The 144179-nt window shown below is 40.2% G+C and overlaps 4 protein-coding genes across 4 annotated transcripts in view; all 4 read left to right on the forward strand.

The window, feature by feature from the left end:
• The first annotated feature begins 16545 nt into the window (after window positions 1–16545).
• Ms4a12 (membrane spanning 4-domains A12) lies at window positions 16546–28389 on the forward strand. The gene is made up of 6 exons (XM_052760089.1): window positions 16546–16818; window positions 23874–24005; window positions 24762–24818; window positions 27089–27205; window positions 27994–28104; window positions 28282–28389. Exons 1-6 carry the CDS (start codon window positions 16546–16548, stop codon window positions 28387–28389), a joined length of 798 nt encoding a protein of 265 aa, XP_052616049.1.
• Window positions 28390–46196: 17807 nt separating this feature from the next.
• Ms4a13 (membrane spanning 4-domains A13) lies at window positions 46197–70558 on the forward strand. The gene is made up of 5 exons (XM_052760090.1): window positions 46197–46331; window positions 50230–50286; window positions 55297–55416; window positions 67462–67557; window positions 70496–70558. The coding sequence occupies exons 1-5, from the start codon at window positions 46203–46205 to the stop codon at window positions 70556–70558; spliced, it is 465 nt and encodes a 154-aa protein (XP_052616050.1). The 5' UTR covers window positions 46197–46202.
• A 6373-nt stretch (window positions 70559–76931) lies between these two features.
• Window positions 76932–88178, forward strand: LOC128123784 (membrane-spanning 4-domains subfamily A member 13-like). Its single transcript, XM_052760091.1, has 5 exons — window positions 76932–76985; window positions 78848–78997; window positions 79879–79935; window positions 83956–84072; window positions 88068–88178. Exons 1-5 carry the CDS (start codon window positions 76932–76934, stop codon window positions 88176–88178), a joined length of 489 nt encoding a protein of 162 aa, XP_052616051.1.
• Window positions 88179–92061: 3883 nt separating this feature from the next.
• Window positions 92062–144179, forward strand: part of LOC128123785 (uncharacterized) — a 58726-nt gene continuing 6608 nt past the window's right edge. Inside the window, exons 1-5 of the mRNA XM_052760092.1 lie at window positions 92062–92084; window positions 97255–97444; window positions 134352–134495; window positions 136421–136474; window positions 140368–140487. Of these exons, the coding sequence (XP_052616052.1) occupies window positions 92062–92084; window positions 97255–97444; window positions 134352–134495; window positions 136421–136474; window positions 140368–140487 (531 nt within the window). The remainder of the gene's footprint in view (window positions 92085–97254; window positions 97445–134351; window positions 134496–136420; window positions 136475–140367; window positions 140488–144179) is intronic.

Consider the following 144179-nt stretch of genomic DNA (forward strand, 5'->3'; position numbering starts at 1 on the left):
AGCCACAAGCCACGTGGCAAGGTATAGATTTATAGAAATAGATTAATTTAAGATGTAAGAACTAGATAGCCAGAAGCCTGAGCCATTAGGTCAAACAGTTTAAATAATATAATCGTCTATGTGTTTATTTTATAAGTGGCCTGTCAGACTGCCAGGGCCTAGTGGGACCCAGAGAGAACTCTCCAGCTACAACCTTGTGACAGCTGGGAAGCAAAAAGAGGGCTGAAAAGGCCTGGGTCCCTGTGGCCCTTCAAGGGCACATCAAGGCTTAGCAGTAGACATTTAGAGGGTATTTAAGATCTAAACCATAACATATGATAAGACATACTGTTAAGGAAGGTATAATTAAAAATAAGACAAAGGCCTTAATTTCAAAAGGTTGAAGATGAAAATGTGTTCACTGGTAGAGACCCATGAACTGTGGACTAGTGGCTGTGGAGCCCCCATGGGACTGGACTAGGCCCTCTGGATACGGGAGACAGTTGTTTAGCTCAAAGTGTTTAAGGGACACCCAGGCAGGGGGATTAGGATCCATTCCTGGTGCATGGGCAGGCTTTTGGGAGCCTGGTGCCTGCAGTCTGGCACCTTGCACAGCTTTGGTTGCAGCAGGGAGGAGCTTGGACCTACCTGGGCTTGGTGTGCAGGGCTCTGCTGACTCCCCATTGGAGACCTTGATTTGGAGGATGTGGGTATGGGGAGTGGCTTGGGATGGAGGGCTGGAGTATGGGAAGAAGGAGGAGGTGGGATCGATGGGTGGTATGTAGGGAAAGTAGAAAATTTCTTAATAAAAAAAATGTGTTCAAAGATAATGAGTTGGACTCCAAGAAAACTTAATGAGAAAGGAATAATCATTTCAACAAATGCTCATGGGATACGTGATAATGACACACAAAAAAATAATATAAATAAATAAACTAAAAGTTTACCTCACACAGTATTAAAAACTAACTCAAAATGGATCTGAAGCATAAATGTAAGAGCAGCCATTAAAAAACATCCAGAAGAAAAATATAGATTTAAATTTTGTGACCTTGAATTAGACACTGGTTTCTTTTTTTTTTTTTTTTTTTTTTTTTTTTTTTTTTTTTTTTTTTTTGGTTTTTCGAGACAGGGTTTCTCTGTGTAGCTTTGCGCCTTTCCTGGAACTCACTTGGTAGTCCAGGCTGGCCTCGAACTCACAGAGATCCGCCTGGCTCTGCCTCCCGAGTGCTGGGATTAAAGGCGTGCGCCACCACCGCCCGGCCGACACTGGTTTCTTAAATATGATACCAAAATAATAAGCAACCAACAAAAAACTGAATGCCATCAAAATTTTAAAATTTTATGATTTTTAAATATTTTTTAAAATTATTTTATTTATGTGTGCTTATGTGAGCCTTTGTGAGTTTATTTGTACCACATGTGTGCTGGAGTCTGCAGAAGCCAGAGGGAGGGGGTGGCAGATCCCCTGGAACTACCGTGTGTCGCTAAGAACCAAAGCCAGGTCCTCTGCAAGAGCAAGTAAGCACTCTTTGCAGTTGAGCTATCCCTCTAGGCCCTAAAAATTTTATGACTTAAAGGACACAATTTTTAAAAGTGCAAATACAAGCTGGGTGGTAGTGGCTCACGCCTTTAATCCCAGCACTCAGGAGGCAGAGGCAGGCGGATCTCTGTGAGTTCGAGCCCAGACCGGGCTACAGAGTGAGTCCAGGACAGACTCCAAAGCTATGCAGAGAAACCCTGTCTTGAAAAAACAAAACAAAAACAAAATGAAAAAAAAAAGTGTAAATACAACCCACATAAGGGGAAAACACTTACAACCCTAAATCTGATAAAGGTACTAGCTCCAGAATTCACAGAGAAAGCTTAAATTAAATAATAAAAGGGCAAATAGCCTAATTTTTTAAAATTAGTAAATGATTTGAGCATATATTTCTCCAAACAAATTGTACAAATAATTAGTAAGCAAATAAACTGTTCACTATACACTATAAAAATTCGAATACAAATCTCAATGACAGACAGAGCTTCACAGTCGTCAGGTTGACTACCAGCAGCAAGAAGGCAGCAAGTGCTGGTGAGGAGCTGGAGGAATCAAAACGCTCAAAAACTACTCATTAAAAACAAAGTAATGTAATCTCTTTGAGAATTATTTTCCAATTATTAAAAATGTTAAATGTAAAGTTCCATATGACCCAGGAAGTTCACCACCAGGCAGATAGATGCCCAAGGGCGATAGAAACATGAACACACAAACTTGAGTACAATTATCCACAGACAAAATAACTAAAAATTGGAAACAACTCAAACATCTATCAACTAATGAATGAACAGGAAAAATTATGGCATATCCACATGAAAAATTACTCATCTGGTAAAAGAATGCACTCTTCAGAAACTTAAAAGACAACATGTTAAGGAGCAAAAAACCAGTTATATGCTGTTTGATTCCATTTATATGACATGCCCAGAACAGTTTCCTGAGACTGGATGTAGACAAAAATCATGAGTGGATGCTAACTGATGTTTCCTCAACCCTGTGAATTAATTAAAAAAAAAAAACCTAAAACAGTGAATTGTATGGTATTTGAGCCTTACATTGATGAAAAGTGTTTTTAAAGAATATCATAGCCGGGCGGTGGTGGCGCACGCCTTTAATCCCAGCACTCGGGAGGCAGAGCCAGGCGGATCTCTGTGAGTTCGAGGCCAGCCTGGACTACCGAGTGAGTTCCAGGAAAGGCGCAAAGCTACACAGAGAAACCCTGTCTCGAAAAACCAAAAAAAAAAAAGAATATCATAATAAAAGCCCTATAGCCTAGCATCAAATAATTGCTAAATGATATAGCATAAGAGGGAACTCAGGTGTCTATAATAAAAAAATAAAAACACTTTATGAAACAGGAAATATTTGAATTGAATCTTAGCAAATAGGTGAAAATATATGGAAAGAGAAAAAGAGGAAAGACTGTCCATAAAAGGAAAATGAAAGTACATGAATTAGTCACTTAAAATTGATAGACTGAAAATCATGAGGTGGACCAAAGTCCCCAGAGGACAGTGACACTTCATTAGGAATACTTGCATTTACCTGTCAGAGAAAAGACAACTCATGAAAGTGAGACTGAGGACACACAAGAAAGTAAAGCAAGGGCTTTACAGGCCTGTTTTGGAAGTGTCTTAGTGTTGGAGCCCATTGGGTTTCCTAGTGGCTGTACCCAGCAGGACTGCATGGGAGGTTGATTGGACCACAGGCCTGGGTACCCAGTGTTTGTAAGGGTCTAACTAGCAAGGGGGAGGTCTTTTGCTCCACCCCTTGGCATTGTTATAAATAGACCTTTTCTGGACAATAAGAGGTCTAGAAGATGAGAAGAAGCAAAACATGAGAAGGGAAAGAAAATTGAGAATGAGAGTTAGCTTAGGCCTGCTCTCTTCCCTACCAGATAGAGGTGAGCTATTTCTTCTATCTTATTTATTTCCTACCATTGAAATGCTTTGGCATAATTTCTTAGCAAAGACTTCCCCATGAAGAGCATCATATTTCCAGATGTGAATAGGACTACTGCTGTGGGATGTTCTGTATGGCAAATGTGTTGCTCTGATTGGTCAATAAAAAAACACTGGTTGGCCAGTGGCCAGGCAGGAAGTGTAGGCGGGACAAGGAGGAGAATAAAGCTGGGAAGTGGAAGGCTGAGAGAGAGACACTGCCAACCGCCATGATGAGAAACAGCATGTGAAGATGCCAGTAAGCCACGAGCCACGTAGCAAGGTGTAGATTTATAGAAATGGATTAATTTAAGCTGTAAGAACAGTTAGCAAGAAGCCTGCCACGGCCATACAGTTTGTAACCAATATAAGTCTCTGTGTTTACTTGGTTGGGTCTGAGCGGCTGTGGGACTGGCAGGTGAGAGAGATTTATCCTGACTGTGGGCCAGGCAAGAAAACTCTAGCTACAGACTACTGTTCTTTGAGTTGGAAAAAAAAAAACCCTACTAGTAAAGAAAAAAATAAAGTCTGTTTTAGAAAAAAAAAAAAAAAAGTTCTGGGCTGGTGGATAAGAATCCAGGCCCACCCAAGTCTATAGTCTATCCTGTGTTTTCTCTCTCCTCTTTTTTTTTTTTGAGTGATTGTTTTTTATTAATTTTATTTAACTATATATTTTCTATTCATTTTACATACCAACCACAGATTCCTCTGTCCTCCCTCCTCTCACCCCCAGCCTTCCCCCCCGCCCCAACCCACCTCCCCATTCCTACCTCCTCCAAGGCAAGGTTTCCCATGGGGAATCAGCAGAGCCTGGTACATTCAGTTGAGGCAGGTCCAAGCCCCCTCCTTCCTGCACCAAGGCTACTCAGAATGTCCCACCATAGGCACTAGGTTCCTAGTGCATGAGCTGGCTTTTTGGAATCCTTTCTATTTCTAACTAAGTCTCTTATCACTCAATCCTCAAGAGTTCCTAGGGTAAATAAGTGTGGGGGCTGGTCCCCTACATCTTAGTTACTTTTCTGCTGCTATGATAAAACATTCATGACAAAGCTACTTATAAAAGAAAGAGTTTAATTGGGCTTGTGACTCCAGGGAGAGTTTAGGATGGCGGAGTGGATGCATATCCTCAGGTGGCTGGAACAGCAGCTGAGAGCTCACATCTCATCTGCAGGCAGGGGCGGAGAGCACATTGGAAATGGCTTGGGTCTTCTGAAACAAAGCCTGCTTCCAGTGACCCATGTCCTCCAATAAGGCCATGTCTCCTAATCCTTCCCAAATAGTTCCACTAACTGGCAAACAAGTATCCAAATATATGAGCCTATGGTAGCCATTCTATTCAAACCAGCACAGGAAGCTAAGGAGAAAAGGCCTCAAGGGGTAAGGAAGAGAAGTAGAACACTGCTGTGGAGACACTCTCAAGAATGACAGCTGAGCAAAAGCCACTGGGTCCAGGTTAAGGGAAGCATATGGAGGACAGCATTAATAAGAAAGGTCAGAGTACAGTTCACTGGAAAGTAATCAAGCTATGAAGAATTCACACTGAGAGCTGACTCTGCTTATGAGATGTCTTTGCTGTAAAGGAGATAGCAGTGCTTTGCATAAAAATCAGGGCAAGAAATTGTTCAGAATAGATAGGTACAAGGCCACATCTTTTAGCAAAATGAACAAAATGTATTACCTGCTATCATGTGGTAGTATTCTGAGGACAGAAAAAAGCCGTGAACAGCACAGGCAGATTCTGTCTCCATTGGATTTACAGAATTCTGATGTGTTAGTCTGCGTTTCACCAACAATGTAAGGCAAAGGATGTAATGCATCCCTGGCACTGAAGACCAATCGTGTCACTTCCAGTTAACTGATATCCTAATGATGTGTTGACAGTAGTGTGTGGTATGCACCACGTTTTTGATCCTTAGCTTTGACAGGGATAATCACTATGGCCCATACAGTCAAATTTGCGGGCTGCAGCCTCAAGGACAAGGACACAGCTCCCTGGACCAGCTGAGAAGTGGATGACTCTAAAACGTCCAAAAGCTCTTGCTGTGTAACAGCTCAGACACGATTCTTCACTAGCTCCCCCAGTAAGGGGCCGCCCACAGCTAGCTACCCACAGCTCTGCTTTCGTCTTTATAGGAAATGAAACTGGTTAAACACTGGCTTTTGCATGTTACAGGAAACAGCTGTGATGAATCTTAGCATATGACAGGAAAAGTGTGTGTGTTGCAATATGTTAGAAAACATTACTAAAACTTCTTAAATCAGACAACACAGTTTTTTCTTTTAAATAAATCTGATTCAGGTGCTTGTCAAAAATAGTAAGTAAAGCTCATTTTAGGATATATTTATAGACCCTTCACCCATGTAGAACTACAAGACAGTCATTTGAACATTTTTTTTTTCTTTTTGGTTTTTTGAGACAGGGTTTCTCTGTGTAGCTTTGGTGCCTTTCCTGGAACTCGCTCTGTAGACCAGGCTGGCCTTGAACTCACAAAGATCTGCCTGCCTCTGCCTCCCGAGTGCTGGGATTAAAGGCGTGCACCACCACCACCCGGCCTGAACATCTTTTTCCTAGATGTTTTGAGTTAATTCCTTACTTTTTCTCTCACTGTGCATGTTTGAAATTTTACAGTATTATAGGTGAATAGCAGAGTTGTTCTTTCATAGGGACAAGCAAAATAATAACATGTCTTACCAAACCCAATATAAAAGATTCAATGAAATATTTAAGTATATGACTAAGTCTTAAGAAAGGTGCTGGAAGAGATATTTAAATAATGATGATGATGATGGTTGATGATGATGATGATGATGATGATAATAATAATTTAGAGTCAGATATTCACTTTGATTAAAGTCAGAGGCCATAACAGAAAAAAGTCCCTAAGAGGTGACTTAGTTTGACTCTAAGTTTCCCACACTAGCTTCAATAATATTTCATTCTAAAATAGTCTGCTATCCAACACAATATAGATGCCATCATTCATTGTCCTGGTTAGTTTTTTTGTCAATTTGACACAAGCTTGAGTTTTCTGGGAAGAGGAACATCAATTGAGAAAAATGCCTTGATCAGATTTCCTGTAGGCAAATCTGTAGAACATTTTCTTAATTAATGATTAATGTGGGAGGACTTAGAACACAGCGGGTAGTGCCACTCCCAGGCAGGTGGCCCTGGGTTATATAGAAAGCAGATTGAGCATGCCATAGAGAACAAGTCAATAAGCACCACTCTTTCACGGCCTCGGCTTGCTTCAGTTTCTATCTCCAGGTTCCTGCCTTGAGTTCCTGCCCTGACTCCCTTCACAATGAACTATAACCTATAAGATGAAATAAACCCTTCCCTACTCGAGGTGCTTTTGATCATGGTGTTTAACACAGCAATAGGCAACTAACTAGGATATTCCACTGTTCTTTTGCTTTGCTTATTTTGATTTTTTTTAAATATAGACTGTACCTACAAAAAGAAACTGTTGTTAACAATGCAACTCTTATAAAGGAAAACATTTAACTGGGGGCTGGCTTACAGTTTCAGAGGATTAGTCCATTATCATCACGGCAGGGAGCATGGGCACACACACTGCACTGGAGCAGTAGCTGAGAGCTACATTCTGATCACAGGATAGGGGTAGGGACTGGCCTGTCAGAGGCTTTTGAAACCTTAAAGCCTGCCCCCAGTGACACACTTTCTCCAACAAGGACACCCCTCCTAATCCTTTCAAGTAGTGCCACTCCCTGGCGACTAGGCATTCAAATACATGAGCCTATGGGAGCCATTCTTATTCAAAACATCATACTTGGGTCAGCCTCCCTCATTAGGAAGAAAGCTTCTTAAGAACAAAAGCATTTATTACTAACTAAACACAGTCTCCTCAGCCAATCATCTTTAAATAACTATATTAGATGCCATTCTTCAAGAACCCAGGAAAATCACCTCATTACCATTTCCTTCAGCAACACTAACTTCCCCACAAGGGAGAGGTATGTGGGTGAACAGATGTTTTAATGAACTTGACTTAATCAATCCACAAGATAAGCACATATAAAAACACTGTAGTGTATACCATGAGCATATGCAATTTTTCATTTACAAATTAAAATAATAAATTAATTCAGAGATCAATTCTAAGCACATTGGGTTTTAATTCTCTTGGATCAAGCATTTTGAGAAGAACAGGTATTTCGAAGCATATTTATGTGATCCTCCTATCTGATTCTTCATAAAGCCCTGTGACCTGAAGCAAACAGGCAGGTCTCATTGGTACTCTCCTCGAAGCAGGCTGTTCTCCTTACCTCTCTACTGTCCCCCATGACAAGTCTGTCATTCTTCCCCTAAGGTCCCCCACTGCCTTTGTTCCCCACATTCATTTCAACTCAAGCTTTGAAGGTTCTTTTCTCCTGTCTCTAAGGCAATAATGGGACATCTTGGTAACCTCTCCAGGCAGCAAGCATACTGAGTAGATTGTATACTCACCCCATTTCACCCTCATGACTACCCTTTGAGGAAGATGTTGATGTTTCTCTATTTCCTGGTGGAGGTTAGCCAGTCTGCCCTGGGCTACAAAGAAGCAGAAGGGAAACAGGAATCAGAAAGAAAGTGTCTTCATTAGATTCCATAATGTTCTCCATTTCTTTGGGCATTTCCTTGTTCTCTTTCCAAACACTATTTGTAATCTTCCCATGTATGACTTCACATACATAGATCTTCCATTGTTTTTGCTTTTGTTTTGTGGAAATAAATTTAGATTCATATATTGCAGTCTTCAAAATAATACAAGTAGCTCCTGAACACCCTTCTGCTTCCCTCAGGTTCAGGGATGCAGTATTCCTAAGAGCCAAGTTAGAGGTCAGCCTAGTATCCATCAGCAGATAAATGGGTGAGTGAGATAAACCAGATTCAGAAAGATAAATACTGTATTGTTCTCATTTGTAAGCCCTAAATTTTATGTAGATACACAAAACCATACAGAGAGACAGACAGACAAATTTCCATGAAGTGGCAGAAGAGGAAAGAATTAGGGAGGGAGTAGGGGTCAACATGGTCTAAGCAGGTGGTCTGCTTAAAAGGAATTATCTTTACGAAGCCTGGTACTATGTACAATGAACATGCAGAAGCAAATAAATAAATAAAGTCCATCACTCTGTCATTTTAGTAGCTCTATTGAATAGGTGTGGGATTTGCCTTGATGGCACTCACAGACTTCTACTCTCCTATGCTTCATCTGTCAGAATAATCTAGGGATTCTGAAGACACAAGGTGCTTCGGGATCTCATTTTTATCTACTTAATCTGAACATGTGCATGAAGACTGGTGTTAGAGTATCTGCAGTTGAAATACTTAAATGTACACAGTGCTAGTGTTAATTCCTTTCTGACTAGCTGCCATTCAGCCAGGAATGGAGATGGTTAAACAGACTTCTGCTCATGAAAAACATTCTCCAGAAGCAATTGGTACTGAGCATTATCAGACTCCTTTGTACTTAAAAAAAATAAATGTCAGATTTCTTTTGAAACTCAACCATACGACAAGCAAAATGAAAGGTATTACTCTGTTAGAAATATTTCCCATCCTAACATGAACACAACATACAGAACAGTATCTGTAGCTGTTACCCTTCCATGCCAGATCTTCTGTTCAGCAGTACTGGGAGGACTGATGATGAAAGCCTAAGTCAGAACATGTAGGTTCTCTGCACAGTTAAACCTTTCAGACAGACAGGGTGGGGAGGAAGACCTAAAGGAAACAGCCTAGGAGTGTGGCAGGCATATCCTCCGTGTTCAGTTACAAAGGTCTGAACTATGACTGCCCCAGAGCTAGGCCCTGAATCCAAACTTCTTGAATCCTGTCCAAAATTTGGGTGGCTAACTCATTTGATACCATGATAGAGAGAGATATCATGGGGATAGAGAGAAACCCGGTGCTAGGGAAGTTGCCAGGAATCCCCAAGGAAGACCCCACTACTAGCAAAAGTGGAGAGGGTTCCTGAACTGAACTGGCTTGCCCCAGAGATTAGACTGGTGAATACCCTAACTCTCTTCTCCAATGACTGATGGAAGCAGATGCAGAGATCCACAGCCAATCACCAGATAGAGCTCCAGGAGTCTAGTCAAAGAGAGAGAAGAGGCAGTCTATGAGCAAGTGCATCAGGACCATGATGGAAAAACATACAGAGATGATCAAACCAAAATAGAGGGAACTCATGAAAGTTGGATCAACAGCTGTGGAGCCTACATGGGACTGGACTAGGCCCTCTGCATGGAGAGACAGTTGTGTAGCTTGATCTGCTTGGGGGGCCCCCTGGCGGTAGGATCAGAATCCATCTCTGGTGCATGAGTGGGCTTTTTGGAGCCCATTACCTATTATGGGACACCTTGTGCAGTCTTGAGGCAGGGAGAAAGGCTTGGACTTGCCTCTACTGGATGTGCCTCCCCATGAGAGGCCTTTCCTTCTTGGGGGTGGGAGAGAGGGGTGGGTTGGGAGGGGGAGGCTGTGGGTGGGGGAGGGAAAAGGGGGATCTTTGATTGGTGTGTAAAATGAATGAAAAACTTTTCTTAATAAAAAAAAGGGGGGGATAAAAGAAATCTATCTCTGCAGCTGGGCAATTTCTCCTGAATTAAAATTCCTAACAGTGGAGGCAGGGACTGTCTCTGACTCTGTTACTGCTTTTGGGACCCTTTCCTCCTACTGGGTTGCCTCAGCCAGCCTCAATAGGAGAGGAGGTGCCTAGTCTCACTGCAACTTCATATACCATGGCTGATAATATACATGGGAGGTCTGCCCTTTTCTGAAGAGAAAGAATAGTGGATGGCAAGAGAAGAGGGGAGGTTTGGGGAGACAGATATGGATCTATTTGCCCTCCTATATACAAATGATGAGTGGGATGAGAACGAAATCAGGGAAATAATACTCTTTACAATAGCCACAAATAATATAAAATATCTTGGGGTAAGTCTAACCAAACAAGTAAAAGACCTGTATGACAAGAACTTTAAGTCTTTGAAGAAAGAAATTGGAGAAGATATCAGGAAATTGAAAGATCTCCCATGCTCATGGATCAGTAGGATTAACACAGTAAAAATGGCAGTCTTATGAAATGCAATCTACAGATTCAATGCAATCCCCATCAAAATCCCAACACAATTCTTCATAGACCTTGAAAGAACAATGCTCAACTTCATATGAAAACAAAACAACAAAAAAAAAAACAGGATAGCTAAAAAAAATAATCCTTTATAATAAAGGAACTTCTGGAGGAATCACCATCTCAGACTTCAAGCTCTATTATAGAGCTAGATTATTAAAAACTGACAGGTGGATCAATGGAATTGAATCAAAGACCCTGATGTAAATCTACAAACCATGAACACCTGATTTTTGACAAAGCAGCTGAAATTATACCATGGAAAAAAAGAAAGCATCTTCAACAAATGGTGCTGGCACAACTGGATGTCAACACATAGAAGAATGCAAATAGATATCTATTGCCCTACATAAAACTTAAGTCCAACTGGATCAAAGACTTTAACATAAATCCATTTACACTGAACCTGATAGAAGAGAAAATGGGAAGTAGCCTTGAACACATTGGCACAGGAGATCACTTCCTGAACCAGTAGCACAGAGACTGAGATCGACAATTAATAAATGGGACCTCCTGAAACTGAAAAGTTTCTGTAAGACAAAACAGCAGTCCACAGGATGGGAAAAGATCTTCACCAACCTCACATATGACAGAGGGCTTATCTCCAAAATATATAAAGAACTCAAGAAAATAGACATCAAAATACCAAATTATTCAATTAAAAATTGGGTACAGATCTAAACAGAGAATTCTCAACAGAAGAATCTCAAATGGCTGAAATACACTTAAATAAATGCAAATCAAAACAACTCTGAGATAACATCTTACACCTGTCAGAATGGCTAAGATAAAAAAAAAATACTGATGATAGCTTATGTTGGAGAGGATGTGGAGTAAGGGGAACACTCCTCCACTGCTGTGGGAGTGCAAGCTTGTACAGCTACTTTGGAAATTGATGTGGCAGTTTCTCAGAAAATTGGCAATCAATTTACCTCAAGACCCAGCTATATCAATGTTAGTCATATAACCAAAGGATGCTCAATCATATCACAAGGACACTTGCTCAACTATGTTCATAGCAATATTATTCATAATAGTCAGAACCTGGAAACAACCTAGATGCCCCACAACCAAAAAAAAATGGATAAAGAAAACATGCTACATTTACACAATGGAATATTACTCAGCTGTAAAAACAATGGCATCATGAAATTTGCAGGCAAATGGATGGTACTAAAAAAAAAAATCATCCTGAGTGAGGTAACCCAGACCCAGAAAGACAAACATATTATGTAGTCACTCATAAGTGAGTATTAGCTGTAAAGTAAAGGATAACCGGGCTGGCTACAATTCACAGCCCCAGAGAAGCTAGGTAACAAGGAGGGCCTAAATGCATGGATTTCCCTGGGAAAGCTGTTGGAGTCCACCTCCAACCTGACAAAGGGTTCTTGGGGAGAGAAGAGAGGAATGAGGAAGAATTAAATAGAAATATAGGCAGAGATGACAAGAAAGACAGAGACACAGGATAGCTTTGGGAGGGCCCTGGGACAATACCTCGAGTTTTATTTTAATGAGCTTTTTATATACTACCAAGGGGAGAGGCAAAAGACCTCTCCCTTTCAAGATCAAAGCACAACATGCAGCCAAGCATAGACCCTTCAAAACACCTGGCAACCACACCCTTGGCCTAATCATCCTATTATGCAGCCCTGCTGGGTAAAGCAAGCTCAGATTCTCTGACCTTAATTAAGGCCTTACTAGGGAGCCTCTGCCGGTCCCCACAGAAGGGGAAATAGAAGAGATCTCCTGAGGAAACTGAGGAGGGGGATGGGAACATAAGGGACTGGGTTGGGCAGGTTAGGGGCTGAACGGAGGGGAAGAGTAATGAAAGAGATGTCTTGATGGAGGGGGCATTTTGGGGTTAAGGAGAAACCTGGTGCCAGGAAAACGCCCAGGAATCCACAAGGATGACCCCAGCTAAGACTCCTAGCAATAGTGGAGAGTCCCAGAACTGGCCATCTCCTGTGATCAGATTGGTGACTACTCTGTCATCAGAGAGCGGTCATTCAGTAACTGATAGAAGCAGATGCAGAGATTCACAGCCAAACCCTGCGAGTCTTGTTGAAGAGAGGGAGAAGAGATTGTACAAGCCAGGGGGGTCAAGGTCCTGAAGAGAGAACCCGCAGAGACAGTTAGCCTGAATTCTTGTGGAAGCTCAGGGACTTTGGACCGACAGCTAGGGAGCCTGCGTGGGACCAACCCAGACTCTGTACATGTGTGTGACAGTTGTGTAAGCTTGGTCTGTTTGTGGGGCTCCTAGCAGTGGGATCAGGACCTGTCCCTGGCACTTAAGCTTGCTTTTGGGAACCAATTGTCCACGTTGGATTGCTTCACCCAGCCTTGATGCAGGGGGAGGAGCTTGGTGCGCTATGCTTTGTTGATGCCCATGGGAGGCCTGCCCATTTCTGAACCGAGCGGGAGTGGACGGGGCAGGGGAGGGGAATAGATTAGGAGGAGAGTAGGGAGGGGAAACTGCAGCTGGGATGTAAAATAAATGAAAAAATAATTAATAAATGAAAAAGTAATATTTAAAAAAAAAAACTCAGACACTCTTCCCAGCATAAATGAGAGGAAAGTGCAAACCACAGCGCATTACCAAATTTACAAATAGAGTGAAACTGAGCAATAAAAGGACTTTGGAATTATATAAAGATGGGATAGGCTGGTTTGACGCAAGGAAGTAAAGGTACTTATAAACTCCAGATAAATATCTGAGACCAGAACAGATCTTGGAGCTGAGAAAGAGAAAAGTCAGAGTTGCTGGGGAAGCTGCATAAGTCCACTGAGATCACTCTGCCTTTCTTTCTTAGTGGGTATGAATTGGGGCTGGTCTGTTGGGGTGGGTTCGCTGCCACATTTTATTCTCTGGGTTGTAGAGAGGAAGCCAGTTCTTGAATCTGTATTGAGATAGTTGATAAATGAGGGAAAGAGAAACCCAGAAATGAAAACAATTACTACAGAGCAGGCTAAAGGCACTTCAGGTCTAACTACATACACTTGCACATATATAAATCTAATGCTAAGAACAGTGGGTGTAGATGTATGAAATCCTGTGAATAGTAACAAACAAACAGGACTCCTTGGTGACGATATGGTGACCGCGGTACCACACAGAAAAACAGATACTGAAGCACTTGGTTTCTGAATATGAGTCATTAAAGATGCTTCTTTGGAAAAGAGCAGGGGGGTTCATCCTTCACTGGGTCAGCATCTTTCTATATTTGCTGAAAGATGATGTCTTTAGATGTATATGCTGCATGATTCTGTAAAAATGCTTATGAGTCACTCTGGTGTTTCATTATATGCTATAATACATTCTAAATGATAGCATCATCTCCATTCTGTTCAAAGAACGTTAGAAAGAAATTACAATCGAATTTTTCCCATTTTTATTTGAAATTAGCTTATTAGCTAGTTGTTCTCTTATTGTTGTGGTCCCTATACTTTAGATTTCATCAAAACTTGGGTGTTTTTATGTATTCATGTGCTTAAAAAATAGTTGTGCTAATTCTCATTTTTTTAGAAAAAAAAAGACAACTGATGATAAATAGCTTATCAATTGCTAAGTGAAAAAAAATGAACTAACTCTGAAAAAAAAAAAAAAACCTGACTCGTGACTGAACTCACTGGCTTCCCTTTATATGGATTCTCATTTTTATTGGATAATCAGTTAATCTGTCATCCAGTGTTGGAGCCTACTAGGTTTCCTAGTGGCTGTACCCAGCAGGACTTCATGGGAGGTTGATTGGAGCACGGGCCTGGGTATCTGGTGTTTGTAAGGGTCTAACTAGCAAGGGGGAGGTCTTTTGCTCCACCCCTTGGCATTGTTATAAATAGACCTTTGAAATAAAGTTCTGGGCCAGTGGATAAGGATCCAGGCCCACCTTGTCTATCTTGTGTTTTCTTTCTGTTTCTTTATTCTCTATTTCTAACTAAGTCTCTTATCCCTCAATCCTCAAGAGTTCCTAGCGTAAATAAGTGTGGGGGCTGGTCCACTACAATCCAGGCATCACTTTCATATATACATACTAAGTAATTTGGTATGAATCAAAAAATATGGAACTGGGTTATTTCCTAATCATTTTCTAAAACTACAGCCTGATCTGGCACAAATACATTCTGAGGCTTGTGTGGGTTTTATAAAGTCAGATATTAGTAGTTTGTGTTCTGTGTGAAACTTCTATATGGAGCAACTAGGTAACATATTCAAATCAGAAATTGATAGTAAATAAAAATCTTGAAATTTTCCTAACAAATATATCAGAGGCAAAAATTTGCAATGATCTGCAGCAAAGACAATAATATTCTGTGTGTGTGTGTGTGTCTGTCTCTGTCTCTGTCTCTCTCTATCTTTATCTCTATCTCTCATAGGACAATTATTTCACTGTATGTACATTTTTTAAGCCCAGGAAAATTCTTGTCCTGACTCATTACTGTACCCCCATCTCCTGTCTCCTTGCTCTTGGAATTGACTCTTTGAAGTTCAACCCTTTTTACCAAATGGACTCACATCCTCTACTTGAAATAGACTTTGGGTTCTAATAACACAATAGTTGCTGCTGTTCATCAAACTCTTGTTCTATGCTGGAAACTTTTACAACAGCTTTATGAAAATTGTCATCATCCAAACTTTGTAACAACCATTTACTTCTTTTTTTTTTTTACAACTTAGATGCAGGAACCACAGTGAATTAATTGAGAAAGCTGCTCAAGGCACCACAGTTAGTGAAGTATCAGGTTGGAGGCTAAAAAGATCTGGAATTATTTAGTCTCAGAAAATGGATCAACAAAATGCATGGTTCCTATTTCAGTAGTTATTTGCATGTCATGAGGAATCACTCCTTGTAGCCCTAGAAGGAAGGTATTCCTTTATTGTTTTAGTACTGTATTGCAGAGAAATAACAGCAAAGAAAGTTCAACAAACTTTCTAAACACATATCTGGTGTCAGAGCCAGAATTCTAACCCCAGATTAATGCTTATAACTGAACACTACACACACACCCTGTGGTATTTAATGAATGTTACCCTTAGCTCATTTGAAGCCTGCTTAGGAGAGACCTCAATATCTTACTGCTAATCTCTTATAGCAACAGATAGAAAACTATATTGATGTTAATAATGGAACTTGATGGCAAGGAAAGTGGTCCAAGATTAAAATCATTTGTTAGGGAAAGTCACTAGCCCACATATGGCCATTGATGCTAGTCTCCCTAATGTTATTTAGATAAACTACTCCTGAGGATTCTTATTCATTCAGCATCTCTGACCCAATGTGAACAAGGGGATTTTGTTGGAAGTAACTCTCCATGATTAAATGTGGACAAAAATCACTAGTAATCCTTAAAGAAAGAAGAAAAAAACTACACACCAAAAACATTGTGTTCAGTATCCTTGGATTTGTTTTTGAGATCTTCTCTGTAAACCATCTTCTTGTATTCATAGATGTCAAAGAGCCCTGGAGAAGGAATGCCTTCACCCTTTGTCTAAAGTACGAATTATATAAACAACCTACTGGTACATCAAACCACTGGCGTTTTTATAGGAGCACTTATTCAGATCATGTGTTCAGAGTCCTGACATTTCAGTTCCCCTGCCTTTCTGTTACCCTTCAAAAGCAATGAACTCAGGAAAACACACACACACACACACACACACACACACACACACACACACACACACACACATGCATGAACATAGTACAAAATAAATATGAAGAACTGAAAACTAACTGATTTCCATCATCCCCTCTTTTACTTCTTTTGAGCCCCAGGATATATGGGATTACAAGATCAAATGAGAATCATATTTTTATTGCTTGTCACTAGCCAATATCTGCTCATTTGCTCTCTCCATTTGCATAGAAAATTGACACTTGAAAAGATGTCCTTTAATTTCTTATCTTGGTAAATGTGTTACTTTTGTATGTTTTGTACTGCTTAGGACATAATGACGTCTTCCCAGACAACTACCTACCCTGGAATGCATGTCACCATTCCCAATCCTTACCCACCAACAAGTTCCATGGCTCTTCATCCTCAACAACCTCTGGGGTTTTTAAATATAGGAAACCAAGTACAGACTGGGCAACTTTCCTTCATTACATCTCCAGGAATCTTCACTACCAGTCAGCTGGGGCTAGAAAATGTGCCAATGGTACATCCAGCTCCAGGAATAACAACAACCAACACCAACTTTAAAGATGCAGCAATAGCTCTTGGGGTGAGTATATTTGCCACTAGAATTTTAATGTTGCATTTGCAAGGTTTCCAAGCTATAAGTCAGTTATAATAGTATATTGTCCAATGAGCAAAAACATTTGAGGATTATTCTGATAATTGTGTCTTTCCCAGAAAAACAACCATCAGTCTGTGTATGAGTCACCCTGGGTTAATTTATTTTAGATTCAGTCATGAGTCTAACAGTTGACAGAAGGCTCTCCCTAGCAGGAAGATCCCGTAATGGTGACATGACGGGAGCCCAGCTATTTCTCACTTGATCTCACTGTTGTGAAAGTCTTTTTAGACAACCTCACTTCTGTCTTTGGACAGGTTATAAATGCATATCCTATAAAGATGAATTAACTTTAAAGAGATCATTGATAATTGTTTTAAAGGGAATGGAGCTGCTAGCAAACAGTCTGGGGAAAGCAGAATGTGAAAAAAACTTGGAAATGTTATGTCTTTGTTGCTTTACTTCACAAAAGTTGATTTGAACTGGACACCCACAATCTTGTTCCTATAAGCATTGTAAAGCCAGCCTGACTTGTCATAAAGACTCCACATGCTTAGACAGAAGTGACCGTCATTTGCTAAGCTTTCCCATACCTCTTCACACATTCCCACCAATGTGTCACGTCTCTTCCTATGTACAGCTCCAAAATCTTGGCTACAGGAGTCGGTAGACAATAGGTTCCCACTATGTATTGGAATTCTTCTAGCCATTCACTAGCTAGTGGTTTTGGTAGTCTAGTCAAGTTACAGTGTTTCAGGCAAATAAAAATGAACAGTACCCCACCCTCCCCTCCAGCAGCCAATCTACACTGGGAAGGATATTCGCCTGCCAAATGGAGTACATTCCCTGCAAACTCATAGTTCACACAGTTGTTGAAAATATCTGGGAGTACAAGGCAGGCACAGTCTCTGCCCTCAGGGGGCTTATGGCCTAGCTGGGGAAATAGGGCTGTACATATAACAAGGATGCACTCTAGAGAGTGTGTTGGGAGGTGAAAAAATAATACATAGGTACTGAATGAGGTAACCCAGACTAAGAAGAACAAAAATCTTGTGTTCTCTCTCATATGCACATCCTCTTTTACTGTTGGGGGGGCAGGAGTGTGAGTGTGAATGTGAGTATGGGCTATGAAACTAGAAAGGAGATCCCAAGAAGAGAAAAAGAGGTGTTGAGGAAAGGGGATGGGCAATAAGACACATGTAACATGTAATCAGAAGGGAGGCTTCTGGGAGTGGAAGGGTATAAGGAGGATACAGGGAAATAGATGAGATGAGAAGAGAAAGGAAATATCAATAATTTCAACAATTTCATTTGAAAATGCCATAATGAATCCTAGTACTTTATATGCTAACTTAAAAATTAAGTAAGTAATATACAGAGCGTAAGAGGGAGAAGAAAAAGCAGGTAGTGAATGGGTAGAAAGTTGAAGTTCATCAAGATGGGCATTCCAAACGCATGAAGTTCAGAGTGAGCCACACAGCTATCAGGACAAGAAAAAATGACCAGTGTAAAGTCTTCAGATGAAAAATGTGTGTGATGTAATTGATGAACAAGAGGAGGCCAATAAAGAGAGCAGAATGCACAAAGGAAGGAACAGCTGGAAGGAGGCCAGAGGAGAGATGGGGGCATACCTGGTGGAACATCTGGAGCAGACAGCTTTGGCTTTTCCTGTGTGGAACAAGGATTCATTTGGAGCATTCTTCCTGATAGAAAAAAAAAACATATGCAATCTAAATATATTTAAAGAAAAGGTGAAGTTCTGCTTTAAAAAAACAAAAACACAGTTGGCAGAAGCGGAGTCCTCTCCATGAGGATTGTGAAGCTACACCCCAAGTTATACTTCAGGAACCACAGATGGTGGGGGTAGAATATCTGTCCCCCTCCACTCAAAACCATTGTGATGGTTAGCTTTAATTGTCCACTTGGCACAACCTAGAATCACCTGAGAAGACAGACTCAATGAAGGATTGTCTGCATTGTGTTGCCCTGTGGGGTATGTCTTTGAGGGTTTGTCTTAATTAAGTTAATTGATATGGGGGAACCCAGCCCACCATGGGTGACACTATTCCCTAGGAAGGGAGTCCTAGGCAATATAAGAGTGGAAAAATCAGTCTGAGCATAAGCAAGCAAGCAGGTGTGCATGCATTTCTATCTCATGTGATATGATTAGCTCTTTGAAGTCTCTGCCTTGATTTCTGTACAGTGATAGACTATAACCTGGGATTATGGGTTGAAAATAAACTCTTTACCCTAAGTTACTTTGTGTCTATGATATTTTTCACAGCAACACAAAGGAAACTTGGGAAGAAATCAGCATAGAACAAGTTGAATGTCAAAATGGTTAAGGCTATGGGCAATTTTAATCAATGAAGTGTAAAGCCAGGGCTATATAGGTAGAAAAGAGGAGCCAATAAGGACTGAAGCTGTAACTGCCCCTCATCAAGATGACAGCAAGGATGGGAAATTTGTACTCAGATTGTGCTCTTGGAGAACAACTTGTGGAAACAAATCTGAAGTCATACGCAGGAGTTTCCAGTCTCAGATGTAGCATTGGTTAAAACAGGTCCATTAGCTCTCAGAAGCTGTATCTAAAGGATAATGTACATATGTGGATGTGCAAGAGTATTTGCTCAGAGGGAAGGTTCATGGCTTTCACAAGTTTCAGTGCATTTCAACAATATATTATTATTTTAGCACATTTATGAAATTGTTATTTTTCTTTTAATTCAATTTAATTATATTCAGTACCTATTCATTGAGGAAATAAATAAACACAGAAGTTTCTGTGGCAATAGTCTTCCTGGATAGATAAGATACAAACATAAACTTGAGAAGAAATGGACTATGGGTATGTTATTGAGCTTTGGACCAATATAGCAACTGCTGCTTCTCAGAAATCTGTAGCTGGAAGTTTTTCCTGCCTGGACCCACAGCTGCTCAGACCCAAATAAACACACAGATGCTTATATTAATTAAAACTGTTTGGCCTAATGGCTCAGGATTCTTGTTAGCTAAATCTTACACTTAAATAATTCTTATTTATGCTTAGCCACATGGCTTGGTACCTTTTCCCAGTTCTGCCTTCATATCTTGCTTCTCATTGCAGCGGCTGGAAGCATCTCCTGAGTCAGCCTTCCACTTCCCAGAATTCTCTCTCTTTGTCCCAACTATACTTCCTGCCTGGCTACTGGCCAATCAGCATTTTATTTACACAGAGCGATATCCACCTTCAACTACAGAAATCCATGCTTACTCTACAAAGAAAGTGGTTATAAGAGTTACAAAGAAGTAAAATATCTATCCCTTATCATTGGTAAAATACCTCTTACCTGGTATGATAACAGTTGCATACGAGCATTTCAAAAACAAACAATACAAGGACTAGAAAGATGGTTCCAGGGTCAAGAGCACTGGCTGATCTTGCAGAGGACCTCAGTTCCTCCTAGCACCCACTTGCTGGCTCATAGCTGTTTGTAGCTCTAGTTCCAAGGGATCTGACCACCCTCTTCAGGCATCCTTGAGCACCACCAGGCACACAGGTGATGCATAGACATGCATACAAGCAAAACATCCATACACAGAAAATAAAATAATAATTTTTAAATTAAAAATATGAAAGAATATAAAAGCAAATAATACCACATGCTTTATTTCTTAAAATACAAGAGGAATTTATGAAGAAAAAAGTCTATTTGACTAGTATAATAACCAAGACAACTCAGAATGGATGGAACCAACCTGAGCCTGAAAGGACAAACGGCAAATGAGTTCTGGAGTCAGTCCACTGCCCTGCATTCTGGGCATCTGCCCCTTCATAACTATGTACCCTTTGGCACTTGATTTCTTATGGCTTTGTGTTGCCACCTAGTGGTTAGTAGAGTGACATGCAAGATGTTTAGAGCATTGTCAGGCATATGATTAATACTCTAGGTGACTTCATCTTCATTCACTCCTTTTTTCATGACTAGCCTTGCCTGGGCAGGGAGCTGTGCTACTTCTGCAAGACAGTCACTGTCACCCCAGCACAGCATTCTTTGCAAACTCACAGGGGACACTAAGAGATGCTTAAGTAATCATACTTTCTAAAGGCTTCTCTGCAGACCATTCAGAAATCAAACAAGGCCTCTTTAAAAATGTTTATAATGTGTGTGTGAGCGTGCATGTGTGTGTGTGTGTGTGTGTGAGTGAGTGTGCACGCTCACACACGCAAGCACATACATGGAGGTCAGAGGGCAATTTGCAAGACTCAGATCCTACCATATGGGGTCTAGGTATCACACTCTGCTCATCAAACTAGACAAGAAATGTCCTTACCCACTGAGTCATCTCACTGACCCCTCAAACAAGGGCTTTTATTAATTAATTAATAATTAATTAACTAATTTCCAGACCAATTACAGTTTCCCCTCCCTCCTCTCCTCTCAGTCCCTCTCCTCAACCTTCACCCCGATTCATTCCTCCTCCTTTCTCTTCAGAAAAGGGCAGGCCTCCCATGTGTATTATCCAGTCATGGTATATCAAATTGCAGTAAGATTAGGCACCTCCTCTCCTACTAAGACTGGACAAGGCAACCCAGTAGGAGGAAAGGTCCCAAAAGCAGGTAACAGAGTCAGAGACAGCCCCTGCTCTCACTGTTAAGAGTCCCACAAGAGGACCAAGCTATACAACTGTAACATTATATGCAGAGGACCTCGGTCAGTCCCATACAAGCTCTCTTGCTAGCAGTTCTGTCTCTGTAAGCCCCTATGAGCCCAGGTTGGTTAATTCTGTGGTTTTCTTGTCTTGGCACCTCTAGCTCTCACAATACTTCCTCCCCTCTTCTATGTGATTCCCTGAGGTCTGTTAATGTTTGGCTGTGGGTTTCTGCATATGTTTGCATCAGTTGCTTCGTGAAGCTTCTCTGAAGACAATTGGGCTAGGCAACAATCTATGAGTATAGCAAAATATCATTAGGAATCATTTCATTGACTATTTTTTTGACCAGGCATGTTTGGTTCCATCTTGGGTCTCTGGGCTGTCCCAGACTCTGGGTCCTAGCCCTCCAGGTGGTGTCAGTGGTGGGCTCCCTCTCATGGTATGGGTCTTAAGCTAGATCAGTCATTGGTTGGCCATTCCCATAATTTCTATACCACCTTTACCCCAAATTATCTTGTAAGCAGGGCAAATTGTAAGTCAACGGTTAAATGGGTCAGTTTGGATCCCAACCCCTCCATTGGAAGTCTTGCCTGGTTGTGGGAGATGGCCATTCAGGCTCTGTATCCCCCATTGCTAGGAGTCTTAGCTAGGGTCACCCTCATACATTCCTGGGAGTTTCCATAGCACCATGTTTCTAGCTCATCCTAGAGAGGCCCCTGGTTCCAGTTGTCTTTCCCAGTACTCTCTCCCTCTATCCTCTCCCCACCTGATACCTCCTGTTCCCATGCCTACCCTTCCCCATTCAGACAAACACACACACACACACACACACACACACACACACACACACACACCCATCCACCTGTGATGTATATTCTATTCCATCTTCATAGTGAGATTCATGTGTCCTCTCTTGAACCCTCCTTATTACTTAGCTTCTTTTGGTCTATGGATTGTAGTGTGGTTATCCTTTATAGCTAATATCATGCTATAAGTGAGTACATGCCATGTTTATCTTTCTGGGTCTGGGTTACCTCACTCAAGATAATCTTTTGTGGAGACCCACAAAGGTTTCCTAGAGAGAGCTGAGCTTGCTTGTGGTTGGAAGTTTTCCTGTATCCTGCCCAGTCTTGCAGCTGCTCAGACCCAAATAAATACACAAAGGCTTATATTATTTTTAAACTACGGCTAGGGCAGGCTTCTTGCTAGCTATTTCTTATATCTTAAATTAACCCATTTCTATAAATCAATAACTTACCATGTGGTTTGTGGCTTACCAGTACTTTATATCTCGTTTCTTCTGGCGGCAGCTAGCAGTGTCTGTCTTGCCTCTCCTTTCTCTTCCTGTCTTTCTGTTTGATTTCCCACCTGCCTCTAAGCCACCTTGCCATAGGCTAAATGGCTTTATCTATCAACCAATCAGAGCAACACATATTCACAGCATACAGAAAGACATCCCACAGCACTTGCTTTACCCAGCAGAGCTGCATTAGAGGATTGCTTGACCATGCACATGGTATCTAGGTGAATGGAAAGGTCTACACTTGGCTGAGCTAGGGGGAGGTCTTTTGATCCACCCCTTGGCATTCTTATAAATAGCCCTTTAGAAGAGACAGGAGGGGTTAGTGGATAAGGATCCAGGCCCTCCCGAGGCTATCCTGTGTTTCTGTTTCTCTCCCCTCTATCCTTCTTTATCCCTCACTCCTCAAGAGTACCCTGGAGTAAAATGTGGGAGCCAGTATCCCAGCCAGGCTCCTACGATCTTTTCTATTTCTATCCATTTATCAGCAAATTTCATGATGCCATTGTTTTAATAGCTGAGTAATACTCCATTGTTTAAATGAACCACATTTTCTTTATCTTCTCTTTGGTTGATGGACATCTAGGTTATTTCCAGTTTCTGGCTATTACAAATAAAGCTGCTATGAACATAGTTGAGCAGGTATCCTTGTGGTATGGTACAGCATATGTCCAGGAGTAGTATAACTGGGTCTTGAGGTTGGTCAATTCTCAGTTTTTTGAGAAACCACTATATTGATTTCCAAAGTGGCTGTTCAAGTTTGCACTCCCACCAGCAATTGAAGAGTGCTCCTCTCATTCCACATCCTTGCTAGCATGGGCTGTCACTTGTGTTTTTTGATCTTAGCCATTCTGACAAGTATAAGATGGAATCTCAGAGTCATTTTGATTTGCATTTCCTTGATGGCTAAGATGTCAAACAACTCTTTTACCTGAGGCCCTTCCTCCCTAGTTGTTTCAGTATACATCAAAGTATTCACTGTTTGGGTGAATTCTCAAGGATCCTGGAAAGACAGACAGTAAATAAACAGGAGTAACTGCAGTCATAAAGCCTCACAGGCTAGAAATAAAGAAGTCATTTTTAGATGCCTCTTTGTTTTCCTTTTCAGGCAGTCCATATCATAATTGGATTGATGCACATTGGCTTTGGAACTATTCTTGGGTTGATGAGCACCTATGTGTCTTGGACATTTTCCTCTACTGCTTTTGTTGGTGGATATCCATTCTGGGGTGGAGTCTCTGTGAGTAGATTCCTGGGACACCTCTTCCTGTACAGTATGGGTATCTCCAGCCTGTTTACAGCTCAATTCTTGATGAATGACATGTCTGAGGGCTAGAGGGCTTTGAGAAATAATCTCTCTGGTTGAGCAGAAGAAAGGAGGGCCTGTCACTCCCCACTTTAGACCAGCAGCTTAAACTCACTCTAAATGCATGTGCAGATCAAGAACCAATGTGTTGGATGGAGAGTCATGAAAGGGGATGATCTGAAACATGACAAAAATAGGCCATTGACAAGATGAGATTGAGGACAAGATGAGGTTGAGGACAAGATGAGGCTGAAGACAAAATGAGATTGAGGACAAGATGAGGCTGAGGACAAGATGAAGTTGAGGACAAGATGAGGTTGAGGACAAGATGAGGCTGAGAACAAGATGAGGCTGAGGACAAGATGAGGTTGAGGACAACATGAGGTTGAGGACAACATGAGACTGAGGACAAGATGAGGCTGAGGACAAGATGAGGTTGAGGGCAAGATGAAGTTGAGCAGGAGGCACAATCATCCAAACAAACTCAGAGTCATCTGTAACAGGTGTTCTTTACATGCAAAAAAAATGAGGGTGGGGAATCAGAGATGTATCCCCCAAGAGTTAGTCTTAAAAAACTGATCTGTAGGTAAGTAAAACCAAACATGCATACCTAGAGCAATGACTTGTATAAGGAGACAGTCCCAGGCACAGCAGAGAACCTATCATTCATGAATTTGTCTGTTTCTATAGTTCATTGTGTCTGGCTCACTCTCCATATCAGCATTCAAGAAATTCTCTCCCTGTCTGGTAAGTTAAAAAAATTATTTCTACTTTAAATTCCTTTAAAGACTGGTTTGATTTACTAGCAAGGAAAACTTGAGATAATAGATTCAAAGAGTGCAGACGGAAGCTCTCTCAAAATACCTGCCAGCTGCTGGGTAATGACTGTGCTGGTGCCGGGGAGGGAAGCAGTTTGCCACTGAGAAAGGCAGAGCACCACATCCAGGCTCTTGGAATCACAAGAGTGGGAATTAGTATAGATAAGTATTGTTTAAGCTTTAACCCGATGGCTCCCAGGTTCTGTTGGGTCACACAGCATTCAGGTAAAACCAAGGAGGAATCTAGGAGCCAAAACCCATCTACGTGCCACTTCAATAACAAATTCTGTTCACTGCCGTTTCTCAGCTCTATCTTGTATCTTCACTTTTCACTCGTGTGTAATTCCTATTCTCATTCAGGTTGTCTCTGTTGTCAGTTCTTTAAGCTGCATCTTTAAAAGCATCTAGTTCAGAGGACAAGAACAGCACATGGAAATGTCCACAGAGATGGGGGTTCAATGTTCCAAGCCACAGCATGCCCCTTGTCCAATTTCCTGGCTTAATGGCAAACCAGGAAAAGGGCATTTTCCCCTAAACCTAGAGAAGAAGTCGTTTCAAGACTATGTGAAGCTATGCACGAGAACAAAAAAGGGGGAAATGGGAACATGGAATCATGTTGTCTATGCGCTCCAGGTAAAATAATGGATCAAGCTAAAGCTAGAATCAGCATAGCTCTGATTAGTCGCATCTACTGTAATCAAAAACAAAAAAATTAAAAATAAAAAACTAAAAATAAAAAACCCACAGCATCCTTTTCTGTATAGGTCCTGCCTGCCAGAGGTTGTGTAGAAAGAGACTGTCTTTTGGGGTGGGACAACTAGATAGGAATGTATAAAGTCAGATACTAGGACCATCTCATGTGTGATGGCTGTAAGAGTTAAAAGTGATATCATTTTAAATATAAAACAAAATACCTCTCAGAGAATAATGCCCGTTAGTTTGTTCTTGTAGCTGGAGAGATGGCCCAGCAGTTAAGATTACTGACTTGACCACTCCTCTAGAGGACCTGAGTTTCATTCCCAGTATTCACCCAGTGACTCATGATCTCTGTAACTCCAGGTCCAAGGGATCTGATGGTCTCTCCTGGCCTCCTTGGGCACTGCATACTCATGGTACATAGATATACATGCAGGCAAAACACCTACAAATTTTAAAAAATTAAATAAATCTCAAAAAATAACAATCTTAGGTTTGTTCTTTTATTGCTTTTACAAAGTAGAATTGTATTGTATTGTATTGTATTGTATTGTATTGTATTGTATTGTATTGTATTGTATTGTATTTTGAGGCAGGTTTTCTCTTTGTAAAAACCCTAGCTGTCCCGGAACTCACTCTGTAGACCAGGCTGGCCTCGAACTCACAGAGATCCACCTGCCTCTGCCTCCAAGTGCTGGGATTAAAGGCGTGTGACACCACTCTCAGCTGTTTTTTAATTTTTACTTTAAATTTTTTCACACAATGTATTTAAGTATATTCTCTCCCCTCCCCCAGCTCCTCCCAGATCTTCCTGACCTCCCTACTCACCCAACTTCATGTTCTTTCTCTTTCACAAAAAAAGGAAAGAAAGGAAGGAAAGAAGGAGGGAGGGAAGAAGGAAGGAAAAAGAAAGAAGAGAGAAAAGGGGGAGGGAGGGGCTGAGGGAGAGAGGGAGGGAGGAAAGAAGGAAAGAAAGAAAAAAATAGCAAACTCTTCCCCATAGATCCCTGACCCCTGAGAGGAGGGATTTGATGAAGGCATCTCATGTAGGCTTGAGTGCTCCAAAGTCTCTCACTCTCTGCACATTGTCCATTTGTGGGTCTCACAAGGCAGAGACATTATTGTGAACAAAGCTCATATGTAAATGTAGTAAATGAACTTCTGCTTCAAATTATATTTATATGATTTATTATATTTCTATTATTTCCAATATTTACAGCTTTTTAGAGAAGACTGACATTTAGGATACAGAGTAATTTTCACAACTACTCAGAAGGACAGAAGAAAGACATTCTATCAACTTCAAATATTGTTTCATGCTAGTGACATAGCTCAGTGGTAGAGCACTTGCCTAGGATGCATCAGACCTTGAGTTCAATCCTCATTATGATCAAAACTAAAATAAGATGTCAAAGATTAAGAACCATTAACTTGAATAAACTCCCACTCCCTTTAAATTCATTTGTCTTCTACATGATGGACTGTTCTTATTGCCTCCAACAGGTGAAAAGCACCCTGGTAATGAACATCATTAGCGCTATCTGTGCCTTTGTTGGAGTGGTTCTGTTGCTGTGGGATCTGAACATCAATGGCTACAATAATCAAAACTATGTGATGGTGGTGAGTACCCTGCCATGGACCATATGACTGCTCTCTCCTCACTGCCAGAGTATATCTATTGTTGTCTCCTATTTATTATACAGCAGCTCCATTGAGAAAAGTCTCTCTATTTCTAACCCTACTCCTAGGAATGTGATTGCTAAAAAACAAAGTGAGAAAATTACATTTGCAGATAGAAGAAATCAGAGAGACCACCCTGTTGCCATCACAGAAACAATGGATAGAGCTTGGCAGCTCCAAAATATACTCAGAATTTCTTTTTCAGCACTTTAAAATTCTGCATAAATAAGATATCAAAGTTTTGAGTGGCTTTTTTAGAATGAAAACAGAGATGAAGATTGTCTGCTCATGTGCAATCAAGTCCCTCTGATTATTTCTTTATTGTCATTAAATGCTTATTTTGGAAAAATAAAAATTAATTTTGATTTTTCTTTAAAATACCAGAAGAATTTTCCTTTCAGCAAGTAGACTATTTAGGAATATTAGAAAATAAGTGTGTGTGTGTGTGTGTGTGTGTGTGTGTGAGAGAGAGAGAGAGAGAGAGAGAGTGCGTGTGCGTGTGCGTGTGCGTGTGCGTGTGTGTGTGTGTGTGTGTGTGTGTGTGTGTGTGTGTGTGTGTGTGTGGTTTTTTTTCTTTGCAACAGTCTCCTTGCTGTTATGAAAAAAAATACCACTCACAGAGTAAGTTGAACATGAGTGAGATAGCACTTTTGATGAGTCGGGACATTTCTGAAATCTACCTGAGACCCTCACATTCAGCCTCACATTCTATGTATTTCTGATTTCAGCTTTCTGGGAAAGGAATTTCAGGTGTGCTGGCAATGTTTTCCTTTTTGGATTTCAGCATAGCAAGTGTCATGGCCTACTTTGCTAACCAAACCATGCTCCATGGCAACAGGGTAAGTTGAGTCTCTTCTTTATAAAAATAACCTGAATACACATTGCAGAAACGCAGGCTCGTATGTCTGCCAAACTCCACTGTGGGCTGACTACAGAGCTCTCTGTACTCCACTCTGCTGGGACAGAGGAGAATGAATGGACTGTTAACAACACTGCTTGTTTTTTATCCTTTCTAGTCTGTCCTGGCTGTTCCAACTGTGTATGCGGCCAACCCCTTGATGCAAGAGTCTTTCCCAGATCCTCCAAGCTATGATAGCATCCCACCTTGTGCTCCTAGACAATAACAGGCATAAAGAATCACTGGTACAATTTGATATAGTAAAACTTCTCTGGAAAAAAATTCTTATGAAGCCGGTTTTTGTTGCCCACAGTGCCTACAAATCTATTTAGTGCCTGTATTTGGAATTTGTTCCTAGGCTAATAGTCACTGGGTCTTCAATCAGGGCCTCTTTCTGCTTACCGTTACTGCACCTGTCAAGGGGGAAGGACAAGGGGCTGAAAACTGACTCTGCAGTGCTCTTATCATTAGAAACCTTCTATCCATGTTACCTTTTCCACAATAAAATGTCATGGGGACATAAGCCTCTTTTGATATCTTTCTGACAGATGCTGGCAAGGCTGATGTTTCTTGAATGGAGGTTTACATACTGTCCAGTCACTTGAGTTCCTTAGTCATCTTCCCCATGTTATGTTCAGAAACCATAGGTCCAGTGGCGTTTGTTGGGGGCCTCATTATTTTATACACCAACATAATCTCCAACCAGTTGACTGGTATTTATATTTTTTATTAATTTTTTATTTTATAAATTACCATACACGATATTAGATATCACTGTGGAATTGGGGGGGGTGTTTTTAATACATCTTTAATTAAAATATAATTACATCACTTTTCCTTTCCCTTTCCTCCCTACAACCCCTTTCAAGGCCCCTCCCTCCAACTTTTCCCATGTCCCCACACTCCCAAATTGATAGCCTCTTTTTTATTATTGCCGTGCTATTACATATATGTATGCACAAACACATACATAAAACCTGCTTAGTCTGTTTTGGTTGTTTGTGTGCATATGGTTTCGGGGCTGACCACTTTGTCCGGATAACCAATTATGGGGTTCATCTATGAAAAAAGCTAATTCTCCCTCTCTAAGTAGTCATTGGTTCTCTGTAATTCTGTGTCTACAAGTAGGACCCCATGAGATCTCCCCGCCTTCCACACTAGCATGTCAATTGATACTGCCACTGTTCCAGTCTTGTTTATGTAGACATAGTACCAGAAAACACTGTACAAGCTGCTAAGAGAAGGAAGCATTTAACAGTCCTACCCAACTGTGACAATCATGAACCACAACAATGACCAGCATGGCAAGACACCCATAAAGGTGAGGAGAGTGGCACTGACCGTCAGTGGTAGCCAACAGCTATCTAACTGGACTTAGGCCCATTCAGCAGGAGGGAAATCATGCCTGCTACTAGAAACCTAGCCAACTTCTCAGGACTCGTGAGGTCATGGATCTTAGAAGAGAATCTATTACCATTATTTTACTAGGCCAGCATAATTCCTAACCACAGTCTGAATCTTATGCTTACACTCACCAATAAGTACAGTTGCCACCCCTTATCCAATATATATAGCAAATGAAGACCATCACAGAAAACCACACTTGGACACAATGCAGAGATCAATGGGTCCTGGGTGTCACCAACCCCAGTGGACACATCTGTATCACAAATCATACATCTATGGCTCAGGGAACGTGGTGGAAGAGGAAATAGAAAGACTGTAAGAACCAGAGTGCTGTGAGACAGCCTGTCACCACGGCATTTTTGGACAAAGTGTGTTTTAATAGTCTCCTTTCCCTCACTTCCCCCTCCCACTACCCTTGACTCCTCCTTTCAAGTCCTCCAGTCTCTTTGCATCCTTCATGTCCCATGTGTCCTTTTGTGCCCATCCTTCCTCATCACATATTTCTCTCCTTTCTTGATCTCCTTCCAAGTTTTGAAAGATTTACTCACAATTACATCTGTATTGTGGGGGTATGCATTTGTACATCACAAGCCAGGGTCTGCATATGAAAGAGAATGTGTGGCCTCTGTCTATATAAGTTTGGTAATCTCACTTAATATCGATCTACCCAAATCTCAAGCTTCCTTTACTCTATGCAGATGGAAGCCACGGAAAAGCAAAGGGTGGCTGTAGCTAGAGTTTTCCTGCCTGGCCCACAGTCAGGACAAATCTCTGTCACCTGCCAGTCCCACAGCCTTTCAAACCCAACCAAGTAAACACAGAGGCTTATTTTGCTTACAAACTGTATGGCCGTGGCAGGCTTCTTGCTAACTGTTCTTACAGCTTAAATTAACCCATTTCTATTAATCTATACCTTGCCACGTGGCTCGTGGCTTACCAGTATCTTCACATGCTGTTTCTCATCGTGGCAGCTGGCAGTGTCTCTCTGACTCAGCCTTCCACTTCCCAGCTTTATTCTCCTCCTTGCCCAGCCTACACTTCCTGCCTAGCCAACGGCCAATCAGTGTTTTATTTATTGACTAATTAGCAACACATTTGCCATACAGAACATTCCACAGCACTTCCCCCTTTTTTTTTTCAAAAAGAAGGTTTTAACTTTAACAAAGTAAAATTACATACAATTTGGGAATTTGGGCGTTGCTTCTCTTACTACTTCCGGCTGGAGGGGGGCGCTGTATCTTATGGGGAAACAAAGAAAATTTTAGGATTATGAAATAGTCCATGAGGGTGTATCGTCTGAGCCAGTTGCCTTCAAACCATTCTGGATGTTGGATCATCTGGGCCATGGTGTCATCGGAGACCTTTCAGGGGGTCTTGGCTGGTCAAACCTGATGTGTCTTAATCTTGAACAAATCCATAGCCTCTGGCTTTCTGTGGGAACAAAAGCAGAATCTCCTTTCCAAAGCAACATATCCTTATATCCAAATTTTGAAGTCAAGTTACCTTTAAAATATACATTTTGGCATAACTCAACAGCTTTTACAATCAAATGTTTTTCTGCAGTTAAAAGTCCCAAAGACAACACAATCCAGATTCTCTGTGTAATATCCATTTTTACGTGGCTTATTTTTTATACTACCTTTACTGTCTCTTTAAAGACTTTATTTTTTAAAACTATGTATTTATTTCTATAACTCTATATATCATCTTTTTTGTCTCTTTCAAGCCTACATATCTTTTACACACATTGTAAACTATTACATCTGAATCTGTCTTATTGTGAATCTATTGCCTTAAACTGCAGCAGCTGTGGCTGCTGGATCCACCCACCTCAGCTTCCCAACATGGCCATGGTTTACCGCCAGCTCTGGGAGCTATCGGGGGTCTATGCTTTTAGCCAAGCAGCGTGTAGCCCAGAAACCTCCCCTTTTGCTCTGCACCAGCAAAGGCTAAATCCACCATGCAGCTCAAAGTGCCACTTGCAAAGGCCTCATTCCCGCCATAGGCAGGTCGAGCACGCACGCTAGGAACCCACCAGTAGCTCAAACAGGCAGCTGCCGCTCATTTGAGAGAGATAATTAGGAAGCTGTTTTTAGCTCCGTTTTAGAATCTTTTTTCTCAGGTTTTAGGTGGAAACTCTTGCCCCACGTTGGGCGCCATTTGTAGCTAGAGTTTTCCTGCCTGGCCCACAGTCAGGACAAATCTCTGTCACCTGCCAGTCCCACAGCCTTTCAAACCCAACCAAGTAAACACAGAGGCTTAATTTGCTTACAAACTGTATGGCCGTGGCAGGCTTCTTGCTAACTGTTCTTACAGCTTAAATTAACCCATTTCTATTAATCTATACCTTGCCACGTGGCTCGTGGCTTACCGGTATCTTCACATGCTGTTTCTCATCGTGGCAGCTGGCAGTGTCTCTCTGACTCAGCCTTCCACTTCCCAGCTTTATTCTCCTCCTTGCCCAGCCTACACTTCCTGCCTAGCCAACGGCCAATCAGTGTTTTATTTATTGACTAATTAGCAACACATTTGCCATACAGAACATTCCACAGCAGGTGGCTTCTTCAGCACAGGCAATTCGGGTCTTTGAGTGCCAAGGAGCCATGGACTGGACTAATTGATCCAAGGACTTATAGCTCTTAGTCCTGAAAAACAGAGGATCATGGATCCAAGGGAATAGACTCACAGGTCTAGGTACTCAGGTTGGGGGTTTATAGCTCTGGGTCTCCACTGTCAGCAGCCCTACACTCAGTGACCAGCAATCAATGGCTCTCAGCAGCCACTAGTGTTAGCACTAACAGGCAAAAGCAGTGTTTTGGCTTTCAGATCCTGAGGTTCCTAACAGCAGCTATCATTATAGCTCTTGGGCCTTGAAGATCAGAACCTTGACCCCTTAGGGCTTGCTACCTCCCTGGACCTCTTCCAGCCAAGTAGAGCCCACAGTCTCTCACAAGCTTTAACTTTCACAATCTTCTACCTTCCGTAGTCTTGGCTTTCTAGTTCTTTTTGCTTTACCCCACTATCCTGTGTCATCTCAGCTGTCTCAGTGCCCTATGGTTTCTGCCTCTGATCCCTCCCCGGAACTCTTGAACTGTGTTCTCTACTCTGTCCCCTCCTCTTTTCAGTTATCAACTTAGCATGCTCTGCTCATGACAAAGATCACAAGTAGACAAGAAAAGATCATTCCAAGAGAAACAGTTTGATGGGGTCTACTGTTACAAAACAAGGGTACGGCACAAGAGGGTACCCCGGGCTGACTTGAAAAGTGAACCAAATATCCTAGTTGTGTGGCCAGAAGAGCATCGCAACACACAAACGATGCGATGTCGTTGCCACTAACCACTACCTAGCTTCCAGTTCCACTAGGCACAGGGTGAGAACCAATCACAAGCCTTCTGTGGAAGCATCAATGAAGTCCTCCCATCATGCCTAAAGAAAACAGTTGCAAGGAGTGCAGGGAAATGAGGATTACTTCGAGGGTACTCTGGCTCTTCTTGAGTGATGTCTTTTTCATGAATGGAGCCAGGGAAACAGGGGTCATGGCTTCAGTGCAGTGCTACCTGCAGGTGGAATAGTGTGTCCTCAAGGTGTCATTAGAGCATTCAAGTGCAATAGGAGTCCCTAACACACAGGCCATCAGAAGAGGGGCTGTTTGATTGACAGCTCTCTGCCAGAGGCAGCGGAACACATGGGGAAGGATATGACAAAGGTCAGACTTTTTGTCAGTTAAAGACTTGGACCAGCTGGAACCCAGTGACTTAACTCACTTAAAGAAACACTGTGTTAGCAGCTGTTTACAAGAAGGACCTGTCTAGACATATAAAATAACTATAAAAGTATTGCTTTCAGCAAGGTTGACTTTTAAAATAAGTGTATAATATATTTTATATTTCACTTTTCTTTAAAAGTGATAACAATGATAATAGCAAGTATTTAGCTCTCTGTATGCACTGGTCTCATTCTGAACACGCATCATATGTCAGTGTGCTTGGTGCAGCAAGCCAGCAGTGTGCGTTCTATGGTTAATACGGCTTTAAGATGACAGAACTCTGGCATGCGGCAAACAAAAGTTGAAGAGCAAGTGAGATAATGGTAGATTGGAATAGTTTGAATATAAGTAAGGCTTATCTGTATTGGAAGTTTTCAAATGTAAAGCATCAGATAGGGATAGATGGATAAATAGATATAATTATAGTTATGTAAATATACATATATCAGACTAGATTATATAGGTATAAATCTAGATACATAAAGATGGATGGATGGATGGATAGGTAGGTAGATAGACAGACAGACAGACAGGCAGGCAGACAGATAGATAAGATAGATAGATAGACAGACAGACAGACAGACAGATAAGATCGATAGATGGATGGATGGATGGATGGATGGATGGATGGATGGATGGATAGATAGATAGATAGATAGATAGATAGATAGATAGATAGATAGATAGATAGATAGATAGATAGATAGATAGATGTGGAAGAGAAACAAAATCATGGAAGAAGCAGATGAGAAATTTTGCATCTGTGAAGTTACATGCATTATTTCAAGGGAAGAGTTACTTAGTACCCAAGTAGGATTTGGAACCCAAGCAGTCTGGTACCCACATACATCCACTTCTACTGACCTTTACTTTTTCATATTTGGGAACAACCAAAGATTTACAGCTAGAAAACAAGTAAGTTGGCAAAGCTTGTTTCCCTACAGCAGATTTGTAGTAACTTTGGAAGGTCTAGTTCACCCTCCTTTGGGGTGCTTATATCAGGTAGTATGATGTCACTGATTCCAACACTTGTTTCCTGAAAGCTACCATGTCCTGTGAATTACTCCTCAGAGTCTCCAGCCTAACTAACTTAGAACAGCATTCTCAACCTGGGGGTCAAACGACCCTTTCACAGAGATCACCTAAGACCACCAGAAAACACAGATATTTGCATTATGAATCATAATAGTAGCAAAATTATAGTTATGAAGTAGCAATGAAATAACTTTATGGTTGGGGGTCACCATCACATGAGAAACTGTATTAAAGGGTGGCACCAGTAGGAAGGTTGAGAACCACTGCCTTAGAATGTCATAGAGCCTCTCAATTCTCAACTTACCAACTTCTCTTTGTACTGAATCATCAAAAGATGCTAAAAAAGTTGGGTCTCAAACGCCTAAGATTTTCATTTGCTATTTTTCAAATTAGGATAAAAAAAAGGCAACCTAGTATTTTATTGAGTATTTTTGCATAGGAGACCATGGTAAATGAAGACCACATGAGAATAGGAAGAAGCAAAGTGCTAGAGAGGCCCACAGAAATCCACAAAGATACCCACACAACAGACTGCTGGCATTGGTCTAGAGACAGCCCGAACTGACCTACTCTGGTGATGGGATGGCCAAACACCCTAATTGTTGTGCTAGAAACCTCATCCAACTACTGAGGGATCTGGATGCAGAGATCCATGACTAGGCCCCGGGTGGAGCTCTGGGAGTCCAATTAGCGAGAATGAGGAGGGTTTATATGAGCGACAATTGTTGAGACCAAGGTTGGATAAAGCACAGGGACAAATAGCCAAATGAATGGAAACACATGAACTATGAACCAATGGCTGAGGGGTCCCCACTGGATCAGGCCCTCCGAATGGGTGAGACAGTTGATTGGCTTGATCTGTTTGGGAGACATCCAGGCAGTGGGACCGGGTCCTGTGCTCATTGCATGAGTTGGCTGTTTGAAACCTGGGACCTATGCAGGATTGTTTGGCTCGGCCTGGGAGGAGGGGACTAGACCTACCTGGACTGAGTCTACCAGGTTGACCTCAGTCTGTGGGGAAGGCTTTGCCCTGGAGGAGGTGGGAATGGGGGGGGGGGGGGCCTTGGGGGGAAGGTGAGGGGAGCGGGAGGGGGGAGAACAAGGGAATCCGTGGCTGATATGTAGAACTGAATTGTATTGCAAAAAAAAAAAAAAAAAAGGCAACCTAGTCTAGCAACTTAAACAAAGATGAAGGCATAAGCTTCTTGTACAGTGGTAGTTTTATCCAGATAGGAGTCACTGCCATCCACTCACTCACTAAGTATTTATTGAGCTCCTACTCTAGAGGGCAGTATTTCTTGCTCTGGAGAAAAAAAAAAAAACAAGGTTCCCCATTGTTGGAAGCTTGTACCACATAAACTTCAAGCTGCCAGTGGAAAGTAAAAACAAGTAAATGTTAAACATATATACAGTTTAAAAATAACAATAAAATGTATATTTATGTAATGTATAAAAATATTAAACAAATGTTACATAAACATAAACAATAAAAGCAGGTTAAACATTTAAATGTGTCTAAGCTTTCTAAACTTGTGCCTCTGAGTTGATACCCAAGATGACTGAAACGGAAATATGTCCCAACACAGAGGTTACATACTTGCCACTAATTTCATTCTGGCATATTTTAAGAAAGCATTCATTTGTTCATTAATTGCTTCAAAAATACATTGTACTACTGCTTTCTGTACAAATATCATTATATAAAATTTATATAGAGATATGTGTTAAATATACTATAAATATATATATATATGAAAATATACACAGGTATGTGTTAAATTACTACAAATATATGTAAATACACATAGGCACCTATGTACATGCAAATAGTGACGAGTTTTCTTGGAGTTTCTACATCAGTTAAGTGCCATTCTGTAATGAAATACTAACTACTGTTTTACAAATTATTTTTCTCCTCCTTTTTGGCATTTACACTATTAGGGCAATATGCTGAGTCCTGTATGTTGTTTATTTTATTTCAGCATTGTAGCATTCCTGTGACACATACATCATCGATTTTTTTCCATGTTTGAAGATGAGAGATTTGAGAACATTAAGGGTCTTCTCCATAATCATCTGGTTTATAGATACTTGAGTTGAGAACCTTACTCCAGCAATCTAAATGGAGCTCTAGAGTTCACCCCCTCACCTCTTATTTCCTCCAAGTCATCCCTAGGAGAGGCTCTAGCTTGTGACAGTCATGGGATTGTATAAAAAACACTGTTATCATAGGAGGATACTAGATGTGGATCAAGGATGACTGGACTGCTACTCACATCACCAGGGAAGCTACCTGGAAAACAGGACCCCAAGAAAGACACGGGGATCACCCAATGATGAAGAAATGGATGAGATCTACATGAACAATCTGGACATGAGTGGGGGTAATGAAGGGCGAGGGTCGAGGGAAAGAGAGCTTGGGGGAGCGGGAGATCCCAGCTGGATCAACAACAGAGAGGGAGAACAAGGAATAGGAGACCATGGTAAATGAAGACCACATGAGAATAGGAAGAAGCAAAGTGCTAGAGAGGCCCACAGAAATTCACAAAGATACCCCCACAATAGACTGCTGGCAATGGTCGAGAGACAGCCCGAACTGACCTACTCTGGTGATGGGATGGCCAAACACCCTAATTGCCATGCTAGAAACCCCATCCAATGACTGAGGGAACTGGATGCAGAGATCCACGGCTAGGCCCCGGGTGGAGCTCCGGGAGTCCAATTACCTAGAAAGAGGAGGGTTTATATGAGCAAGAATTGTTGAGATCAAGGTTGGATAAAGCACAGGGACAAATAGCCAAACAAATGGAAATACATGAACTATGAACCAATGGCTGAGGGGTCCCCAACTGGATCAGGCCCTCTGAATGGGTGAGACAGTTGATTGGCTTGATCTGTTTGGGAGGCATCCAGGCAGTGGGACCGGGTCCTGTGCTCATTGCATGAGTTGGCTGTTTGAAACCTGGGGCTTATACAGGGTCGCTTGGCTCAGCCTGGGAGGAGGGGACTGGACCTACCTGGACTGAGGCAGGTTGATCTCAGTCCTCGGGGTAGGCTTTGCCCTGGAGGAGGTGGGAATAGGGGGTAGGCTGAGGGGAAGGGGAGGGGGGCGGGAGGGGGGCCGGAGAGGGGAGAACAAAGGAATCCGTGGCTGATATGTAGAACTGAATTGTATTGTAAAATAAAATTAAATTAAATTTAAAAAAAAAGAAATCACAAGGTCCAGGGATGGTTCTCCACATTAGTTCTGGCTGTGTTACTCCACTGTATTACTCTTCAACTTGGTTTTTTCATCTGTGAAATCAGGATTATAAACTAGGAGTGAGTACTGAATGGGCATACGAAGTGACACTCAGCTTAAAAGTCCATATCACATGCTGAAGTGCTGTTGAGGAGCACATATGCTGGAGGAGCCAGAGGAGTGGTAAAATATGAAGTTAAATTGTAGGTACAGTGATTAGCTACGAACAGGTGGTGTAGAAAAGAGTTTGCCTGGAGCATGGCTCAGCTGGTAAAATTCAATAAACTATTTGTTTTTAAAAATGAATCCAGGTAAGATTAAAAACATTGATGACAGCTTATGTTGGAAATGATGTGGAGCAAGGTGAACATTCCTCCACTGTTGGTGAGAGTGCAAACTTGTACAGCCACTTTGGAAATCAGTATGGTGACTTCCCAGAAAATTGGAAATCAACCTACCTCAAGACCCAATGATACCACTCTTAGGCATATACCCAAGGAATGCTCAATCATACCACAAGGACACATGCTCAACCATGTTCATAGCAGCTTTATTTGTAATAGCCAGAACCTAGAAACAACCTAGATGCCCTCAGCTGAAGAATGGATAAAGAAAATGTGGTACATATACACAATGGAGTACTACTCAGCTCTAAAAAACAATGACATCATGAAGTTTGCAGGCAAATGGATAGAACTAGAATATATCATCCTGAGTGAGGTAACCCAGACTCAGAAAGACAAACATGGTATGTACTCACTCATAAGTGGATACTAGATGTAAAGAAAAAGGATTACCAGACTGCAACCCATAGCTCCAGAGAAACTAGGAAACAAGAAGGACCCTAAGAGGGAAGGGACATAAGAATCACCTTGGGAAGGGGAAACAGATGAGAACTACATGAATAAACTGGGAACAAGGTAGGCAATAGATAGAGGGGAGGGGATGGGGGATGAGAACATGAAGGAATGGGATGGTCAAGTTAGGGGAGGGATGGAGTGGGAGAGCAATGAAACAGATATCTTGATAGAGGGAGACTTTATGGGGTAAAGGAGAAACCTGGTGCTAGGGAAATTCCCAGGAATCCACAAGGATGACCCCACCTCAGATTAGACTACTAGCAATAGTGGTGAGGGTGCCTGAACTGACCTACCCTGGTAATCAGATTGGTGAATACCCTAACTGTCATCATAGAGTCTTCATCCAGGAACTGATGAAAGCAGATGCAGAGATCTACAACCAAGCACCAGGCTGAGCTCCAGGAGTCCAGTTGAAGAGAGGGAAGGGGATTATATGAGCAAGGGGGGTCAAGATCATGATGAGGAAATCTACAGAGACAACTGAACCAAGTTCATGGGAACTCATGAACTTTAGACCAACAACTGTGGAGCCTGCTTGGGACTGGATTAGGCCCTCTGAATACAGAAGACAATTGTGTAGCTTGGTCTGTTTGAGGGGCCCCTGGCAGTGGGATCAGGATCTATCCCTGGTGCATGAGCTAACTTTCTGGAGCACATTACCTATAATGGGACAACTTGCTCACCCTTGATGCAGTGGGGAGGGGCTTGGTCCTGCCTCAACTGAATGTACCAGGCTTTACTAACTCCCTATGGGAGGTCTTTTGGAGGAGGGGATGGGGGGGTGGATCAGGGGGAGGTGGTTGGAGGGAGTGGGAAAAGGGATTAGAGGGAAATCTGTGGTTGGTATGTAAAATGAATAAAAAAATTAAAAATAAAGTGAAGCCAGGTGGGGCTGGAGAGATAGCTCAGAGGTTAAGAGCACTGGTTGCTCTTACAGAGGACCTGGGTTGGATTCCCAGCACCCACATGGTGACTCACAGCCATCTATAAGTGGTTCCATCTTCTTCTGGCATCAATGAGGATGGCACACATATGGCAAAATCTCTGATCTAGATAGATTTATTTCTGTTTTATTAATGAGAAAACCCCAGGAAAAAATGTCTGTTTTCTCTTGCATGTCTGTAAAATGAAATTCCTCCTCCCAACTTGGACAAGGTTTTATTTTATCAAGGCTGGCACTCAACAGGATCCTGACAGTGACCCCTTACACAATGACGTAAAGGACACTCCAGAGGCATGTGGTTCCAGTACATTCTCTCTTAATGGCTTCTGTATCCTGGGAACCAATTCAAGATAAGTTAAAAATATAACCCCCAGGAAGAAATATTCAAGGTGACAAAGACTAAAAGTAAGTCCTCCTGCTAGTCAGACTGTGACTGTTTGGCTTTTCATTATTAAAAGATATAAAACTGTACAAAACCTGTAGATGTAACCAACGGTCTTATAAAATAAGAAACACAGAGCCAATTCAGAGAAGAAAGCCAAGAGGTCAGAGCTAAGAGCCTCACCCTTCCTGATTCAGGGATCCTCTCCAGCCAAGAGAGCTCTCCGAAAAGAGACATGAGTTATAAATTCCCAAATCTAGATGCTAGGTGGAGACAAACCAGTGATATTTTACTGACCTGTGTAACAAAATGATCAAATCTAAGTTCATTTCCAGAGAGTTTAGATTGAAAAAAGAGAGAGAGAGAGACACCAGTCTTGACAGTACATGACAAGAAGGGCTCATCTATTCAGAACTGACTCTACTTATGAGTTCTACTAAATCCATAACTTTGAAGCTGAAGAACACTCAACTTCATTGCTCTTTCTAGGGCACAATAATAATTGTTCATTCTCATACACAAAACATACAGGAACACTAATGTCCCTGTGAGAACACTAATGTACTATACTATTCAAGGATAACAGCAAATCAGAGCTCATGAGATGGCCCAACAGGTAAAGGCACTTGCCACCAAGCCTAAGTTGGCTCCCCCATGGTGAAAGGAGAAAACCAACTAGAAAGTTGCCCTCTGAACTCAACACACACCTATGGCATGCACACACATGCACACATGCAGAGAGAGAGAGAGAGAGAGAGAGAGAGAGAGAGAGAGAGAGAGAGAAACAATAAAACTAATAGCCCTTAATGATCCACCAACCAGTATATAATTAAAGGAGTAGAAGAATCTTGGTATTTTATTTTCTCTTATTTGAAGGGTCCTCAGAGTCTCAATGTAAGGAAGTTAGCTATGAGGTTAAAAAACAAAGTCACTCAATTTCTAATCCAGTTTTTCATGCTATAGAAAGTATGGTAAGAGTCTCAGTAACTTTAAACCCTGCCCATTGACTATTTTGAGTAGTTACACTTTAGGGGTGTTAGAAATATTTAGGAAAAAAGAGGTTCTTTATAAATAAAAGGATTTAACTATCATCCACTAAATATTTGCAATGTAAGTCAGAATTCTAACTTTTCCAATATACCTAGTTAAATATTCCAGGAATAAATGAAAGCTCACCGCATGCTGTGGTTGGAGCTTCTACTGCCCAGGATCTTTAACCCCTTAGGAAGTCCTCAGGGCTCCTCAGGGCAGCCTGTGCTCACCAGAGAACATTGCTTTCTCTTCCAGTCTCCTCATCTGCCTCCCGGATCTGACTCTTTTTTACCTTCTCACAGCGATCTACACTTCTTTACATTTCTCTTCACAAACATTGAACTACCGCATGCAAATTAAAACCTCTCCAGCAGGTAGGTCAAAAAAGTCCTTTTGGACACTTCCTAAATAGTCTCTTCATTAATTTCTTTAGCCATTTACATTTGAAGGAAGAAGGAAGGGGTGTGAACTATTAACTCAGATACTTGCCTTTTTACAAGTTGAGGCCTTCTGAAGTGTGTGTGGTAAAGGACCAGGTCTCTGCAACCGTTCTATATTGGGAGAAATATCGTTAAAGAGGCGGTCTTGGATCCATGTCCAGGAAAGCCATTACGAGAGACTCCAGAAGGTGGTTGAGGGGTTGGCCCACAGCATGGCCTGTAGGCCCCAGTGAGTCTGCGCACTAGTTCCCATCCCTTCGCCCTGTGGAAGGGCTGTTGCCCTTGACAACCCGGGCGGCCTGAGGAGCTTGACAACCAGCTGAGCGCTAGACTGCGCTGCTGCCTCTGATGGCTATGCAGCCAGGTCTAGCGCCTAGAGCACCATCCACCGTGATCTGTCTCTTCAGCCTGACCCTGGGCCTGATAGGGTGAACTGGATCCTTGGGACTTGGGACAAGTGAAATGTGAGGTAATGGTGTCCCGCTTTACTTTTGCTAAGTGTCAAAATGGACATGGACTCTGGAGAAAAGAGAGTGAAGGGGAAAGACGAGGGTGAGCACATGTCCATCTTTTATGCCGTCTCATTTTGACCTTTAAAAAAAAAACTTTATTTTTATTTAGATTCTAAGATGTTGCCCAAACTGCTCTTGAATTCCTGGTCTGAGCAATTCACCTGCCTCAGCCTCACAATTAGCTCCCAGGAACTATTCATTCTCACCGACTCATCCTAGATTTTATCTAGCACTGAGTCCTGGTATATAGATGTACCATGAAGTGAGATGGAAAGTAAAATATCATTTATAACATCATTATAACACTGAGATTATCCACCAATCACCTTAAGTAAAATGCTCATTAAAAATATCAGTCAGGAAAGGGGGGAGGAAAAGGAGGGAGCTGGATGCATATGACATTAAGCAGGACTGGTCATGAACATATGGAAATGAATTTCTTGATTTCTGGGGACTCAAAGTGATTTGAACTGGTCTTGAAAATCAAAAGTTAGAACACACCATGACAGGCATTACGGGGAAAGTGTTAAGACAACAAACTGGGTATTAGCTAATTTGTATATCAGCAGACTTTCCAGAAAAGGTTACTGCCAGAATTGTTAGGCTGCAAAATTGGAAAGGCCATGTGAGATGGGGAAGGTGAGCAGGAAGCTGTTCCTGAAGGAATTCATGTGTCCTCTGAAGATTCTAGACTTAATTCTCCTCTTTTTATTAAAAAAACATTTTTGAGGCTGGTGAGATGGGTCAGTGGTCATGAGTATTGCTGTTCTTGCAGAGGACCAGAGTTCAATTCCTCGCACCCATATCAGGAAGCTCACAACTATCTTTAACTGCAGCTCCAGGGGATCTAATGCCCTCTTTCATGGGCATCTAAACGCTCGTGCTGACACACAATTTTTTAAAGTAAAAATTTTTAAATGTTTTACATCGTTTTTCTTACACATACCCCAAGGCTCAAGGAACATCATGGAAGAGGAGGTAGGAATATTAAAAACCAGAAAATGGGGGAGGGGCTATGAAACATCATCCTCTAGACATAAGATGGTTAACACACCATGAACTCACTACAGATGTGGTAACCAACACAAGATTGGAGCCATCAACTTTTTCATCATGAGAGGGGGAAGGGCTCAGGAGGCTTCACCTCACCCTGAGGGACTACTGACAATTAATGGCAGCTGAGGGAATGGGTATCACTTTTTTCATTGGTGTAACCCAGGATCCAGGAAATGACCTCCCATCCATGTTCATGAAGGCAATCCTATGTAACGCAGCAGGTCAGACACATGAAAAGACGGGAAAGCAATAGAGAGACTGGTGAGGAAGGAAGGGAGTTTGGGCAGAAGAAGGTGGGGAGATAAGACAGAATAATAGGGGTGAGAAGGACTAAAACCCACTACACGCTGGTGAAACTGCCCAAAATTAAAAATTAATTACTTCTTAAAATCATCTTTCAATTACTTTAGTTTTATGTGAAAACAATAATGGGTTTTATCTCTGCTAAGGATGCTAAGAATAAATGATAGACATGCTCTCTCTCTAATTGTTCCAGAATGTCTGTGCTAGTTTTAACATGTGATAGTCGGGCTAGGAAGAGCAACTAAGGAGTCTGTCCTTTACCTACTTCTAGATTAGTGATGGGATTACCAGAAAATAAAAATGAATGAATGATTATTTGTTTATTTTTACAGAATTAGAATCTTTAATTGGGTTGCAGAGCAGCCAAATGTAGTTTTTCTTTTAAAGAAAGAATTCCATGAATATACTTTTTTTTCTTCCAACAACTAACTAAACTGAGCATTTTAAAAGTACATACACACATACTTTTTCTGATTAGCATTTTTATGAGCTCTTCACTTGGATGACTTTACTCTGGACCTCATTGATATTATAGAGACGTTAGTGTTTTACTCCCCAGCTTACCACATTCTGTTTTTGCCGACATGCTAGAAATGTGAATAAACTTATCCATACGTACAAAATGACTTATGTTTCTATTTTCTGAAAACAGATACTAACATCATTCTTGATATGACATTTCATTATTTCCCTACCCAAGTTTTGTAGTTCTGTGGCTATCTAGGCATGGTAGAGAAATTAAACTCGGCTGCCTTTAAGTCTCAACTCTTGATTGCTTCTTGGAGATGGTGTCTGAAAGCATACAGCTTATTTCAAACACATGCTTTCCCTCCTGTTGCATTAATAGGCATTGAGAAAATAAATTTTAGAAGCTAAGGATTCATGAAAACAACCAAGTCATTAGATTTGAACTTGCAGCATCATTTTGCCAGTCTGGAGCATCATTCTGTCAAAACTGTCTTTTTTCAGAAAAGATCAAAGACAAATATTTATATGGTCAGTCATGTGTCATGACCTGTGTCACTGACTTGTGCATATGTGTATGTATATGTGCACATATACATATCACCAGTAATTATAGAAGAAAGGTCATGAATTCAAGAAGGCATCGGGAGACACAAGAGGAGTTGGGGGAAGGAGAAATATAAATTACAAAATACAGTATACTCATATATGAAATTCTCAAATAAATTTTGAAAGAAGAAAATGCAAAGTATGTCTAGCACTAAGTTGACTGTAAATATAAATTAATCATTGAAGCTTTACTGAAAATTTTCTAATACTATTCTCTAGTTGACCTTTATTCTTTATCATCTAGAAATGCTGTTAAGTAGTAAAAGATAACATGTGCAAAATATCAGCGTTTCCTAGTCACAGAAAGAGACTTTTTCATTCTGAGGTTGTTATTCAGAAGAGGTGGATGTGCACTAAGGGATGTGAGGAGTAAACATATAGAAAGAAAAAAACTGTGGCTTCTGAGTTTGGGAAGATTGTTGTCAAACACTAAGAATCAGATGTATGAGTTTTCTCTGAGAAAAAAGCATGTGTATGTGTTTTGTATTCTTTTGTAGAAGTCTGATAATAAAGATATCACTGAAGGTTAGAAACAAAATCAACCAGAGGAAATTCTGAAAGTATGGGATGTGGAGAATCAAAAATATCTGTAGCAAATACTATTGTCTTAGGGGTGAGTAATACTTTCTCATTACTGATATAAAGTTTCCTCAAAGTAACTGAATGCAAAGAGCTTTGTTTCAGCAGATCGTTCCTGAGGGATGTAGTCCATCATGGGGGGGAGGAAATGGCAGAAGGCAGGGGAGGCATGGTGGTGGGAAGAGAAGGCTTTGGACTTGGTGGTCATGTTGCATATGCATTCAACAATCAGAGAGTGAACAGCAAGTGGGGCTGGGCTACAAAGCTAACTTTCTCCAGCAAGACTCAACTTCTTAAAGATTCAATAACCTTCCCAAACAGCACCCTCAGGCTCAAGCATTCTACATGTGACCCTATGGGAAGCACTTCACACTCAAACCACAGAAGTAAGATTTTACTCTGATTAACTAAAATTCAATGTTTTAAATTACGTCAGTTTTTAAAAGGGTGGCCTTGTATCTAGAAAGGGATGTATTTGAATAAAATAAAACATGATGATTGTCTTTTGTAGCTTTTGCTTTGTCTCCTAGCCCTTCATAAACAAGTGTGTGCTGAGATAAGAGCACATCAACTGAATTACCACACCCAAGAAAATCCAGCAATATGAATAACTATCAAATTTAAAATTGTGTATGTGTTTGTTGGTTTAAAAGAGATCTACCATAGATCTCTTTTCATCACTGCACTCATGTTTGTCCAGTAGAACTCACACTTCTATTCAGTTATAAACCCGAGAGATTAAAGCTTACCTAATCCTATTAACAAACATCAAGAAGTTAGAAAAATCACACTTACATAACTAATGGGAGAAAACTGTTCCACGGGTTTCAGCTTTTCCTCTGAATTTTTAGACAATGCAAACCAGCTGTCCAAGCTGCTGCATGGGAGTTCTTAGCTCTGTAGTAACAGACTGCTCTGAGAATAGAGTGAAATATCTTAATCTGCTTTCCCTGATTCATGTACATGATACCACTCTTTGCAATCTGGTTGGTTGGATGGTTGGTTGGTTGGTTGGTTGGTTGGTTGGTTGGTTGGTTGGTTGGCTGGTTAGTTGGTGAATAGGATGGTTGGTTGGTGAATGGGATGGTTGGTTGGTTGGTTGGTTAGTGAGTGGGATGGTGTAAGTGAGACCTCCTAGAACCCAATGACAAGCTCTTAATTAAGAATAATTTTTCAATAAGAAAACTTTAGCTTGTCCATCATACACCAACAGAGTTCTTCACAAGCCTTGGTTTGTCCTTCCTGGATAGATCCTGTTTCTGGTACAACCAGTGACAACTCCATAGTTAATGCATGACTTGCTTACTTCCATCTTTTATAAAGGTGTTAAATGTTTATTAAAACTGTGTTTTCCATTACATCATTTCAGTACTAACAACTCTCTCTTCTCACAGGTCATCCAGATTATGATTGGCATCTATCATGTACTCATGTGGTATTTCCTATTGGTATTGTATATGGGACAAATTAAAGGAGTATTTGGGACTTATGAACCTTTAACTTACAAAATGGGAACTGCTTTATGGGGAATTGCTGTGAGTAAAATACATTTGTGTTTATTTTATTAATCAGTAAATAATATTGATTCATATTAGTGGACGGTAAGGGCCAGCTTCTAAACAAGATTTTCAGGAGAATCATATAACTCAATGCCATTTACTTACTAATTCAAAATCCAATTCCTTCTTTCAACAAGTCTGTATTGAGCACCTTTAATCTACAAGTGCTATAAAAGAAATGTGGATACGAGAGTAAATGACAACCACAATGTGGACTATATCCTTAGCTATGTCAAAGACAGACTTTTAACCATCACGTCCATTATCATGATTAATTTTCAGGTTTGCCATTACCTGCACTCTGGTGTGGTTTCTAGACAGTCATTGGGCAGAAAGAAAACTTAGAGTGTGGGGGATTCCTAGAAGTCAAGGGAAGAATGCATCACAAGACATAAAGAAAGATCAGCTCTGTCATCTGTTGGTTTGTCAGAATGATGAAGGTTGAAAACTGACTACTGGGCTTATTAATATGGTAGCCAGTCATAAACATGACAAGTAATTTCAGTAAAAATGATGACATGAAATCCTGATTGGACTTGGTTTGAGGAAATGGAATCAGAGCTGAGAAGATTTTTTGTTTTCATTTTTTTATTTATAAAAAATAATTTTTATTTATAAAAATTCTATTTTAATTTACTTTTTGATAATTCTATACATGTGTACAATGCCTTTTGCTTTTATCTACCTGACTCCCTCCCTCCAACTCCTCTTGGAGCCCCCAACACATTTCCCTTTCAACTTCACGTCCTTTTTTTCTATTGTCTTTTGCTGGTGTGGGGTGGAACCAGGATAAAAAACAATGAATGTTATGAGCTAATAAGAGAAATACTGCAATAATATATTAATGTTAGAAAGAAATAATGAATTTTAGTGAACAAATAGCTATGGTCACGTTCTTCAGTAACGGTTGTCAATTAGTGTTCATTTTACCCCCTCAGAGAATATGTGGTAGTATCTGAAGAGGCTCTGGATTTTTACGTCTAGTGAAAGAAAGCCAAGGATGCTACTGAGCATCCTATACTGCACAGAACATCATTTGCAAAGAATTACAGCCATTTATGTAGACAGTGCTAAGGCAAGGCAGCAAGAGGGTAACAAAGAATAAAGAACAGATCTGATTCTGATCTGATTTTGGAAGCTTGTGGATGAGTTCCTACAAAAGCCTCAAGCATCTCACTGTATCAGAAAGAAAGATATGAGCTGAAAGTGAGGACAGACATGTGGACCAGCCATTAGAAGAGAGGAGAGTGTGTGACATGGCCATCTGAGAAAAGGGAGACAGTATGTGGCTTACAGAAAACTGATTTGATCTTTATACAGCATTAAGGACTCAAGGTTTAGGAACATGACAGCATAGTGAGATAAGTCTTTATTCAAGCCATGTTCATCTGCATGGATGCAGGAATGCAGCAGAAGCAAAACTACCTTTCATCAGGATTTGGGTTAAAGATTCAATTTTGATTTTTTTTTAAGTGCACTGGAGTTGAGAATGGATACAAGGAGTATTTGTAATAGCTGACCATAGAACTGATGCTGGTGATGAAGAGAATTCAGTAGGGAGCAGAAGGTCTGAGAGAACAGATAGGGTGGGGAAAGCATTGCTAGAGCTCAATGCCAGAGGGTACCCCTACAGCAAGTAGTGGGAAAAAATGAATACACAACCCTGAGATTTAAAAGGACCAACAAAGACAAGAGGATGAGTATGGAAATCAAGCAATTTTTGTAAAGGATTTGAGGGGAAAATTCAAAGAATCATATACCATGGGTAAATAGAAGGATGCACACACATAAATCATTAAAGATTAAATCATTTAGGGGAGACTTGGGTCAAAACTTAAAATCATCTAGAAATGGATGAATGACAAGGTGGTCAATCAGTGAGCTCAAGCACGGGGATGCTGGATGACAGAACCTGAAACACTTGTCTCAAATCTAGAGAAAAGAAAAGTGGTGGAAATACACAATGGGGGGAAAAAAACCATTGTCCTTGTACTGGAACAAAGACGGTCCGCTGGCTCTCACAGAAGAGGTGGAGTGGTCACTAGAAGAAACAGTGACCTTGAAGACATCTGCCTTTATCCACACTCTGATTCAGGGTGTCCAGGGACAAAATCCAAATAAGCCATATTGATAAGAAACCCACTGCCTCATCAATAATAAAAGGTGCATTTGCTCATAAATGAAAAGCACATGGAAGAAAGAAGAAAATAAAAAGATAAGGAAAAAACTAGAATTTTCAGACAAAACTCGGAGAAATGATTTGTGTTCCTTTGTGTTTAATTTCATACTATAAAAATAACTTCAGAGCAACTAGAGAGGCAGCTCAATCAGCAAAGTGTTTACCGTGCAAGCATGACACCTGAGTTCTGCCATGTTTTCTGTGTGCTTTTACTGTGGTGCTTTTGGTGTTTTGTTTTGTTTGTCCTTTGTTTTGGGGTAGTGTTTTTGTTTGTTTATTTGCTTGCTTGTTTATTTTGAGAGAGAAAAAATATCAAGTTGGATAGAGAACTTGGGGGAGGAGAAAAACTATGATCAAAATATACTGTATGAAAAAATTTTAATATAATTTTTAAAAGAATGGAACGTGACTGCTATTTTTCAAAAAAAAATTAACCTTTGCTAAAATCACTTTAAAAAAAAGACAAAGGTTGGAAAGATGGTTCAGTAGTTTAAAGCCCTTGCTACTCTTGTGGAGGACTAAGGTTTGGTACCCAGCATCCATGCCAGGGGATTCACAACTTCTTGCAACTTCAGTTCCCATGGGATCTGATACCACCTTCTGCAGGAACTGCAAGCACACACACACACACACACACACACACACACACACACGTGCATATATATACATATATACACACAAATAAAAATAAGTAAAACTTAAAAATAAAACAAACAAAGACTATTTCAGTGAAGTTGTGTAGCCTGCTTTCAAATAACACAGCAGTGCTTTTTACTTCTTGGAAAATAGAAATCCTGAAAGGAAATAGTGGAATGCCTTTTAAAATACTTTTTATAAAAGGCAAGGTAGCTGGGAAAATGACTCAGTGAATAAGAGTACTTGTTCTGCACACAATCATGAAGACCTGAGTTCAAATCCCCAGCACTCACATAAACAGCCAGGCATGGCTGCACATACCAGTAACAACAGCTGTCAAGGGTGGAGACAGCCAAATTCCAAGCACTTGTGGTCAGCCAGCCTAGATGGAACAGCAAACTTCCAGTTCCCTGAGAAACCCTGTTTCAAGGCAATAAGGGGAACAATAAAAGAAGACACGTGTATAATTAGATTAAGTATCTGCACACTCACGTGCATCCTACACACATACACCATACATGTATGCACACATAAATAGATAAATAAACAAAGTGAAAGCCTGGGCATCCTGTGGCCTTAATGGTATCTATTGCCTCTCAATGAAGAGGGTGTTTTTTACAGACATGGTGTCTAATGGATTTAAGAGCCACTTTTTCAAATCTGGATGTATACACAGTCATTACAGTCTGTGATATTTTACTAGAAACAGAAGAAGTTGGAGTAACACCTAAATGGGTTATATAAAAGGTATCACATAACCAAACTTGGTCCCTGGCTCAGGTAGACTTAAGAGGCCATTGCTTTGTATGACAACCTAAATCTTACCCACTGTCCTGTGCTTGTGACTGTTGTGACCCTCCTGTTACTTTCAATATATGTCACCTTTTGAATACATGATTATCTCATAACGGAAGCTCGTCCTAACCCCTTCTACTAAAATTTCTCTCTTTGTTACTATTAGTATTCTGAAAATCTTGCCCTGAAAAATAGTTGTTTTAAAGTATGATTAAATTACTGAGCATTATCACTGAGTATTTACCAGCATATGTTTGTGTCTAGTTTGTCATTTCAGGAGCCTTCACAATAAAAGCAGCAAGAAAACAAAATAGAAATATGGTAAGTTGAAATGTTTGGGATATGTCTAGTATGGCCTTTCAAAAAACAGAAAAGAGGTTTGAATGAAAAAATAGTGTTGGGGCTGGAGTGATGGCTCAGCAGTGAAGAGCACTTGCTGCTCTCCAGAGTTCAGTCACCAGCGCCCATATTGACTCACAAGTTCCAGTAACTCCAACTCCAAGAGATCTGGCTCCCTCTGCAGGCCTCTGAAGGCAACTGCACTCACAGGCATATATATACATATATGTGTGTGTGTGTGTGTGTATTTATATTTATATATACATATCTTTAAAATAAAGAAAAATAGTCTCTAAACAATAAAGGAATCTACCATCCCTATAAAATGATTGAGGGAAATAAAAACCTGAGATCAAATTACTTAATGTAGACCAGATACATTAGTTAACAATCATGATTGTTAACTTCTGCTAAAACATCTAAATTTAAATATTTTTGTTTGGATGTTCAACCCTTAACATTGCATGAATACTGTGATTAAAAGTTGTTTGCAGGATCTAAAATCTTTCTTCTATGTGATCGTTACTGTGCTTTAATACTTCATTTTCTAGTCTACCCACTTTGGGAATAGGGTTGTACCTTGTATCAAAGTAGGGAATTTTCCAAGAAAAAAAATCTATCCATGGTGTAGGTGGAAAATGTCTAGAAATAAAAATGTCAGAATTTTAGATCTGAAAGAAAGCTTAGAAATAGATTAATCTAATTTTAAATGTTTACACATCAAGAAATCTGGGAATGATAGATGGCTCAGGAGTTAAGAGCACTTGCCGCTCTTACAGAGGACTCAGGTTCAAATCCCAGCACTAACATAGTGGCTCATAGCCATCCTTAACTCAAGTCCAAGAGGGTCTGGCATTCTCTTCTGTCCACCATGAGCACCGCATGTATGTGATACACTGACATGCATCTAGACAAAACACCCATAAACATAAAATAAAGTCTCAAATTTTCAAAATTAAAAATCAAATTATGATGTATATACAAACATGTTGACAGATGGTCCCAGCTAATAAAAACCCAGGATTCAAACATATTAGCTCCTATTTGACTTTATTTCTGCAAACAGTCACCATTTCCCATCAATTTTCTTATTTTTTAAAAATATTTTTATTTTATAATTAATTTAATTTTACATATCAGCCATGGATTCCCCTGTCTTCCCTCCTCCCACTCCCCAGTTCTCCCCCCCCAATCTATCCCCCATTCCCACCTCCTCCAAGGCAAGGTCTCCCCTGGGGAGTCAGCCCAGCCTGGTAGATTCAATTGAGGCAGGTCCAGTCCCCTCCTCACTACACCAAGGCTGAGCAAAGTGTCTCATCATTGGCCCTAGGTTCCAAAAAGCCAGCTCATGCACCAAGGACAGGTCCTGGTCCTACTGCCTGGGGGCCTCCCAAACAGTTCAAGCTAAATCAACTGTCTCACTTATCCAGAGGGCCTGATCTAGTTGGGGGTTCCTCAGCTATTGGTTCATAGTTCATGTGTTTCCACTAGTTTGGCTATTTGTCCCTGTGCTTTTTCCAATCTTGGTCTCAATATCTCTTGCTCATATCATCCCTCCTCTCTCTCGCCAATTGGACTCCTGGAACTCCACCTGGGGCTTGGCCGTGGATCTCTGCATCTGCTTCCATCAGTCACTGGATGAGAGTTCTATTGTGACAGTAAGGGTGTTCAGCCATCTGATCACCAGAGTAGGTCAGCTCGGGCATTCTCTCGACCATTGCCAGTAGTCTATAGTGGAGGCATCTTTGTGGATTTCTGGGGACCTCTCCAGGACTCTGCTTCTTCATATTCCCATGGGGTCTTCATTTATCATGGTATCTCTTTCCTTGTTTTCACACTCTGTTCCAGATCCAGCTGGGATCTCCCGCTCCCCTAAGCTCTTTTCTCCCCAACCCTTGCCCTCCATTACTCCCCCTCTTTACCCCCAGTTTGCTCATGTAGATATCATCCATTTCTCTGTCACTGGGTGATCCCTGTGTCTTTCCTAGGGTCCTCTTTACTAGGTAGCCTCCCTGGAGTTGTGAGTTGCAGTCTGGTTATCCTTTGCTTTACATCTAGTATCCACTTATGAGTGAGTACATACCATGTTTGTCTTTCTGAGTCTGGGTTACATCACTCAGGATGATACTTTCTAGTTCCATCCATTTGCCTGCAAACCTCATGATGTCATTGTTTTTCTCTGCTGAGTAGTACTCTATTGTGTATATGTACCATGTTTTATTTATCCATTCTTCAGTTGAAGCACATCTAGGTTGTTTCCAGGTTCTGGATATTACAAATAATGCTGCTATGAACATAGTTGAGCATGTGGCCTTGTGGTAAGATTGAGCATTCCTTGGGTATATGCCCAAGAGTGGTATAGCTGGGTCTTGAGGGAGGTTGATTCCCAATTTTCTAAGAAAGTGCCATATTGATTTCCAAAGTGACTGTACAAGTTTTCATTCCCACCAACAGTGGAGGAATGTTCCCCTTACTCCACATCCTCTCCAACATAAGCTGTCTTCAGTGTTTTTTATCTTAGCCATTCTGACAGGTGTAAGGTGGTATCTCAGAGTCATTTTGATTTGCATTTCCCTGGTGACTAAGGATGTTGAGCAATTCCTTAAATGTCTTTCAGCCATTTGAGCTTCTTCTGTTGAGAATTCTCTGTTTAGCTCTATAGCCCATTTTTTAATTGGACTGTTGGATATTTTAATGTCTAATTTATTGAGTTCTTTATATATTCTGGATACCAGCCCTCTGTCAGATGTGGAGTTGGCGAAGATCTTTTCCCATTCTGTAGGCTGTCCTTTTGTCTTGTTGACTATGTCCTTTGCTCTACAAAAGCTTCTCAGTTTCAAGAGGTCCATTTATTAATTGTTTCTCTCAGTGTCTGTGCTACTGGTGTTATATTTAGGAAGTAATCTCCAGTGCCAATGCGTTCAAGACTACTTCCTACTTTCCCTTCTATCGGGTTCAAAGTAGCTGGATTTATTTTGAGGTCTTTGATCCACTGGGACTTAAGTTTTGTGCATGGTGACAGATATGGATCTATTTTCAGTCTTCTACATGTTGATATCCAGTTATGCCAGCACCATTTGTTAAATATGCTTTCTATTTTCCATTGTACAGTTTTGGCTTCTTTGTCAAAAATCATATGTTCATAGGTGTGTGGATTAATGTCAGGGTCTTCAGTTCAGTTCCATTGGTCCACATGTCAGTTTTTATGCCTGTACCAAGCTGTTTTTTATTACTGTAGCTCTGTAGTAGAGCTTAAAGTCAGGGATCGCGATGCCTCCAGAGGTTGTTTTATTTGTACAGGATTCTTTTAGCTATCCTGGGTTTTTTGTTTTTCCATATGAAGTTGAGTATTGTTCTTTCCAGATCTGTGAAAAACTGTATTGGGATTTTGATGGGGATTGCATTGAATCTATAGACTGCTTTTGGTAAGATTGTCATTTTTACTATGTTAATCCTAGCTATCCATGAGCATGGGAGATCTTTCCATTTTCTGACATCTTCTTCAATTTCTTTCTTCAGGAACTTAAAGTTCTTGTCATACAGGTCCATCACTTGCTTAGTTAAAGTTACCCCAAGGTATTTTATATTATTTGTGTCTATTGTAAAAGATGATGTATCTCTGATTTCTTTCTTAGCCCATTTGTCATTTGTATATAGGAGGGGTACTGATTTTTTTTTAGTTAATCTTGTATCCTGCTACATTGCTGAAGGTGTTTATAAGCTGTATGAGTTCCTTGGTCAAATTTTTGGGGTCACTTATATATACTATCATGTCATCTGCAAATAGTGAAAGCTTGACTTCTTCCTTTCCAATTTGTATTCCCTTGGTTTCCTTATATTGCCTTATTGCTCTGGCTAGAACTTCATGTACTACATTGAATAAGTATGGGGAGAGCAGACAGCTTTGTCTTGTTCCTGATTTTAGTGGAATCACTTTGAGTTTCTCTCCATTTACTTTGATGTTGGCTGTTGGCTTGCTGTAAATTGCCTTTATTATATTTAGGTATGTTCCCTGTGTTCCTGATTTCTCCAAGACCTTTATCATGAAGGGGTGTTGGATTTTGTCAAAGGCCTTTTCAGCATCTAGTGAGATGATCATGTGGTTTTTTTTTTCTTTCAGTTTGTTTATATGGTGTATTGCATTGACAGACTTTTGTATGTTGAACCATTCTTGCATCCCTGGGATGAAGAATTTCCTTATTTTTTAAGTATTTAAGTCAAACATCATGATCTTTCTTATAACTGACTCACAAGATTATAAAATACAAAAGTTTTGAGCATTGATGGAATTCAAAACTTGACAGTGTCTGATAATGGATTCATGTTTCCTCTAAACTAACTAGATTTCATGTAAACCAGGAAATGGCAAGCAGAAACTGGAGATGTAACCATCTTATTAAATAAGAAACACAGAGCCAAGGCAAAGATGAAAGCCCAAGAGGTCAGAGCGATAGCTAAGAGCTAAAAACCTTACCCTTCACTGCCCCTGCTATCTGCCTCAGCAAGAGACCTATTTCCTGTCTGCCTTTTTTATAGACTTTCTATTCTGGCTTCTCATTGGTTGTAAACCCAACCACATGACCTCGTTGACACTGCCTGTCTGTACAGACCTCCAGGTCTTCTATGGTTGGTATTGAGATTAAAGGCATGTGTCTCCATGCTGGCTGTATCCTTGAACACATAGAGATCCACCTAGCTCTGCCTCCCAAGAGCTGGGATTAAAGGCATGCACCACCACCGTCCAGTTTCTGCTATGGCCTGCTATTAGCTCTGACCCCCAGGCAACTTTATTTATTAACATACAAATAAAATCACATTTCAGTACAATTAAAATATCACCATAAGAAACACATTTTGAAAGCTCCCCAAACTATAAGGAAATTTTAACTCAATTGTTTTCTAGTAAAACAAAGTAACAACAAAAACATAAAAAAAAAAAATTAAAAGCACTTACTCTGAATGTTGTAAGTTTCCTCCATGTCTCCTTTTCAGGTTGTCTGTACTCTGTCCCTGAACATGCTCTGCATCATGGTTGTGCTCATTGCAGCCAGCCTGACAATAGTGGAGTTGGCTTACTTCCGCTCTGTGTCATACAGGAATTATGGACAAGCAGTAAGTACCTGACTCTGTAGAAACATCTTTCTTTTTGTGTTTGTAATGGTATTTTATTCTTTGAGAGTTTCATACAATATATTTTGATCATATTCACCACCCACTTTTCCCCTAACTCCTTTTGGATCCACCCTCATTTCCTTATCCCAATTTCATTTCTGTGTTCTATTTATTTCAATAACCAGAGAAGTCTATTTTGTGTTGCCCTTATACTCACAGGTGTGAGGCCACCCACTGGAGTGTGATTGATCTACCTAGGGCTATACTCTTAAAGAAAAACGGATTCTCCTTGCCCGTCAATAGCCCCTCAGTTAGGGATGGAGACTCCTGAGTTGCCTCGCCCCAGCCTCTTCCATGCTAGAATGTTGATTGGCTTTATCTTGTGTGCATCTTGTGCAGGAAAACATAGGAACTGTGAGTTTCTGAGGCCAGTAGCCCCGGCTTGTCCTGAAGACACAAAGACACTATTTCATGCTGCTCCTCTGTGGTTTATAGCTCTTAACAAGCCCTTTGCCTCCTCTTCCAAGATGGTCCCTGAGCCGTGTGAGTGTGCGTGTGCATGTATGTGTGTGCCTGTGTGTGGTACATGTATATATGTGAAGACCAGAGAATAACTTCAGGTGTCATTTCTCAGGCACTGTTCATCTTTGATTTTGTGATAGAGGCATTAGCTTTAAATCCCCTAGTAGGCTAGGCTAGCTGGCTAGTGAGCCACAGGCATCAGCTTGTCTCTGTCTCCCCAGCACAGAGTGTGCACCCTCATTCTCCCCCTCCCATGCTCCCACCTCTCAGGTACTAGAAATTGAGCTCAATTTCTTTTTATTTATTTTAATTGTTTTTATTCATTTTACATACCAACCACAGATCCCCCTCTCATCCCTCCTCCTGCTCCCCCCACCCTTACCTTCCCCCCACAACCCACTCCTCATCTCATCCTCCAAAAGGGTAAGTTCTCCCATGGGGAGAGAGCTAAGCCTGGTACATTCAGTTGAGGCAGGACCAAACCCCTCCCCACTGCATCAAGGGTGAGCAAGGTGTCCAACCATAGATAATGGGATCCAGAAAGCCGGCTCATGCACCAGGGATAGATCCTGATCACACTGCCAGGGGCCCCTCAAACAGACCAAGCTACACAACTGTCTCCCATATGCAGAGGGTCTAGTCTGGTCCCATGCAGATTCTACAGCTGTCAGTCTAATGTTCATGAGTTCCTGTGAGCTTGGTTCACTTGTCTCTGTAGATTTCCTCATCATGATCTTGACCCCCCCCCCTTGCTCATATAATCCCCTTCCCTCTCTTCAACTGGACTCCTGGAGCTCAGCCTGGTGCTTGGTTGTGGATCTCTGCATCTGCTTCCATCAGTTCCTGGATGAAGGCTCTATGATGACAGAGTATTCACCAATCTGATTACCAGAGTAGGTCATTTCAGGCACCTTCGCCACTATTGCTAGTAGTCTAATCTGAGGTGGGGTCATCCTTATGCATTCCTGGGAGTTTCCCTAGCACCCCTGACCCCATAAAGTCTCCCTCTATCAAGATATCTGTTTCATTGCTCTCCCACTCCATCCCTCCCCTAGCTCGACCACGCCATTCCTTCATGTTCTCATCCCCCATTCCCTCCCCTCTATTGTCCCCCCATCCCCAGTTTACTCATGGAGATCTCCTCTGTTTCCCCATCCCAAGGTGATCCTTACGTCCCTCTTAGGGTCCTCCTTCTTTCCTAGCTTCTCTGGAGCTGTGGGGTGTAGCCTGATTATCCTTTGCTCTATATCTCAATTTCTTGTGCCTGCAAGGCAAGCACTTTACCGACTGAGCCATCCCCTAAGTCTCTCCACAGATGACATCTTAATGCAAAAAGAGTACATTCCTGGACCACTAAGCTATTCACTGAACCAGGAAAAGAGCTTTGCTGCTGCTCTACTGTGTTTAAACCATGAATACCTAGTCATTTCTGACCTCATGTAGGACGTTCATAACAGCCTGCCTTTGCATCTTATGTAGATTTTGCTTTAGGTCCTCACTGCTAAATGTAAGTCAGTGTCAGTCTTGTTTCTTTGCACCCCAGACAGAATTGCGTAGAAGTATAACCCATCATACCATAGCAAATGTGAACAGCCTTATTGATAATATAAGAGATTTGCCTGAGTTGTGTTTGCTTAGAATTCAGAATCATCTGAAGATGGAAAGATCTCCCATGCTCATAGATCAGTAAGATTAACATAGTAAAAACAGCCATCCTACCTAAAGCAATCTACAGATTCAACACAATCCCCATCAAAATCCCAACACAATTCTTTACAGACCTTGGAAAGGACAATTCTCAACTTCATATTGGAAAAAAAAAAACAAACAAAAAACCCAAGATAGATAAGACAATTCTGAACAATAAAAGAACTTCCAGAGGCATCACCATCCCTGATTTCAAGTTGTGCTACAGAGCTATAGCAATAAAAACCACATGGTATTGGCATAAAAATGGGCACATTGATTAATGGAATTGAATTGAAGACCTAGATGTAAATTCACCTGATTTTTTATAAAGAAACCAGAAATACACAACAGAAAAAAAGAAAGCATCTTTAATAAATGGTGCTGGTGTAATTAGATGTCTACATGTAGAAGAAGGCAAATAGATTCATACTTATCATCCTGCACAAAATTCAAGTTCAAGTCAATCAACAGAAAACCAGATACACTGAACCTAGTAGATGATAAAGTGGAGGATAGCCTTGAACACATTGGCACAGGAGACAACTTTCTAAACAGAACACTGATAGTGCAAGCACTAAGATCATCAATTAATAAATAGGACCTCATGAAACTGAAATGCTTCTGTAAGGCAAAGGATACAGACAATAGACAAAACAGCAGCCTACAGAATGGGAAAAGACTTTCATCAACTCCACATCCGAGAGAACTAATATCCAAAATAGAAAAAGAACTCAAGAAACTAGACATCAACAAACCAAACAATCCAATTTAACAATGGGGTTCAGATCTAAACAGAAAAGTCTCAAAAGAAGAATCTTAAATGGCTCAGAAACACTTAAATATTCAACATCCCTAGGCATCAGGGAAACGCAAATCAAAACTACTTTGAGATTCCATCTTACACCTATCAGAATGGCTAAGACCAATAACACAAGTGACAGCTCATGCTGGTAAGGATGTGGAACAAGGGGAACACTCCTCCATTGCTGGTGGAAGTGCAAACTTGTACAACCACTATAGAAATCATTATGGCGGTTCCTCAGAAAATTGGGAATCGATCTACCTCAAGACTCAGCTATACCACTCTTGGGCATTGTGTTGTTTTGAAAGAAAATGGCCCCAAAGGGAGTGGCACTGTTAGAAGGTGTGACTTTGTTGGATTGCATTTGGCTTTGATGGGAGAAGTGTGTCACTGTGAGGGAAGACTCTGAGGTTTTATATATGCTCAAGCTCCATGCAGTGAGACAGGCCACTTCCTGCTACTTCTCCAGCACTCTATCTGCCTGCATGTCACCATGTCAAACCATGATGATAATGAACTGAATCTCTGAAAATGTAAGCCACCCCAATTACATGTTTTTCCTTTGTATGAGTTGCCTGCCGTGGTCATGGTGTCTCTTCACAGCAAAAGAAACTCTGAGACAGGCATATACCCAAAGGATGCTCCACTCTACTACAAGGACATTTGCTCAACTATGTTCATAGTGGTTTTATTTATAATAACCAGAAACTGGAAACAACCTAGATGTCCCTCAACTGAAGAATGGATAAAGAAAGTGTGGTACATTTACACAAGAGAGTATTACTCAGGTGTTAAAAAAATAACAACATGAAATTTGCAGGCAAATGGATAGAAGGAGAAAAAAAAATCATCCTGAGTGAGGTAACCCAGACCCAGAAATACGGTATGTATTCACTTATGAGTGGAACTTAGCTATTAAGTAAATGATGATCAAGCCATAATCCACAGACCCAGAGAGGTTAGGTTAAGAGGAGGCCTCTAGGTGGGATGCATGAATCTCCCTGGGAAGGGGAAATAGAATAGATTTTGCAGTAGACTGGGAGAAGGAAGGATCAGGTTGGTGGGGCGGGGAGGAAGGAGAGAGTATGGGGAAAGACAGGTAGAATTGGTGGGAGGCACTTGGGGGTGTGTGGAAACTTCCTGGAAACTATGGGGATAACCCTAGTGAGGACCCTGGTAATGGAAGATATGGAATCAGAACTGGCCATCTTTTTGTAGCCAGACAAGGATTCTAGGGAGGGACTGGGTTACATCCGGTTGAGTTGTTGGCCTAGGTAATCCCATGAGGATCCCTAAACAATGCAGGCTGATGCTAGGATAGAGGGCTGCTCTCTGAAAACTGCCAGCGGAGATCCCATTGCTGAGGACAACATCCACACTGCTCATTGAAAGTAGAGAGGTCGAGCTGATGCCTGTATGGAACCTTTACCCCCATGTTCTAGACTCCTTGGTATGGAAAGGTACTCTGCAGGTTGCAGAAGGAGAAACCTGGACACCAACCCAACCATAAAACCCTTGACCTACAATCTTTCCTGCCAGCAAGATGTGCTGGGGCAATGGTGGAACAGAACTTGTGGGAGTGGCCAACCAATATCTGGTTTAACTTGAGGCCCGTGCCACAAAAGGGAGCCCATGCCCCATATTGCCTGGATGTCCAAGAACACAGAGACCTAGGGTAGAACCAAATAGGACTTGCCCTCAAAAAAAAAAATCAGTGAAATGATTTGTAATAACATTCTGCTATACTCACAAATCAGTGCCAGAGAGGCTTCCTCTGCTCAGCTAAAGATGGGAGCAGATGCAGAGATCCATAGCCAGACATTATGCTGAGAGTCGAAATAGGAAGTGTCTAATGGGTTCCTCCTCTCAAAGAACCCCACAGAAGAGGGGGAGGAAAGATTATAAGAGTCTGGGGGGTGAAGGACAGAGAACACGGCCCACTGATGTAATCGGGACTTACATGGACTCACAGACACTAAAGTGCAAGCAAAGGACCTGCAAGGGTCCGCACCAGGTCCTCTGTGTATGTGTTAGCTGTTAGCTTGGCTTTTTGTGGGACTCCTAACAATGGGAGTGGGATTCTTTTCCTCCTGTTAGGTTGCCTTGTCCAATCTTGATATGTGGGATTTCACCTGGTCTTATTGTATCTTGTTTTGTCCTGTTTGACTCATCTCTTGGAGACCTGCTCTTTTCTGAAAGGATAGGAAGAGTGAGTGGATCAGGGGGATGGGAAGGGAGAGCTGGGAGGAGTAGAGAGAGGGGAAACTACGGTCCGGATGTATTATATGAAGGAAGAATCTATTTTCAATAGGATAAATAAACTATTAGCACTTAGAAAAATAATGCATGCAAACAAAAACATTATTTTCAAAGTAAAAAGAAAAAGAGGCAACACCAAGTTAAATTGTGCCTGATTGTCATTCTGTCTATCACAGAATTACCATGCCAACCTCCTTTGCACAGGCTCCTGATTTCCTGCTCCTAACTGCCCACAATTTACTTTCTTCATAATTATATTAAGTTAGATAAATTAAAATCTAAGCAAAACTAATTTTGCTTAATGTCCCAGTTCATTTGTGCAGAGTCTCTAAAAATCCTCTATGCTTTCTCTCCAGGCGTCCAAGCAGTTAATTATTTACCTTCCCAGCGGCCTCCAAGGCATTTCTGATTCTATTTTTAGAACAGAGAATGATTCCATTTGATCGAGAGGGGAAACAGTACCCACAGCTTTCCTGAGATAACAAGAAAAAGTCCATTTATGCAGAAGAGATTGTGCAATTCATGCCCTACAGAGTCCACCAGATCCTGAAATAATGTGCACAGGCACATGGTCATTATACCCCAGATTTCCACATTTAGGAAATCAATTCTCAAATGTTGGGATATACAAATTCAATTGTTTTTTAACTACAGAATGATAATGATGCCTTGAGAATGTATTAGCATACCTGCATGGAGCAGACTTCTCCCGTGGGTGCCTTGCCGCCTGTTGAATTATTTTGGCCTCATCCCAGGACATCCATCATGGTCCACATATGACAGGAGCAGAGTGACTTAACTTGTTGTCAGAGGAAGCTGTGAAGTCACAAGAAAGAGTCAGATCTTAGCAGAATACATCAGAGAGAAGACAAGGGCTAGAACAAGGCTCAGCCAGCCAGTCACTAGACAGCCTTCATATAACAGCACACCTTGGCAAACAAGGACCATCAAAATCTAATTAAGAAATTTCTTCTCTGGGCTCTGAGGGATCTGTGCAATGACACAGAAACAGCTCTTAATGGCATGGTGTTCACTGAACAAGTCCTTGGAATTATAGTTCTTCTCTATTGTTCTTTTTAAATATTTCTGAACCACAAGGAAGTTCTGTTGTTATGGTTCTAAAAGAGGAGAAATCCATTCAATTATCGATTGATTTTAAACTATTCACAGAGAAAAACAAATTTTGTTGTACTTCATCCTGCCTTCACTGACTCAGAATCTTCCAAACTTGCTGAAGTTGTAAGTATAGACAATACAAGAATTAGAAGAATGGATGAAAGTAATATAGATATATACATAAATTGATACATAGGTAGATAATAGGCAGCTATATAACACATACATATTATTATTATATAGATAGATAGATATATACTTTAATGCACAGGTGATATAAAGATATATAATAAACATATAGATAATATAGATACACAAATTCATGCACACAATCAGATACAGTATAAATATATATACACATAGACAAATAAATGTATACATATTAAAACAAACAAATAGGTGATAGGTAGGTAGGTATGAAAATAGATGATAGTAGATATAAAGATTTGGTAGATAGATGATAGACCATAGATACCTAAGGCATATATATATTCATAGATAGATGATACATACATGTATATATACACAGGTAGATGATAGAAAGATAGATAAACTTCTGATAGGAAGATAGAAGAATATAAATAAGTACATAGACATGATAGTTACATACATTGCAAGTGCTTTACCAAATGAGCTGTCTCCCCAGCATGAGATAAGCCATTTTTGAGCTACCCTTGTACTGGCCTTTGTCTCTGTTTTAAGCTATCCTTTACTCATGGAGAAGACAGTGCACATGTTAACCTATGTACCTATTGAAACACAGTCTTCATACACCCTTGAAATCTCACATGTGCAATCCTTAGCAATGAGGTTACCTGAAAGCCTGTGTGGAAACCTGGTGGAAGCCCCATAATAGAAATGGAGGCAGGAGTTGGGAGGTTTACAGCTACTTGGAAGAAAATAGAAAGCAAATGACGGAAATAGAAAATGCAAAACAAAAGTCCAATACTAGAGTGGAGAGACTAATATAACTGTGGAATTAAAGAACAAAAGAAAAGAAACAACAAAGGAAAAGCTAGAAGAGATCTGGAATATTCTTTTCTAATACCAATCTAAATGATGTTTTTACATCCAGTTCTAATACACTAAATATAAATGGTATTCTATTTCTTTACACCTCCAGAAAGCATTATTATGATATCATTTAATGCTGTTTGGATATGGAGAGGCTAAATTGATTAGGGTTGCAGACACTTTATTTTTATTATCCCCATAAAATGCAAATTAAATTCACCTAATTAATTTTTCTAGAAATACTTGTTCATTTGTTGGACATCTTCTATGTGATTGCCTCTAGACTGCAAAGGGCCACCAGAAACTATCCTACTCCTGGAAGCAAGCATGGAGAGAAGGCCTAGGGGAAGCCCAGCCTCCATTCCAAGCGGTTCCTCCTTGCAAGACTCAGGAAGGAGCCCAAATGATGTAACATATATCGAAAGTTGGTGGACTTCTCCATCCCACATATATGCAAACATGATACAGAAATTCAGAGAGAAGGATATCTACTCAAAAAAATTCAGGAACTATTTCCTAACAGTACCTCCCATGATCATTTTAAATGGTGGTCTCAGACTGAGCTTATTTGGTGAGACAAATACATTTTTGCTTTTGCTGATTTCTCAAACTGCCTAGTAAGTAAAATCAGGAGCTCTGAAATTAAGCAGTCTGCATTGAAGCCACTGATATGCAGTTCATGGGAGCATTCCCTGAGTGAGTCATAGCTCTCTTCCAAGGCTTGGTTTCCTCATTGAACCAGAAGTCAATAAAGCCAACCCTTACCAGAAAAAAAAAATCAGAATCACAAATATTAGTGCTGGCAAAGAAAAATTCCCACACTTAAGCCAGCGTGTTGGTGCCTGCCTGTCACCGAAGCACTCTAGTAAGCAAGGCAGCAAGATGAAGAGTTTCTGGTGAGATGCACGAAAGTTCAAAGCCAGTTTGGGCTACATGAAACCCTGTCTCAAGAGGAAAAAATATTTATCAGAGCTACAGAGATGGCTCAGTGGGTAAGAGCACCTCGAGTTTGATTCCCAGTATCTATGATGGATGACTCACAACCAGGATATTATGAGCTCCCCTTCAGCTCCAAGGAATCTGAGGCCCTCTTTTGGCCTCAGAAGGCACCTGAACATGTATTTACATACATACACATACATATAAATAAAAATAAATCTTTTAAAATATATTTTTAATTAAAATAGAATTATGGCATTTCCCTCTTTCCCTCTTGTCCCTTCAACCCCTGACCCCCTGACTCCCTCTCAAATTGATGGACTCTTTTTCTTTATTACTGCTACATATAGAAAAAGAGATGAACAAATACATAAATACAACATGATGAGTCCATTTTTTGTTATATGTGTGCATATGATTTCATGGCTGGCCACTTTGTGTTGGATAACCAATTAAGGGGCTCATCTCTGAGAGAAGCTAATTCTCTTCCTCTCTCAACAATCATTACCTGTCTGTAGTTCTTTGTCCAGGGGTGGGAACCTATGAGATTTCCTCCTTTGAGATTAGCATGTCTATTGTCATTGGCATTGTTCAGGTCTTGTTTAGGCAGCCATTTCTGGGAGACACAGTCTATTACCAAACTTCCTGGTACTCTAACTCTTACAATCTTTCCACCCCCTCTTCCTCAGCCTTAGGTGCAGAATTTGTGTTGTAGATGTACTCACTGGGGCCGAACTTCCCGTGATCCATTGATCTCTGCATTGGATACAGTTGTGGTTTTCTGTGATGGTCTCCATTTGCTGTAAAGAGAAGCTTTTTTCTTTTTTTATGAAGAGTGGTAGCTACACTTAATAGTGGGCAAAAGGATAAGTTTTAGAATGTAGTTAGGAATTACCTCAGTCTAGTAAAGTGATGGGAGCAGGTTCTCTTGTAAGATTCATAATCTCACTAGTCCTGGGCAGGTTGACTAGGTGTCAGGTACCAGGCATGATTTCCATCCTGTTGAGTAGGCGTTAAGGCCAATTAGAGAGCCAATATGTAAATGCCACTATTGCACCTTTAAGGACATCTTGCCATGTTGGTCACTACTGTTGTTCATAGTTATCACAGCTGGACAAGAAAATTCATAGGGGCAGCTTACATGGGACTTTTTGGTGCTATGAAAGCTAGACGACAAGAAGGAGGCTTTCAGGTTAGCCTAACTTAAATAACCTGAGTCCTAATGTGTGTCCTAATGAGTGGTATACCTCAGTGTGTGGTATCCTCAGCAACAGAGGCTTACCTCCAACCTCTGAGGGGCAACCAGGGGCTGGGAGCTGGGGGCTATGGAGAGAACTTGGTGGTTAAAATGCTTGCTGTGCAAGTGTATGTATAAGAGTTCAGATCCCTAAAACACACATAAATGTCAGGTGGGCCTAACAGCCTACCCGCAATTCCAGCCTGGGAAGGCAGAGCCAGGGAATCCTTAGAGAAAACTGGCTAGCAATACCAGCCACATCACAGAGTTCTGAGTTTGACTGAAAGGTCCTGCCTCATTGAATAAGGTGGAAAAACAATCAAGGATGATTCCTAACATCAGTCTCAGAGGGACTTCCACAAGCACCCACAGATATGCATATCTGCATAATACATACATACACAACACACACCAAAAAAAATGGAGCAAAAACTAGTAATATTTTTTTAAGTTGGGCTTTCCTCACAACCTGATGATCTAAGTTCAACCCTGTAACCGATAGTGGAAGAAGGGAAACTAACTCCTGGAAGTTGTCCTCTGACCTCCAGATGAGCACCATGGCGTGCGTGTACCCATAGACATACACATGCACACACACACAAATAATTAATAATAATAACAATAATAATACCAGATTAACTGAAGAGTTTTGATAGTGAATACATTCATGAAACTAAAAAGTTGCAAGCAGTGGGACAGAAGAGCTGGGTGATGATGACCAAGTGCAGAACTCACAGACGATGAATTGGGAAAAGTGAAAATCTGACAAACGAAGCTGGAAGCAAACAACTAGAAATGCCTAGGGAAATCAAACAGGGGAAGAAGGTCACCTGCCCCTATGTTCCTCCTTCTCTTTGACTCTTACTCTAGTATCATGGACTATTAGGGTCCAGCCCCTCGATAGCCCTCTCCCAGGGTCCATGGAAGAATCTTAAACGATATGAAATGAATCTACGTACGTGAAATTCTTTAGTCCATTCACTTTATTCTTCTGAGTCAGTTCTCTCTCTACGCAGCTTCTATTCTGTTCTCATGCCTAGCTCCTTTCTTGCCTGATTTCTCTCTACATTTTTCTGCTGTTCCCTCTATGTGCTATCTTAATTCCTTCATCTTAGTTCTACCCCATCTTGGTCTTTCTCATCTCATTCTTACCCACCTAGTTCTTCCCCATCTGGCTCTCCCTCATCTTCCATCTCATGCTTCTAGTTCTCTCTTCTAGTCCTCCAATCTCATTCTCCTCCAATGTAGTTCCCTCAGGTCTCTGAGGGTTACAGTTATATACCCATGCAATAGCAATGCTGTGGCTAAGGCAAGGTCACCAGGCTTGAATTTCCTCAGGGTCAAAAGGAAGGGCAATAAGATCCACACAAGAGAGCAGTAATTGCCAGCCATCATCTGCAACCCAAAGGGAAGGGACTAATGGGGAATAGAATCAACTGAGGGCTAAATTCAGTTAATATCTGACCAAAGGGGATTTATGTGCTCAAACTATATTCTTAGAAGTAGTTAGGTGAAATGTTAAGAACCTATAGAACCTGTAAGTCACTAGGTCATTGGTGAAAATAATTAATATTTTATTAAATATTAATAAAACTGCTTTCTTATTTCCTTTGGTCCCCTTATCTGTCCAAGCTATCTCAGCTGCTGCTGTTTTCTGGCCAGGCAGGGGAAGTATGCTTGGTCTCTAGACAACTTGGCTAGGCAACTTCCATCACAGCTAGATGCACCTGGTGATTGTTAAAAAGGAGATCTAAAGCTAGAGATAAGATTTGGAAAAGGAGAAAGTTAAACTTAATTAGCACATCTGCCAGACCTTCTCAAACAGTCTGAATGCTTAAGTCTGTTCTTAGAGAGTACAGAAGTATCTCTGATAAGATATTTCCATCCGCCGGGCGGCAGTGGCACACGACTTTAATCCCAGCACTTGGGAGGCAGAGCCAGGCGGAACTCTGTGAGTTCAAGGCCAGTCTGGTCTACAGAGCGAGATCCAGGACAGGCACCAAAGCTACACAGAGAAACCTTGTCTCCAAAACAAAACAAAACAAAACAAAACAAAAAGATACTTCCATCTGTCCAGGGATGGTCCTGGCCGGATGCTGCTAATGACGGTTATTATAGAAAAGCCTGAAATTAGGGATTTTGACTGTGTCTGTTGTTAGCACAGTTGGAGAAAGTTATACAAATACTTTAATTGTATGGGGAAAATTGTGCCCAATGAATGATGGAAAAGCTACAATAGCACAGAAGAAATTCATAGCAGGAAACAGCTAATAATCAAAAACCAATATTCCCAAGACTCTATGAGCCTTGGCCTCATCCTCTGGAAGAGTTCTCAGCTCTTCTGGGTACAGCTTTGTCATAGCCAGCTGCATCCTACTTCCCATATTGTTTGCACTCCAGGGTCCTCTTGGGGAGGGGGCACATGCTAAAACTAATGATACATCATCTCCCCGTTTCCTGGTTACAGAAGCTGGGGAGGGAAGTGTCCCGTATTCTGTTGTTCTCCTACCCCCTGGAATTTGGGGTCGCCCTCTCATACTCAATCTGCAACTGTTCACAATTGGTAAGTGTTTCCTCTGGCAACCCATGGGCTTTTGGTTTCTAGTAAGCAAACTTAAGGAGATAAGTGGCATTCTACAACTGTCTGGAACTAATAACAATGTAATATATGATGTTTCCTTTACCTTTTGTTTTCTTTTGCCATAAAATATGAGTATAAAACAAAATGACAAGAGTAATATATGAAACTGCAAATTTAAAATTCAAAAACATATATATATATAAATATATATACATATATATGGTGATTCTTCCCTTAACATTGTTCTCATCATGTCCACACATTCAAATTAAATACACACATAAATACACATAAATATATACATAAAGCTACAGAATACACATTGCATCCACAGTGGGAAGCAGAGAGAGGTGAATGCTGATGCTCAGCTGGCTAGCTTGCTTCCTTTTATAGGATCCAGGACCTCAGCCCACAGTACAGTACCACCCACATTGAGGGTGGATCTTTCCTCAGCTAACCCTCTCTGAAAACACCAACTTACAAACATACCCAACAGTGTGTCTCATAGATGATTCTAAATTTCCGGCATTGCAAATTAGGATTAACCATTGCAGCCCTATTCCTCCAGCCCTTAAACTCAATTGAAAAGAACTTTACCTTGGTGAGCAAGACTTGGAGGATTTACCTTACTGCTTGAGCGCTGATTTTACTTGAGGCATAACACAGAAAGTTTCCTCAGGGAGGGTGTTACTAAAACAGCAGAAAGTTCCATGGCAAACAGGCAGGTAAGACCAAGACACTCACTCATCACAGCTAAGATCATAGGAGACCATATTACTGTTGGGACAAGAAACTGACAGAAACTCATCAGAGACATTCAGAGGAAACTAAAGAGAGTCCTACTGAGCTACCCACCTTGGCTCATAAAAAGCCTTCAAAAATAAGGGGAAAGCTGGAGTATACATAAATGACCCAAACTTTACAAACATTTCTCAAGTGCACTAAACAGCTTTTATTGACTGAAGATGTGTCTTATTTTTCTACTTCTACCACAGCAAAGCACCATGTGGCTTAAACAAGAAAAGTTATTTTCTCACAGTTCTAGTCTAGAATTTCAAGACCAAAGTGCTATGGGATCAGTGTCGGAGCCCCTCTCCCTCTTGCTGGCCTTCAGTGTCTTGTGTGGCCTTCCCTTGAATGAGTCTGCATCCTGATCTCTTCTACATACACTGACAACAGCCCAGCCAAACGACATTTTTATAATTTCATTGCCCCTTTAAAGACCTCTTCTCCAAATGTTTCCACATTCCAATATGTCAGTGGTTAGGATTTTGATGTATGAGTTTCGAGGACTGTAATTCAGACCACAACAAAGTGTTTTTAATATTGCCTCTGTCTGATGACCAAGTGAGTAATTGTGCTAGCCCTGGGAAGCAGACTAGAAAAATTAGTCTTAAAAGAAGAACTAGGAATCAGAAAATGAAAATGTGAGGATTTATCAGAGGCAAGCTCCAAAGGAAACAGACTCCACACAATTAGTATAAACAAGTCTCTAGAAAGAAAGCAGCATCCACCACTCCCAGGGAAAGAAAGATGAAACTATTTAAATCGGTGGTTCTCAACTTGTAGATCTTGACCCTTTCACACGGTTGCCTAAGATCATCAAGGCCATCAGAAAACATAGATATTTACATTATGATTCATAGCAGTACCAAAATTGTAAATTATGAAGTAGCAACAAAAATAATTTTATGGTTGAGGGTCACCACAACATGAGGATCTGTGTTAAAAGGTCACAGCATTAGGAAGGTTGAGAACCATTGATTTAAATTATCTAACATTTATCTAAAGTTTCTAACAATTGTCAAAGAAGTTCAGTTTCAAAAATCAACAGAGATACAGGGAACAAAAGTAGTGACATGTGTGATGGCTTGGATGAAAATGGCCCCCGTAGGCTCATAGGGAGTGGCACTATTAGGCTAAACCTTGTTGGAGTAGGTATGGCCTTGTTAGATAGAGTAGATGTGGTCTTGCTGGAAGAAGTGTGTCACTGGAGGTGGACTTTGACGTTCCGGATGCTTAGGCCAGGCCCAGTGGTACTCTCTTTTTCTGTTGCCCATTGATCCAGACGTAGAACTCTTAGCTCCTTCTCTGGCACCATGTCTGCCTGTGTGCCGTGCCTCCCGCCATGATTATAATGGATTAACTATGCCAGCCCCAATTAAATGTTTTCCTTTATAAGAGCTGTCGTGGTCATGGCGTCTCTTCACAGCAACAGAAACCCTCACTGAGACAACATATAACTTGAAAAGCATGCTCAGGACCTGTGTCTCGGTGGAAGGCGAGAACAAAGGTGAAAAGGAGAAAGACTTCAGAAAGCTGAAGTGTGTGTAATGGGTGACAACAGGGACTCATTAAACAAGATGATCAGACAAAAACAGAATTCATAAAAGAGGAAGCTGAACCCTGGGATCTAAGTGTAAGCATGCTGTATCAGAAATGTAGATAAATAGACTTGCATCTGTCCACAGTGTCAGAGTTTATTGAATAACACTAAATTCACAAGGAATGGTGATTTCATTAACAGCACGGGCTGCTTTTCCAGATGCCCCAGGTTCAATTCCCAGCACCCACATGGCAGCTCACAACTATCTGTAACTCCTGTTCCAGAGATCTAATGCCCTCTTCTGGCCTCCTCAGGCATCAGGCATGCAAGTGGTAAACAAACACACATGCAGACAAAACAACCCCCCCCCCCACAAAAAAAAAAAAATCAGAAAGTCACACCGGAAGTTAGCTATAGAGAGGTTAAAAGAAGGTAGATTGGATTGAGAATGAGACAGAAAAAGGACAATGGCACTCTGGATTGTACTCTTTGAGTACAACGTGGCCTGTATTCTCTATGACTATTTTAATTCTGTTACTCACATGATTTGAAACACTGGATGCCATCTGCAAACGGCTGCTTTTTCTTTTCCAGGGAAGAAGAGAAGAGGAGAATTTAGAAACTGTTACTGATGGCGTGGAGGGCACATTATTCTGAAAGCTGGAGACATGAACAACTTTCATGATTGCTGATGCCTGATGTATGGGCCCATGATATTTCTGTAGAACAAGGCTGCTGCACAACGCATGCCTCTTGTACAAAAGGAAGTTCACGGCAGATTAAAAATTACCTCCTTGGTGTGTAAGGAATGTTTACACATTTATCTTCTAGGTTCCAGAGGAGAAAACTTTTCCTATGTAAGCAAGAGACTATCAAAAGGAAGCACTTGCCAGCTAGCAACTCTGAAAAGCTGTCAGCTCTCCACAGCACGTCATCTGTAGTAGATCGTAAAAAGCTGTTTGTAACCTGTAGAGTGCAGGCTATGAAATTTAGAGCACAATCTGTAATTCAGAGGAAAACTTTAATTTCTGTCCCTGTGACTGAAAACCACATTCCACATTCTGCATTCTTCTCCTCAAGCTAGCTTCTACCTCCACAAAGCAAGGATCAAAAGTTCACCAATTCAACACCTTTATTGTCCCATGGCTTTTCCTGTCCTCATTAAAGTTCCTTTCTGTCCTATGTGTCTCTGTTGCCTTTTTCTCTTCTCATTCCCCTGCTTACTTCTCCTCATCATTAGAGTCTATGTTCAATCCATTGCAAAGCAAATTGCTTTTCCATGTTGAGGAACATTCCCCAGGAAGCTATTCTGTGTGCAGCTTGTCTGTTCTTCTAATGTGAACATGGTATCAGAAAAGTTTCCTCAGCAATGCAAGCAGTGCTAAGGAACACTGGTGTTTTTGCAACCACAGTGGATTGTCTGTTTTCTCCCCTGACTCTCAAGGCATTACACTTGTTGTTCTCCATGACTGTCAATTAAGATTTTTTGATTCCACCAATTTCAGTGCTTAGCTCATTTCTGAATGTCTAGTATGTGCAATGAAAGTATTAAAGCCTGGGGTGTCAGAGATTGATGAAGCACCCTGTGGCAGTGGTGAGGAACCAGCAGCTAAGAAATCACAACTGTAAGTGATTCTTGTATAAAGAGGCATTTGAAAAATGGGAGGATGACAGAATAGAGAACATTCTTTCTGGTATAAAGATGATGATATTCTGTGAAAATTCCAAACAGGAGATTAGTATTTGGGGGGCTTGAAAGATGCGGGGAGGACATTTCAAATGAGAACTAGGGTGGCTATTCCTCTACAGAAGAGGAGGAGGAAGAGGAGAGGGGAGAAAAGGGGGAAGGGGGAAGAAGAAGATAGAAAAGAAGAAGCAAGAGGAGGAAGAAGGTGAAGAGGAGGAAGGAAAGGAGGAAAGAAAAGAAGAGACAGAAGGGAAGGAAGAAGAGGAGAAGGAAGAGGTTGACGAAATGAGAACGTCATACATGACTACAATACATTTTGATCATATCACACCCTTACTCTTTTCTGACTCCAACTCCACAAGGGATCTCTACCTTACATCCTTCTCTCAAATTCATATCCTTTGTCTTTAAAACTGTATAACCTACTGAGTTCAATTAGTGTTACCCAGTTGTACAGGAGTGTAGGGCTGAGCACTAAAGCATGAGCTGCCCACTAGTGGCCCCGTCACTGGATACAATTGTCTCTCTCTTCCCAGACAAATGTTGGCTGCCCGCATCTTCTCCAGTAGGAGTAGAGCCCTGTGACCCCTTCAGCCATTCATTCTGAAATATTGGCCGGTTTGGTCTTGTGAGTCTTATGCAGGTCACCATAGACATTGAGAGGTCATGGGTGCAACATTGCTGTCATGTCTAAAAGCCACTGTTTTGCAGCAATCCTCCTGATCCTGTGTGGACAAGGGAAAGCCCAGGAGGCCTCAACCCTACACACACACACACACAAAAAAAAAAAAAAAAAAAAAAAAAAAAAAAAAAAAAAAAAAAAAAAAACCTACAGGCAACTAAGGAATGCTGAGAGTGGAGAATAGTCTTCCCCAGGGAAGAGCACACCAATTGGTTGTCCAATACCAAATGGTCAGCCCTGAAAATATACAAACAAGTAACAGTGCACAAACTGAGCAGGTTATATGTAGGAACATGTGTGTGTGTGTGTGTGTGTGTGTGTGTGTGTGTGTGTGTACATACATACATGTAAAAACAATTAATTGAAAAAGAGGCCATGAATTTGAAAGAGAACAAGGAGGCTTTTGAGAAAGGAAAGGGAAGTGAGAAATGATGTAATTATATTATAATCTCAAAAATAAAAGAAACAATTTAAAAAATAAAGTGAAGAAATTGAGGCCAAAAACCAAACAAACAAACAAAACATTAGAAAGGTTGGAAAACCTGAAAGAAGGGAGTGGTTTTCAAGACTACGAAAGATAGAGAACAGCCTTACCTATTGGTAATATTAAAAAAATCCAAGTGTAGGGCTGGAGAGATGGCTCAGGAGTTAAGAGCGCTGACTCTTCTTCCAGAGGACCCGAGTTCAATTCCCAGCACCCAAATGGCAGCTCACACCTGTCTATAACTCCAGTTTCAGGGGATCCCCACACCCATGGCAAAAACACAAATGCACATAAAAATAAAATAAATTTAAAAAAATCCAAGTATATATTTTTAAATTATCCTAGTAATCACACAAAGAGAGTAAATAGAAACATATGTGTTTAATTTTGATAACATAGTCTGACTTAATAAATCAAAACATCTATATGGTGAAAGTCAAAATCATCAGTGATATGCTTTATAGTCCTTTAATCATATGGAGTCTTCAGAATTGTTTGTGCATTTTGTACTTAAAACACAAGTCAATCCAAGCCAGCCATGTGACAAATGTTCCATAGCCATAGCCATATATAGCTACCTGTTTGTTAAGTTGTGTGGGTCTAGAAGCTTCCATAGAATTCACAGAACCTGTACTCTCCATTCTCATACCCAAGAGCTCCTGGTTCCAGAAACTGAGCAAGCTTTTAGCAAAAGAGTTCCCCCAGAGGCAAACTCAGTGATGGGTCCAAAAAGACAAAGTGTCAGATGAGAAAGTTGAGACTGTACAAGGGTCTGTGCGTGACAAAAGGTATGTTCCAGAGATCACAGTCAGAAGTCTTATCTTAACTGGCTCTGGGCTTCCATCCCTCCACAGTCAACCCACCAGCACATACTCATTGTTAGTTTCATCTTAAAACAATTCCCTTGCTCTACTCCTCTACACATGATTATCTTTCTTTCCTTAAAACCAGAGTTGCAGAAGTCAGTTATTTTCTCCAAATTATCACCTCTTGTTTTCCCTTGACTGTACTCGAGGTTGAGTCTGGCCTCCATCTGTCCTCTGAGGCGGCTTTTTGCAATGACAGCAGTCACTGCCATATTGCAAAATCCAACAACCAAATGTACACTCCTCAGAAAATTTAGACAACATTTTACACTTTTCCTAGGGTTTGGGCATCTGCAGGGACCTCTTTCTGCCCGCTCCTTACCTCCTAAGCTGGGTTCTATTTGTCTGATCTCCTAACATTAAAATGGATCATCTCTCAGTCAGGCTGTGGTGGCACACACCTTTAATCTCAGCACTCAGGAAGCAGAGGCAGGAGGATCTCTGTGAGTCTGAGGCCAGCCTGATCTACAGAATGAGTTCCAGGACAGCCAGGGCTACACAGAGAAACTCTATCTCAAAAAAAAAATCATCTCTCATTCCATTCTTCCAACAAAGTAAACTCCAGAGAAAAGGAATATTCTGTATTTTCTCCAATTCTTAACTCCCAATACATAATTAGTGTCATTCATATTTATCCTCAACAGGACTTTTTTCCATGAATTATATAATACACAAAATACCTGATACTGGAAGCCTCAATAAATTGCCCATGAGAAACATCCCTTTAGTTAGCAGGCAAGCAAATCACCTTTGCTTTTGAGACTCAATATAATCTGAGTAAGTTGGAATGAATGACCTTTCATTTATTTATTCCCTCCTACTGGGTGCCAGATACACTAAATGTTCAGTGGGTGAGGATCCATATCATAAATGACACTTGGCCTCATAAACATCACTACCAAGTTAGGATTCTTTAATACGTATTATTTAGGACTAGATTACAGCAGTAGCCTTTTTCATAGTTAATTTATTTTTTGTTTGGTCAACAGTTTCATATGTTTATATAATGGATTTTAGTCGTCTTTCACACACCCCACCAATTCCTCTCATCTTCCTCTGGATCCCTTCTCAACAAGTTCCCTTCTAGCCTCCACATCTTTTCGTGTTGCCTATTGAGTTTAGTTAGTTTCTTGTCCCAGGGTGGATGACAGATTTGTGCAATCTAGTTTCTGAATCTGGGAAGTACACAGAACAACTGTGACCTCTGCTTTGCAGAAAGACAAAGAACCAGAGAAGATACATCTTGCCCAAGCACCACCAGATTCAGGGTTCCAACAGCACTCTTCCTTCTAGAGCCTAAATCTATCTAGACTTTGAAGCGACTCACAATAGAAAGACTTGCTTCTGTCTGTCTACCGGAAAACAGTGTAAGGCATCTGCTTGGCAGGGAAGTCTTTGGAGCGGGGCATCAGCCTGTAGTTGGGCTCAGGCATTCTGCGGTTTAATGGCTAGAATGTGCCCACCACAGGTCAGTAAAGGGTTCCGCGCTAGACCCCTTCTCTCTAGCTCCATCCCCTAACCCCATCTGTATCTTCTGGGCCTGAAGACTGGGCGGAACTTTCACGGGCCGGCAGAACTAATGTCTGCGTGGCCCTCCTCGCGTGGCCCCCTTTGCGGTTGCTCTGGGACACAACCGCAGCAGCACTGGATTCACCAGAGGTAATGAGGGACATATGGAGGTGGCAGCGCTGCTGAGGCAGGTGCTGCCTACAGGAATCCCAGAGCAGGAAGATCTAGACCAAAAGGAAACCCTTTCTACCCTTAGGATCATGACAGAGTAGGGAATTCATGAGCCTTGAACAGACCACATTAATGACTGGCGTTGGATACTACTTCCTGGTGAGTTTCAATTCTTTACTAGCTTCTTTTTCCTCCCCAACACAACCCTACAGGGGATTCTTGTCACTGAGAAGAGCCTTTGAGGGAGTTTATTACATTTTTAAAAGGTCACCTCATAATGGGCAAGTTTTTAACACAAGTGTCTTCCAAAATTCTTTTTGCTATGACTTTGTGTATTTTCTCCTTGTCAAATGTCACTGGGCCATTACTGTGGCAACTGCAACCTTCAGAGTTTGTGGCTTATATAAGAGAAGGAGAAGTTTGTAAATTAAAGATCTAAAGACAATATGCTGAATTTTAGATACAACTATACACAGTGTTTGAAGGAAAAGGGAAAAGATTGGTCAGACATTAGAGTCTGGGGTAGGGGGTGAGGGATAAGGGGGTAGGGGTTGGGAGGAGGATTATCAAAGCCATGTCTAACTAGAAAGCCACACAAAAGATGTATTAACTTTTTGGATGAAGAAAACATAAATTATATCTTATTTGTTTTAGCAAAATTAATATGTTTGAGTATTTATATAATGTATAAACAGCCAGATTTCCAAAATAATGGAACTAAGAGGTTAAAGATGGTTAAAAGGTTATCATTATATATTCTGTTCCTCTTTCATCTCTGATTTTCTCTGGTTTCCCTTCTTCCCACACCAGAAGTTTTGTCCACTCCAGTTCTGTCCTTTAGAAGAGGTAAAACCTAATAATGCCATGACTTCTAGCTTTTACATCTTCTCACTCGAACTCTTCCAGATCATCAGGGAAAGAGTTTTCCCTGGGCCTCCACTAAGTGACTTAGATATCCACATTTGTTCAGACCAGCTAGAATCAAAGAACAATTTTAATGGGTATTAAATACAGAAGTTGAGGGAGGGTTATGACTCCTACAAAATAGGAACTGTTGCCCTTCCTGTCAATGCTAGAAATGATGAGTTATCCTCGTCTTGCTTACTGAACACCCCCCTCAGTTCTAACTTAAAAAGCCTGCCTGTATTCCAGCCTTCTCTGCACCTAGTGTAAGCATGTGGCACAGATTCTTCTAGTCAGGCACCCCAAGACATACTTGAACTTAGATGGCACCAATGATGAGTAATAAACTAAATCAAAGTTATTAGGGGTCTAAGCTTCCTGATGCTGCAACATGGGCATATGAGTGGATGCTAGAGGAACTGATGTGATTGGAGCAGCTATCATTTGGTACTTATCATAGTCTAACTCAAGTTTGATAAATGAACAAAACTTCTTGAGAGGTAAACATTAGTTTTGTCAAGATATTTCTAGTCTGGTGCAAAAGCATCTGTCAGGGAAACAATCAAGTGTCTTTTGAAAAATGAATGGCAGTTGTAGAATTAGAGTACCTCTCAGACTTAAGAATCTTACCCAAGAGGAGAATAATAGTCACTAACTGATTTAATTTATATTGATTTTTGTCCACATTTTTCACAGGAGATATCCTCATATCTCTCTGTTACATCTTGATGAATATGCCACAGAATCGTCTGTGGATAAAAATGGAACTGAGCTTGTTGGGGGTAAGAACAAAATGCTGCTCAAGTGAGTAAGTTAACTGTGAGAGGGTTGGCACTCCTTAACACATGAGGGAGGAGACCTGAACCACCTCTGTATCTATTATGAACTCCTCAAATGGAGGCAAATCAATTACAGTGGCTTCTAATGGTGACATGGCATCAAAATATATACTGAGTCTGGATATAGGAAAATATTCTTTTTATCATCTATCAATTATTTCAATCCTAAGCTGATGAAATGTCCTAAATGAGATGAGCAAATTGTCAGTATGCCCAGAACAACTTGCAGACTACACAGCTCTATGAACAGTGATTGGTTACAAAGGTGCTGTGCTGGTCACATTAGATGACAGACACACTACTGTTTTTCCAGGCAATCCCATGCACTACACACTTTGGCTGTGCAATTTTGCACCATCCACTCATACTGCTGAATGACGGAGCCAGATTAAGAGTTAAATGTGAAAGATTAAAAATTATGTAAGAAAAATCCTAAGCAATCAAAATACACACACACACACACACACACACACACACACACACACACACACACACACACACGTGGGCACAGGGGATCTAGAAGTAAGTTAAGCAAAGTCATCACAATATACAAGGTGAATTATGTTTCTATAAGATAAGAATGAACAGGAAGATATCAGTCCCTAAAGGAAAAAACATATATATTGAAGAAACCATATAGGATTTGCATTTTGAAAATGACTAAATGCTGGTGAAAATACAAATTAGGTTACATCAATAAAAAGACATGTTTATGGCTTGCAAAGCTCAACATAGTAAAAATGTTAATTCTCCCTAAATTGGCATATAGGTTTGGCATAATTCCTATTAAATCTTAGCAATGTCCTATAGATATCGATAAATTACCAAAGACTGTGTGAGAAGGAAAAGAAACCAAAACAACTTAATCAAAGTAGGGGAAATCACACTAGTCGATTTTTTAAGATAATGTCTGCCTTCCATCATCAGATTACGTGATTTTGTTTAAAATAAGGAAAACACAGACAAACAGAACAGAACACACAGTCCAAAACTAGATTCCACAGATACAGCCAACTGATTTGGGGAATAGGAGTTGTTTGTTTGTGTTTTGGGAAGGTGTCTATGTAGCACATGGGGCCTCAAACTACTAATCCTGCTTCCTCGGTCCATCAAGGGCTTTGCAGGTGTGAACCACCATGGTTCAGTCAGCTGGGTTTTTTTTTTTTTTTGAGTTCATAAAAGAACTCAATGGACAGTTACACAGAAGAATAACAAATAGAGATCAAGTGAAAATAGAAACAAAGAGCCTTAATAGACTCCCAAGCTTTTGAGAAATTAGATAAATATTTAAAAAGCTCTCAGAAACAGATGAGTGATCACCAGGAGTTACAAGTGTTAGTGGGGGGCTGGAGAGATGGCTCAGAGGTTAAGAGCACTGACTGCTCTTCCAGAGGTCCTGAGTTCAATTCCCAGCAACCACATGGTGGCTCACAACCATCTATGATGAGATCCAATGCCCTCTTCTGGCCTGCAGGCAAATATACAGACAGCACACTGTATACATAAAAAAAAAAAAAAAAAAAAAAGTGTTAGTGGAAAGTTGCAAGAAAAGGTAGACCTTGAGATGTCTCTGTACTGACAGAATAGGTCTGTAACTTGATTATAGTTGATAAAATATGACAAAATGGCCTAGAACCATACACAGAACATCATACCACAGTTGATGTCCTCATTCTAAAGTTCTGTAAGCATCACTACTGTGGTAAGCACCACCTTTCTTCTTCATTCTGGCCTTCTTCTTGAGGTGTGTTCCCTCTTAAGAGTTAGCTGGAACTGTGACTAAATATGGTGTCTTTTTCTTATAGATTATACAACTAATGACTAGCCTGATTATACAAAGCCTGGGATACTTCTGGACATACCTGTTCTTTTCTCAAAGTTTTGCATTTGGACTGACAAGTGGGTATCTTCCTATCATAGGAGCTTCAGGATACTCACTTTGGGCCTCTTTGTTTGTGAGTAACTTCATCTCTGATAATAACTACTAATGTATTCCTTACATTTCATGGATTCAGATCCAAGCAATGTGTCCTAGAGGATACACAATCCCTGATCTTTAGGAGACCATAACCACATCTACCTGAAAAAGGACAATAGCAAAATGTTTTTTAAAACCTTTAGTTTATTACCTGCAATGTTCTTTCATAATAATATTCTACATTGCTAAAGGAACATTTGATACATTAAGAAAGAACTAGTTTCTTAGCTGTAATATTACTTTTTTTTTTTTTGGTTTTTCAAGACAGAGTTTCTCTCTGGAACTTTGCACCTTCCCTGGAACTCGCTTTGGAGACCAGGCTGGCCTCGAACACACAGAGATCCACCTACCTCTGCCTCCCGAGTGCTGGGATTAAAGGCATGAGCCACCACTGCCCGGCAATAATATTACTTCTTAATAACAGTCTGCATTGTTAAAGAGCCATTTGATACATTACCAAAATTCCTAGTTTCTTACCCATAATATTCTTTCATAATAACAGTCTACATTGTAAAGAGGCTATTTGATACATTTGCAGCCATGATAATAAACACAAGGAACATATATGGAAGACAAAAATCTGTTTGATTCAAATCACCAATACAAGTGAGATGCTAAAGTCATTTCAAAGCGCCCCTGGATCCCATTCCCATTACAGTTGTAACATTAGTGGCTAAAACCTTCATAGCTTTCGTCTCTATAAATATAAATCTTGAATTATTTCTCAAGTTGTTTCCTTAGTAGTCCCCACTAAGGAATTAAGATAATATCCCTCATGTTACAGAATTCTATAATTATCTTGAAGCTTAAATATAGATGTAATGATTGGGTATTAACCAATGTGGTCTTTGCTTCCAGTTTAGCCTATCAGGAAGCTTTTCAATAGCATTACAGAGGAGGCCTTCGAATTACATGGTAAGTCAGAAGACTCAGAACAACTCTGGAAAGCTTTCATTGTCAGTGAAAGTATGAAATTTTCAAAGAATAAATAAAAATTTTAAAATAAAAACAAAGTCAGTGAGGAATTAGCATGCCCTCCAGTGACTAGATATCTACCCAGAAGCTTTGTGGGGAGGGCGGTATTTAAAGTATGAGAAACATAACATTAATTCAAAGAAAGGTGGAGTAGTTATGTCATCTCAGACAATGAAAGCACAGAAATAGTACTATTGCCATACATGAATATTCAAACAAGTTTCATGTTGATAAAGGCACTATTTCTTAAGACTTAACAAACCTAAACTTCAAACTATAAGAAGCAAGGACCAGGGTTATGGCTCACTTTCTGTGTAAGCAAAAGGACCTGAGTTCAGATCCCCAGAATCCACATCAACGCTGGGCATGCTAATATACATCTGTAATTTCAGTGATTCCAAACAAAATGGGAGTCCGAGACAACAGAATCCTCAGGAGGCCCCAGGCTGGCTAGCCTGACATATGCAATTACACACAGTGAAAAAGAGACTCCTACTCAAAGTAGATGAGAACAGACACCTGAAGTTTTCCTCTGACCTCCGTATTTGCACAATGTCAAACATGCACCCCACACACACAGATACATACACAAACATTCATATGTGCACACACACCATATGTGTATGTGTGCAAAAACTGATAGAGTTGCAAAGATTATTTGTAATAACATAGAATTTACCCTCACAATTAAAAAAAACTCAAAGAGAGTGCAATATAACATACAAACATAATTTTAGAGATGTATTTCACATTTTTTGGACAAAACTCTCACTAAAACCTAGGAAGAGAATTTCCTCAACTTGACAAAGTGACATTCAAAAAAATCTATTTCCCTATATAGCAGCATGAGACTGAATGCTTTCCTCTGAGGTCAGTGTGTTTGTTAGATTTTATTGTCAATTTGACAGAGCCTGGAGTTACCTGGGGAGATGAAACCTCAGTTGAAGAATTCCATCAGATGGGCCCATGGCCACATCTGTGGTGCATTTTCTTGGTTGCTAAGTGGTGTAAGAGCACCTAGTCTACTGTAGATGGTGCCATTCCTGGGAAATTTGGTCTGGGCTGTAAAAGAAAGCTAGCTGAGCAAGCCAGAGGGAGCAAGCCAGTCAGTAGTGTTCCTCCATGGTTCCTGTCTCAATGTTTCTGCTTTGAGTCCTGGTCTTTGCTTCCCTCTGTGGTGGACTGTGAGATGATATAAAGCCTTTTTCCCTAAATTGCTTTTGGTCATGGTATTTATCACAGCAACTGAAAGCAAACTAAACCAGCCAGTAAGAGTGAGTATGTGTACAACACTATATGTTGTATAGTGTAGTAAGTCAAGGGAAAAAAAAAGACAAAGACCTTCAAGATTAGAAAGTCAGAATACATGCTTCATCTGAAGACAACCAGAAACATGCTAAAACATCCTACAACTTCCAAAGAAAATCTAGAATAAATTAGTAAGCTAATTTATCAGTGTTGCAAAATATAAATTGGCTGTAGAAAAAAAATAATTGGATGTCTGGGTAATTTGTTGGTACACTTACCTGGTAAGGGAATCACATTGTTCCCAGTACTGAACCCTTCCAAATAAAACTACTATGAATGCTTACCCACAAGTATTATTACAGACATATTTCTTGTTCCTCTTGTAATGGATAATTATCCTTTTTAAAAGAAACTACCCAACTGTTTCCCAAAGTATTTGCTGCCTATGGCATTTCTGTAGCACCCCTCACCAGACTAGAAGTCAAACAAGTGTTCTTGTTTGTTGTATTCAGATAACTGTGGCCAGAAAAACTCAATGTGTAAAACCCCTTCTCCAAGGGACCTTAAAATACAGTTGCTTATTAAGCCTCTTTTTCTACTAAACATTATGGCCCTGGAACCATCACTTTTACATGTAACTAAAACTTCAGGACATGTTTCAACTTTAAGGAGTGAAATACATTAAATTACAAATAACCAAACAATATTGTTGGACTTTAAGGGTATAAAAATAAACTAATGAATGTTTTGTCTAGTTATATTTTTGAAATACTTTGAAAATTTCATACACACATACAGTGTCTTTTAATTATGTCTACTCCCCACTACTTCCCTCTGACTCCTCCTAGGACACCCCTCTCAACCCATCTCCCTTCCAACATCATGTACTATTATTATTATTATTACTAATAGCCCTAAGTCCAATTAGTGCTGACCGTGTTCATGGGCATGAAGTCATCCGCTGAGGTGTGGGCAATCTGCCAGAAGCCATATCCCCAAAGAAAAGTGACCCTCACTCCCTCAGCAGCCACCAACTGTCAATAGCTCCTCAGCTAGGTGGGAAACTTTGGGAGCCCTTCTCCCGATTTTAGAATTCTGACTGGCTTTTTCTCGTGCGGCTCTTACACAGGTGCTCTAAGTTGATAAATGCAACATCCATGTCATGTCTAGAAGACAGCATTTCTCTTCTCCCCTTATCCTCTAGCTCTTGTAATCTTTCCTCTCCCTTTTCCAATATGTCCCCTAAGTACCCTTAGTAGGAAGAGGTTGGCAGAGGTAAGCCATCCATGGCTGAGCAACTCATAGCCATTTATTCTCAACATCTTTACCAGTTATGAGTCTTTGAATTAACCATTACTCACTACAAAAAGCTTCTCTGACACAGGGTGAAATTAGCACCAAGTTATGGGTATAAACATGAATATTTAGAAGGCAGCTTGACAACATAACCATTTAATGAAAGAAACAAAATCAGCAGGTTCCCCACTACAGCCTACGATATCCCCAGCCATAGGCTTTTGATGAAGTTTACAATACCAGACATGGAATCCATCCTGTGGAACAGGTCTCAAAGCCAATCAGAAAGCAGTTGGCTACTCCCATATTAGACATACCACTATTGCACCAGTGAGCATAATGTGCCTGGCAGGTTGGTATTATAGCATGCAATGTCCAGGGCTGAGTAAGACTGTTGGTATCTTTGTTCCATTAATGCACAGTGCATAACACCATTCAGCACCATGAAAGCTAGCCTGTATGGAGACAGTTTCCTAGGCAATTTGAGATAGAATTCTTCATAGCCTTCATTGATTTTCTTTCTGTAAGGGAGAACTTTTCCAAAAGAATAAATGAACTGACATCAATGAACAACATATAAAAGTTGTTAAACATGAAGATACTTTGTTCTTTGAGATAGGTTTCAGACCTAGTCATTCAAATTGTCATACTTGCTGTCTAGATTTATTAACTGGAAAGAAATTATTGTGAATATAGACAAGGAAATAAGTATGAAAATTATTCTTCTTAATAGCAATATTAAATGATGTATCACCTCCCTGGCGTCATATGTGGATAAAGCACAATTATTCAGCAACATTATAAAGCATGAATTGTCTGGAGCATATGTAGCCTGACAAGCATACACATGTGGCCTGGGGAATGACCTCCAACAGTGTGTAACTCCCTAAATCATGAAGAAAAACTCTTCACATTGAGCTAGATAGCACCTGTATGCCAAGAAAATTCCCTAAATTTTACTTTCCTGCTGTCCAAGAACCATAGCAATCTCCTAGAATAGTAGGTATCTGGTAATATAAAACTGTGTGGTGTTGTGAAATTGTCAATATCGTGTGTATATTCTTTATATTCTATTTACATTTAATATGCATTCAACTTTCTTCCATAGCCTGAAAAACATCTAATGCACAGACTGCTTCTTTTCTGTCTCTTTATCTATTAATTCAGCACAAAATAGGCATTCAATCAGATACCAGTAGAGAAACAAATACATGCACAACTCATCAAAAGTTTTATTATCCCCCAAATTGTTTGGTCCTCCTAGGAGCCTAACCAATCTGCAGTTCTGACAACCTTTCTAGTGATCTCACTATTCTAGAAAGATTAGAATTTTTATAGTTCTACAAGAATACACTTGCCAGAAGTGAATATGGAATAGTTTCCAATGACTGGACAATACTTTTTAATCTGTTCTAGCTGATTTGGACTATGACAATGAACATCATAAGCATCTTTGCAACACTAATAGGTGTGTTTTTAATATCAATCGAACTGATGATGACTGCAGGTTTAGACTCTCCTTTGTGGCAGCACGTAAGTACTGGGTTTCTGAGAGAAATTCTTCATGATTTTAGAATTATGCCTTCAGTGAGGATCAAAATATTCAAGTATTAGTCAAATCACCAAGAGACCTCCATCAGTTTCCTCTTGGGCATATGTGCCTACTATTAATGTGATACAAGCTACATGTTATAGTTCAAAGTCTAGATGATTAACTAAAGTCTTAAAAATATTAATACATATCTTTTATTGATGAAGCATTGTAGTCAATCCTGATTCCTCCTGGTTGCTATGATTCATTTATGATTGGCAGCTCATTCTTCCTAGGTACTCACATCTCTAAGACCAGTTTTCCCAAGGCTTTAAATAAATTTGCTAGAGTAAGACTTTCCTCTTCCAAGAATGAAATGGCACCCATATGGATTTATATTATCGATATAGTCATGATCAAGGAAAGTACTGTAGTCGAGAGCCTTCATCCAGAAACTGATGGAAACAGATGCAGGCCCACAGCCAAACATTAGACCAAGTTCAGAGAATCCTGCTGAAGAGATGGAGGAGGAATTTTAGGAGCCAGATGGGTCAAAGACATCACAAGAAAACCCACAGAAACAACTAACCTGGCTCATAGAAACTCACAGAGTCTGAACCAACAACTAGGGAGTCTGCATGGGACAGACCTAAGCCCTCTACATATATGTGACAGTTGTGCAACTTGGTCTATTTGTGGGACTCCTAACAATGGGAGCAGGGGCTGTCCCTATGCTTTGTCTGGCTCTTGGGAACCTATTCCTCATACTTATTACCTTGCACAGCCTAAATACAAGGGGAGGTGCTTAGCCTTACCACCACTTGATATGCCATGGGAAGCCTGACCCTTTCTGAACAAAAATAGAGAAGAGGGGGTTGGGGGTGGAGTTGGGTGAGAGAAAGGGAGGATAGGAGTAAGAAGAAATGTGGTTGGGATATAAAATAAATTAATTAAATTAAAAATAAGAAATTGCTGTAGTTTACAGAGTGAAGCTTATCTCTACAAGAGATGTAATTTGGAAGGCTCATATACTCAGTTCCATTTGCACAATGCCATGTGGACACTCTTATGTTTCTGCATCTGTCTGTCAAAGGGTCCATGCAGAACTATTTAAGGCTGTTTGTGTTTGTGTATCTGTGGTGTGCAGGTGGAACTAGGAACATAGGCACACTTAGTGACTTAGGTTTGTTGGTATGAAGAGAAAGGATGATGAAGACAGAGAAGAAAGAGATGCTAAGCAAATTATGTAAGAATTTGAAGCCATGGTATTGAATTCTTGTCTATGGACTATTGTCCTTCTATTCTATGCCCACGGCTTTACAGATGCCAAAACAGCTGGGCTTTAAACCAATACCTAGAAACCACATTTTTTTAAATTGATGCCGTTGGATATTGCTTGTATCTAACTTCCTAACCTAATTAAGAAAGCTCTCCTTACTTCAACATATGAGAGTTATGGTTAATAGACTAGTTCCAAAGTATATATGGGTTTGTAATTAATCATTACCTTTTTCTTATTTCTATGTATCTTTGAGAGAAACTTTATAATAAATGAATATGGATATAGATAGAAGCCTATGTATCTCTTACTCAATAAAGAAGCAACATTCAAAATGTTTAGCTATTTGCTCAAAGTCATAGTCACCTGAAGAGCATTTATGCTGATCAAGGCTAAATTCCAAGTCACCTCACCACAGTAAACACAGCCTTAACAAAAATCAATTTAGTGACACATTAGAGGGCCATTTTATTGATATAGGAAATACAATTCCCCTCTAGTATCATTTACTAAATAATAGGGGAAAGTGTCATTATAGATACTTACCCATTAAATAAATCCTATTACACCAAACCTCAAAAGTAAATGTATCTCAATTTAATCTTCTCCAGAGGCTCACTATCCTTAAGAAAATATGCTAGTTCTATCCACAACAACAAAGAAGAAAATATAATGATTCCCATTATACTTTTGGCAGAAATGTATCAATTCACCATCCTCAATAACTATTAATTATCATATGATCAAGTACACGCATGAATTTTCAGCTGCTGAGGGTATAGGATACAGTACAGATATAGGATATCTTTTCATTTTTTTCTCCTTCCTGCAACACAACTATACCTCTGTGATTTTTAGCATTAAAAAGTAAGAGTTTAGAAAATGCTCTAGTTTGCTTTCTGATGTTGTGATAAAACACTAACCAAAATCAACTTGTAAGAGCAAAAAGTGTATTTCAACCCACACTTCCAGGTCACAGTCCATCACTTAGGGAAGTCAGGAAAGAAACTCAAGCAGGTACTGACGCAGAAACTGTAGGGGAACACTGCTTACTCACTCACTCTCAGACTCTCTGTTTTGCTCCATGCTAGCTTTCTTACACAACCTACACTCACCTGTCTAAAGATGTTGACATTCATAGGGGTTTGGACCCTGCCACAGCACTCATCAATCAAAACAATTCCTCACAGACATGGACACAGGCCAGTCTGACAGAGAAATTCTTAGTTGAGGGCCTCCCTTATAAAGTATCTGGAGATTGTGTCTAGTTGACAATAAAAGCTGACAAGCACAAGAGCCTTCCTTCCTTTGCTATTTCATGAAATTAATTTGAGTTGTATTGATGTTAATTCTCCTCTGAAGTGCTGGTAGAATTTTGTAGTTAATCCATGGGTGTTTCTTAGAAGACGTTTTATTACCTCTTCAGTCTTGTTTCTGGTTGTGGAGATGTTTCAACTATTTCTTTCATTTTGATTTAATTTTGATATGTTGAATGCCTCTAGATAATCCTCCATTTCCTTTAGGTCTTCCAAGCTTGTGAAATACAGGTTCTTAAGGCATGTCTTTATGGTTTCTGCATTTTGTTGGAAAGTATTGTAATGTCTCTCTTTTCATTTCTGTTTTATTAAGTATTCTCCGTCCTTCCTTTGCTTAATTTGACTAAGGGTTTGTCAATCTTTTTATTTTAAAGAACCAACTCTTGATTTTATTGATTCTTTGTATTGGTTTTTGTTTATTTTTATTTCCTTGATTTTATTGCCTTATTTCCTGTTTTTTTGGTTATTCCTAGCTACTGTTTTGGAGTTTGCTTTGTTCTTTTTTCTTCCAAGGTTTTAAGGTGAATTATTGAATTGTTAACTTGAGATAACTTTTTTGATGTAGGCACCAAGTGCTGTAAACTTTCTTTTTAGGACTGTCATATTTTTACTTTCATTCTATTGTAGGGATGGTTTTTACCTCCTTCTTGATTTCTTCAATGACACAATTATTCAACAATATGTGGTTTAATCTCCATGAGTTGACATACTTCTTGAAGTTTTTATTTCTGTTGATATCTAGCTTTATCCCTTTGTGGTCAGATAGAACATGGGATTTTATTTCAATTTTCTTATATTGGTTGAAATATGTGACAGATTTTGGAGGAAGTTCTCTAGGCTGCTTAGAAAAAGAAAGCATATTGTTTAGTGTTTGAATGAAAGTTCTGTAGATGTTAGGTCTGTTTGGCATCTCACCAGCACTGAGGTACAAGAAACATTGCAGAAGAATTAGAATGTAAGAGCTGAAGGATGGGGAGAAGTGCTGTGAAATGACATCTTCTGGACATGATATGGCTGTCATTATAAAGAATTCATAGCATCTGTGGTTACCTGCACAAGATCTATACAAGATCCAGCCAACTAAAATTCTGGCATAGACAGGGTAGATGAACACCAGGTCCCAACCCTTTCTAAGGAGCTATTGGAAGCAGAAAATTGCTGTTGGAAGTAGAATCACACTTCTGTAAGGATATGGCCACTCGTCTAGTGGCTGGCTCCACACATATGCATATAGGAACTATCAAAAAAAGACATGAAATTAGGAGGGGAAATTGGGAGTTGGCATAAGAGGAGTTGAAGGGATAAATGGGAGTAGATAATATTTCATTGTATACATATATGACATTCTCAAAAATAAAGAAAAATATTAAGTAAAGACTGTATGTTTTCTTTTGGAGTACAGAGAAGTGGTAGGATGCTTACAGAATATCTCTTCCTGTTCACTATCTTGGAGATGCTTGTGGCATCTGTAGTAACTGAGTGGACCTATAGAGCAAGATACACAGAAGAATAAAACAGTGAGTCTATCATTTTTCCTTCAGTGAACAGAAGCTACTAACTTCTGTGATGTATCCTGTTCAAATAACTTAGAATTAAGCATAAGTAGTGTCATCTCTAAACTGTGGATAGAGGTAGGTGAAAATATTTTGCAAAGCTGTTTGGCACTAAACAGCTCTTTCTATAACTGAAGCTAAATAAATTATACTATATGAAGTGAGTGGGGCTAAGGATGTAGCTCGGCAGTAGAGGACACATAGCATTAGTGAGGCTCTCTGTCTGATAACCAGAAGAAGCACATGAAAAGATGTCGGGGTAGGTAACTTGGGATAAAGCGCAGGGATAGAGACAACACTGGTGCTGGCTTTTATTTTCAGCACTACTTAACTAAGCCTAGCTCCCATCCAACCTCTACAAACACTCTACCCCAGCTTCTTCATCAGTTGATTCCTACTCCATAATTACATCTTGTTCAGTGTACCATCTAAGAATAGACAGAATTCCTTAAGTAATCTCTGCCTGAAATTAATGTGATAAAATTTAAATGGGAGAAAACATTATCAGATAATTTTTTTCTTAGATTTTTCCACTTTCTTTGCCTCAGAAGCTATCTCTGAGGGTACTTATGAGGGTACTTATATCTCAATCACTATTTGCCTTTCAATGAGTTTTCCTTAGCTAATGTAGTGAGATATGGAGTTGAAGTTCATCTAAAAGCATAACACTCATAAACTTTAAAAAATATATGGCTGGAACTAGAGGAATGGCTCAGTGGTTAAGAGCACTTGATGCTCTTGCAGAGGACCAAGGTTTGATTCCCAGAACCCACATGTTGGCTTACAAGCATCCATAATTCCAGTTCCAGGGAATCCAACAACTCTCCTCCAACTCTTGTGGGTACCAGAAACGTGCATGGTGCATAGGTATGCAATGCAAGCAAAACACTCATACACATATAAAAATCACTTTAAAGGTTTATGTGTATTGACTTAAAAGCAAAACACACAATTCTTTGAACAAAGGGACAAGAAAAAAACCAAAAATTGAAATGGTTTTCTATGCGTACTAATAAATTTTAAATGGAGAAGAGCAGAATATATAGGAGAGGAAAAGGGAAGATGGGAAAGAAATAGCAGGAGAGAAAAAAGAGAAAAAAATATTTAAAAAATAAGATTAAAAACAACAAGGTTTTGTCTGGGAAGTATATCTCAGGTGAAGCCCTTGCTAGCATCTATAAGGGTATGGGTTCTAGGACCAACACAAAAGAGAAAAAAAAAAGCTCATGATCTTATTTAAGACTCTCAACGATAAGACTATTTCCGCTCAGATTTCTTTAAAAGTGCTACTGAAATTGCATAGTTCTTTATCTCAGATCACATTAATGAGCAATTTCCTACCATCTGCCTTACCTCAGGTTCATAGAAGAAAACAAACCTTTTCCCGAATGCTAAAAGAAGTATCATGGCCTCAGTCAAGTTCAATGATTAGTGAAGAACTTCATTTTGTTCAAGAGAATGCTCAGAAATGGAATTTTATTGTCTGCCTCAGTATTTCCTCTCCTTCATTTCATTAATTAAAACTGATAGCAATGAATATGTTTGTCTTTCCATGTGGGAAATTCAGCATGAATTTATTTCATTGTCACAAATTAATCACGGGTTGAACCTGGTCAGCCTGAGTTAAAGGGTTCTTCTAAGCCCAAGAAATCTCATAAATGGGCACATATTTTCTAGCATGGACTCTATGCCTAATATTGATGAAGTGAAGTAATGCTGACTCAAAGCAATTTCATAATTAAAAGATAGATAATAAGCACCTCATCATCAGTGAGGCAGACTATCTAAACACCTGACTAACCATAAATGAATGTCCACAGAACTCTTTTACTTGTCCATTTTCTGCAATATTTTATTCTTTTTCTCACAGCTTTTCTCTTTGACTCACTATATTTAAATTTTATGAATTTTAAATAAATTATCTTTCCAGCAATATTCTGCTGTCTGTGAACACCTTTTGTGTTGGTCATCTTTCTGTTTCTGTGACAAAATGCCTGAGGAAAACAACTCCTAAAAGAGAAAAGTTTGCTTGGGCTTCCACTTTCAAAGACTGAAATCCACATTTGGCTGGATCTACTTCTTTTGAGGTTATGGTAAAACAGCACCATGATGAGGAGAATGTGGCAAAGTAAATCTGCTTACGTCATAGAAGCCAAGGAGAGGGAGGGGGAAGGGATGGAGAGGGGGGAGAAAAGGAGGAAGGGGAGAGGGAGGGGGAGACCGGGATGGGGAGAGGAAGAGGAAGGGGTGAGAGGGAGGAGATACAGGAGAGGGAGGGGAAGGGAGAATGGATGGAGGGGGGGGAATGGGGAAGAGAGGAAGAAAGAGGGAGGAAGAGGAGGAGAGAGAGAGAATGAGGGAGGAAGAAAGGGAGAGGAAGAGAGAGAACAACCACCAGAGTGTCCCCCCTCACAATCACCACAGATTGGAACCAAGCCATTAGCATGTGGACCACTGGAGAACACTTGAAGCCTAAACCAAAGCCCCTTCCCTCCTTCCTACTTTTTTGAACCCCATAACCTGCTCCCACTTTCCTGTTTTCATAAACAACTGATAGATGGTGCAAAAGATACATATTTTATATGTAAGTGCCCCCAGAAAAGGTCTGTGGCGTCTTATTATAGTCATATGTGTAATTCACATAGATCATACACACACGCACATGTACCTTTCTCCTCCTAGTTGTATGTTTTAAAAATCCACTCATGTTGCTATTTGTATATCAGTTGGGTTTTAAATGTTGCCTGATAGTCTGTGGCATCTATGTCAGCACATTTACACATTCCTTCTTCCGGGAATGTACATGTAGGTTACGATTTCTTCCCTTGAATAATTTCTTTGGGACATGCATTCTTCAGCAGAGTATCTGATATATATGTGTATACCCAACATACACACACACACACACACACACACACACACACACACACACCATTTGCTTAAGGAGAATAAGAAGTGCCACCATTTAGAACATTCCTCCGTTGCAGACTACTTGATGTTGCATACTTTTTTCTACAATGTACTCTGTATTCTCTTGATCGCTTAAGGGCTCACAGATGTTCTTTATGGCTTAGAACTGGAGTTCACATGAGCAGTGAGTAGTCATCTACTCTGTGTTCCTGGTGAACTTGAAACCACAGTTCTGAAAGATAGTGGAATACAAAGAACAAGCAAGAAGAAATACAGAATGAGGAACAAGGTTCGAATACATGAAGGATAATGGAATAATAGATGAAATAAAGTTCATAACCCACGGAAAGAAGTGAGCCCAATTATGTAGAAATGCAGACACTAGCAAATAGAACTCTTAATTCTTAGTGAGCAAGGTAATAATGAGTGATGTATGAATACATACACTCGGGAGAGATGATGGAAAAATGTGAAGGCCTTTAATTTGCCTTTCAAACAAATAGAAAGCCATCTAAAAATGGGGGGAGGGGAGAAAATGGCTCAGTAGATTGCGACACAAGCATGAGTACCTTTGTTTGAGTCCCCAGAACCCACATAAAGCCAGACATGGTAGCACACACATCTGTTATCCCCTGTCTCATATGAGGAGACTGGGTGACTGGGACAGGAGCATTCCAAGAAACTCACTGATAATTGTTCATTTGTTTCCATCTGAGGTTGTGTTGTTGTTTGAATGTGAAATGTCCCTCATAGGCTCATGTGTTCGAATGCTGGGTTCCCAGTGGTGGCGCTGTTTAGGAGAAGGTGCTTTCCTAGGGAGAGTATGGGGGGAGGGGTTGAGGTTTTACAGCCTGGCTATGTTTCTTGATCTCTCTTTGCCTCCTGACTTCCAGACTGACCTCAGGCTCCTGCTACCATGCCTTCTCTACCACGATGGATTCTGTCCTTTTGGAATTGTAAGTCGAAATAAACCCTTTCTTCCCCCCAAGTTACCTTTTGTCTGGAACCTCTCTCACAGCAAACAAAATGAAACTAAAACAGGCTGTTATGAATAATGCGATCATGAATATTCATGAACAAGTTTTTATGGATTATGTTTTAAAATTTATGGGGATATATACCAAGGAGAATAATCACTAATGATATAGGAAAAACATAGGCAACCCTTAGAAGAACATCCACTATTTCAAGTCTACTTATTCCAAAGTATCTGCACAATTTACCAGCAAAGTTTATGGGTTCCAAGCTTTCAGTATATTCATCAACACTTGTTTTGGTCTGTCTTTCTCTGTTATATTTACCCTAGTGGGTGGGAAATGGCATCTTGATGTGGTATGTTAGTGCAGCTTGGATTTGCATTTAGATAATCAGTAACAGAGTTCAACATCTTTTTGTGAGTTTATTGACCATTGCAAATCTTCTCTGAAGATATAGACTCTTTTGTCAATGTTTAATAAGGTCACATTATTATCCTCATTACAGGTTGTAAAGGGTCTTTATATATCCTCAACTGAAATCCCTTCTGAGATGTATGTGGACACTGTGAGATTTCAGCCTGAATCCTTGCAAATATTAGCTTTCATTATATGAGTCATCATTTTTTTACACTTTTATTAATTTATTATGTACAAAATAATGGGTTTTACTATAGCAGTTCATACATGCCTTTCATTGTGATTTGTCCATGGTCATTTCCAAATTACCCTCCCTTGATTTGTCACTGAAGTCAGTTTGTATGGTTTTATTTTAAAAATTGCCTCTATGCTCATCCAAGAAATTGCCCTGTAGTTTGAAGGCCTCTAATATGTTGTGATCTATTTGTTTGATTTGTAGCAGGGAGGAACTTGCAGCAATCTTCCTTCTTCAGCTTCCTAAATTCTGGGACTACAGGTGTGAATTGCCACCTTTGTTATCAAGGGAGTAGTCTTCTAGACTAGTTTGGTAGTTCTTTCTGAAGCACTGGGTGAGTGTAGACTGTCTCCTGTTTCCATCTGAGTTCTTGTCTGCCGTCCTTCCAAGAATGGAGTGGGCAGAAAATAAGGGAGAAAAAATAAGGTAACTTTATTTGCAAGAAGGGCATCGCAATTTTAAAAGAAAAAATTCCAAGACCCTTGGTGGCAAGAGACACTAAGCAAGAGGCAGTGTTCCAGCTCTAAGTCCACAGTAAGCTTGGGGTGAGAGGTTGCATGTGTTACAGGTCTGCAGTCTCCAGGGGCTTTGGGGTGCCAGCCTAGAGCTATCTCTTTGGGGTGCCAAAGAGAGTTCTCCAGGAGCTTCCTGCCCAGGGCAGAAGCTTCAGGCATGAGAAACCATTGAGTTCATCTCCTGTTTCCATCTTCCTCAAGTCTTGAGCATTCATGAACAATCCACATCCAGAGCCAGCATCTGGCCTCTGAAGGCTGGTGTCTTCCTCCTCTATCAAGTATTCCATGACTAAAGTGTGTCTTGAAGCCTTGAGCATGCCAGAATTTATTGAGAAACCAGCTGGGCCCTAACTGGTTGAATGTGGGCACACAGCAAGGTAAGACATAGGATCTATCAGGGAAGAGCTATCAACCTCTAACTTCTGGATGTTCCCAGTGGTTCCAGTCATCTTTGCCAGCTTCTGCCTGCTCTTTCTGGCTTGTTCATCCTCAGGACTCTGGCTGTTAAGCCGGAGTTCTCATGTGGCAGGGATTTGTGTCTTTTACAGATGCTGCTGCTACACTGACAGCTGTCAGCTGTCTACTGTCAGAGAGCCCTGCAGCATTTAGGGAGCTCACACTGAGGCTCTTCCTACCCCATCACTTCTTTGTTGTTGTTTTCCTTTATTTTATTATTAGTTATTTGAGAGCTTTATTCAATGTATGTTAATCATACTCACCCTCTTTTCTACCTTTTCCCCAACTTACCCCTTTCCTACACACTCAACTTTGTGTCCTTTTTGTTTTTAATCCTTCAAGACCCGTGTGTGTTGCCCAAATACACATTCTTGGATGTGTGGTCTTCCACTGGAGAGTTGTCAACTTACTAAGGGCTCTCTCGCTCGCTCGCGCGCTCTCTCTCTCTCTCTCTCTCTCTCTCTCTCTCTCTCTCTCTCTGCCAGCAATTAACAGTTGCCAGTAGCTTCATGGCTAGGGGTGGGATTGCATGCCCCTCTGCATGTTAGAATTTGGTCTGGTGTGGGCTTGCACAAGTTTTGTACATGCTGTGACAAATGCTGTGAGTTCATGTGTGTGGCTGCCCTGCCATATCCAAAAGATAATGTTTCCTTAAAGTCATCCATCTCTCCTGGTTTTTATGTCCTGTCTGTCCCCTCGTTCTCGGTGATCCCTTCTCTTACCTGTTAGAACACATGTCAAATGTCACTGGAAATGATGTACTGTCTGGTTCAGAGCAAACTTAATGGAGGACAAGGAGAAGTGACAAAACAAAGTTTCAAATTATAACTTTGAGGTTAAGTGGGATGGTTAAATGGGATTCATCATATTTGTTTCTGTGTGTTCACAAAATCTCAGTAAACCCAAGATCCTAACAGGACTTCAAACTTCCCTCATCATCTCCCTGGTTCCCTGTCCTCCCTCCCTGCATAAGCCTGCTCCTAGAATATCTTGAGAGACTGGCTTCCTGCCAGACCTGATCCCTGCCCTCTTCTTGCCCCAGGTATCCCCGAGCTTCTCTCTGTCCGCTTCTTTATGCCTTTGATCACATTTCCCCCTGTCAGTGAGGCTCTTGTGTACCCCTCCCATTACCGTGCACCCCGTGTATCTCTGTACTAAGATTTATTTTTTTCTCCTTAGCGTTCACTAATTCTGACATGACGTTTTCTTGTGGGTCTTGTTTACTACTGTTTTCACTATAATAAAGTCCCCCAAAGAGGTGTTGCACTTGTTTTCTTCATTGTTGTTTGAGACCAGTGCCCGGCACATACAAGTCCTCGATGAAAATGCATTGAATGTTAGGCCACAAGAGGGAGCCTACTGTTGTCATTTTGCTAAGCGCTTATGCTGTCAATTTGTGTTCTAAATATTTATATTTATATCCGTAGATCTGTACTGCTCTGAACCTTGGTCAGAAAAGCTTCTTTCAGCAGTAAGTAGAAGTTAATGCAGAGATTCATAGCCAATCAAAGCGCTGAGAACAAAGGGCTCTGAGTGTCCAGCTGTATATGGCTCCTCCATATCAACCTCCCCGATCCAAGGCTGAGCAGACATAGCAGAAGAGAAGACAGAAAGAATGTAAGAGCCAGAGGATAAGGGTAAAATTTCAAAATACTATCTTCTGGACATAATATGGCCGTTACACAAACTCATGGCAGCTGTGGTTACCTACACAAGGCCTATGTAAGATGAAACAGGTTAAAAATCCCAGTATGGATTGGGAGGCCTTCCTGGGGCCTTCCCCCTCGGTGAGGAACTATTGGTAGCTGGTGGTGGCTGGGGGAAGGACAGTCATTTTTCTCTGGGAATGTGACACTGGCAGGTTGCTCTTGCCCTGGTGAATAGCCCTATACTTACCAGCTTAGGCAGCACTTATTGGACTCAGTGGATTACACAGGGGAGGGGTAATAAAGTTTGGAGGAAGATATGTTGGAGATCCTCAATGAGTCGGAGAGGGGAGGAAGAGTGGATATAACCAAGATTCATTGTATACATGAATGAAATTTTCAAATAATAAATTTAAATACTATTCAAAAAATTTATCAATTTCCAATACACCAAAAAACATTGTTGCCAACTGCTATCTGTACTTCATCATCTGTTAGAAATAAGAATCACTTGTTCCTACCATATATGACTGAGCACTAAATAGGAAGCTCCCTGTGAGGGACATAGGTAGTGTGGGAATGTGTTTATAAAATAATTTTGAGGCCGGGCGGTGGTGGCGCATGCCTTTAATCCCAGCACTCGGGAGGCAGAGCCAGATGGATCTCTGTGAGTTCGAGGCCAGCCTGGGCTACCAAGCGAGTCCCAGGAAAAGCGCAAAGCTACACAGAGAAACCCTGTCTCGAAAAACAAAAAAAAAAATAATTTTGATCTTCAAACTGCTGTAGCACGAATTTGTGAAGTACCTATTCTGCCAAAGGAGAGACTGAGTAACCAAAAAGTTAAACAGAGAATGCTTACAAGGTTGTGTTCACCACATCTAGATTCTTGGGGTATGGGAGCTTTCAGAAATTGTTTTTATTTAAAGAAAATATAATTACATGATTTCCCTACTCCTCCTATGTCCTTCCCACTCCTCTCCCCCCCCCAAACCCTCTATATAAATGAATAAACATATAAATACAGCCTTGCTGAGTTCCTTCAGTGTTGCCTACATGTATATGTTTCTAGGGTAACCACTTAGTATTGGGTAACCAATCAGGGGGCTCATTCCCCAGGAAGACAGATCTCCTTCTCTCAGCAGTTGTTAATTGTTTGCCCCTCTTCTATCCCTATGTTTCTTTTTTAAAAAACTTTTCATATGCTATATGTATGTATGTATGTATTATGTATATAGGTTTTTCAAGACGGGGTTTCTCTGTGTACCTTTGGTGCCTGTCCTGGAACTCACTCTGTAGACCAGGCTGGCCTCGAACTCACAGAGACCTGCCTGCCTCTTCCTCCCACGTACTGGGAGGTGTGCTAGTTTGATCAGATCCTTTTCCCTTCCCAAGTCTTCCCAGATGTTCCCGGTCTCCCTACCCACCCAACCTCATATTGTTTCTCACTCTCAAAAGAAAAAACAAACAAAAAAAAAATCAAAGACAAAAAAACACCAAGCGGTAAGAACACACTCACAGGGAAACATGGAATCTGTCTTGTGTTAATCAACTAAAAGCATGCACAAATTCAAGCCAGACAAAATCCCAGCAAGGAAGAGGGGAAGTGGGCACAAAGTCCCACCCCTAACCAAGAAGCTGTTTGCAAATGATACTTGCTGAAAGGGGAAATCAATTTTCTCCAACCTAGTGACAAGGTGTGTGCTTCTTCAAAAAGGGCGGTCTCGGACGGGCACTGGGTCGCCAACACTCGGTGGTAGAGGCTGACACAGTGACTCTCCCCACTTCACCCGAGCTGTGTGGCGCGAAGGGACAAGGACAGAATAAGATACTGACTCTTCTAGGACAGTTGTGTGTTTGGCAGCTGCTCCCTTTATCCTCAGATGGACTGTGGAATCAGCAGGGCTGCTGCGTGCCACTGCCACTGTCCCCGATGCCCACGTGGGCCTCTTGCGTAGTGCCCTTAGTAACCAAGCTCTTTCTCACAACCGCAGCTTTAGATTCTCCCGAGTGGGGGATGAAGGGGTACCACCCAAGCAGCAGTGTCCACCAGGCTTCCCTGGCTGCGAGGCTGTAAGGCCCCCCACAGAGGGCACTGCCCACCAGACCACACCACTGGCCCTGATGTAAGTGTGGGAGCCTTGGCCCAGGTGCCATTAAGACTCAGACGGGGTCACACCGAGGACAAGGGTTTCGAGGCCCTGGCCCCTGGACTCTGTCATCCTGAGTTCTCCCATTGCTAGGAATGTTTTTCTGGTAACAGTAGCTGAATTGCGACAGCCAAGCTCATCAATGTCTTTGGGAGAGATTCAGACAGCTAGGCAGTTTGCCCGGCTTCACGTCGGAGAATCTTCTAAGTAAATGAACGTCAGTGGAAAGGTTGCCCGTATTGGATGCACACCATCACAAATCAAGACATCCAGGTTATGGGATCCACCAGATTTGAGTTCTAGGTTGAAACTTGTTTATCCTTATCCCTGTGTTTATCCTTATACCTAACACTTTCAACAACCCTAGAGTGTCCTTTTGAACCTGGGAGTCTGCATCACCAGGGCCCTTAAAGTAATCTTCTCCCACCCCAGATACATATATTCATATAGCCTAGATTTTAAACATTGCCATTCCACACATACCACCCAAATTTGATGAAAGTTACTGAGTTCCAGCTTGTTCTTAGGAACAATAATAAACACCATAGTGACTCTATCTATTCCACCCTCCCTCTGTGAGCAGACACTTCTTTAACTCCTCTTTGTTAATATTAAGCCAATGAACGGCTTGAGCCCATAGGATAAGACCCTGCCACCTCAGATACCCTGAACCAAAAGCCAGTCCTGCTGGGTTGTTACAAACATCGGGAGCCCACAGAAACTTAGATAGGCATCATGCAGTATAGAACTCCAGGGATGTGTCACATGGTATGTGCTTAAAATCTGCAGTGTTGAGGATGAATATGACACAAACACATAAAAATTTGACATCTTGGTGGACCAGAAACTGATCAGAAATGGTTGGAGTATGATTTAGCGATTATATAAGCTTTTGTTTCCATGTAACCTTCCTTCTTGAGACGTGCTTTTACTGCGCGTGGAAATAATGTATTTTCACTGTCACTTGTCTTGAAATATCTTTTTTTACTTTTTAATTGTTATTATTAATTTAGCATATTTACATGAATTTATAAGAATTTATAATATAAATTTATAATTTATAATTATAATTTATAATTAAATTTTCCTTATTTTACTGAGGATGTCAAGTTCCATCCCATAGTGACTGGTGACAAGGATGTCAGTATAATTTCAATCTTAATTTTTTTTTCTCATTTGCACTGTATTTTAAATGTTTGTCACCACACTTACTTTGAAATTTCTCATTTTATTAGTATTAAAACCCACAGAAACCACTAGCCTGGCTCATAGGAACTCACAGAGTCTGAACCACCAACCAGGGAGCCTGCATGGACTGACCTCAGCCCTCCATATGTATGCAACAGTTGTGTTGTTTGGTCCATATGTGGCATTTCCAGCAATGGGAGCAGTGGCTGTCCCCAGTGCTTTGACTGGCTCTTGGGAACCTATTCCCCTTGCTGGATTGCCTGGCCCAGCCTGAATACAGGAGGAGGTGCTTGGTCTTACGGCAACTTGATATGCCATGCACAACCCTTTCCCCCCTCCCTCCCTGTTTCATCATCCCATTCCAGCCTTCCCTGTTCATCTAAACTATTCATTTTCCTCTTTCTAAGAAAACCTATCGCTCCCCACTAGTCCCTTAGTGTATGTCAAACCTCTGTGATTTATATGGACTAGCTTGTTTGTCAAAGACTTAACAGCCAACATCCACATATAAGCAGATAAGTATTTGTCTTTCTGAGTCTGGGTTACCTCAAACGGGATGATTGTTTTTTCCTAGTTTTATCCATTTACCTATGAATTTCATGATTTCATTTTTTAACAGTTGAGTAATATTCCATTTTGTAAATGTTGCACATCTCCTTTATCCATTCATCCATTGAAGGACATATTGTTTCTAATTTCTGGCTGAGTAGAGCACCAATGAACATGGTTGAGCAAGTGTCTCTAGTAGAATGAAGCCTCCTTTGGAAATATGCCCAAGAGTAGTATAGCTGAGGTAGATCTATTTCCGTCTTTGTGAGGAACCAACACACTGATGTTCCACAGTAGCTGTGCAAGTTAACACCCCCACCAGCAGTGTATGAGTGTTGCTCTTTCTCCACATCCTCACCAGCATGAGCTGTTATTTGTTTTATTGATCTTAGCCATCTTAGTTTTGATTTGCATTTCCCTGATGAGTAAGGATGTTGAACATTTCTTTGTGTTTCTCAGCCATTTGAGTTTCCTCTTTTGAAAATTTACTATTTAGATCTATACCCCACTTTTTAACTGAGATATTTGTTTTCTTCATGCTCAGTTTTTTGTTTGTTTGTTTGTTTAGTTTAGTTTAGTTTTTATGTATTTTGGATATTAGCTTTCTATCAGATACATAGTTGGTAAAAGTCTTTTCCCATTTTGTAGGTTGTGACAGTCTGAATGACTGTGTCCTTTGCCATGCAGAAGCTTTTAGTTCCATGAGGTCTCATTTATTAATTGTTAATCTTAGTGCCTTATTAATTGTTAATCTTAGAACAGTGTTCTGTTCAGAAGGTCTTTCCTTGTGCGAATGAGTTCAAGACTATTCCCCACTTTTTACTTTTCTATCAGGTTTAGTGTATCTGGTTTTATGTTCAGGTCTTTGATCCATTTGGAGTTGAGTTTTGTGCAGGGTGATAAGTAAGGATCTATTTGTAGCCATCCAGTATGACCAGCACCATTTGTTAAAGATGCTGTCTTTTTTACCATTGTGTATTTCAGGCTTTTTTATCAAATAAGTCAGGTGTCCATAGGTGTATGGACTTATTTCTGGATCTTCAGTTTGATTCTATTGATCAATATATCTGTTTTTGTGCCAATATCATGCTGTTTTTATTACTGTAGCTCTGTAGCACAATTTGAGATAAGGGAGGGTGATAACTCCAGGCTTATTTTTATTATTCAGCATTGTTTTATCTATATGGGGTGTTTTGTGTTGCCATATGAAGCAGAAAATTGTCTTTTCAAGTTCTTTGAAGAATTGGCTTGCCTTGGAATTTTGATGGGGTTTGCAATTGAATCTGTAGATAGCTTGTGGTGGGATGACCATTTTTACTATGTTAATCCTACCAATCCATGAGTATGGGATAGCTTTCATCTTTTGATATCTTCTTCAGTTTTTTCTTCAATGTCTTAAAGTTTTTATCATACAAATCTTTCACTTGCTTGGTTAGAGTTAACCCAAGATATTTTATGTTATTTGAGGCTACTGTGAAAGGTATTGTTTCCCAGATTTCTTTCTTGGTCTATTTTTCATTTGTATATAGGAGGGCTGCTGATTTTTTGAGTTAATTTTGTATCTAGCTACTTTGCTCTAAGTGTTTACCAGCTGTAGGAATTTCCCAGTGAAATTTTTAGGGCCAGTTTTGTATACTATCATATCATCTGCAAATAAGGATACTTTGACTTCTTCCCTTCTAATCTGTATCCCCTTGATCTCCTTCAGTTGCCTTATTGCCCTAGTTAAGTCTTAAAGTACTATATTAATAAGTTTGGCAAGAGTGGACAACCTTGTCTTGTCCCTGATTTTAGTGGAATTGCTTTAAGTTTCACTCCATTAAAGTTGATGTTGACTATGGGCTTGCTGTGAACTGATTTTATTGTATTAAGTCATGTCCTTGTATCCCTAATATCTCCAGAACTTTTATTATGAAGTGTTTCTCTACTGCCAGCAGAGAAACAAACCATGAGAGACAAGAAGGAAACTTGGTTTAGGATAACTTAGTTAGCTGGGCTGGTTCAACCTTCTAGAGTCTGACCCTGAGCAATTTATTTTTACATATTTAAACACAGTACACCTTTGGGTACTGTGTTTTCTCATGACAGTTATCACAATAAAGCTTAGGGCATGACTGTATCAAAACTCCTTTGTAAATTACATCTCTTTTGCAAAGCACCTATGATTTTTTTTCATAAGAAAGTGTTCAATTGGCTGAGAAACAATGCTCAAGATAAAGATGTAGGGAGGAGGAAGGAAGGGTTTGTAATAAGCATAATATCAAACTCTTTTGCAAAGTACATGGCCCTTCTTTCATAAGAATGGGTTCTATTGACTAAGAAACAATGCTTAGGAGTCTGGGGGGATTCCAGTGAAGGCTAGCTTCACAGAACAGCAAAGATTAGCAGGTTATTCACACATCCATTCAGAGATTTTCAGATGGAAAACAAATATGCATATCCCTTGTGTTGAAGAGAAAAGCATTCTTGTTTAACAGTTCCAGTTTCTCTATTACATGTGGACCTCATTCCTTCTTCAATGAAGGGATGTTGGATTTTGTCAAAGGTCTTTTCTGCATCTAATGAGATGATCGTGTGTTGTTGCTGCTGCTGTTTTACTTTCAGTTTGTTTATATGGTGGATTACACTTATCAATTTATGTATGGTGAACCACCCCTAAATTCCAGGGATGATGTCTACTTGATCGAGGATGATCTTTTTGATGTATTCTTGAATTAGGTTTGCAAGCACTTTATTGAGAAATTTTTACACCTATGTTCATAAGAGAAATTAGTCTGTAATTCTTTTTCTTTATTGAGTCCTTATGTGGCTTGGGTATCAGGGTAATTGTGACCTTGTAAAACAAATTGGGCAGTATTTCTTCTGTTTATATTTTGTAGAATAATTTGAGACATGTTGACATTAACTCTTCTTTGAAAGTCTAATAGAATTCTAGGCTAAAACCATCTGGCCCCAGGCTTTTTTGGTTGGTAGATTTTAATTACCACTTCTACATCACTAGGGGTTATAGATCTGTTTAAATTATCTATTTGATCCTGATTTAACTTTGGCTGGTGGCTTAAATTGAGAAAATTATTCATTTCTTTTAGATTTTCCAATTTTGTGGAGTAAGACTTTTTTTTAGTGTTTTTTTTTCTCTTTTTTATTTAATTAACATTGTTTTTATTTATTTTACATACAAACCTCAGTTTTCCTTTCCTTCTCTCCTCCCATTCCCTGCCCACAACTACCATCTACCTCCTTCCCAATACACTCCACCACTGCCTCCATTCAGAAATGGGCAGGCCTCCTATGGCCTTTGTTCATGATTTGAACAAAGCATGGCGCATCCAGTTGAGGTAGGACCAAGCTCCTCCCCCTGTATCAAGACTGGGCAAGGAAATCCAGCATGGCAAACAGATTCCTAAAAGCCAGCTAAGCACCAGGGACAGGTCCTGATCTCACTGCTAGGAGGCTTACAAACAGACCAAGCTACACAATGTCACATACATGCAGAGGGCCTAGGTCGGTCCCATGCAGGCTCCCTCACTGTTGGTCCAAAGTCCATGAGCTCCCAAGATCTCAGGTCAGCTGTCGCTGTGGGTTCCTCCATCATGAACTTGACTCCCCACCTCATAAAATCCCTCCTCCCTGTCTTCAGGAGGACTTCCTCCATCTGCTCCCATCAGTTAGTGAATAAAGGCTCTATGATGACAATTAGGGTAGCTATCAATCTGATTACAATAGATAGCCAGTTCAGAAACCTTCTCCATCACTATTGCTAGGAGTCTTAGCTGGGGTCATCCTTGTGTATTCCAGGGAGTTTCCCTGGTACCAGGTTTCTCCCTAACCCCAAAATGGCCCCCTCTAAAAGGATGTCTCTTTTGTTACTCTCTCCCTCTGTCTAGACCTCAACCTGCCTCCCATGCCCAGCCCACCCAACCCACTCCCTCAAGTTTCCATTCCCCCATCCCCACACCACCAACCCCAGTTTACCCAGATCACTTCTATTTAGCCTTCCCAGGGAAATCCATGCATCCCACTTTGGGCTCTCTTTGCTATCTAGTCTGTCTGGGACTGTGGATTGTAGGTTGGTTATCCTGTACTTTACTCCTAATATCCACTAATGTGTGAGTATTTACCATGTTTGTCTTTCTGGGTCTGGGTTACCTCACTTAGAATGATTTTTTTTTTCAGTTCCATCCATTTGCCTGGATGGATTTCATGATGTCATTTTTTTTTACAGCTGAGTAATACTCCGTTGTGTAAATGTACCACATTTTCCTTACCCATTCTTCAGTTGAGGGGCATCTAGGTTGTTTCCAGGTTCTGGCTATTACAAATAATGCTGATATGAACATAGTTGAGTAAGTGTCCTTGTGGTATGATTAAGCATCTTTTGGGTATATGCCCAAGATTGGTATAGTTGGATCTTAAGGTAGATTGATTCCCAATTTTCTGAGAAACTTCCTTATCGATTCCCAAAGTGGCTGTTCAAGTTTGCACTCCCACCCGCAGTGGAGAAGTGTTCTCCTTACTCCACATCCTCTCCAACATAAGCTGTCATTGGTGTTTTTTAATTTAGCCATTCTGACAGGTGTAAGATGTGCATTTTGATGTGTGTTTCCCTGACAGCTAAGGATATCGAACGATTCTTTAAGTGTATTTCGGCCATTAGAGCTTCTTTTGTTGAGAATTCTCTGTTTAGATCTGTACCTCATTTTCTAATTGGATTATTTGGTATTTTGATGTCTAGTTTCTTGAGTTCTTTATATATTTTGGAGATAAGCCCTCTGTTAGATGTGGGGTTGGTGAAGATCTTTTCCCATTCTGTAGGCTGCCGTTTTGTCTTATTGACAGTGTCCTTTGCCTTATAGAAGCTTCTCAGTTTCAGGAGGTCCCATTTAATTGTCAATCGCAGTGTCTTGTGCTACTGGTATTATATTCAGGAAGTGGTCCCCGGGGCCAACGTGTTCAAGGCTACTTCCCACTTTCTCTTCTATTGGGTTCAGTGTAACTGGATTTATGTTGAGTTCTTTGATGCACTTGGACTTGAGTTTTGTGCATGATAATAGATATGGATCTATTTGCAATCTTCTACATGTTGACATACAGTTATGCCAGCACCACTTATTGAAGATGCTTTCTTTTTTCCATTGTATAATTTTGGCTTCTTTGTCAAAAATCAGGTGTTCACAGGTATATGGATTTATGTCAGGGTCTTCAATTTGATTCCATTGATGCACATGTCTATTTTTATGCCAATACCAAGTTATTTTTATCACTATAGCTCTATAGTAGAGTTGAAGTCAGGGATGGTGATACCTCCAGAAGTTCCTTTATTGTACAGGTTTTAGTTATCCTGGATTTTTGTTTTTCCATATGAAGTTCAGTGTTGTTCTTTCGAGGTCTGCGGAGAATAGTGTGGGAATTTTGATGGGGATTGCATTGAATCTGTAGATTGCTTTTGGTAAGATTGTCATTGTTACTGTTAATCCTACCCATCCATGAATATGGGAAATTTTTCCATTTTCTGATATCGTCTTCAATTTCCTTCTTCAAAGACTTAAAGTTCTTGTCATATAGGTCTTTCACATGTTTGGTTAGAATTACCCCAAGATATTTTATATTTTTTGTGGATATTATAAAAGGTGATGGTTCTCTGATTTATTTCTGAGCCTGTTTATAAATTGTATATGAGGGCTACTGTTTTTTTTTTCTTTTTAGTTAATCTTATATCCAGCCACATTACTGAAGGTATTTTTCAGCTGAGAAGTTCTTGGTCGAATTTTTGGGTCACTTATGTATACTATCATATTATCTGCAAATAGTGAAAGTTTGACATCTTCCTTTCCAGTTTATATCCCCTTGATCTCCTTTTGTTGTCTTATTGCTCTAGCTAGAACTTCAAGTACTACATTGAATAAATATGGGGAGAGCGGACAGCCTGGCCTTTTTCCTGATTTGAGTGGAATCGCTTTGAGTTTCTCCCCATTTAGTTTCATGTTGGCTGTCAGCTCCCTGTGTATTGCTCTTATTATGTTTAGGTGTGTTCTTTGTATACCTGATCTCCCCACGTCCTTTATCATGAAGGAGTGTTGGATTTTGTCAAAAGCTTTTTCAGCATCTAGTGAGATGATCATGTGGTTTTTTTTTTCTTTCAGTTTATTTATATGGTGGATTACATTGACAGATTTTCATATGTTGAACCATCCCTGCATCTCTGAAATGAAGCCTACTTGATCATGATGCATGATTTTTTTGATGTGTTCTTGGATTTGGTTTGCCAGTATTTTATTGAGCATTTTTATATCAATGTTTGTGAGGGAGTTTGGTCTGTAATTCTCTTTCTTTGTTGTATCTTTGTGTGATTTGGGTATCAGAGTAACTATAGCCTCAAAAAAGGGGTTTGGCAATGTCCCTTCTGTATCTTTTGTGTAGAATAATTTTAGAAGTATTGGTATTAGCTCTTCTTTGAAATTCTGGTAGAAGTCTGCATTGAAACCATCTGGGCCTGGGCTTTTTTGGGGGGGTTGGGAAATTTTAATGACTTCCTCTATTTCCTTAAGGGTTATAGATCTATTTAGATTGTTTATCTGGTCTTGATTTAATTTTGTATGTGATACTTATCAAGAAAATTGTCCATTTCTGTTAGATTTTTCCAATTTTGTGGAGTACAGGTTTTCAAAGTATGACCTAATGATGCTCTGGATTTCCTCAGTGTCTGTTGTTATGTCCCCCTTTTTATTTCTGATTTTGTTAATTTGGATATTCTCTCTCTCTCTCTCTCTCTCTCTCTCTCTCTCTCTCTCTCTCTCTCTCTCTCCCTCTCTCTCTCTCTCTGCCTTTTGGTTAGTTTAGATAAGGGTTTGTCTATCTTGAAGATTTTCTCAAAAAACTAACTCTTTGTTTCATTGATTTTTTTGTATTGTTCTCTTTGTTTCCATTGTTGATTTCAGCCCTGAGTTTGATATTTTCTGTCATTTACTCCTCCTGGGTAAGTTTGCTTCTGTTTGTTCTAGAGGTTTCAGGTATGATGTTAAGTTGCTAGTATGAGATTTCTCCCAATTCTTCATGTGGGCACTTAGTGCTATGAACTTCCTCTTAGCACTGTTTTCAAAGTGTCCCATAAGTTTGGGTATGTTGTGCATTCATTCTCATTGAGTTCTAGGAAGTCTTTAACTTCTTTCTTCATTTCTTCCTTGACCCAGTGGTAATTCAGTTGAGAGTTGTTCAGTTTCCATGAGTTTGTAGGCTATCTGTAATTTGTGTCATTGTTAAATTCTAACTTTAAGCCACAGTGATCCGACAAGATACAGGGGGTTATTCTAAATTTTTTTGTGTCTGTTGAGATTTGCTTTGTGACTGAATATGTGATCAATTTTAGAGAAGGTTCCATGAGATGCTGATAGAAGTTATATTCTTTTGTGTCTGGGTGAAATGTTCTATAGATGTCTGTTAAGTCCACTTGAGTCATAACATCTGATAGTTCCCTTATTTCTCTGTTATGTTTCTGTCTGGCAAACCTGTCCATTGGTGAGAGTGGAGAGCTGAAGTCTCCCACTATTAGTGTGTGAGGTTTGGTGTGTGGTTTAAGCTTTAACAATGTTTGTTTTACAAATGTGGGTGTCCTTGTATTGGGGCATAAATGTTCATCTTGATGGAGTTTTTCTGTGATAAATAAGAAATATTCTTCTCCATCTCTTTTGATTAATTTTAGTTTGAAGTCTATTTTGTTAGATATTAGGATAACTATACCAGCTTGCTTCTTAGATCCATTTGAATGGAAAATCTTTTCTCTACCCTTTACTCTGAGGTAATGTCTGTCTATGAAGCTAAGGTGTGTTTCTTGTGTGCAGCAGAAGGATGGATCCTGTTTTTGTATCCATTCTGTTAGCCTGTGTCTTTTTATAGGCGAATTGAGTCCATTGATATTAAGTGATATTAATGATCAGTGATTGTTAATTCCTGTGATTTGTTTGTTTGTTGATTTTGGTGGTGGTGATGGTAGTGTGTGTGTGTATCCCTTCTTTGGGTTTTTCTGGTGTGAGATTATCTATTGCCTGTGTTTTGTGGGTGTACCTAACTTCCTTGCATTGGAATTTTCCTTCTCATACTTCCTATAGGGTTGGATTTGTGGATAGGTACTGTTTAAATCTGGTTTTGTCATGGAATATCTTGTTGTCTCCATCTATAGTAATTGAAAGTTGCTGTGGGATGGTCTTCTGTATGCTGTGAATATGTGTTGCTATTATTAGTTAATAAAGAAGTTATTCTGACCTATGGCAAAACAGGTTATAGCCAGGAGGGAAGTCCAAGAGAGATACAGGGAGGAAGGTGGAGTCAAGGTAGATGCCATCCAGATGCCCAAGGAACAAGATTCCAGCAGACTGGTAATGTCATGGCCACATGGCAAAATATGGATTAACAGAAATTGGTTAATTTAAGTTGCAATAGCTAGCTAGCAATAAGCCTGAGCCATAGATCAAACAGCTTGTAAATAGTACAAGCCTGTGTGTGTTTATTTGGGACCAAATCACTGCAGGACACAGGAAAACTTCCGTCTACAGAAGGTTTTCCTGGGTATAGTAGTCTGGCTTGTCATCTGTGGTCTCTTAGTGTCTGAAAAATGTCTGTCCAGGACCTTCTGGCTTTCAGAGTCTCCACTGAGAAGTTGGGTATAATTCTGATAGGTCTGTCTTTATATGTTACTTGGCCTTTTTCCTTTGCAGCTCTTAATATTCTTTCTTTACTCTGTATGTTTTTTTCTGGTCCAGTCTATTTGGTGTTCTGTAAGCTTCTTGTACCTTCACAGGCATGTCCTTCTTTAGGTTGGGAAAGTTTTCTTCTATGATTTTGTTGAATATATTCTCTGTGCCTTTGAGCTGGAATTCTTCTCCTTCTTCTATCCCTATTATTATTAGGTTTGGTCTTTTCATGGTGTCCCAGATTTCGTGCATGTTTTGTATTAAGAATTTGTTGGATTTAACATTTTCTTTGGCCGATTAATCTATTTTCTCTATCGTATCTTCGATGCTTGAGATTCTCTCTTCCATCTTTTATATTCTGCTGGAGAGGCTTGCATCTGTATGTGGTGGTATTGTGTTCCCCAAAATATTGTGTACCCTAATAAACTTATCTGGGGTCAGAGAACAGAAAAGCCAGTAGATACTTAGGATAGGCAGTGGTAGCACATGCCTTTAATCCTAGCATTCCAGAGGCAGAAATCCATCTGTTCAAGGATACAGCCAAGCATGGTGACTCACACCTTTAATCCCAGGGAGTGATGATAGAAGGCAGAAAGATATATAAGGCATGAGGACCAGAAACTAGAAGCTTTTAGCTGGTTAAGCTTCAGGCTTTGGAGCAGCAGTTCAGCTGAGAGCCATTGGGATGAGGACACAGAAGCTTCCAGTCTGAGGAAACAGGACCAGTTGAGGAACTGGCAAGGTGAGGTAGCTGTGGCTTGTTCTGTCTCTCTGATCTTCCAGTATTCACCCCAATAACTGGTCTCAGGTTTGATTTTATTAATAAGAACTGTTAAGATTCCTGCTACATCTGTAGCTCCTGTTTTTTTACCCAGATTTTCCATTTGCAGGATTTCCTTGGTTTGTGTTTTCTTTATTGCCACTATTTCAATTTTCAAGTCTTGAACTATTTCCTTCATCTGAGTGTTTTTTCTTGGCTTTCTTTAAGGGATTTATTGATTTCTTCTGATTTTTTTTGTTTGTCTTTTCCTCTATTTTTTTAAGGGAATTTTTCATTTTCTCCTTAATGGCCTCTATCATCTTCATAAAGTTATTTTTAAGGTCATTTTCTTCTGCTTCATCTGTGTTGGGATGTTCAGGTCTTGCTGTTGTAGAACAAATAGGTTCTGATGGTGCCATATTGCTTATGCTGTGGAATGAATTCTTACACTGGCATTTACCCATCTGTTCTTCCAACTTGTGCAGGTGATGCTTGTGCCTATAGGGTCTGATGATATTGCTGGAGAGGGATGTCTGAGGGGAACATGCTAGAGTAGGCGGGGTTGGGCAGTGGAGGGGGTCTTGTAGGAACAGAGTCCAGTGGGTAGCAGCAGTGGTGATGTGGCCTGCCTGCAGGATTCTCACCTGCTGGCCAGCTGCTGGGTCTGCACCAGAGCAGTGGAGTAAAGACTTCTAAAGTATGTCCTTATGATTCTCTGGATTTTTTCAGTGTCTGGAAAAAAGTATTATGTTCCCCTTCTCATTTCTAATTTTGTTAATTTGGTTATTTTCTCTCCACCATTTAGTTAATTTGGATGAAGATTTGTCAATCTTATTTATTTTCTCAAAGAATAAAATCTTTATTTCAGTAATTCTTTATATTGTTTTTGTTGTTGCTGTTGTTTCCATTTTATTTATTCAGTCTGAGTTTGATTATTTCCTACCATCTGCTCCTTTTAGGTGTGATTTCTTTTTATGGTTTCTTGTTGCTGTTGTTGTCTTGTGGTTGTTGTTCTAAAGCTTTCATGTATGCTGTTTGGTTGCTAGTAGAACACCTTTCCAGTTTTTTATGTAGGTACTTAGTGCTATGAACTTGCCTCTTAGAACCACCTTCTTTGTGTCCCATAGGTTTAGGTATTTTGTGTATTTGTTTCCACTGAATTCTAGAAAGTCTTTAATTTCTTTTTTTATTTCTATCTTGACACATTTTTCATTCAGTAGAGAGTTGTTCAGTTTACCTGAATTTATAAGCTTTCTGTTGCTTCTGTTTTGTTGTGGTGGTGGTGGTGTTTTGTTTTGAGTTGTTTCTTGTTTTGGGGGGTATTGTTTTGCTTTTTTTGTTTTTGTTTTGTTTTGTTTTGTGTTTTGTTTTTTATATCCAGCTTTAATCCATGGTGGTCAGAAAGGATGCAGGGTGTTATTTTTATTTTCTTGTATCTGTTGAGACTTGCTTTGTATCTGATTATGAGGTCAATATAATCCCTCACCAGCAAATCAAAAGAGGGGAAACATACACACACACACCACCACAACAGCAAAATAACAGGAACCAACAAACACTGTTCCTTGATACCTCTCTCAATGTCAATGTTTTAAATTCCCCCAATAAAAGGACACAGGATAGCAGAATGGATGTGAAAATAGGATCCATTCTTCTACTGAATCCAAGAAACACACATCAACATCAAGTGTAGACATCAACTCAGTGTAAAAGGATGGAAAAATATATTCCAAGCAAATGGACCCAAGAAGCAAGCTGGTGTAGCCATAAAATCTGAAAAAAAAAAAATAGACTTCAAACCAAAGCTAATCAGAAGAGATAGAGAAGGATAATACAAACTCATCAGAGGAAAAAATCCACCAAGGGGACATTGCAATTCTTAAAATCTATGCACCAAACACAAGCACACCCACGTTTGTAAAAGAAACACTGCTACAGCTTAAATCACATACTGACCATCACAAAGTGATAGTGGATAACTTCAATACCACACTCACCAATAGATAAGTCATTCAAACAAAAACTAAACAGAGAAATGCTAGAGCTATCAGATGTTATAAACTAAATCAACCTAACAGGAATTTACAGAATATTTCACCCAAACACAAAGGACTATAGCTTCTCAGCAACTCATAGAACTTTCTCCAAAATTTATCATATGCTCAGACTATTACTTCTATCTTGTCTTTGCTGCCTGAAATTTTCTCTTTCATCTCTTGTAGTCTGTTGGTTAGGCTTTCCTCTGAGGTTCCTATTCAAGTTCCTAAAGTTTCCATTTCCAGTTTGTCCTCAGTTTGAGTTTTCTTTATTTATTCTATTTCCACTTGCAAGTCTTGACCTGTTTACTATTTTCTTCATTTCATTCCACTGTTTGTTTGCATTTTCTTTTTCTTTCTTTTCTTTTTCTTTTTCTTTTTTTGAGACAGGGTTTCTCTGTGTAGCTTTGGCGCCTGTCCTGGAACTCACTCTATAGCCCAGGCTGGCCTCAAACTCACAGAGATCCGACTGGCTCTGCCTCCTAGGTGCTGGGATAAAAGGCATGTGCCACCACTGCCTGGCCCTTGTTTGCATTTTCATAGATTCCTTTAATGGATTTATTAATTTCCTCTTTAAGGACCTCTAACATATTAATGAAAGCTATTTTGAAGTCCTTGTCTCATGCTTCAGCTATATTCTATTTCTTGGGCACACTGCTGTGGATGATTGATTGATAAAGCCACGGAACATGTGGCGACATATAGATTAACAGAAATGGGCTGAGTGTAAGAGTAAGAGCTAGACAATGGAAGGCCTGAGCTAATGGCCGAGCAGTTTAAATAATATAAGTGTCTGTATGTTTATTTTATAAGTGGGCTACGGGACTGCCGGGGCTTGGCGGGACCCTGAGAGAAAAACTCTAGCTACAAATGGTGCCCAACTTGGGGCAAGAGTTTCCACCTAAAACCTGAGAAAAAAAGATTCTAAAACAGAGCTAAAAACAGCTTCCTAGCTGGGCTCTAATGAAGACATATTGTCTTGGTTGTTATTGGTTGTGTTTTTATGCTGGTATCTGGGCATCTGGGTTTAGGATGACTATAATTATAGGTGTTGACATCTATTCTTGTCTTTGCTGGGTGGGTGTTTTGTTCCTTGGTTTCTGTTGCCCTTTCTGGTTCTTAAGAGAGTGTGGTGGCTGTGGGTTGCCTGGTAGGGAATGCTTCTGAGATCCTGCCAGGTGTGGCCATTGAGGGTTCCAGATAGAATGAGTTTTTAGGTGTTAGTAGCTGACACTTAGGAATAGAGTTGGGGGGCTGAAGGGGTCAAGGAGGGAGGAAAGTAGGGTGTGCCCCCAGTATCTTCTTAGTCTCCTGGGAATGGGAGCAGAGAAAGAGAAAGAGAGCGAGAGCGAGAGCGAGAGAGAGAGAGAGAGAGAGAGAGAGAGAGAGGAGAAGCCACAGCAGGTAGTCTGCTATAGAACTATAGAATGGGGGATGAGAATGGGGACTGGATTTAGAGGTGGGGAGGGAAAGTGAAAATCTGAAGACTGGCTACCTGTTTCCCTGAACTGGTGTTGGTAGTGGATTCCCAGGAATGCCTGTGGGAGATGCTGCTGAGATAAAGGGATGGGATGTTGAGGGAGGCTATAGGAGATTTATGTGATCTGCCAGAGGAGGGAGCAGAGAGGAAGGGAGGCCACAGCAGGTGGTCTGCTGCAGAGTAGGTCAGGAGACTTGGGGATTGGATTTGGAGGAGGAGAAGGAGAGTGAAGATCTGGAGCTTAATTGTCTACCTGCTTCCCTGGCCAGCTTGTGGGTTTGCTAGTTTTGCATTTTTTAAAAGAACCCCTAGTTTCTAAATGTTAGTCTTCTGCCTTCCCACAGTCTCCTGAAAATGTATCTCCCCATATACCCTCCTTCCACATAGCCTACAATGTTAGAATCAGAGTGTTAATGAGTGTGCTATTTCAGAGTCTGAAAAGAAAACATTTCTTTTCCCACTTGCTGGAGTTTTTCTCAATGCTGGTGGTAGCCTGTGAGCTTACTCATGTCCTCTTTCTGATATCCACATAGAAGAACAGAAAATCCCAAGAAGTGATATCCTCACAGAAGAGGGAAATGAGAAAAACAGATAATGAAAACTTCCAGTGTTGTAAAAAGGCCTTGGCTCAGGAACAATATGTCATTCTCAATGTCACACTGTCTAACACATTATCAGTGAGGTAGAGAGATATACTTCTCCCATGGAGTGAAGGGGGATTCTACAAGCCACATGGTATAAAGTCTTCTGGTATGGAAATGAGGAGGACTAGCTGGGGACAATAATGAAGCTGGTTGCAGCAACTCTCTGAACCATCACCTACCAGTCAGGTCTGTCAAAAGCTACTGGGTTTATCTTTAGCAATGTGACTAATGCCAGATGCAACACATTGCCTTCCTTCTGCTCTTCTTTCATAAGGCAGCATGGAAGCTCTGCTACTTCTTGCTCAAGAAGCCAGCCAAGAATGAGACTGTGTTACCTTCATACTAAACATAGTTGACTGTGACACTGACTGGCTTAATTAGAATTGGCTGTATACTTGTTCTATGGTGGAGAGGACATGTTCTTTTTTATTATTATTAAGAAATTTTCTATTCATTTTAAATACCAACCACAGATCCCCTCTCCTCCCTCCGCCCTTCTCCCTCCTCCCACCCCCCAGGCTTCCCCCCAACCCACCCCCTATTCTCACCTCTTCCAAGGCAAAGCCTCCTATGGAGAGTCAGCAGAGCCTGGTACATTCAGTTGAGGCAGGTCCAAGCCCCTCCTCCCTGCACCAAGGCTGTGTAAGGTGTTCCACCATAGGCACTGGGTTCCAAAAAGTCCACTCAGATTGGTGAATACCCTAAATGTCGTCATGGGGCATGTTCTTAAGAGAGAAAAAAACAGCAGTCAAGAACCCAAGACTTCAATGGACTTAGGAGGGGCAGGCAATGCCTAGAAAAGATGAAGGTAATGAGAATACAGTAACTATATTTTTAAAAATCTACTCTAGGCCTGAAAGATGGTTCAGTAGCTAAGAACACTTGCTGTTCTTGGCTAGGACCTAATTTTAGATTTTAGCACCCACATTAGGTGGCTCCAATTCCAGGAAGTCTGACACCCTATTTTCACTTCTGAAGACCACACACACACACACACACACACACACACACACACTCAAATACATACACACAAGCAAACATACACTTTTTTTTTAATTTTTCAAAATATCTACTCTATCTCATTAAAGGCCATGGTGAAGGAACAATCTGAGAGGTACTCTTGGTTTTTTCCAGAAAATAATTATCCACACAATAAAAATCAATGTTACTTGATTTACATTTTTAAAGTAAAGCTATTTTCAAAAAAATTCTATGGTAGTCAAACAAGGACTTCAATTTTAAATACTTTCTTCAGAAATAATTAGTATTACTTTTTTCTCTGTATCCCTTTACAGGAAAGCAGCCCATTCATCTTCTATAATTTTTATGCCATATCTAACTCAAAATGCAAGAAAATAAAATACCAAGAACTTATATCTTAAAAGAAGAGACGTGTGCAATGGGGGTAAGCATTAAGTATTATTTTAGTTAATAAATAGTGTTACTTTTTACTAATAAAAATATGGAGAAGCATTGATGCCATTTATAATGAGCTCCTTGAGGTTCAAAATATGGATAAATGTGTTTTGAAGTGAAGACAGACCAAAGCTAATTGGACACACAGAGCAAATATTCTCACATAATTCCCAAATACTTCAACATTATCCCAGCCTACCCAGGTTCTTAGGCAACATATTCTGGGGTTACAGTTGTTTAAGAGATTTGCTTTCTGCCTTTGCTGGTAACTCTTGCTTGAAAATGGTTTAAATCAATGTTTGTAGATGACAAAACAAAAAGTCAAATAGCGGTCTCAAATACAAAGCCAAAAGAGGCTGTGTAGACTCTGGGGTCTTGTGTTGTCAATACTGTCCCCCACACTCAGCCCCAGGGAAATCAAATAGTGAAGCGTTGCTGTCCCTCTCAGCCCTCTTCAAATTTAGAACACTATACTTATCCATAATAACCATTCATATTTATGGGATCTTGAGAACAACATTTGGGTCTAAACCAACAACATTAAAACTTACACCCTATCCAACCTCTCTACCCAGCCAGATCTCCCACATCCTTCTCCAGAATCCAACCCAATGACTCTACCAGACAGTCCCCATCTATGCACCCTCCCCAACCCACTAGATCTAGCTTGAGTCCCACATGTAGTACCCTGGATGAGTGTGGCCACCCCTACCTGTGCCATAACCAACCTCTACTACTCTGCCAGGACTTACCCTACCTAACCCCCAAACCACAGGTCTCCCCCACACCACATCCAAAAATTCCACTCATATAGATCCACCCCTACACTCAAGGCTTAGACTAAGAGGCACATCCTGTACACCAGCCCATTTTCCTAAGTCTACCTGACTCCATTCCACCACCTAAGCTATTTTTAACCTCTAGGCCCAAGTCATGCACACATCCTGTCTTCTATCCCAATCTTCTCTGCCCATATCTGACTTAAAACTAACAAAAGAAGTTCTCATGCCCAGATCTCACCACAAAAATACAAACAGTATGAGAGATCAATCTATATCTTCTTTCTAAAACCTACCAGACCTGTATAAATGTGTGATGCTGTGAAAAAACTTTCAAATCATAAGCATAGATAAAGGAGGAAAATCCAAAGTCAATGGCATAAACCAGGTCTTCAGCAAGATCATATAAGAAAACTTCCCCAAACTAAAGAAAGACACACCAATACAGATACAAGAAGTGTACAGAACACCAAAGAGGCAAGAACAGAAAATAAAATCCCCATGGCACACCATAGTTAAAATAATAAGTATAAATAACAAAGAAAGTATGTTGAAAGTTAAAGAGAAAAACAACTCACATACAGAGAAAAATCTACCAGATTAACAGTTGATTTCTCAATGGAAACTTTGAAAGTCAGAAGTGCCTGGAGTAAGGCATTCCAAACTTTGAAAGCCAGAAGAAACTGAAGCAAAGCATTCCAGACCCTAAAAGACCATGTCATATAGCCTATACTAATATTCCCAGTAAAACTACCAGCCATTATTGAATGAGAAAGAAAAACTTTCCATAACATAAATAGCCTTTAAAAATTATATCTAATAAGCCAAGGCTAAAGAAAATACAGGAAACAATATTTGGGACTGATGAGAGGAATGAGTATAGCATAGAGACTGTGGAAAGAAATATGAAGCCATAATTATCAAGTACTACTGAAAACACAACACCAAGAGTCAATAAAATGATGACTACAATTAATACAAACATTTCAATAAAATTTTTAAATATCAATGACCTCAATCATCCAATCAAAATATAAGACTGGAACCATCCCCCATGGTATCAGAGTCCCTGGAGGCACAGGCACCACCTGCACTGATTGGAGGAAGAAACACCTATACCTATAACTACCCCAACCCATATGGGTAGACGGCAGTATAAGAATACATTCAACAACATAAAGAGCAATATGGTACCACCAGAACCTATTTGTTCTACAACAGCAAGACCTGAACATCCCAACACAGATGAAACAGAAGAAAATAACTTTATGCAGATGATAGAGGCCATTAAGAGGGAAATGAAAAATCCCCTTAAAGAAATTGAGGAAAAAGCAAACAAAAAAATTGGAAGAAATCAATAAATCCTTTAAAGAAAGCCAACAAAAAAAACAGGTGAAAGAAATAATTCAAAACTTGAAAATTGAAATAGTGGCAATAAAGAAAACACAAACCAAGGAAATCCTGCAAATGGAAAATCTGTGTAAACAAACAGGAACTATAGGTGCAAGCCTCTCCAGCAGAATACAAAAGATGGAAGAGAGAATCTCAGGCATTGAAGATACAATAGAGAAAACAGATTAATCGGCCAAAGAAAATGTTAAATCCAACAAATTCTTAATACAAACATCCACAAAATCTGGAACACCATGAAAGACCAAACCTAATAATAATAGGGATAGAAGATGGAGAATTCCAGCTCAAAGGCACAGAAAATAAATTCACCAAATCGTAGAAGAAAACTTTCCCAACCTAAAGAAGGACACGCCTGTGAAGGTACAGAAGTTTACAGAACACCAAATAGACTGGACCAAAGGAGAAAAAGTCCCCTCACCACATAATAATCAAAACACTAAACATACAGAATAAAGAAAGAATATTAAGAGCTGCAAAGGAAAAAGGCCAAGTAACATATAAAGACAGACCTATCAGAATTACACCCAACTACACAATGGAGACTCTGAAAGCCAGAAGGTCCTGGACAGACATTTTGCAGACACTAAAAAACCATGGATGCCACTCAGACTACTATAACCAGCAAAACTTTCAATCACTATAGATGGAGAAAACAAGATATTCCATGACAAAACCAGATTTAAACAATATCTCTCCATAAATCCAGCTCTATAGAAAGTACTAGAAGGAAAATTCCAACTCAAGGAAGTTAGCTGCACCCACAAAAACATAGGCAATAGATAATCTCACATCAGCAAAACCCAAAGAAGGGAAACATTCACACACACTACCACCACCACCACCAAAACCAAAAAATAACAGGAATTAAAAATCACTGATCATTAATGTCCCTTAATATCAATGGACTCAATTTGCCTATAAAAAGGCACGGGTTAACAAAATGGATATGAAAACAGGATCCATCCTTCTGCTGCATACAAGAAGAACACCTCAACTTCAAAGACAGACATTACCTCAGAGTAAAGGGTAGAGAAAAGATTTTCCATTCAAACGGATCTAAGAAGCAAGCTGGTATCCTAATACCTAACAAAATAGACTTCAAGCTAAAATTAATCAAAAGAGATGGAGAAGAATATTTCTCATTTATCACAGGAAAACTCCATCAAGATGAAGTCTCAATTCTGAACATTTATGCCCCAATACAAGGGCATCCACATTTGTAAAGGAAACACTATTAAAGCTTAAACCACACACCAAACCTCACACACTAATAGTGGGAGGCTTCAACTCTCCACTCTCACCAATGGACAGGTTTGCCAGACAGAAACATAACAGAGAAATAAGGGAACTATCAGATGTTATGACTCAAGTGGACTTAACAGACATCTATAGAACATTTCACCCAGACACAAAAGAATATAACTTCTATCAGCATCTCATGGAACCTTCTCTAAAATTGATCACATATTCAGTCACAAAGCAAATCTCAACAGATACAAAAAATTTAGAATAACCCCCTGTATCTTGTCGGATCACTGTGGCTTGAAGTTAGAATTTAACAATGACACAAATTACAGATAGCCTACAAACTCATGGAAACTGAACAACTCTCAACTGAATTACCACTGGGTCAAGGAAGAAATGAAGAAAGAAGTTAAAGACTTCCTAGAACTCAATGAGAATGAATGCACAACATACCCAAACTTATGGGACACTTTGAAAACAGTGCTAAGAGGAAGTTCATAGCACTAAGTGCCCACATAAAGAATTGGGAGAAATCTCATACTAGCAGCTTAACATCATACCTGAAACCTCTAGAAGCAAACTTACCCAGGAGGAGTAAATGACAGAAAATATCAAACTCAGGGCTGAAATCAACAAAATGGAAACAAAGAGAACAATACAAAAAAAATCAACGAAACAAAGATTTAGTTCTTTGAGAAAAATCTACAAGATAAACAAACCCTTATCCAAACTAACCAAAAGGCAGAGAGAGAGAGAGAGAGAGAGAGAGAGAGAGAGAGAGAGAGAGAGAGAGAGAGAGAGAGAGGAGAGAGAGAATATCCAAATTGACAAAATCAGAAATAAAAAGGGGGACATAACAACAGACAATGAGGAAATCCAGAGCATCATTAGGTCATACTTTGAAAACCTGTACTCCACAAAACTGGAAAATCTAAAAGAAATGGACAATTTTCTTAATAGGTACTGTAGGTAAATTGGTTGCAAAATGTGAGTTTTGCAACTCTGGGAAAGGTGTCCTGACTATCTGGGGAGTCAGATAACACCTTGAGCTGCTTAGGACATCTCTGACGGCTGGAATTGCAAGAAGACAGTTCAGCCCTGGAGGGATATCCCAGACACCTTGAGCTGCTCAAAGCAACAGCTCTGCCCTGAAGGTGTCCCAGACACCTGGAGCTGTTTAACACAGCTCTGAGGGCTGAAACTGCAAAGCAGCAGCCCAACCCTGGAAGGGAAATTTTTCTGATTTCTTGGGAGAGTCATGCCTAGAACTGCTTCAGAAGGGATGGGTATCCTGACTCTTCAGGAAAGTGAGGGTATACCTGGTGTGATGGGGAATGGTCTCCCTGTGGAATATAGCAATCCTGCTCCTCTCCTGGAAAGCCACTACAGCCAAGTTCTGCTCAGCCCCCTGTAGATATAACCGTCTTATTAAATAAGAAACACAGAGCCAATGCAGAGATGAAAGCCTAAGAGGTCAGAGCTAAAACCTTACCCTTCACTGCCACTGCTGTCTTCCTCAGCAAGAGACCTACTTCCTGTCTGTTTGTCTTTTTTATAGACTTTCTATTCTGCCTTCTCATTGGTTGTAAACCCAACCACATGACCTCCTCATCACTGCCTATCTGTACAGACCTCCAGGTCTTCTATGGTTGGTATTGAGATTAAAGGCGTGTGTCTCCATGCTGGCTGTATCCTTGAACACACAGAGATCCACCTAGCTCTGCCTCCCAAGAGCTGGGATTAAAGGCGTGCACCACCACCACCCAGTTTCTGCTATGGCTTGCTATTAGCTCTGACCCCAGGCAACTTTATTTATTAACATACAAATAAAATCACATTTCAGTACAATTAAAATATCACCATATTTCCCTTTTTCTATTTTAATAAAAAGAAAAAAGGAAAAAGGTTATAACTAACATAAGAAAAACTATATACAAAAGTACAATAACTATATACCATATATACAAGTAATAAATACCTAAACAATGTCCAGTCCATTTGTATTTGACAAATTCAGAGAAAATAATTCCATTATCTATCCTATTTTGGTAAGTCCAAAATGTACCTAATTCACTTTCTATCCTAACTAATCTTCAACTATAACTAACTAATCTTCAACTCTCTCAGAGACCCAAGAAGGAAATAATATTACCTAACAAAAATAAAAACAGGAAGTGCATGCAAGCAACTTCAAAAAAAAAATGTGACTTGACAGAAACAGCCAGCTGCCTGGACAGTCACCTGAGGTTTTTCCGCAGTGTTGGGACATCATCTTCAGCCTATAGGCTTAGTGTATCTGACAGATTCATTTGTGAACTAGGATGTACACAAGGTCAACAGTTCGACCTCACATTTGGTGAAAGCAGTCCATGTACCAGAAACACCTGAATTCCACTAGTGTCATGTCATGATTCAGGATTTTAAATTCTGGAAATTGTTGATGTTTTTTTAATTCACCTGTCCATTCTTCTTGGCTATGTGTGTGTGTGGCTTCATCTCAGCAGCCTGTTCTTCTCTATATCCTTCTATTAAATGCCAGTCTACTATTGAGAGGTGTGAGTTTAGTTACTCTTCAAGAATAACTGTTTCAGCTGCTGTTCCACTGCACATCAGAAGCCATTGGCACACTGCCTGTTCAGCTGCCTTCGAAGAAAAGGGCACTGTACCTTTTCCGGATTGCAAAGACCACTTCAGGGATGGTGCTATATTGTCCTGGCCTCAGAAGATGCCTTTTGATAAAACCATAACCACACTTGCTTTGGCAAGAATCAGTAGTCTTTTGTTTTGTGTCCTGTCTGTCCATTTTGTCCTGTTTTTCAGCAGTTGATTCGAGGATGCTTTGTTGTCCAGTGGCTAACTTTTGCCACAATGAAAGCTAACTCCATATGCAGTTTCTTCAATGCCCATATTTTCTCTGAAATAAATTGGTACTGCCAGGAGCCAACATGTCTCATAGTCATAACAAAAAGAAAAATTTTCTAAGTTATTAAAACATTTTAAATGTCATATTCTGTAGATCTCTGAAGGGTTTGAAGATGACCTGTCTATCTAAAATATATCTGCTCAATCTTGAAAACATACCTAATATGATTACAAGTTCTGTTATAATGTCTAACTACTAACTTTCATTTCTTTTTATCCTAATAGTTGGTAATAACACCATTCAAGAATCAGCAAATTGGGGGGCTGGAGGGGGGAGAACAAGGGAATCCGTGGCTGATATGTAGAACTGAATTGTATTGCAAAATAAAAATAAAAAAAAAAGAATTAGCAAATTGCATTACATTGTTAAATGAACGGTATAAGTACACTATCTTGAACAAAATTAGAAATATACATATAGCATTTTCTAACAATATCAATTTCAATATATATATATAATTTGTATACAATATAAAACAATCCAATCCAATGTAAAGTATTTAAAACTAGTTATTATCTTTTTCTTTTTCTTTTTTTTAAACAATAACCTTAAATCTAATCTCCTTTGCTTAGCCCTTTTTCTAATCCTTAACAACAACTTGTAACCAACCCTCCTAAACAATGAAAATTATCCCAGACCCAAAACCCATTAAAAGACCAAAAAAACCACCCGCCCCACACCACCTCTTTGGGAATGTGGGCATCGTATTCTTAAAATTGCTTCCTGCTGGGTATGGGCAAAGGTATCTTTATCCTGAAAAGAAAAAATTTTGAGTTAATAGTCAAATCCTAGGGAAGGTAACTATATCCTTTGTTATCCAGTCTGTGCATAATGCCAAACTTCAGGGTTTATCCCAAGTCCTTATTCAAGTAGTCTTTGAAACTGGATCATCTCAGCTAGCCCTCTCAAAATTGCTCTGAGCACTTTGTAGTCCAAAGCTGATCTGTAGATGATGTTTGTCAGCTTAGTGATATTATTACTGTCCACGTAGAATTGTTGTTGTGTGTAGTGGGTAGCCATTCCAGCTTTGATCTGGAAGTTCCAACTCCCATTGAGACTTCGGCAACTGTCACGCTTACAAGGCAGGGCCAAGGGAGGCGCCTGGGGACCCAAGATCTGGATCGGCGGGCGCTCTCTCCGTTCCAGGACCCTGGATAGTGGAGGTGGACCAAGCAGAGCTCCAGAGAACACCGCTGGACTGTGATACACCTTCCCCAGACCCCGTGACCTACCTATCCCTTAATTTGTAAGTTACGCCATTAAATAAATCTCCTTTTAACTACGTGGACTGGCCTTAATAATTTCACCAATAGTTGTGGGGCTCCATCTTCTTCCTGGAGACTTCAGTTGATGTTAGGCCTGGCCGTGATTTCCTGCAGAAAATTGATAAGAGACTCCAACACAAAGACATATATATATGCAGCTAATTGAAGCCTTTTTTTCTAGAATTAGTTAGTACTCTATATGACCATTCATATCTTAACAAAGTTTAAAATGTATATATATATATATATATGTATATGTATATTAATCTTGTAAATTTGATATAAAATTCATACTTTAAGAAAAGTTTAAAGAATCAGAATAGAATCAAAGAATTGAGATTAGTAATAGAATAGTCCCATAATTAATTTGGTTTCTCTCATGTCCCATATCAGAAGATGGCTCTTTTCTTCTGGCATGATACAGGGAGTTTGCATTTTCCTTTTAACAACATGCTTGAGTTTAAAGAAGGAGAGAGCCATTCTCCAACTCCAAAGTCAGCTTTAAATTTTAATTGAACTGGGAATATTAGAAGAACAATAGTGTTAAATTTCTTTAGAGAAGAGCAGAAACAAACATTTAGGAAGACTTATGAAATTTTTTAGATGATATACCCATAGGCCATTTCACTCTGTTTCCTGGGATAGATGATTTGTCCCTTTTCTTCATTTGTCATTTTTCAGTGTTCTTCAGATTCCTTAGCCTTCATTCTCCTAAAAGACAAAAACAAAAACCTTTCCCCAAGACTAATTTTGGGGAGGTTCCCTTTCGGCAAGTTATTATCTGATTAAATGAAAAGGCATGTGTTACTAGTATAAGTTAGTTTAAATTGGATGGTCATGCTGGTTAATGAACTATCACCTCCTCTAATTAAGAGGTCTCTCTTGTTCAAATCAAACCTTTATCAATTTTGATAGTATTCACAGCTTATCTTCTCCTATAGAAACAAAAGCAAAACCTCGTCCCCAATGTAACACATATCCTGGTTTCCATTCTGAGGTCAGCACATCCTTGAAGTATATAGGCTGATTTAATTCTGTAGTTTTTTCCTATTATCCAATGTCTCTCTGCAGCTGTTGTTCCTTTCTCATTGGCATTGAGAAAATTCAAAGTTAATAGAGCATTATACAGTCTATTTCTGGGGGGGTTGTTACCCCTTTCTGTTTATTTAGCATATCCTTTAGAGTTCTGTTTGATCTTTCTATAACTGCTTGACCTTTAGGATTATGTGGTATACCTGTAATATGCTTTATATTATAATAAACAAAAAACTGTTTCATTTTAACAGAGACATATGCTGGAGCATTGTCAGTTTTGATTTGTGCAGGTATACCCATGATGGCCAAAATTTCTAGCAAATGAGTGATTACAGAATCAGCTTTTTCAGAACTCAAAGCAGTTGCCCATTGAAATCCTGAATAAATATCAATGGTATGGTGTACATATTTCAGTTTTCCAAATTCTGCAAAGTGAAACACGTCCATCCACCAGATTTCATTCCTCTGAGTACCCTTTGGGTTACATCCTGCTGGTAATGGCATTTGATTATAGAAAGAACAAGTAGGACATTTCTTTACTATTTCTTTAGCTTGTTGCCAGGGTATGGAAAAATCCTTTTTTAAACCTTTGCTATTGACATGATGTTTTTTATGAAATTCTGAGGGTTCCAGCACATTTCCTATCAATAATTTATCAATCTTATCATTGCCTTATGCTAGAGGGCCTGGCAGACCAGTATGGGATCGGATGTGAGTTATATATAAAGGATGACTCCTTTTCCTGATTGTATCTTGTAATTGAATAAATAGTGAAGTTAATTCTGAAGCATCAGGGATAAATTCTCCAGTCTCAATATGTAATACCACTCTTTCAGCATACTGAGAGTCAGTTACTATGTTGAGAAGTTCTAAAAAATCCATTAATACCAACAGAATAGCATACAATTCCAATTTTTGAACTGAATTATAAGGACTTTGAACCACTTTACTTAAATTTTCTGATTTGTAACCTGCCTTTCCTTGTTTGTTTGCATCTGTATAAAATGTATGAACTCCAGATATGGGTTTTTCCCGTACAATTTGAGGCAAAAATCCAATCAGCTCTCTTTATAAGATCAATTCTATTGCTTTTAGGATATTTGCTGTTAATTTCTCCAAAAAAATTACTGCAAGCTCTTTGCCAAGGTTCACTTTCTGTCCATAATTTTTCAATGTCCTCCTTAGTTAAAGGTATGACAATTTCTGCTGGGTCTATTTCTGCTAATTGACGAAGTCTCAATTTTCCTTTCCAAATCAAGTCAGAGATTTTTTCCACATAAGTTATTAATTTTTTTATTTGGTTTATTTGGTAAAAATATCCATTCCAATATAATATCTTCCCTCTGCATTAATATTCCTGTAGGAGAATGCCTAGAAGGTAAAATAACCAAAATGCAATCCAGCTTTGATCAATACGATCCACGTGCCCTTCATGTACTTTCTTTTCTACCAAGGCCAATTCTTTCTCAGCTTCAGGTGATAATTCTCTTGAACTATTTAAGTCCTTGTCACCTTCTAAGGTTTTGAACAAATTATTCAGTTCATCATTTTTTACCCCAACAATAGTTTGTAGATGAGAAATGTTTCCAAATAATCTTTGAAAGTCATTAAGTGTCTGTAGTCAATCTCTCCTAATTTGCACCTTTTGGGGTCTAATTTTTTGGAGCTCCATTTTATATCCTAAATAATTAATAGAATCTCCTCTTTGTATCTTTTCAGGAGCAATTTGTAATCCCCAGCAAGGCAAAATTTTCTTTACTTCTTCAAACATTCTTTCTAAAGTATCTGCATTTGAGTCAGCTAGTAAAATATCATCCATATAATGATAAATTATAGATTTAGGAAATTTTTTATGTACCACTTCCAATGGCTGCTGTACAAAATACTGGCACAGAGTTGGGCTATTCAACATTCCCTGTGGGAGGACGCTCCATTGAAATCTTTTAACCGGTTGAGAATTATTGTAAGTAGGCACCATGAAGGCAAATCTTTCTCTGTCTTTTTCTTGTAAGGGTATTGAAAAGAAACAGTCTTTTAAATCAATAACTATGAGAGGCCATCCTTTTGGTAACAGAGTAGGCAAAGGAATTCCAGATTGTAGAGAGCCCATTGACTGAATTACTTTGTTAATTTCTCTAAGGTCTGTTACCATTCTCCATTTACCAGATTTCTTTGTAATAACAAATATAGGAGAATTCCAAGGGTTGGTTGATTCTTCAATGTGCTGAGCTTTTAACTGTTCTTCTACCAGATCTTCTAAAGCCTGGAGTTTCTCTGTTGTTAAAGGCCATTGCTGAACCCATACAGGCTTGTCTGTTAACCGTTTTAAAGGTAGAGCTGTTGGTGTCTTTGGGAGATCATCAGTTGTTGTGCCCTGTTCTTGTATAATATGGATGTGGTGACCACTCATTAGTATAATATCTTCTAATATTTCTCTCAGAAACATGTGCTAGTTTATGATTTGTTTCTGAGGTTGGAGGGATGTTAATCTGAGTATTCCATTCTTGCAACAGATCTCGACCCCACAGGTTCATAGCTATGTTAGCCACATATGGCTTTAATTTTCCTCTCTGTCCTTCTGGACCTATACATTCGAGCCATCTTGCACTCTGTTTCACTTGAGATAATGTTCCAATTCCTAACAGTTGAACGTTTACCTCCTGAAGAGGCCAACTTGGATGCCAAAATTCTGGTGCAATTATGGTAACATCAGCACCTGTGTCTACCAGACCAGACAATAAAACACCATTTATTCTTATTGTTAATTTTTGTCTTTGTTCATTTATAGAAGTTTGCCAAAAATTTTTCTTTATGTTTTCTCCTGAATTTTCTGTTCTCTCTGTTTCATCATCCAGAACAGTATGATTTATTCCAATAGGGATTTGGTTATTTAATTGCTCTGAGTAGGGGTTTCCTCTATGACTGCAGGAAAGGTCTGAACTGGATTCACTGTGGGGGTCTGCCTGAGGCCCTCTGGGAGTTTCCTGAAGACCGAGGCAAAGTATTACCTTGCCTGTCCCTTGTTGATCTACATTCATTGGTTCAATGTTTTCCCTTATCACACCTTCTGCATACTCCAGAAGGAAGGGGCATTCTGTTGCCATTGTTCCTTAAAGAAACATTGTTTCTAGGAATGCCCTGTTTACAGTCCCTTTTCAAATGTCCTTGCTTTCCACATCTGAAACATCTGACATTCCTTAAACCTCTTGAAATTGCTTCTCCTATCCACATATCATGTTCATGAGCCTCAACATTAACTGTGTCTCTAATCCAATCTTCCAAGGGTGCAGATCTTGCCTTTAATGGCCTGATTATTCTCTTGCATGCTGCATTCACGTTTTCAAAAGCCAAAGATTCAATTATTATCTGACTAGCTTCTGAATTTGGGAACATTCTCTTTACTGCTGAAGTCTGTCTTTGTAAGAAATCTGTGAAAGATTCTTTTGGGCCCTGTATAACCTTTGTAAATGACTCAGTTTTCTTTCCTGGTTCCTCAACTCTGTCCCATGCATTCAAGGCTGCCATTTGACATAGAATGAAGGTTTGGGTATCATATAAACATTGTGTTTGTGCTGAAGCATATTGGCCTTCTCTAACAAGCTGATCCTGGAAGAGTTGCATATCTTTATCCCTACATTGTTTTGCTATGTTTTTAGCCTCCTCTTGGAACCACATTTGCCACTGGAGCTGTTGTCTGGGTTCCAGAACAGCATGTGCCAGCTCCCGCCAATCCTGTGGTATAATCCTATTATAAGTTGACCAGGTGTTTAACATTTGCTTTACATATGGGGAATGCATGCCATAAGATACTATTGCCTCCTTAAATCTTCATAAATCTAATATTTCAGTTGGAGTCCAAATATTTTGTGTATTCACTTGATCAGGTAGCTGCTGTATGGTTACTGGATAAACTAAGGGTGATTGTGTAAAAACAGGCTTTCTTTCTGTAACCTTATAATCAATCCTGAAACAACTTCACTGTTAATTTCTTCTGTCTGAATCTGAATTTCTCTATAATTCATTTTAACAGGTTTAGCAGGTTTTTCTAAAACTTTTATCCTGGCACTTAAATTGACTATCTTTTTAAATAGTAAAATGAGGATAAGAAAAGTAATAAAGTGCATAATTTGATCAACATTAATCTTCTCATATAGTTGTTCCATTGTCAGACTGCCTAAAATTTCAAACAAAGCCCAATTTTCTTCCAATGTACACATAAAACCCATTTTTTTAAATGTGGAAAAAAAATTATCTTTTAAACAGTCTCCTTTAAAATATCTGATATGTTAATTGACTTACCAAGTCTGCATAGAACAGTAGAAATCTGAGGGAATTTCAAAACAGCTATGTAGTGTCCGAGGTGTGAATCCAGAGAGAGAGAGAGAGAGAGAGAGAGAGAGAGAGCAAGCAAATAAGCAAGAAAGCATAGCCATGAGTTCTGGCTAAAAGCTTAAATCCAGCCACGTGTTCCTGCTTGAGCCCAGTTGAGCCTGGGCTCCAGCTTCCTTAAGCTCTGACCACGTGCGTTGGTGTTTCAGCTGAGAGCAGCCTATCTGCAGTTTCGTGTAGCTACTGCAATTAGCGGTAGCTCCAGCAAGCCTGAGTCCTAAGCCGAGCTAGGGAGCCGGGTCCTAGGGAGCCGGGCCCGCCCAGGCAGGAAACCGGACCCACCACTAAGCCAAGCAGTTTTTAATGAATTCTTGCCACGTGGGCACCAAAAGTAAATGTAACCATCTTATTAAATAAGAAACACAGAGCCAATGCAGAGATGAAAGCCCAAGAGGTCAGAGCTAAAACCTTACCCTTCACTGCCACTGCTGTCTTCCTCAGCAAGAGACCTACTTCCTGTCTGTTTGTCTTTTTTATAGACTTTCTATTCTGCCTTCTCATTGGTTGTAAACCCAACCACATGACCTCCTCATCACTGCCTATCTGTACAGACCTCCAGGTCTTCTATGGTTGGTATTGAGATTAAAGGCGTGTGTCTCCATGCTGGCTGTATCCTTGAACACACAGAGATCCACCTAGCTCTGCCTCCCAAGAGCTGGGATTAAAGGCCACCACCACCCAGTTTCTGCTATGGCTTGCTATTAGCTCTGACCCCCAGGCGACTTTATTTATTAACATACAAATAAAATCACATTTCAGTACAATTAAAATATCACCATAGCCCCCACTTAAGGGGGCTTCCTAGCAGAGCTCTGATTCTCCAGCCTAAGATGTTGCTTCTTTTGCTTTACTCTGCAAAAGGGGAACCCCCTGCAGAAATGTAGCAATCTCCTCCAGCTGGTTCCAGAGAAAAGTGTTACTTTTCAGCTCTCTCACTCTGTCCACTAAGGGATCTCTCAGCAAAGATCTGTGCAACTCCTTCTTGCCCTGCTCTTTCAGCTTTCCCTTGTTTTGTCCACTGGGGGACATCTCAGCAAGGATCTTCTCTACGCCAGTGAATGAAGATCTTCACACCCAAAACTCTTTTGAGAAAGAAATTTATTTGGGAAGGAGGAATCCAGGAGAGTAACTGCCTTTACCAGGGTGGAGAGAACAGCTTTTTTTCTAACTGACCAGGCAGGGCGGTTTACACAGGATGTCTTGGGGGTGGAGTCAACCAGGGGTTGACTTAGGACCCAGGGTTCTACTGTCATGCTCTGTGATTGGATGGTTTCACAAGTCAGTTAGCCAGAGGAAGAGAAGGCTCTAATCTGTCTGAGCCAAACTATGTCTTTCATTGGCCTTATCTGAGCCATCTTTCCCTAGTTCTTGGCTCCAGGGTCAGGGTGGGTTTCTTTAGCCAGCCCCTTTTCCCTCCAGGTACCACATACCAAAATGAAATCAAGACAAGATAAACAATTTAAATAGACCTATAACCCCCAAGGAAATAGAAGAAGTCATTAAAAGTCTCCAAACCAAAAAAATTCCAGGGCCAGATGGTTTCAATGCAGAATTCTACCAGAATTTCAAAGAAGAGCTAATACCAATACTCCTAAAATTGTTACACACAATAGAAACAGAAGGAACACTGTCAAACTCTTTTTATGAGGCTACAGTTACCCTAATACACAAACCACACAAAGATGCAACAAAGCAAGAGAATTACAGACCAATCTCCCTCACAAACATTGATGTAAAAATACTTAATAAAATACTGGCAAACCAAATCCAAGAACACGTCAAAAAAATCATTCATCATGATCAAGTAGGCTTCATCCCAGAGATACAGGGATGGTTCAACATATGAAAATCTGTCAATCTAATCCACCATATAAACAAAATGAAAGAAAAAAATCACATGATCATCTCTATAGAAGGTGGAAAAGCCTTTGACAAAATCCAACACCCCTTCATGATAAAGGTCTTGGGGAGATCAGGAATACAAGGAACATACCTAAACATAATAAAAGCAATATACAGCAAGCCAACAGCCACCATGAAACTAAGTGGAGAGAAACTCAAAGTGATTCCACTAAAATCAGGAACAAGACAAGGCTGTCCACTCTCTCTGTAGCTATTCAATTAGTACTTGAAGTACTAACTACAGCAATAAGACAACAAAAGGAGATCAAGAGGGTACAAATTGGAAAGGAAGATGTCAAACTTCACTATTTGCAGATGATATAATAGTATATATAAGAGACTCCAAAAATTCTACCAGGGAACTCCTATAGCTGATTAACACCTTCAGTGATGTGGCAGGATACAAGATTAACTCAGAAAAAAAAATCAGTATCCTTCCTATATACAAATGATAAACAGCTGAGAAAGAAGTTAGAGAAACATCACCATTTATAGTAGTCACAAATAACATAAAATATCTTGGAGTAACTCAAACCAAGCAAATGAAAGACCTACATGACAAGAACTTTAAGTCTTTGAAGAAAGAAATTGAAGAAGATATCAGAAAATGGAAAGATCTCCCATGATCTTGGATAGATAGGATTAACACAGTAAAAATCGCAATCTTACCAAAAGTGTTCTACAAATTCAATGCAATCCTCATCAAAATCCTAACACCATTCTTCACAGACCTCACAAGAACAATACTCAACTTCATATGGAAAAACAAAAAACCCAGGATAGCCAAAACAATCCTGTAAATAAAGGAACTTCCTAAGTCATCACATCCTGACTTTAAGCTCTCCTGTAGAGCTATAGTAATGAAAACAGCTTGGTATTGGCATAAAAAGACACATGGATCAATGGAATTGAATTGAAGACCCTGACATTAATCCATACACCTATGAACACCTGATTTTTGACAAAGAAGCCAAAATTGTACAATGGAAAAAAGAAAGCATCTTCAACAAATGGTGCTGGCATAACCGGATGTTGGCATGTAAATGAATGCTGAAATTTGCAGGCAAATGGATGGAACTAGAAAACATCATCCTGAGTGAGGTAACACAGACTCACAAAGACAAATATGGTATATACTCACTCATAAGTGGATACTAGATGTAAAGCTCCAGAGAAGCTAGGAAACAGGGAGGACCCCAAGAGGGACTCATGGATCACCTTTGGAAGGGGAAAAAGATGAGCTCTCCATGAGTAAACAGGGACAAGAGGGGTAATAGAGGGGAAGGTATGGGGGATGAGAACATAAGGAAATGGGATGGTCAAGCTGGGGGAGGGAGAGAGTGGGAGAGCAATGAAAGAGATATCTTGATAGAGGGAAATATTATGGGGTCAGGCTGAAACCTGGTACTAGGGAAATTCTCAAGAATCCACAAGGATGACCTCAGATTAGACTACTAACAATAGCGGAGATGTTGCCTAGATAGGCCTAACCTGGTAATCAGATTGGTGAATACCCTCATTGTCATCATAGAGCCTTCATCCAGTAACTGATGGAAGCAGATACAGAGATCCATAGCCAAGCACCAGGCTGAGCTCTGGGAGTCCAGTCGAAAAGAGAGAAGAGGGATTATATGAGCAAGGGTGGGGGAGAGGTCAAGATCATGATGGGAAAATCTACAGAGACAACTGAACCAAGCTCTTAGGAACTCACAAACTTTAGACTGACAATTGTAGAACCTGCATAGGACCAGACTAGGCCCTCTGCATACAGGAGAAAAATGCAAATCGATTCATATCTATTACCATGCACAAAACTCAAGTCCAAGTGGATCAAAGACCTCAACATAAATCCAGTTACACTTAACCTGATAGAAGAGAAAGTGGGAAGTAGCCTTGAACACATTGGCACAGGAGATTACTTCCTGAATATAAAACCAGTAGTACAGAAACTGAGAGCAACAATTAGTAAATGGGACCTCCTAAAACTAAGACTCTTCTATAAGGCAAAGGACACAGTCAATTAGACAAAATGGCAGCCTACAGAATGAGAAAAGATCTTCACCAACCCCACATCTAACAGAAGGCTGATCTCCAAAATATATAAAGAACTTAAGAAACTAGACATCAAAATAAGGAACAATCCAATTAAAAAATGGGCTACAGAGCTAAACAGAGAATTTTCAAAGGAAGAATCTCAAATGGCCAAAAGACATTTCAGGAATTGCTCAATGTCCTTAGTCATAAGAGAAATGCAAATCAAAACAACTTTGAGATACCATCTTACATCTGTCAGAATGGCTAAATTCAAAAACATTCATGACCACTGCTGGTGGGAGTGCAAACTTGTACAGCCACTCTGGAAATCAGTATGGTGGGTTCTCAGAAAACTGGGAATCAATCTACCTCAAGACCCAGAAATACCTCTCTTTGGCATATACCCAAAGGATGAGCAATCATACCACAAGGACACTTGCTCAAATATGTTCATAACAGCATTATTTAATAGCATTATAGCCAGAAACCTGGAAACAACCTAGATGCCCCTCAGCCAAAGAATAGATAAAGAAAATGTGGTACATTTACACAATGGAGTATTATTCAGTGGTTTAAAACAAAATGAAATCATGAAATTTGCAGGCAAATGGAAAAAAGTCAGGAATCCACAAGGATGACCCCAGCTAAGACCCCTAGCAATAGTGGAAAGGGTGCCTGAACTTACCTTCCCCTGTAACCACAATGAGTTGCTTATTGTGAGTTAGGTGTTACCTAACCCACCAAGCAACAAGTTGGGCATTCCCAGCAAAAACTCCATCACCAAATGGACATATATTTATGGTCAAATCCAAGCAAAAAAGACAGAAAAAAACAGCCCAAATGCTCTTACTAACTCTTCTCATCCAGCTTCTACCTGAGGCCTGATGGCCCTGTTATCAGTTTTAACAGGAAAATGTAACTGAGCCCTGGTTTACAAATGATTTTGCCTGATATCCAAGAACCTCCCAAAAGTAGATAACTGCAATACTACAGCCCCTGGCTGGGATAACCCCTGAAGGAGAAATGTGAAGGAAAACCTTTCCAAGGTGTACAAGCGTTACACCTGCTTGCTTATTTTGTATAGGAGAAATGGGAAGATGTATGATCAGATACTAACCCACAGCTACAACTTTGGTGGTTCAACTAGATGGTCAGAAACTTGGAGGAAACCAGACTGATAAACTGCTAACAAGTCCAGGTGCAATAGTGTTAACTGTCAACTTGACAGACTAGGGAATCATCAGGGAGGGGACCTCTGAGCATGCCTGCTGAGGATTAGCTAGACTATGTCAATTGAGAAGGGAAGACATGGCTGCTGTGAGTGGTGTCATTCCCTGATCAGGATTCTGCACGGTGTAAATGGAGAAAGAGGACTGAGCAAAGCAAGCATGCCTCTCTCTTTGCTTCCTGACCCTGGGTAAAATGACCAGCTGCTTCAGGTTCCTGTGGCCTTGACTTTCCTGCCCTGATGGACTGCACCTTTGAACTGTTAGACAAAAGAAACCTTTTCTCTGCTAAGTTGCTTTTGTCAGAGTATTTTTTTTCCACAGCGACAGAAAAAGTAACTAAGACACTAGGAAAGCATTATTTGAAATAAATCTCCAAATAAGCAAAAGAAAATTGAAGATATTTGCATCTCACGTCAGCCCTCAACAAAGGGCATCTCAGTAGAGGATTTTAGCAATCAAGTGGAGGGGATGACTTGTGCTGTGGATACCTGCCTTAGTTTGCTTGCTTTCTGTTGCTGCAGGGGGAGAAAAAAAGAACAACATGACGAAAAGCAACTTGGGGAGGAAAGGGTTTGTTTGGCTTGCAGGTTACAGTCTATCAACAGGAGAAGTCAGTGTAGGGAACTTGAAGGCAGGAGCTAAAGCAGAGGCCGTGGAGGAATGCTGCTCAGTGGCTTGTTCTTCACGCCTTGCTCCACCTGCTTTCTGTTCTGTTCTGTTCTGTTCTGTTCTGTTCTGTTCTGTTCTGTTCTGTTCTGTTCTGTTTTGTTTTGTTGAGACAGGATTTCTCTGTGTAACAGCCCCGTAACTGGCTTTGTAGATCAGACTGGCCTTGAACTCACAGAGATCCACCTGACTCAGTCTCCTCCTGAGTGCTGGGATTAAAAGCATGTGCTGCCACCACCTGGCTCAACCCACTTTCTTATATATTCTAGGAATACTTGATCAGAAGTGTTCTCTCCACATCAATCATAAATCAAGAAATGTCCCACATGCTACCTAACCTGAGGGTACCTCTTCTCAGTGGACTCCAGTTTCAAGTTGACAAAATAACTAGCACAGTACCAATCCACCTCTTTCCCCATCTTTATCGCAGTTCCATAGGTCCTTATCTGGTTTTTGGACTTCATGAATACTATTTTTTAAAACAAGGCCTAGACTGGCCTAGTCTCCAGTGGCAAAGGTCAACACTGGATGTGGGAATGGGTAGGACAAGGGGAACCAAAGTTCAAGACCCAGACAAGAGGAGAAGAGAGAAAGAAGTAAGGAGAGGCCAAATGTCCCTAGCTGGTTTTGTGGGTGAAGAACAAGAGATAGATCTTTTTGCTAAAATCTGCCTAAAGATCCAGCCTAGGAGGGAGAGCAGTACTCAGAAAGAGACTTTCAGATCCCCAGGGTCAGCAGTTCTCCTTTTAGCCATGGTGTCCTTCTGAGAAAGACAGATCAATAGGTCTCTGCTTCTCACCTAACTAGAACCACCTACAAAATCAAAATAATTGTCCTTGAAGTCTGCTGTTAAATGAAATCCTTCTCATTCAAGCGAAGAAGATCCAAAACATCCAACAGTAGCTGCCACAGCTGTCTTCACCTGGGTTCCTCCTTGACATGTAATTCTTTCAATACTCAGAGATAGTGAACACTCACCGTCCTGAAGCAGAAGGTTTGATATCACAGTGGAATGGTGTCTGTGGTCTCCATGACTACATCAGTATCCTGCAGAGACTAGAACCAGCATCTTATCCATTGTTTTTCGCTGGAGAGCCTTGACTAATATACTAATACAAAGAGCCACACAGACTGAAACAGTCCTTAGTAGATTCACTTTGAATAATAACATTGGCTTTCTCTTCTCACAGGTTGCACAAATAATGTTTGGCCTAATTCACAGTGCACTGGGTATGCTCTGGATCTTTTTGTACAATCTAGAGGAAGAGCAAGACAGTGTTGGTACTGTCGGTATGATTGTTATCATCTTTTACATGTTGGCGTCTGGATCATTTGTGAGTAAACTGTAGCATTACTGATTTCTATTTATTTGGTCCTAATTGATCGATTAAAGTATGCTGTGGTCAACAGCGTACTAGACTCAATCACTGATTTCCAATGCTCATTTGAGCCTGGAAGAGTTGTTTTTTGTGTTTGTCTCTTGTTTTGGTAAGTATCTCAAGAGGCTAGGATGTACAGATAAAAAAAAAATTCAAAGGACTGTTATTCAGAAGACTCACAAAGGGCAGGGCTGTTTATATAACAACTATAAGGTCGTTCTTTTCAGGGTGAAAACCCAAAAGCATGAGTTTAATGTCTAAGGAACTAGAGACAATTTTTGGAAAAATTACATAAGGGAAAAGAAAAAAGAGCCTTGGATGCCCAAGAGGAGTTGAGGGAAATTAAATAGAGATCCCTAAAATTGATATTCTAATAATTTCTTGGGTGAATTTATCAAAATGTCCACCTGGAGCATGCCCAATTAAAAGTAATTATACTGAGGAAAGCCCAAAGCTATGATTGCCCCAGACATCTTAGTTCACAGATGCACTCAATCCAGAAGAAATCTGTTGATCAAGGGTCATTTATGCAGACATCATGTGGCCTTGTGGCACAACTGACTTCCCTATAACAGCAAGTCTCTAGAAGCAGAAAGCTTAACCTAAGGATGAGCTTCTTCACAGAGAACAGATTTCCTAAATCCTTCACCACCTTCTTGTTCTCCTCTACCAAAATGGAGCTTTAAAAGAGTAGAAGTCTGAGTGGAGCCCAGTCCCTGAGCTTTGTGGAAAGGCTTCTGAGACATACAAGTAGTCATTTCATTCAGCAGGGGTCTGACATTTACTTCTTGGCAGACATTTCCTCCAAGGACTCACCTATAAAAGCATTGCAAAACTGACAACTTTGTGGAAAGAGGTGTGTAAAATAAAGATAGATGACTTAAACTGGAATGGTACAATGAGTCTCCAATTGCAAAGTGTCTAGAAGGGACCCTAAGCCCAAGACATAAACAGGAAGCTTATGGAAGAAATTACTCACAAGTAATATTCAATGATGTGTCTACCACTGTGTCATGCATTTCCCAGTAGCACTTCAACCTCATTCTACCTATTGCCACAAGGATCAATTGCAGTAGCTCTTCACATCCCACTTTATAAACCAGGTAGCCAAGTTCTACAGAGTTTAAGTAACTCTGACAGAGTGCACCACAATAAAATGACCAGGTTTTCTTTGGACCAAGGTAAGGTGCCTCTGCTTTCATAACAGGTTTGCAGCCTCCTGGGCTGGGAGATTCTTAATATCCTTCTTAGGAAATTTAAGTCATCTTTTGTAAGTGCTGCAAGCAAATGGAATGCATACCACAGGGAAAAAGTTAATTCTGAATAATCCACAAATAATCATACTTTCAGCTAGTTCTAGTATGTCACAGATATCACAGTGCTTGAGGAAAATAGCCATAAATAAATAAAACAAAATAAAGCCATTTGATCAAATGTTTCCTGAAACCATTTTTCAAGGATGGGTTTTTCCCCTAGAATATTATGAGGGAAAGGATTCCTGTGACTGAGAGATGCCATTCTAGCCATCTTATTTTCTAATACTTCAGGTCATTGACTTGCTAACTGACCATCAAAGCAAGCCAAGGATCCACTATTTGCCCCTCATAAAATTATTGAGAAATTCCTAAGTGCCATCACCTCCATGCTGATCTCGTGAACAATAAACAACTTTTGGATGTCTTTTCATCTCTCTAACAGAGAAAAAGTAGAATTTTTTCCAGGGAATCCCTTAGAACTAAAATAACTTTTTCATTTTAATACCACTTTCTTCTTAAAATCCAGGGATACTCTAAGCAATGACACTGGCATTAGGGCTAGAATCTGTTGAGGGAACGGATCATCCTGAGCATGGGTGTTTCAATACTTATTTCTACCCACAGTTCGTCAACTCAGGATCCAGCAGTATAATCTACGGTGATGCTACAACATGTCAGGTATGTGGGAAAGCAGGACACAGCCCCAGAGACAAAGGGTTACATAGCACAAATAGAAAGAGATATTGATGTTTCTGAAATATTAGGAGGGGCACCTCTTCTAATGCTCAGATGAAAACTATCACTTACTTTTTAAAAAAATGCACCTCAATGTGTCTTTTGTGGGAGTGTGGCAAAGGGGATGCCTAATGAGCAAATAAAGAGAGAGATATGAGAGTTTTCATGGAATGGATCCCCACATGGCATCTAAAGGGAGTATCAATCATAAAACAAAACTCTCAAAGGAGAGAAGGAGAAGTTAGGGAAGTTTGAAGGTATTTAGTCAGTGCCTTAATTAAGTTTCTATTGCTGTGATAAAAACACCCTGACCAAAAGCTATGTGGGGAGGAAAGGGTTTATTTCATCTTCTAACACTTAAGTCACACTCCATCACTGAGAGAACTCAGGGCAGAAACTCAAGGCAGGAACCTAGAGGCAGGAACTGAAGCAGAGGCCATAGAGAAATGATGCTAACTGGCTTGTTTCTTGTGGTTTGCTCAGCCCACTTCCTTATATAACTCAGGACTGCCTGCCCAGGGGTGGCACTGGCCATCCTGTCATGTGCTGGTCCCTCCCACATCAATCATTAATCAAGAGAATTCCCTACAGACTTGCCTAGAGAAAAATCTGATGGAGGCACTGTTTCACCTGAGGTTCTCCCCCCCCCACCCCACCCCCACTCCCCGCCCCATATAACTCTAGCTTGTGTTCAAGTTGATAAAGGGGTGGGGCTGTTAAGAAAGAGGATGAGAAAAAAATAACAAGGAAAGAGAGAGATCTTCTGTAAACCCAGGGCTATGGAATATCACCAGGACACCTCCAACAAGGAACAGTCCCCTGCTCATTTAGAACCTCTCCCTCCCACTTCTGCCAGCCCCTTGTGGTTAGTCACGGCGCTGGAAGGTCACATACATGGATTCTGGTTCTGAAGACCCCAGTGTTATCTGTGTGACCCTGAACAAAATGCTTCCCTGTGCATCCCACTAATCTGAACAAACATGGATAACACTAGCAAGCTAAAAACTTTGTTTGCCTGGGCTGGAGAGATGGCTCAGAGGTTAAATACACTGGCTGCTCTTTTGGAGGTCCTGAGTTCAATTCCCAGCACCCATATGGTGGCTCACAACCATCTGTAATGAGAGCTGATGCCCTCTTCTAAATAAATAAATAAATCTTAAAAAAAAAAAAACTTTGCCATTTCAGCTAAAGATCTATCTCCCCCACCCACAAAGAACAGTGGCATGAGAAGCCAGTTTGCTGAGAAGGAGCTTGAGAACCATGATTGTGAAGAATCAGGATTTGGGTTTCTTACCTTTTTAACTTTTACCACAACCTAGGCAGGGCTGGCTTTAGCTCAGTAGTTACTTTGACAATGCATCAGTCCGCTACTTTGCCACTGGTGGTTGAGTTCAAACACCATCAACCATAACCTAGGCAGCTACTGTTAACATCGTCTTCCTTCCTAGTCCTTGTTCTAAGTTGGTGACCCCAAAAATATTTGCAAGCAAATGTGCATGGGGCTAAACATCTGGTGTTGCTCTTCCAGAGCAATAGCGCGCAGTTGACCTCAAAGCCCTGGCAGCCCTCTGGAGATTTTGCAAGTTCCTGACTCAATGCCAGCTTATCCTCAGTTTCTGCCTTTGTATAAAGTCTGAATTTGCTGTGCAGCAACCATGGTAACAGGTAGAAGTAAATATGGCCTATTGGCTGATTTTCAGAAAACTCACCAAGCACGTTGGCTTTTTCTCCTGAAGTATGGGGGTGTGCAGAGCCTGACTGTAATTTCCAAGCCACAGTCTGCAGCCTTTTGTAAACCCAATCATTTCTGGATGCCTCCTTCCCCTCCATACTACCTCAAGGAGAAAGGCATAAGTTTCTTTTCTATGCAAAGCCAGTCTGGTTCCTTCTCTAGAAGCAGCTGGCATCCATCCTCAAGCACCACGTTTTTATGTTCAGATAAGTTTAGCACTTTTTATAAATCATCTTCTCAGTGGAGGGAAGAAGGAAGTGTAACAGATGCCTCTTCTTAGAATTTAGGGGTGGTTTGCTTTGGTTTGGTTTTTTGAGACAGGGCTTCTCTGTGTAGCCTTGGCTATCCTGAAACTCTCTTTGTAAACCAGGCTGGCCTTGAACTCAGAGATCTGCCTGGCTCTGCCTCTTGAGTGTTGAGATTAAAGATGTGTGCCACTATGCCTGGTAGGATTTAGATTTTTAATCCTTAGCAAAAGTATTTCACTGAGCGAGCCATGGCCAGGATACTAAAAGACTGAACAGAGAGGGATCTCCTTCTGGTTTCCACAGCAGAAATTTACAAAGTTTCTTTCACTAAAATTAAATTAATGAAGAGGGCACTAAGGAAATAACTCAGTGGTTAGTTAAAGCCCTTTGCCAAATTAATATGAGAACAGAGTTCAGACATTCAGAACTCATATAAATGCCAAGTGGGCATGGTGGCTCACCTGCCATTACAGCCCCAGAAGGTAGAGGATCCCCAAAGCAAGCTGGATAATAAGACCAACTAGATCAGTGAATTCCAGGTTTGACTGGGAGACCCTACCTCAGTGAATAAGGTAAGATGGAAGAAGTGATTAAGGATGATACCCAGCATCAGCCTAAGGCCTCCACATGCAACCACCCACACGTTCATACACATGTATACACACACACACACACACACACACACACACACACACACACACACACACACACACACATTTGTGTATGCAAGCACAAAAATGGGAGAAGAGGTAAACTAATGAAGAAAGTCCTTAAAATAAAAGAAGGACTTCCTGCTAAACAACTTGACATTCCTGGGTCCCCATCCTTTGCTTTGGTTGACTGTCATTAAGTCACACCTTCTTCCTGTTACCACAGCACACCCTCCTCTCTAACATGCATGTCTCTCACACATTTGTACAAAATACATACAACTCCAGCTCCTTCTCAAAGGGCCACCTTCCTTCACAGCTCATGCAGTATCCTCAATGCCACTTAAAGCACTTTGGTGGCTGTTTAAAAGGAAGTTAGGAACCACTAAAAGGGTTTAAGTAGTGAAGTGACAAGAATAAGCCTGACAAATCGCGAACTTGAAATGTGTTGATATCATGGTACTTATTAAATTTCATTACATAACAGTCAGAGAATATAACTTTTTCCCCTCATTATCATTATTGTAAGCCTCTCTTTTTTCTTTCATTTTATTTTTTACGTATGTGGGTGTTTTGTCTGCATGCATGTCTGTGTACCATGTGTGCACAGTGCCCTCAGAGGGCATCAGATCCCCTGGCACTGGAGTTACAGACAGTGGTGAGATGCCCTATGGGTGCTGGGATTTGAACCTGGATCCTCTGGAAGAACAACCAATGCTCTTAACTGCTGAGCCACCTGTCCAGTCCCTATTGTAAGCTTCTGATGCTTAACATATTACAGGCATTTCATAGTGATACCTTGATGAGCACACATATGCTTCTTGTGAAATAAAAACATTTTATGTTACTAACTTCTAGACAAGTTTGGGGTAAAGCCTTGATAGGAGCCTCTTTTAATAAGCTTGCAAAAAGTAAGATTTTACAGGTTGTTTTTAGTATGAAAGAGATAGGGAGATGACTGTGTGGATTTAATGCTCATTGAACAAGCATGAAAACCTGAGTTCAAATCCCCAGAACCAATGTAAAGACAGATGCAGTACCACACCTGCAATCCCACTATGTCTGGGGTGAGATGGAAGGCAGAGAATCCCCATGTGTACAGACGGGGGAGGGGGGAGACAGAGAGAGAGAGACAGAGAGACTAAACAATGTTTAAATCTGTTTCTTCTATCCATGACCTTTTTTTTCTTTTTACATCTATTGCAGGTTGTATTAGCAATTGTAGCGAACATCCTAAGTAGCTTCGTGTCTATTATTGGTATAATTATAATGGGCATTGAGTTTCCAGCTTTTGAATCATTAGGAACTGAATACATTTGGTCAAATGTAAGTACCAATTTTAATGATAACTCAGTAATAGTGTTAGATATAACTGAAAAATATTCTAAATGGCACAATGGAATTGCTCTAATATACATATGGATAGAAGAACAATGGTTTGGAAATTGCCAAGAAAGTCTAGAAGTCACATAGTAGTTGGAAAAGGCCAGAGAACTTGCTGAAGTATATATTAAAGTTGTTATTGTGATATTGGAATAAAATTATATAGTCTTTACACACACACACACACACACACACACACACACACACACACAAAAAAAAAAAAAAAAAACTTACCAGATAGCAGCAGAAAGAATTGAGACTGGAGGCAACCTGAACTACACATCAAGATCTCTATCTCAAAAAGCAGTTTGTTTTTGAGAATTTCATATATAAGTACACTGTATTTACATTATTTCCCTCTCTTCTCTCCTTCTTCTTGGCTTTCTGACCTGTTTTCCTGCAGCCATTATTGTTTATAAATTTTAGAGTCCATTTAGTGTCATTCATATGTACATGTGTTTAGAGCTGACCACTTGGTATTGAATAACCTATCAATGGTATGTTCCTGGAGAAAACTGATTTCCCCCTCCCCCGTCAGCAGCCATTGATTGCCTGTCTGGAGTTGGACTTGTGAAATTTCCTCCCTCCTCCTTGGCATGTCAACTGATGTTGTCATTTTGCAGCTCTTTTTGAGCAACTGTATTGTTGAGATTTCAGGGGTACAGCTTCCCTGTCATGTCCAGAAGAAACTGTCTCACAACAGAGTTCTGGTCCTTTGGCTTTTACAGCATATTTATTTATGGGATGAAGTCATATCAGTCAACATGGAAAAATGAAACTGAAGTAGTAGCAAATCAATAGAATATCTATTTCAAAGAAAAATTAAATAGCCAATAGTCTTGCTGTATAGAAAAGTAAGTCAAAGATAAATGCATAAGCATAAAATTATGAAAATCACCATTAAAAGTTATATGTTAACTATATGAACAAGAAAGAAAACTAGAAAATGAGGGGAGGAAACTTACACATTTTGCGCTGTAAGTATTTCATTTTTAATGTAATATAGGCTGAGATAACAATGGCTGAGTAAGTGAAGTCACTCCCCAGAGGGCTAGGAAATTGAGATCACTGCTCCAGAGGGCTAAGAGCGGGGCCACTGTCTCAGTGGACAAAGACAGTCCCCAGAAGACCAGAGGGCAAGTCTACTGAGAATTATTCTCAGGCCTTTAAATCTACCAAAATGGAGCCCCATTGGGTTGTAGACTTGAGACTTGACTAGGCCCTATGAGCTTTTCCCCCTTTTAACTTCCCATTTTGGGAGTGTGTCTTCTGTCTGCTCCACTCTTGTGCAGTCAGAAGGTTTCTCAGGTCCTGCCTGCATGCCCTCCCCACTGTGAACCTGTAGCCGCTTATAAATAATCACTCAGAAGCTTATATTAATTATAACTGTTCAGCCATTAGCTTAGGCTCATTGCTGACCAGCACTTACACTTAAATTAACCCATAATTCTTATTTATGTTTAGCCACGTGGCTTGGTACCTTTTCTCAGTTCTGCCTTGTCATCATGCTTCCTCTGTGTCTGGCTGGCATCTCCTGATTCAGCCTTCCTCTTCCCAGAATTCTCCTCATCTGCTTACCCTGCCTATACTTCCTGCCTGGCTACTGGCCAATCAGTGTTTTATTAAACCAGTGTACAAGAGCATTATCCCACAGCATTTCTCCTTTTCTGTATAATCAAAAAGGAAGGTTTTAACTTTAACATAGTAAAATTATATAATATAATAGAACAGTTATCAAGCAAGAATTGCAGTTACAAAATCTATTCTATATGTATTTGGCAAATTTAAAGAAAATATTCAGAGCCAGATGTAAGACAAATTGCTAAACGGTCTTATTAATAAAAAAAAAAGAACCCAGAGCCAAATATTGGGATAAAAACTGAGAGATCAGGGAAGCAGAAAGAAGCCAGCCACATCCTTACCGATAGAAATCCTCAGCCAAAAAGAAACCTACTTCCTGTATATATGCCCACGCATATATGCCTTTCTGTCCCTGTCCTCTTACTTCCTCTCTCTGCCCAGCTATATCACTTCCTGTCTGTCTGTACAGGCCTCCAGACCTCCATGGTTAGTGCTGGGATTAAAGACATGTGCCACCACACCTGGCTCTGTTCCCAGTGTGGCCTTGAACTCACAGAGATCTGAATGGATCTCTGCCTCCTGAATGCTAGGATTAGTGTGTGTGCTACCATTACCTGACTTCTATGTTTAATGTAGTGGCTGGCTTTTTCCTCTGATCTTTAGATAAGCTTTATTGGGGTTCACAGTAAAATATCACCACACCCTTGTGTCTTAGCATCAAATAACTTGTTTTCTGGTTTCATGAGTCCACAGGTGCAGAGAAAATTTACCCCCTACCAAACAACAGTATGAGTCTTTCCTACAACTGATTTCAAGAAGGATTTAGGGATTCCTTGACTTGATATTATTTAGAGAGATTTTGGACTTAGAATTGATGCTGTAATAAGTTAAAATCTAGGGAGATGCTGAGATAAGATGAATACATATTACACATGGAAAAAACATGAACTTGGAGGCACTAGGGTCAAATATATAAATTCAATATAAGTTGAATTGTTTTTTTAAGTATGTGCAACTGTGACATTTTTGATGAATAGAGTCATTATAGTTATAATTAGTAAGCTGAGGTCACACTGGGGAAGGGCAGACCATATCACTGATGCTCTTGTGAAAAGAAAAGCTGGTACATGAGGAAAATGGCCATGTGAATATAAGGACACATTGAAGTGATGTTACTGTAATTCAAGGGGCTTCCAGAATCTGAAGAGAGAAGTACCCTCTTTCAGAGTGTCTAGAAGGAGCATGGTCTCACCAATACATACAATACCAATACAAATTGATTTGGAGCTTTTAGCCTCCAGAACTATGAGATGGTTAATTTCTGTTGTAGAAGCCATTCATGTTATGGTGCTTAATCACAACATACCTGGGGAACTAGCACAGGAGGCCAGTAGATTGCTGTCTACTTCTACAGTGTTTTATTCCAACTAAGACAAGACACAACACTAAAACAACTGAGCTAAAACATAAGAATGTACACAGAGCTGTTGATTATTACCTTTGAAATCCTTGTCAATGAGTTTGCTAACACTGACGGTTTTAGTCAGGGTTACTATGGTTGTGATGAAACACCAAGACCAAAGAAACTTGGAGAGGAAAGGGTTTATTTGGCTTACATTTCCACATCACTGTTTATCATCAAAGGTAGTCAGGACAGGAATTCAAACAGGCCAGGAACCTGGAGGCAGGAGCTGATATAGAGCCCATGGAGGAGTGTTGCTTACTGGCTTGCTCCCCATGGCTCATTTAGCCTGCTTTCTTAGAGAACCCAGGACCACCTGCCCAGAGGTAGCCCCACCCACAATGGGCTGGGTCCTCCCACATGAATAATAATTAAGAAAATGTTGTACAGATTGTGGGAGCCCAAAGAGGTTTCCTAGTGAGATCTGAGCTTGCTTTACCCGGCAGGGCTGCATGTAGGGATGACTGGACCAAGGGCATGTTTGCCAGGTATTTGGAAAGGTCTACACTTAACTGTGTCTAGCAAGGGGGGGGGGGTCTTTTGCCTCACCCCTTGGCATTATTGTAAAAAGCCCTTCTGAATAAAGTTCATG

This window comes from Peromyscus californicus, unplaced genomic scaffold (genome assembly GCF_007827085.1).
Source record: "Peromyscus californicus insignis strain IS unplaced genomic scaffold, ASM782708v3 Scaffold_4__1_contigs__length_199733344, whole genome shotgun sequence".
In the NCBI taxonomy this organism is placed as follows: Eukaryota; Metazoa; Chordata; class Mammalia; order Rodentia; family Cricetidae; genus Peromyscus; species Peromyscus californicus.

Coding starts and splice junctions, on each gene's coding strand:
- LOC128123784 (XM_052760091.1), top strand. CDS start 76,932: ATGAATATGCCACAGAATCGTCTGTGGATAAAAATGGAACTGAGCTTG. Junction 76,986..78,847: donor TGGAACTGAGCTTGTTGGGG/GTAAGAACAAAA, acceptor TTTTTCTTATAG/ATTATACAACTAATGACTAG. Junction 79,936..83,955: donor GGAGGCCTTCGAATTACATG/GTAAGTCAGAAG, acceptor AATCTGTTCTAG/CTGATTTGGACTATGACAAT.
- Ms4a13 (XM_052760090.1), top strand. CDS start 46,203: ATGATTGGCATCTATCATGTACTCATGTGGTATTTCCTATTGGTATTG. Junction 46,332..50,229: donor CTGCTTTATGGGGAATTGCT/GTGAGTAAAATA, acceptor GTTTGTGTCTAG/TTTGTCATTTCAGGAGCCTT. Junction 67,558..70,495: donor TCTGCAACTGTTCACAATTG/GTAAGTGTTTCC, acceptor TTTCTTTTCCAG/GGAAGAAGAGAAGAGGAGAA.
- Ms4a12 (XM_052760089.1), top strand. CDS start 16,546: ATGACGTCTTCCCAGACAACTACCTACCCTGGAATGCATGTCACCATT. Junction 24,006..24,761: donor CATTCTGGGGTGGAGTCTCT/GTGAGTAGATTC, acceptor CTGTTTCTATAG/TTCATTGTGTCTGGCTCACT. Junction 28,105..28,281: donor CCATGCTCCATGGCAACAGG/GTAAGTTGAGTC, acceptor TATCCTTTCTAG/TCTGTCCTGGCTGTTCCAAC.